Raw genomic sequence first — 133,717 nt, forward strand, 5'->3', positions numbered from 1 at the left:
TGTCTGCTGCATTATGTCCCTCATTGAAGTTGCATAGAACGATTGATGCCTGAAATTTGTTCCGCTACTCCTCGTTCTCCTCTCTCGCCTCTTTGGACTGATTTAGATTGGATGGATGGAAGAAATTTTTCTTAAAGCTATTTTTGCATAGAGATTCCGGTGATTCAACTCTTGAAAGTAGATTGGAGAGTCCTTTGAAGTTTATGATTTATGGACATTTACTGTTTCATCGTGTTGACCTGTAGACACCTACCATTGATGGCATCATGGACAAGTAGGTCCATGTCCATGGCGGCATCAACTCTGTGATAGATTTAACCAAATGGCCAAGAAGTAAAAGAAAATGAAAGGAGGATAATGTAGTAGCCTACATTTTCACCTTTTCCATCTGATCTCCTTTTCTTCTGCTTCTTCTTACCATTGTCTGTTTCCTCTTCCTACTTTTATTTCTCTTTCCCCCTTTCCTTCTATTTTTTTCTTTTCATATTCCTTTTCTATCTCTTTATTACTCCTCCATCCTTCATATTCTTGTTCACCATTGTACAAGCCCTGGATAATACATTTGGAGAAGGAGACACACTTCCTATGTTTCAACGGTTGATCAAAGTTAAAATGAGTTATTTGCGCATGTTTCCATGACAGATGCTCCCACCATAAAGCACTTACAGTCTGAGATTAGATGGATGAAGAGTTTCTGAGGCCCATTATTGTCTCTCTGACTTGATGCAATGATTCATACTGTACATACAGGAGGCCTCAATGTGAAGTCTCAAGAAAATACTGAAATTCCCTTATTTGAGCAATTGCCATTGCTGTAATTTACAATGCTTCTCATTTATCTGCTTTGGCATAAAACCTTCCCCAAAGAAAATCACTTGCATTGATGTGACGCCTGTGAAATGTTTTTTGATACATGTACCTCTTTAAACTTTTGTTGCAAGAAATATCAAGATTAACTGATATGTAGTGTACATGTAATGTATGAGGTTTCTTGCCAAAATACTTAGTGACCCATCGTATAATTGTTGGAAGTGCTGAGTTACTTTTTAGGAGTAGGATTGTGATCCTATGCATTTTTAACAGAAATAGATGCATTAGAACTTTGAAATTTTATGGATCTAGTTCCTGAAACTTGGACAAAAGAGCAATCCCATATCCTTGAAAATCCTTAACAAGTTTTAGGTCACATGACCAAGGTCAAAGGTCATTTAGGGTTCACAAACTTAATGTTGGGGGTGCATGTATGTGTTAAATTACCATCATAAGTTTGTTGATCTAGTTCATAAAACTTGGACATAAGAGTAATCAAGTAAATTATAATCAAGTATCACTGAATATCCTTTGCAAGTTTTAGGTCACATGACCAAAGTCAACGGTCATTTAAGGTCAATGAACTTTGGCCAAGTTGGGGGTAATTGTTGAATTGGCATCTAGATCATGAAACATAGACGTAAGGGTAATCAAGTATGAATGGTTGTTTTGCACACGTCTTTAGGTCACATGATCATGGTCTAAGGCCATTTGGGGTCAATGAACATAGTACCGGTATTTTATTATCATATGAATATTTTCTTTTGTGAATAATTATTCAATAGCACTTTTCGAAGTCATCACTGCTGACGTATATTAAATCGCGTAATGCAGGCAAGACTGCCAGATGCGTTCCACTTGTTTCGTAGTTTGGCTTGATATGCAGAATTTTCAGCATATTTGTTTCAGTGGATATGATTTACATGAAGTTTAGCATTGCCAAGTTAGGAGAAAGATGGCCATAAACTTGATTTTTTGTAGGCTTTGGATGATTCACCAGTCCGTTGGGATGACAACTTTCTCTCCATTGGTTACTTAGCAGGCTTTGTGGTCCCACATATGGCTTTCCGTGTTGGAAGTGAACGTTGACCCCAAGGTGTTGACCTTCATCATTGATCTTGGCTAGGTGCAAGGCCATGTGTCAGAAATGTGGGCTTCAAGTTCAAGTCCTTGGGCTAACAGCAGGAATGAGTTCAATGTGGTGAATTTAAAGGCAGGTCTATATCAGATCAAGTTTGCAAATTACATGTATCCTGAGCACTCTTCCTGATATGGAAAATCCAGCTAACTTGCATGAGATGAGACAACAGCATACAAAAAAAAACTTATTTCCTTGATGTAGTTATTGCTTGCTCTTGACTTTCCTGAAGTACCGTAAGTAACGGTGTATTAACCGCACCCGTGTATTAACCGCACCCCCCATTTTCGGATGGAAAAAAAAAAAAAAAAAATCATTAAAAAAAAAAAAAAAAAAAAAATTAATCAAACTTACTTTCTATCTCTAATATGCGTATTTAAGAAAGAGTCAAGAACCAAAAAATATCGAAGAATTACTGGTAAAAAATGATGGGAAATCAGCGCTTCGTCACTTATCTGCAAGTTGCCGATATTATTGGCCACTTCCACACTCCGAGTCACCTCACACACACACATATGGTACCGGTGTTCATTGCAAGTACCGATACCAGCATCAACATGGGGGCTCACCCATACGAGAAGATCGTTCATATCATATTTCCTGCATCACAGCCCCACTTTTGCTTTCAGAATTCTGTCTAGCATTCAATGTCTTGACATGAATTTTAGACAAGTGAATACGGGAAGGTTCAAGATACGAGAAATTTGCGATTTTGTTCAGGTGTTTTTCTTGTCTGCTTTGAACCACTACCGGTAGTTCTCAGTACGTGTGTGGCGGTATCTTACAGACAGCAAAATAGGAAAAAAAAATGCTAGTACCGGTATACCGTATTTTCAATGGGAGCTCTGGGCGGGAATAAAGTGAATAATAATTAAAAATAAAAAGTCGGAAGGAGTGAAGATGGGGATTGAAGATTGATTTTGAGATGATGGATGATAGAGAGAAATGAAGGAAAGGCAAATAAAAGAAATTAATTGTCAAATATTACCAATAATTTGTCAAACAAAATAAATTCCACGGAAAGGTAAAGCGCCAGCTTACGTTGACGTTGCGATAAACATTACACATGCATGTCTTATTCGGCTAGCTGCACCGCGCTGTGCGATCGATTGGCGTCTGAACTTTGCCGCGATGACAAAAAAATGACAACAAAGACAGAGTCACACCATTAAAAAAAGTCAGTTTCATGAAGGTAGGTGCGTTTGTTACCGTGATATAACTTTGAGGGACATTTACGGCAGATACCGGTAGTCATAGTTGCTTCCCTTTTATACCCGCGGCTCATACCCCTCTAAACGGGATTGCCCCAAGCGGCTACGCTCGGCCACCCGACGCGAGTTGAAAACTGGTAGTGGTATCGGGCTGAGATTGGCTTGGCTCAGACCTGTCACCGTGTATAAACCGCACCCCCGACTTTTGATTCTGTCCCGCCGAGAAAAAGGTGCGGTTAATACACCGTTACTTACGGTAGTTGGTTTAGGAAATCATCTTTCAAATCCAAATTAGGTATATAGGGACAGTGATTTTCCGCGATCGCGGAAAACGGACGGAATTCACGGAAAGGGCCTTTTGAAACGGAAAATGGCATTTCAAACGGAAAATCACGGAAAACGTATTTTCCCTCAAAATACACAGAATAGCAACAGAAATTACTCCAAAATCACAACAAAATGAGAATATTAAATGGCCAAAAAAACCCAGAAAATACGATCTCACTTCGCTACTATCATGACAATTCACACATCGTGACTGCACTCGACATCAGCACACTCGATTGTACCCCGCACCGTACCCGTACCCAGCGCGGCCGGCCGGGTTGGGCTTCACATGCACACATGTATCGTTCAACTACATGTACACAGTTGTGTGTTGCTGCCCTCTACGTTTGAAGATGTAACAGCACGATATCGTGGTCTTAAAATCCAAGATGGCGGATTGGGAAAAGACGATGACTGATGATAACGATGTCCAAAAACCCCCAAAATTATCGATGAAATATCATTTCACCGTGAAATAATGCTAATAATATGAAAGGTGAGGATGTATGCATGCAAAATGGGTGTGTTAAAATATTTTATTCACCCGCATAGATCCGATTAGAACGGATTTTATTGTGTTGTTGGTACAGTAGCAGATACAAATTTTGACCAGTGCATGTAAATGTGTAAACGGAATTGTCACTTTTCCGTGTGTACAAAGTCTATGGGGAAACGGAATTTCCGTTTTCTGACATGCTGAAACGGAATTTGAGATTTTCTAAAACGGAAAAGGCAATTTTTTGAAACGGAAAATCACTGTCCCTACGTATACCCTATATTTACAGAAATTGCGACCAAACTTTTAAAAACTATTCCATGACTATTCCTGTAAATATATATATACATATATTTATATATCATTTTGAAACCCCCCCCCCTTTTTTTTTAGAGAAGTCCTTCTAAAATGGAATAAACTTAGCAATAGTTGCAAGCTTCATGGATGTGTGATTAATTAAAGCAGAAGTTGAGGTCTGTTGTACCCCTCTTCTGTGACAGGCTCTCAGGTCATTTACGTGTAAGTAGTTCCTGTGAAAAGTGACATTGACAGTGACCAGATTAGGTCAACTTCAAGTTGCTACTTGAACTCTAACTTTGTGATTTGAAGGGTAAGTCAACCACGATGTCAAGTTGGTTCCGATAAAGTAGAAATATGAGAGAAGCTTAGCGTGAAAGTTTGAAAAAAAAAGTTTTATTTTGTTTCAAGCATTATTTTTGTGATATTAAATTCATCAAACTTTCAATGAAATATTTCTTTCTTTTCTGATTTAAGTCTGTCTCTTGTCCTATTGAATAGCCAAGTTGAATTTATTCATCCCTCATTGCTAAAGAACTCTTTGAAGGTTATAATGTAAAGAATGTATTATACAAGATCTCAACATGCTTGTACTGCAAATTTCAAATGAATTTGCTTTCTGTTTCTAGTGAATCAAATGTTTGAATTTGCACTTATTCTTTCCTCCTGTAGTAACACAGGCTTTGAAGATGATTGTGCAAGGAAGAATGAGAAGTGAATTGCTTTAACATGGACATTACAGTACTTGATGTGCCCTGGATTAGTCCTGTTGATGGGAGGGGGAGCTGTTTATTTTATCCATGATCATTTTCAGCTTTCCACCATGAAATGCCCCAGGGGAGGGGGCAGTAAAATGTACATGTATTGCTGTACACATGCAGGACAAAATTATTTCCAAACACCCCCTAAACGAGTTTTTCTCTGTGTGCAAAATAACCCCCTAAACAACTTTTTCGCGGGCTTCATTTACACATTTTGGCCCCTAAACAAGCTGTTGTCAGAATATGACCCCTAAACCCCAAAAAGCTTGGAAAAAAATACACCCTAAACACATTTGGCTAGTCTTTAAGAAAAAAAGCTTTGGAAAAAAAATGCCCTAAATACGTTTGACCCCGCGATTGACCATTGACCAGTCTTTCAAAACCACTCTTTTTTGTGAAAATCAGTGTTTTTGACACCCTTAACAAGTGCACGCATAGCCCGCGTCCAAAACTGAAAACGTGTTTTTTTTTGTCACGCATGTGTACAGCAATATATTTGACCCCCCCCCCTCCCCCGTTGAAGTGCTTGATGGGTGTTATACATGTAGCTAGGGTGGTGATAGCTTTTATCTTTAGAATCACATGATCATTTGTAGCTCTCTGCCATTAGCAATAGCAGATAAAGATCAGAGTGTCACTCATAGCTCTATTCACAGATGGGTCGCGTGAGTAGGTACTAATTCTGGATACTTGTGGCTGATCAATCATGTGATCAGAACTCTACTGGAGATGTGTGTCCATGTTCATGAAAACACTTCCACTGTATTAAAGTAGTGTACTTCAGTTTAATGAATCCCCAATATTAAACATTGAGTCTACCCTCATGGCATGGTCAAGTTGGTTAAACAAAAACACACAGAAAGATTATATAAACGTACAGTATGAACATGAAGCTATTTGTTAATAGCTCTATGGTATGAATAAAGGTTTGAGAAAAGTAAAAGGATTTAGAAAAACAGAGATATGACTCTTGAAGTTTTCGTTTTGTGGTGTCACGTGTGTGCTTCTGCAACCTTATTTTTGTCTCGCCTGCATAGCAGAGCGAGACTATAGGCGCCGCTTTTCCGACGGCGGCGGCGGCGTCAACATCAAATCTTAACCTAAGGTTAAGTTTTTGAAATGACATCATAACTTAGAAAGTATATGGACCTAGTTCATGAAACTTTGACATAAGGTTAATCAAGTATTACTGAACATCCTGCCTGAGTTTCAGGTCTCATGACCAAGGTCAAAGGTCATTTAGGGTCAATGAACTTAGACCATGTTGGGAAAATTATTTTCAAAATCTTAACCGAAGGTTAAGTTTTTGAAATGACATCATAACTTAGAAAGTATATGGACCTAGTTCATGAAACTTTGAGATAAGGTTAATCAAGTATTACTGAACATCCTGCCTGAGTTTCAGGTCACATGACCAAGGTCAAAGGTCATTTAGGGTCAATGAACTTTGGCCAAGTTGGGGGTATTTGTTGAATTACCATCATAACTTTGAAAATTTATGGATTTAGTTCATGAAACTTGGACATAAGGTTAATCAAGTACCACTGAATATCCTGTGCGTGTTTCAGGTCACATGACCATGGTCAATGGTCATTTAAGGTCAATGAACTTTGGCCGTGTTGGGGGTATTTGTTGAATTACCATCCTAACTCTGAAGTTTATGGATCTAGTTCATAAAACTTTGGATATAAGAGTAATCAAGCATCACTGAACATCCCCTGTGAGTTTCAGGTCACAAAACCAAGTCAAATGTCAGTTAAGATCAATAAACTTAGGCCATGTTGGGGTAATTGTTGAAGTGCCATCATAACTTTGAAAGTTTATGGATAGAGTGAATGAAATGTGGACATGGGTGTAGTTGACAGTCTTAAGTCTCCGTTCAAATGTCATTTATGGTCAATGAACGTGGTATTATGTCATTATATGAATGATTATTTTATAGTAGTTTTCAAAGTTAGCACTGCTGCTATATTAAGTTGCGTAATGCAGGCGAGACTGCCAGAGGCGTTCCACTTGTTCATATTATGAATTCCATAGATTGTCATTTATTTGTAGCTCACAGTTGATATTAAAATCATATAGGTCCTGCCTTACTCTCATGTAGTCACATTGCAACTTTTATTTCTTCATTTTGTAGCTTGATTTCAAGATGCACTTTATTAAGAAAAGGCTATGCCAAGTTCCAAATCGAATGATCCCTGGCTACTTGTTGCTGACTTGAAAGTGAAATGAGTTTTTGAATTCTGTTTATTATAATGTTCTGTTACTTTGAAATTTCCAATAATTAGGTATTTGATTCAGAGGGTAAAATGGTTCTTCATGAAAATTTAACCAGAAAGGAGTGTAAACATGCATCATCTATAAAATGTGGTTTTGTTATGGAAAAAAAATCAAGCACTATGAATTAACTGAATGAATTGATAAAACAATTGTTTGTTTTGCTTGCCTGAAGAAATTGAAATATATTAATCAGACTGTGAGGAATGATGACAAATCCTTGGCTGACACTCTAGTAGAAATTGAAAAGGGACCCCTTTGTGCCTCAGTCAGGGCCCAGTAGTTTGTGTATGAGAAGCGACAGATTCATTTTTATTTCTAAATTGCCTGGAGGACTGTTCTCATTTTAAAAGTAAAGTACTTTATCTTTTATCATCTCGTCTTTCATATTCTTCCCCCTTTTCCGGTTCTTAGTAATGAGTATTTCCAGAGACATTGTATTGTGAGAGAAAATGTCTGGAAGCTAGATTGAATTGACGATCAAATAGATGGAAACAGTGTATTTGGAACTACATGTACGGGGAGTAATAGAATAACGGTTTTCTAAATGCATATAGCGGGAAACTCAAACACTATTCATTATGTGTGGGACCAAAGATAACACCTTGCAGCCGGGATGTATATTTTGATAGTTATCACTTTGGAAATGTACTCCTCCATGTAATGATATTTTTTTAATGTTCCTTTTGATTTTTTAAAGGTAGAAACCACCCCTACAGACATTTTTATATATAAAACGGGAAAAACAAGCATAATTCTGTAATAAAATTTATCAAAATACATATTCTTGGTAATAAGGAAGTTTATTATGAAATATTTAGAATTTTATGGGACTTCACAAAACAGTAGGTATTTATCGCAGGTTATATGTTATGATTGAACCGATGATATCACAAACTCGATATTTAAATTTTGTAAACTTGTATCGCAGGTTATATATTATGATTGAACCGATGATATCACAAACTCGATATTTAAATTTTGTAAACTTGTAGCTATATAAAATTTGAATTACATACAGGATTCAATTTGTATAGATTGGTGATGAAGAAGCTCCTTGATAATTATTCTTGCTGAAAAAAAAGAAGCACTGATTTTATTTATTTGACTGTTCCTAAAACGGATTAAGATACAGTCTTCAAACTTAATTTTCTATACACCTGTAATTTCTGAAGATGAAGAAATTTCTTATTAAATTCTGTAAAAAGAAAAAGAAAAATTCTCATTTTTGAGAAGTACAATATAGAAAGATAAGAATCACATTTCTTTCTCCTATTTGTTGTGTTGTTAAAAATGCGTGTACATGTAACTGAACATGTCTCTATCAGTATTTTCCTTCATCCATAGCCTATTTTAATGGAGTCATTGACAGAGATGATTGCAACCAGCCGAAATTAGCTCAAGACAGACATTGACAAACGTCATAGTGGTCTGATAGACAGGATTGTTTGAACTGCAGAGTACTTGCATCTCAATTTACATGTGGGACTACATCAAAACAAATAGGCATGTGGATTGATCCGCTTCAGGGGTTGCCATTCATTTCCTATTGCAATATGTGGTTAATCCAAATACATGGTTCTGCCGCTGGTGAAAATGAAGAGCTTTTAAGTCGATGACTAACAACATTGGATGAAATAGCATGAAGTTGGAAGGAGAGTCTCAGTCTTGAAAGTTTGTCCATTTCAGATGAGGAGAAATTTTGCAAAACACATTGTATGTGTTTGATGCAGATCGTTTATCTTTATCACACTTGGAGAAGACTGAGAAATGTTGTCTACACAGTAGGCCTTTTCATTTTATTATGCTCTTTAATAATTTATCATGATTGTTAAATTGTTATCCATTTTTTGTATTGGAAAAATATAAAGTTCATTTTCATTAAGCAGAATGACTACCCATTTACCACCCACTAAATTACATGAAATAATTCACCAATCCTTGACTTTGTAAACTACATGTACGTAAGTTTAGTGTAATGCTGTAACCATTAATTACCTACATGTAGATATGTAACTCCGGCAAGTTCACTGGACAAACCCATTCCCAGTACCTGCAATATCATTGCTATGGAAAGAAGGGGGAGGGGCTTATTTCTATTCTATATAATCACACTGGTTAGTTCAATAGCCTACATGCACTGTACATGCTCAAGAGAGAACATGTAGGCCTCCGATTTAATCATTTTGGACCTTTTCATTCTGTTCAGTTTGGTCTATTAGATTCTCTGCTGGCCTTGTCAGTCGTTGAATGACTCTGTTGATCGCTTTAGAAAGACTGTGTGAAATTTGCGGGGGCCAGCCATTGTAATACCTTTCTCAATAGAAGGATTGAACACAAACCTATCCCATCAGTGTTTTTTTAAGCTATAGAAATGCGTAAGCCTTTACACTCATATCTGGTATATCGTAAAATCATAGAAAATTTTATGAAACTATTGTTTTCTTTGGATTTACATGTATTTTCATTGGTATGACTGACTGATATCTTCTTGATTCTAATTTCAGGAAAACAAGCCAGCCTTCTTTGTTCATGCATTTATTCCTATGCTGATAGATAAATTGAATGGTAAGTTTGATATTTTTACTCTTTTTTTTTTGTTTCCCACCATTTTCCTTGCTTTGTTTTTTGTATCAGTTTATGTTTTATTGATTGCTCATTCTTGATTTGCTACAGAATAACATTTTTATCTCTCTCTGAGATTTTATCATACAGGATATATGTTTTCTATGATTTGTAAATTAGAATGTGTATGGTTCTGTGATTTTTATTTAAGTGAAAAAAATCTGTAGTTTTCTGAAAGAAACAAGAAAAAAAATATGTGGAAATCTTTCCAAGAAGCCCTTATTTCAATTCATTCTTTTTTGATATATTTTTTTTTACACAGTTTTGCTTTTTGATTGGAATCGTCGGTATACAGAAAGTTTGTGATTTGAACAGGATATTTCTTGCTTATTTTTCTTTATATTTTGAAAACTTGATTTCTCCACAATGTATCAATTTGTTATCTCTGTTAACAACAAATAAATTTGTATGTCAGCACTTAGCAGAAATGTTAAAGCTCTCACAAGTTAACCATTTTGCCTCTGAAATTTTGGGAATAATCCTTGTGATTCCTTAGGACTGTACTATGGTCATTTTTTTCACTCTGATATTTTTACCAATATATTAATTGATTTCCCTTTCAACATTAGTGCTCAAGGTTGAATAAAACTTGATTATAACATTAGAAACCATTTTGAATTTGATTATGAGAGTTGGTTAGGTTTAGTTAGAGTTGAATGATTTAATATACACTTTACATGTCTGCAGATGGGCTACATCAAGACTTGAAATAATGAATTAAATGTCTACCAGCTGCAGAATTAATGTTTGCATCGGTAAAAATGTGTCTTTCTCTGTGTAACAGGCTAAACATGAGTGTACTGTACTCTCTGTACATGTGTAGCTGTTAGTTGCTATTGTAAGCTATATATTATCTCAGCAAAAACAGAAGTTTGAATGATAACATGTATTGTTTTAGGACTGCAAGAGAAGATAGGCTTGAGAGGGGCCTATCCAAAATAAAAACTAGGGCTATATGTCGCCCCCCCGGGATACATTGACTGAGAGCGTCCGTTAGCATGTCTAAATTATATGAAAGGCACGCACTTAAAAAATTCCTTCATTAGCCAATGAAAAATAGAGATAATTTTCCTGCTCTTTCTAAAAACTAAATTATAAAAGGATGTTCTTCAGACATTCATTTGATGGGACATTGAATTGTGTTATAAAATAAAGGATTCTTTCTTGATTTGTCTGTCTGTAGATGCCTACTATCAAATAATTGATTATTACAATAATACTTCATAATATTAATGATACATGATTCTAGTGCTGATGTTCAATCTGTAAAACAAGAGCCCACCAATGGATGCTGGATGCTTTGGTTAATATTTGCCGATGGGGCCATTCAATTTTTGCTACACACGTTGGCCAACATGTGAAATGGGGCAGTTTTCCTGGTGAAGACATTATACACCCTTGGTGTTATGCATGCTTGGTGTTGAAATTGTGTCGAACAACAAAAAAAAATAGAAGAAAGTGGTGCATGGGATTTTTTTAGAAAAGGGGAAAAATAGGAGAAAGGGTATGTACATGTATATTCATTTCAGTTTATTCTTAGGGCTACACTCTACACACTGGCGTACCTAGGATTTTCCAGGATTTTTGTCAGGGGGGGGCAAAAAGGTCTGTCAAGCTCGTCAGGGGGGCAGACTGCCCCTCTGCCCCTCTGCCCCCCCCCCCCCCCCCCCCCGTAGGTACGCTAGTGACTCTACAGGATATCTTTCCCTACATTGGTCTGGATTTTTGTGCAATCTAAAATGTACATGTATGGTTCACACTTCTTTGGGCGATTTCTTGACAGGTACATAAAAATGTACTTGTACAGAGAGCACTTGAATTTGGTTTTATTTTGGCAAATTAAAAAAAAGCATTTATTTTTTAGGGGTGCTTTTGACTTTCAAAAGTATTTGTGCTGCAATGAAGTTGAGTGACCAATCAGGCCAAATTAAATTGTGTACTGTGTTTGTACTTGATTTTCATGTAGCCCCATTACATATTATGTATGCTTGCTTTTTGGAGACTGCTGTCTGTAGCTGGTAATCTAGAGGATATCCCGTCTGATTGAATGAATATGAACTTAACATTCAAATGTTTACGACCTGTGACATCCAGATGTAAACAGATTGCTTCATATGTCAGGAATGTCCTCTGCTTTTCATCTTGATATGTTTTGTAGTATATCTATAAGGGAGGAAGGGGAGGGAATGAAGAAGGAATTGGATGTGGGAGGGAGGGGTTGGAAAGGAGAGGATGGAGGGGTAAGGAGGAGGAAGGGGATAGGAAAAAGGGAAAGGATGGGGAGTGGAGAGGATGATACAGGGAGGGAAGGAATGCTAGGAGGAGGAGACTGAAGGAAATTGATTTTATTTCTGGGGTGCATATGTCATCAGACAAATCATTTCATACCCCTTTATATTTATAAGAAAAATATTTATATTCATCACATTCCATTAAAAAAGTGGAATATTAGAGGAATTCATTATGTACATACGGGTGAGCTGCTCTTATGTGACATCACAAATGAAAAATTCTTAAATTTCATAACTCTCTTTATGGATTTTCATCAAACCTTCAATTCTTGGAACCTAGCCTCCGAGTCTGGCCATCTAGAAGTGATTACCCACCTCCCCCATATAGAAATTGAATCATTGACTGTAAATTAATTACTTTGTGTACTCAAGCATTATAATTGGTTTATTGACCATTGGGAAATTACATTGAATGTGATAGGGTTGAATTAACATAGATCACATTTCCATGGCATTGATGCTTTTTAGGATCTTGAAGAATACACTTTGCAGATATTAAGAATATTTGTAGGCCTACTGTACATGCTTTAGTCTGCATCAATGTTGCAGGTAGCAAAATGGATTTATATGTACACAAAAGAGAAGGTAAAGATAAGAAAAACAGGCACAATAAAGCGGAATGATTAATTTGAAAGCTCAATCGTTTTCTATATTTTGTCAGCTGTTTTTAATCCCACCGATAGACCAGAGTGAAGGCCCTTCTTTCCAGTCCACAGACAAATCAATAGTATGGCAATGTTGAATGGTCATAGCAGGTTTAAATTAACCCAATGACTACTGGATTCTGAGATTTCCATCGTAAGTTTATGCATTGATTATGCAGGGATGACACATTTCCAGTAGGAGGGTGGTGGAATGGATTTGGACGTCACTAGGTGGTTTCAAACCGCCTCGATCACAAGAATCCCCGTTAAATTACGAGAACATTTTTAGGCTAAAAAATACCCATTAATTATTCCTGCATTCACACCGCCCCGAAACATACCCTTCGGGGTAAATTCCTGAAGTTAGGAGCATGCGCAGTATGGTCTAATAAGCAGGCAAGGCGCGAGATTCAAAACCACTAGCCAAGCAGCCACCCACCGCCCCCGCGCCCAACGACACGCTGGGCTAAAAGTTCCCGTAAATTGCTTTCACATTGCCAAAATACCCGCGACCTTGGAAAAATCCCCGCGAAAGTTCTCGTAATTTTGCCAAGTACCTACTATTTAGCAGGTATTTTCTTTCGGGGAAATTACGCGTAGTTTGCTTTCACATTACCAAAATACCTGGTATTTTCTGATCGGGGTAAATTTCCCGATCAGAGAATACCTGGAACTGACGGACTTCAAGGCGGTCTGAAACCAGCTATTATGATATTACCACCCACAAATTGGTGGTGGTATCATCACCAGAGTTTAGAGTACTACATGTTATCTACGGATCGTATTCATGTGTAATCTATCAGAATTTCATCTTATTTTAATTTTCAGATAGAGCTGAATATACATTTACAGAAGATTAAATCATTTGTTGTATAAACAATATCTTGGTCTTTCACTTTTTAATGCCAACTATGCAAATCAACTGTGTGGTGGATTTTTATTTTAAAACCTCCATTTGTCTGTAAACATACAATGTACATCAAATATGCAGCTATTTTTAGTCATTAACTTTTGGAACATTGTAATTTACGTCAGCTTTTCCTGGTGCTTCATAGAGAAAATGCAACCCCTGGGATTTTTGCAACAATGCAGGTGCATTTCGTTTTTAGAAAAACACTTAAAAATTGCCTTCAAACGCAATAGGGCCAATAGTTTAATCATCTTCCCGGATTAATCTCTGGAGGTATTAATAAGCAACCATCAGTTAAGTTCCCAGCGTATGGTTCTAGCTTGTATCATGATATTATCCAAGTGTATCTGAAACGTGAACCAGATCAATAACGACCGACGGCTGTCTACCCCCCTTTCCCCCTTAAGTCATCACATGCAAGATAGTGTAATCTGATACATAATTTGCATACTGGGTGCTGGTACTCTTATACCATGGAATGAAAATAAAGCTTTCATCTTTTCAGTTTTACATGCTGGCGCACCAATCGAAAATAGGCCTGTATATTTCTCTTGGTAGTGCTCATTGCATGTAAATATTGGAGTACAAATTTCCTCTAAAAAGGACTTGCAAGATCCTTGCTTATTTTGTTCATTCCTTTGAAGGCCAATACCTGTAAAGGTAAGGAATACTCTCGTATGAAATGGGGTTTCTGATTAATTGTCGGTGTGCACTGTGCAATATTATGGTGTTTTTTTTTTTTGATTGTTTTTTTTTTTGGGGGGGCTAATTAAATGTTCGGAAAGGGAGGGGATACATGAATTTGCAAGTACTGAAAGAAACAAGCCTCGTAAAATTATTTGAGCATTGACACGTAGACCTGTTTGATTTTTATTTAAAGAGTTCAATGCCAGAGGATTCTATGAAAAACAGGGAATGTATGCCTCCATGCTTTCCTGATATTTCCCAGTCTGGTTAATTTATCACATGGACCTGCTTCCAAGATCATTATCAAGAATGATGATTAATGCAACTATTTTCATTCAATATTCTAGAAATAAATCAATCAAAAGATTAGGAACTCAACTAAAATATACATGTCTAAAGGGGAAATTTCTAGTTTGAAATGAGATTCTTAAATCACTCTGATACATTTCATTCAATAGTTAGCAGAAATTAAATAAAGTGAACATTATCTTTAACAAGTTTGAATAGAACTCTTATTATTTTCTTGATTGATTTAGATCAATTCTATTCCACTGTTGATCAGAGTGTAAGTTACAGACAGAAAGAGTGAGGTTTAAAGTAAAGCATTCAATACGTGTGAGTCTTGCATGTGACGAACTGCTAATTTCATGGTAATCATTCATAAACATTGGAATTGGGTTTAATGATCTCAAACAAAAAAAGTAACTCTGCTGAAGGTCGCCATCCTACCAAAGTCATTCAGCAGCCTATCATCTTTTTGTCCTTTCTTTCTCTCATTTTCTCTGCCGGCTGTTTGCTAATCAGAAAATCGTTGAGCCTCTCTTCACTTTTCACACCAGCCCGACACCTTGGAGGCGGAAGCAGGATTGACGATATCCCGATGGCGTAACGTTGGCGTGAAAGTACAAAGACATGCCTGGGGACTCGTTAGGTTTTGTCAGAGAGGCTCGCCCGAGAGACCTGTTTGTCCGCACTTAATTTGTCTTTTTTTTTACAGACTGCAAGGCTTGATTACACAGCCGCGGTGAGGGCGATTTGATGCGTAGAATCGGTGTGTGCGGCGGCTGTCTCATTTCTTGTAGCTAGATTGCCTAATGGGAGAAGCAGAGCACTTGAGAATGAGGCTGACGATGTGACGGATGAGAGAAGGAAGAGTCTTGCCGAGTGTTGCTGAGGGAATCATACAGAGCAATTTAACTTTGTGTTTGTCACTGCCAATACTTCTTGCTGCATAACATTTAAAAAGCCTTTTAACTCCTTTGAGGACTTGTTTGAAGAAACAACAAGAAACCTTGCATTGAGTTTGAGTCCAGCCTGGGAATCGCAGTGGTGTAAGTTCAAGAACTTCCCTGTTTGATTTATTCTCCTAGTCTCTCGGATTGATGGAAACCGGTGTCTATTGAATCCTATATCAAGACACATGGAATGTTCTTGTCTATTGTTGATCTATTGTTTCATATGTGATCATCATACATATTTTTGTATACATTTGAAATTTGCTATCTGGTTATGTACATCCATGCATCTTATGATGTTCAATAGGCATATTTTCTCTTTTAATGTTTCTTTATTTCTTAAGATTTTTAAACGTTTTTTTATTATTTCTAGTACACTACAATTTATGCAAATATAAATCATTAAACTATTAAAGCTAAGTCAAAAGCTATAAAACACAAAGATAAAGTGAAAATGAATTGAAAATCTTCTATGACAATATTAGGGTCTTTGGTAAACACACCTAAAAGCATGCTTGTCTGATGACAATAAAATGTACATGTATACAAAATGTACAGATTGAATAATTATTACCTTTGTTGGAAATGAAGTATTGCATGATTCACCATGCCATAGATTACATTCTAGATGCAACATTGGAAGGTATTACAGATTACAGCTTGAAAAAAAAGGTGCAAGTTTTTGTTGACCTACATTCACCCCCATCCCTTCTCTGTGTATCTTGTTTACCATTGCTGTGTTGGAAATCTGAAAGTATAAATTCATTTTTGGTTCACATCCAAGCAATATGAGCTTGACATACTAAAAGCTTTCCATTCAGGGCCGGAAATGAGAATCCAGAATGGTCGGGATCAAATATTATTTTATTGAAATATAAGTCCTGCATGATGAATGAGAATCTCATATGGTAAAATTGGGGGGCAATTGGTCATTTGATGAATAGTTCAAAATTGATTTCAGGGCTTCTTCCCAGTTACAACAGTCAGATGAATTCTAGATCTTGTCCAGTGAAACAATATTTTACACATTGACTACAAGTACATGTATGCAAAGTGGAGTTTTTTTTATTTTAAAAAGATCTTAAAACCCTTTTGTGAAATTACCAAAGTTGGGAAGAATTTAAGAAATAATGTAGGTCTAAATGTATATTTCATATTCATGATGAGACTTTGAAAGAGGCATATAATGTAGGCTATTATATGTGTCACAAAAATAAGTGAGTATATACATTGTACTGTAGGTACAGTGATTTTGCATTTTAATTTTTATTGAAAATATGTTTTGGTTCTTTACTTTTCATGTGAAAATTAATTGAATTTACCTTTGCAAAAATGGAATTCATGTTCTTGCTGTGTTCATGTACATTTTCTATGATAAAATGAAATTTCCATTTGGATCAAGTTTGAAATTACAGGTTTTCAGAAATGGAAATGACAATTTTGTGAAACATAAAAATTCAGTGTTCTTGTGAGTACATGTAGCAGTCCGAGACAGATTTTTCCTTTGATTCAGTTTTTTTTTTTGGGGGGGGTTAAGTTATTAAAATGCCTGAACATGTACAATGTATACAGTCTGATCAGAATAGGGGAGACCGGGGTTAGTTGGAACATGGGGTAAGTTGAAACATTGTAATTTTCTTTAACGTCTTTAAATAAATTTCTGCAATACTGCCCTCAAGTTATTGTCATTATCAAGAGTCATCCACCATATTACAGACAACACATGTGCAACAAGCCTGGTGAAGTTAGAAACAAATTTTTGTTTTTTGACCTTCTGAGTAATTTTTTTCTCGTTCAGAAATGTTTGATTATCTCAGAGAAGTTTATAGATCAAGTTGGCCAGTTTGGGGGTATAATAGACACTTATACCAAGCTACAAAATGAGGTTATTAATATGCCATGGTGAAGTCCCTTTTTTGTGCTGTAAGCTTATAAATGTCAAATGGGCCTCCGGGGTTAGTTGGAACAAAGTTGAAGGGGCTAGTTGGAACATGTTCCAACTTACCCTAAACATCATAATCAAACATCATAATTTTTCAACCAAAAGTCTTAAATGTATGATTTACTTTTGCTGGTTCAAATAGATTCATTTTATACTATTTATGATCGCAAAAGACTCCTGACAAAGTCCATCGGAAAAAAACAAAGTTCGGAAAACAAAAATACAAATGTAAAAAAAAAAAAAAAAAATACATAATAAATTACATTTTTTGAATTTTTGGTGGATATTTGTTATAAATGTGAAAATTGAAACTCTCACCAAAAATTAGCATTCTACTAGCTTAATAAATAGAGTTAAAGGCAAAAACATACCAAAAAAAGCAAATTTCAGGAAAATTTTATATGCTTATTTGCATAATTAATTATGAAAAAAATATAAACAATTAATTTTTGTCTTATAAATTTGATGCAGAAGTACATGAAATTGCTGAGAGTACACCTAATTGCATGTAAACTCAAATGCACCCAAATATGCGGAATTCTACTACACAGTCTGCTTGTGTGAGTGGCTGTATAATAGAAAGCCTAAATTTCAATGAATCCACACTTTAATATTTTGAACTTGAATAAGATAAAGCAAATAGGCTAAAACCATGTGATATTACAGTTTCAAGTAGTTTAAGTATAATTCTTAATTGACCATGCAGTGTTCCAACTTACCCCATACCATGTTCCAACTTACCCCGATATGGGGGTAAGTTGGAACGTTTGCGATGGTCTTGTTTAAGTTGGATTTTTTCAGTAACCATAATGGAGTTAAAAATTTTATGGGGTACATTTGAAGCCCTGAGATATATGCTTCAAGCTGATATATCGATTGTTTCTCGAATAAAATCTATTTGGATTTTACAGCCATTTCTGTCAAAAATGTTCCAACTAACCCCGGTCTCCCCTATATTCTAGAGCTCTAGCTCATGAGTTCTGTCGCTACTGTTTTCTTCAGATACATAGCTCTCATTGACCTTCTTAACAGAAGATGGCTGCATGTGCAATAAAGGATCAGTTCTCTGGCAATTGTCAGCACGAAACTGACATTTGCTCCAGAGTTGAACTTGACTGACAGAATGGCTTAGAGAATGATAGAGAAAAGGGTGAGAGAGAGAGGAAGTATGGGAAGGGAGGGAGAATCAGAGAGACAAAAAGAGAAGAAAGAATGGAATTGTATTTTGATTTGTGAGAGTACTGAGATCAAAAGAACTTGTTACAGTGTAAATAGAGGAAAGAGGGGGGGGGGGGGGGTGGAGCGATGGAGAAAAGAGGAAAGAGAGACAAATAGGGAGGAAGAGAAAGGGGGAGGAGATGGTACTAAAGTAGAGGGGGAAAGAGAAATAGAGGGGAGAGGATGAAAGAAATAGAGAGATTGAGATATACATGTGCATGGAGGTAACAAAAAAAAGGAAAAAAGACTAAACAGGGAAAATGCTGTTAAAAGGTAGAGAGTGGAGCCACATTCAGTTGAAAGAAGAGAGGCGAAAATGGGAGTGAGAAAGAGTGACAAGGGGACAGGGGGAGGGTGCAGATAATGGGAAAAAAGGGAATTTATTGTGGAAGCATTATGTGGCAGGTATTGAAAGGAAATGTTCAGAGGATATATATTTTCATATTTCCGCAGGGGTTGAATAACAGCAAACGGATAAACTCGGCATTAGACGGAGAAATAATGATGAGTGTGAAGTGGAGTGGAGAAGATGGAGACAAACATGTCTTGCCAAATTTCTTGACTTAAAGTTTTTCATGTAGACATCCAGTAGAATTATAATTCATGCACCTTATATCCATGATGAATTTCAAGGGGGAAAAAGGTAGGCCCTACCCTTGGTTTTCCTGTCCGCAATGTAAAGTCCATTGATCATCATCTTGTTCGATCAAATCTACAATGGGTGTATAAATATTGGCTTCAGACATCCTGCCTGTATTTTGCTTCTTTCCTGAATACCACAAAATGCTGTGGTGACCAAACTTTTAGTTTTTAAGGTAAGCCAGCTCTCAAATGTTTTGGATGAACTCCAACTCATGTAGGTGTGGTACTCTATTCTCCAAGTTCACTCCCAGCTGTATTCTGATATCACTATCTTACTTCCAAGTGCAGCTTTGAATGTCACTTCTAATTACTCAAAGGTAGTCTTGAGGTTTCATAACCAATCAAATTTTCCCAAATAGTGGGGAAAATATATTTATTTGATTTTAAATGTAATCGATTCTATTCAAGACCACAATTAGATCTTGTATTGATCTCATTTGGCTATGTACATGTACAATTTGAATTATTCTTTCACACTACAAAGATTATTGACTTATTGTCTTCCTGATCCATTTGCTTGAACTGGTTTCTATCTATAACTATCAGAATAGCCACACACTTTTTCTTTGATTTATTAGCCGTCAGCCCGTCACTACTCTCTGCATACAGTGATACGAATATGACCTGTGATATTTAGTTTGAAATGAAAGCTCAAGTCAAGTATTCCTACAATCTCCCTTTCAGTCTTTACATTTCAATGTATTCCAAATAAAAGTATTATAGATTGGTAATATTTTTTTAGAGAACATAGCTTGCAATGCTGGATGGGCGTACCTGTACTATTCGGAAGATTGTGCGTGTTTGTCAATTGATAAACCACCCAAATGGAAATGGAATATGTATGTTTCATTTCCTGCAATCATTTAGCTCAATGCCTTTCGCTTATTTATCAAATGTCAACCAAATACATTTGATAGGAAGTACGCTATACCTTTCTCCAAAGTCCAAGGCCTGCCGATATTTTACATAGTGCATTGCCTGCTTTTTTCATTGCAGTCATTTATCTTCAGATGTCAACATAGTAGACCCATAAATAGGAAATGCCAGGATTCAAATGGAGCATGGGTTTATAACAAAGCATTCATATTTACATGATTATGATATTATTTGTACTTTGGAGATTACCGCCTCTTCAGCCTCATTCCTTATGACGCATTCTTTGTAAATATTATCATAATCTTGACGTTTTAAACAGATGTCATTGCTGACTCATTGATTTGGTTTTTTTAATGCTTTTTCCCTGTCAATACTAACTTGATTGATTGCTCCATAAACTTCTACACATTTGAAAAATCATTGTTTTACTGTTGACTGTAGCTCACTCACAGATCTACCTAATATCTCTAATTTGTTCATGAAATTGAAATGTTTTGATACTAAAAGACCCCTGGGGGAATGGCCTCAATGATTTACTTTTCCTCACAGTATGTCTTGACAGTTTCCTTTCTATTTCATTATCAGTATTTTCGTAGTTTTACGATGTATTCCAGACTGAGATCTCCCTACCTTCTTGTAATGCCAGCTCTCTGGCTGTTCAATCCAGATGTATAATAGGCTGAAATAATTTTTCATTAAAAATCTTATTTAATTTCTGCAACAAATACATTAAGAAATTATCTACAGTAAACCATTTCTGAGAAGCCCTTTCTTTCCCCATCTACCTACCCTTTTTTCTCCCATTCTCCCTTTGTTTCTCTCCATCTCTCCTAGCTATTTTTCTATCTTTTTCTCTCCCTTTCCCCCTTCCTGTTGTCTCAACAAACTCCCCATTTACCCCACCCATAGGGTCCATGCCCCACCCATTCCCTTTCTTCTTTGTTCCCCCCTCTGGTCTTTCACCACATGTGGTCTTCGAATATTGATAATATTTTATGTCTTTTTATACATGTATGTTCGAGTCACCTTTTACCCAGGGAATTGTTTATAGTGACAATATTCTGTTTTACCTATCCCAAGGCTCCACATTAACTTTTTTTGGTGGTGGCCCGTTCGGGCCACCAAAACCATCAAATAATTTTTTTTGGTGGCCCGATATTAAAATTTGGTGGCCCGAAAAATATAAAGAAAAACATTAAAAATGAATAAAACAAACTTCTGAAATATTAATTCTGCAGCCACTACCACTAAGTTACTTTCACTTTATACATCTTGTATGTAAACCTTGTTTGCTGTTATTTTACTTTGCTAATTGATAATTGTTTCTATCGTTGTAAAAATGAAATGATTGAAAGTGAATAAATGAATTGTATTGTTCGCAGGTTGTGTGGACTTTTTTTAAATCTCTGTATAGAGATAATGGTAAAGTAAATAAATAGTGCATAGCAAACTCAGATAGATGTACAAAACAATGGTTTTTCCTTCCTTCCTCTTTGAATCCTAAAACCTAGATTATGCATGCCCCAAATCCAGTTTATTTCTGTGTTCTCTTTTGCAGCATATTATAGAAGGCGAAAATCACAGAAAAATATGCTGCAAAATCAGAATAATGCATGAAAGGGGGAAACAAACGAAAATAATTTTCAAAAAGTATGTAACAAAAAAAGAAAACAAAAATAATAAAAGAAATTAGTGAAATAAAACAAAAGAAAGAAAATGAAGAAAGAAAAAAAAAAAGAACAGGGAAAAAAAGAAAAAAAGAAAAGAAAAAAATCAGAGAGAAAAAAGAAAAGAAAATGAAAGAAAAATTAATAAAACAAGGTTAATATAAAAATGGGGAAAAGGGGAAAATTAAGAAGCCATTACATATATTTTTTAACAGCTGTGGCAACAGTCTATTCTGACTGGAATATAATTAAAAGCCAAGCAAATAATTTTCACTTGCCTTTTGGGAATGGCACATTTCTATTTTTATATCCTTTAGTTTGTATTATTTTATTTTCAGTAGAAAAATATTTTTTAATCAGGCATATTCGATAGGAAGGGGTATAAATGGTTTAACCACTGTCAAAAAAAAAGGAAGAAAAAAAAAGAAAACGGCAAAAACTATATCTGGAAAAAAAAGTGTGAGAAAAGTCCTTCCCTATATTTGCCAAAATGTTGGAAAAAAAAAATCACATTTCATATCAATGAAATGCCTTCCCAAAGTATTTACTTTCTCAAGAGTGGTTTAAGAAGTCATTTATAAACAAGAAAGAAAGAAACTGTCTGTTTGTTTAAGGCTAGAAAATACACAGCTTCGAAAGAAACTAAGTATCAACATACATACAAATGCACACGTGGGACTGTGATGTACTTGCCTATGTGTTTTTATGTGTATTAATTCATGTGGAAATCGGTCTTTTTGAGTCAAAAGAGAGGTCATAATTCCTCTTCTTAATACTTGCAAATAATCAGGGTACACCAGATTTTCGTAATATAGACTGTAGAATTGCATTTCATTGGTGTAAAAGGTGACTTTGACTTAGATTTTCAAAGTTCTGTGGAAGATTTCTCATCAGCAACATTTTTTATCGCAGCTCCCTGAGTCTGAATAGGCTGAGCTAAATCTAGAGCACAGCTGTATGCAGTGGCTTCATGCAAAGCTCACGCCAGCCGGCCGGCGCGGCTGGCTGGATAATAGCTACTGTATGCTATAGCTGTAGGCCTAATATGCAAACTTTGTGTGTGTATATTTGTGTGTAGATTAACAAAAAGGGCGCATGACGAACTGGCTTGCAATTTGAGCTGTAGAAAGTTGATAAATGCGTGCAAAATTGGGAGAAAAATTGCGCTACTTTGAAAATTATTGGTTGCCCGATTCGGGCCACCAAAACTTAACATTTTATCAATAATGGTTGCCCGAGGTGAATTTTTGGTGGCCCCGGGCCACCGGGCCACCGCTAATGTCGAGCCTTGCCTATCCTTTCTCATTTCATTATTCACATTTTTCCTTTTCATTTTCCTTTCATTTCCTACTTTCATTACATCCGGAATATTCCATGTATTAGTCTCTTTTTATCTCAATTTCACCATGGAGCTATAGCTTCATGATTTCACTATGCTTTTGCAAATTTGTTTTACATTTCACTTTAATCTATTCTTCATGTACATGTACATGTAGCTTCAGTAATATTCTTTTGGGTCCCAAAAGAGATTTATTGGAGACATGTCTGCATTTCCAGCGTGTCTCATGATCCATTCCCTTCTCATGTATAATTCATAAACGTTGCACATGTGAAACGCAAGATTAGCCATGGGGATGTAAGGTATCCGATGCCCTTCTCTCGTTGCACAAAAGGGGCATTGGTGTAGATTGCAGATAAATCGTCACCTGGAGATGTTCTGCATGTGCTCACAATTATTTAGAAAGCTTTTCCCAAACCTCAGCTTTCAGGTGACATCATTTGAGGGATTCACTAGACCAAGGAGCTTGAAAGGTCCTTGACTAGACCCTATGTTCTATATTCCATATCATTTATTTGTCATCTTTTCAATCACATGAAATACATGTATTACAAAGACAAAGGAGACTATGTTCATGTAATTTCATACTGCGATTCAAATTAATATAATGGAGCACTTCCATACTGTGAGTGTCCCTCTAAATTTTCTTTCATATTCACATTTATTTCTCATAGGATGTCAATTTTACAATTGTACTTATTGCCCTCTTTAGTTTAAACTTTTTGATCCATGTAGATTTAATCCTCTAGTACAATGTAGAAATTGTATTAGCTTGTGTAACCATAATCAGTAATATTTTTCATGACAGGCAGTTGCGAATCATCCCCTAGGAGCCTAGACTCTGTTCCATTAATAGGATTTCCCCTACAAGGATATGATCTTCAGGTACACACCATACCCATTCAATATTATTAACCGGGGAAATATTCTCCAACCTGGGGTGTTAAAAATATAATATCAGGAAAGCACGCTGTACTTCAAGCTGAGAAAGGCAGAGATGCATAGAATTGGCCTGTCCCTATACTCACTGGCTTGTGACTTGATATCTGGCTCTACAATGTATGTATCCCCCTGCTGTTGACATGAAGCTGGTTTGAATTAGGCCCACAACTTTATGAGCTTTTTGCCAACTTTGATATTTGCCAACTCATTTTAGGGGGAACATTAGAGTGAGAGAGGAAGAAATCATTTATATTTTCATTTTTCTCAATACATGTACACAAATTTCACTTTTTCCAGCATCATATCGTAATTACAAGATACTTTCCTAATAGATCATTTGTTGCTAATCAGAAGACTTGGCCAATGGCCGCACAGTAGCGAGAAAATAATACCAGAGAAAAAAATTATTAAAATATTCATAATAGAACAAAACTTTTAAGATCATCATAAAGAAACTTCTGATAGGGGATTCACATTATTCATCAGTTTTTTTGGGGAGGAGGGGGGGGGGGGGAGAGGTAATATTTTTTTATGACCAAGGGTCCACTCCACACAGAATTCCTTCCTACCCAGTGGAAAGGTCGTTGTTCTGTTTAGATAGAACTATTCCTGTTGTAGTGGAAATGATGTTAAACTTCATGATGTTGTGAAGTAAAGTAGTTCAAAGAATTTTAAAGCAATTTCACGAAAAAGCAGTAGTGTAAACAGTGCACTGGAGCAGATCTTGAAGATGAACTAGTAATGGCAATCATTAGCATTAAGTGGTTTCTGCCCCCGGTAAGGGGTAGTGATATCACAGTTTAATGAGTACCCTAGATAGACTGCTGAACCCTAATGAAGCCATATCTCATTTTACCCTGCCATCGCAGTTCACACACCAGTTCACACACTAGACTTGCTAGAATTCTGTTGATAGTCGTCTGGTTATTTTTTTTGTAATGAACATTGCGCCGTACACATTTTAAGGCAATATTTTGTGTACTTTCTGATATTTTCACATGTTTATAACAAATCGAATTTCAGGAATTCATCATTCTCATTATTCAGATTATTGGTATTAGTATTACAAAATCATTATCAATCTTCATATAAAATTGGAAATCATGCAGTGGCAAAAACCCCAACAATTTAATCACTATGAAAATTGGCTTATGAAATATAATACAAACTGCTATACTGAATGGGTGTCATAAAATTCTTGTGATACTATTGAACTCTAGTCTGAACGTAACTGTACAAACATAAGGGTCTATCAAGGGTGCACAGTGTGCTAACTGGCTCCTGAAGTTCTAATATTGATTGACCTTATTGAAAAATTATTTCTTATACAATATTTTGCTACTAGTCTGAAGGATCCATTTAATATATCACACTCCTTTCACACCACCTTCCTTCAGTATGGATCAAGAGTCAATTATCTTAGTCTGAAGGGGCTGTGGAATAGCGCCCTTCAGAGTAGCTCCTCCCAGTGACGGAAATTAGTTCCACAGGGATCCTCTTGTGGAAACAGGACCATTAATACCTTCTAGGGTTTCTTCATTAATGTACTACTCGGTTTACATGGGAATGAAATGTGAACGCCAATTAGTCATTCCAGGATTTCAATATGAGCCTAATTTTGTGTGCCATTGCACTTTGTTATGAAGAGTTTTAGATTATTTACCTCAAAAATTCGCATGTCTCTCTCTATTCGAGGCAATAATGGTTGTATTTTTGAGTGGTTATTGATTTGAACGCATGTTTGTTGGGTGGAATAATTGTACATATATAGAAAAATAAAACAAATGTGAAGAGACAGAATTCAATATAGTTTTACTTATCAAGAAAACATTACAAAATGCTAAATTGTTGAAACCCATAGCTCTAGAACTTATTTTTCACCAATTCATATATCTCCCATCCAAAACAGCTTTTCATCCGGATTTTCGTTTGGATCATATGTAACCTTGCCTGACATACATGTATCCATCATGGCTAAGGCGGGATTAATTTGTTAGAATTTCAAGCGATAGCAAAAGTCAGATTAATGACAAGAAAGAAATTTACCACAAGAGTGATCAACATGTTACTGTGCAATTTTCATTAACCTTTCCATGGAGGTTCTGCATTTTTCATTAATCTGAAATGAATTGGCAGGTACATGGAGTATGTGTGTCAAGTAGCATCTGGACAAATGATTGCGATATTAGAATATAGATAATCTTGAGCATTAACGCAAATGCATCTGGTAATGAACAAGTTGGACAAAATATGATGTTGAATTCTTGTGTCAGCTCTCTTACATTGACTTGTATTTCAGAAGGAAATTAGAAAAATATCTTGATTAGTTTGTCAACTTTAATACTTACAGATCAAAGGAGACCAATCGTAATAATTTACTACTATAAAATTCATTAATGAATACATTGATAGATTAATAAACAAAAAGAAGAATATTAATTGTGGGATTATTATAATGAAGATATTGAAATACACAAATTCATACCATCCAGTAGAGACCAATAAACCAAAACTACTTGGGTTTTCATTAGGCGGTGCTGCACCATCCCGAGTTTGCTCAATCTCGAGATTTTAGCCCGATCGGCCCTCTTCGCGATTAATCTCGAGATTCAAGAAACCCCGTCTCCACCATCGCAAGAAGAGCGATTCCTGCTCGAGCGAGGCAACAGGCCCGATATTCTGAGCATGCACACTTTCGGATCTTGGAGTTTCAACGGCCCGTGCTTTTGAATAACTTCCCGCGATATGCAATCAATGTAATCCTTTCACTAGCACTTTCGCCGAATTCGACCGGTGTTATGCAACAATCCTCTCAGCTCAGTCGCGCTCAGCGAGTGAAGAAGTGATGTATTCTTAGGTAAATATGATGGCGGAGAAGGAGGCAACGACAGAGAGAGAGACAGAGAGAGAGGAGGAAAGAAATGCTATTTGCTCACATTTTGCGAAGGAATAAGACGACACTGTTGTCAGTGTTGTTATTGACTATGACCATCGTCGATAATGAGCGCCTCCCCCATCGGTCTGGTCTCTCCCAAAATCCATTCACTGGTGGAACACCATTGTTGCTGATTGGGGAATTGATGAACGCTATTCGCGATAATGTCTATTCGCGTGTATAAAGTTGACTTTCGCATGCATTCGCGATGTGTTTATGTTTTGACCAAGGCAGAAGTGGAACGCGAATTGCATTATGGACTGACGTCATGAATAAATTACCCCGAGTCCAATCTCGAGTGTGTCTGCACCTACGAATTAGCGGGATAATTCGTAAAATAGCGCGCTATTTTGCAAATAAACCCGAGTTGACTTGGGATTGCAATCTCGAGATTAATCCTGCGAACTAGCGCGATAACTGCGTCTCCATTGCAAACAATCTCGAGATTTTTCAGATCGGGATAAATTGCCGGATCAGAAATAGTGCGCTAATTTGAAAACTCGGGATGGTGCAGACGGCCCTATTTAGGTTTTTAAATTGCCTCATTCAGCCTCATCAGGCTTAACAAAAAAAAAACACTCCAAGACTTTGTGATGCCATAATAGAAGGCTTTAATACTAGGCTACTCCAGGGATCACGCACGTATTCCCATAGACTCGTGTGTTAAAATGGCACTGTTAAGAATTCATAAAAAATAAAGTTGAAATTAGAGGGTTGAATGTTTACTACCAGTGGATAGGATATAAATGACCCTGTTCTCTGGCCAGAATAGGGTACCTTAGCCAGCTTATTTTAAAAATAAATTGACATTTATGAAGACATCTCCTCACAGGATCGAAGTCATCACCTGAAACAGTGAAGTAGCCCTAATTCCTCTGCCAGCCAAAAAACAGTTCCAAATGTATCAATATTTCGCCCTAATTTGGAGAAGGAAGTTCAGTAGTTGCCCTTCCTATAATCAGTGTTAGATGGTCAATCATATTCATACACTTATGTCAATCAGCAATATCAAATTGAAATTTTTTTGAATGGGTTGGGTCGAATGAATATCTTTTGCCTTCGTGTTGTAATTAGGCTCTTGGCAACTCCATGTATTGATATGAAGTATTGTTTGTTTATAATTAAGTGTAAACACACTTTAAATATTTGAATTGGGATGCAAATAATAAGAGTTAGGGTAGGAGGATATAGGATCTAGAAATGGGTTGATAATGATTGTAGAAAGGCAAGTTCAGCGATCATTGCTGAAAACAACAAAGTTGATCCTTGGTTCGATTTCTTCACATTGAATGAAAATGAAGCCAGGTAAATCATATGTCATAAAATTTTCAATTAAATAAGGTTGAATGACTGAGGAAGAATATGCTTCATATACACAAGAGCAGGGTATTTCCTTGGTTTAAAAAAAAAAAAAAAACGGGGATGGGGGTTACATCAACACATGTGGGGGTACAGTGTATTTAGTTGTATTCGTCTGTATCATCAATATATTTTGAGTTGATTTCTGTGTCTCCATTGAAATGGCAAGTTGATGAATCAAATACATGCACAGTAATCTACAGAGTTGGTCTAAGACTTCTCCCACATTCTGATTTACGTCACTGGATCAGGAAGATTTGAACAATTTCAATACAATATACCAAAGAGAAACCATGAATATTATCCCTTCCTATCATATTGCCACCTGGAATTCTGGCATGTGTTTTTAAGAGGTTCTGTCAATACTTGTAAATAATAGTGAGCATGTGTGGTACCTGTTCGGAGGAACAACATTAGAAAGTGCAATCATCTGGATTCGTGCTGTTTTGGCAGAGATGAAGATGTTGACAACTTGCAACCGAGCTGCTGTTGGTGTAATAAGATAGCAATGCTCAAACATGTTTTGGGAGATGTTGCTCCAAACAATGACAGAGGCAAACATGGTTTTTAGAGATGACTCAAATCATGCACTGTTCACAGATCTGCATTGAGTCTTTTTATTTGCTTTTGAATTTTAGAAGTATTTTTCAGTATTCTGCAATGTAATCTGGATTGATGTATAAATAAGATGTCCATATTCATAGGGGGACAGAAATATTTGATAAAGGAATGTTGAGTGACACTACATGTAGTTATACCGGTAAATATTATAAAGTGTAATAGCACATTGATACAGTCATAGAGCATTTAAATTCTGCCACATTAAAAGCCAAAGGGTGAGTTTTAGCATCTGAAGCATGATCTGATACTCTCGCAAATTACATGTATGTTGACATAATTTTGATGTCCCTTGCAGATGATATAGATTTGTATGTAACTGAATGCCCTTTTCTTTCTGTACTTCTCTCACAATGACAGGTGTCTTTAGCCCAGTGGAGCGTGCAGACCGAGAGATCACTGATATCACCCAAGACATTGCTAGCTGAAGAGTGAGCTCGATCTCTCACACGATGTCATTCAGAAACCGAGAAAGTGTCATTCGGTCAAGATTTATGAAGAACACATGATACCTCTTTCCATCTCGTTCAAGGTTGGAGGCAAGTCTTGCGAGCAAATATAGCGTTGATGAGAAGCAATTGTTTCATCCCTGATACCGCAGGAAAAACAGCAGATTGATTTGATTGTAACATGAGTTGGATGTAATATGCCTTGTGGAGATTAAAAGAGATAGCGTTCTCCAGCCCATCACCCATTATTTTAATGACTGCAGGGTTTTTCTCGACCATGAAAGCTCGTGAGAGTTACAGAGAGGATAGAATACCTGCTCTTTGGCTGTGAAACCTATGAAGAAAACTAGAAATCTATTTAATACGCTTCCTATTGAATTCAATTGTATTACAGTGAATAGTGTAAGAGGTTCAAGTGAACATACAAGTAAGGCTTGTATGATCAATCGTAGTAGACAAGCCCAAATTCCTATCTCTCAATCGATTTATTATTATAAGCTGATGCTTTCTCCTACATGTACATGTAAGTCTACTCTAGAACATATTACCCTATTGTGCAATATCTTATGGAATCTAAACTGGGTACCAATTCTTGTCCATAGATGCTACTAGGATGTGTTTGAATTGATTTATTAGCATTTGAAAGTAAAGGTCAGCTATTTTAACAGATAAATCTGTCTACCTCTGTACCTGACATTCAAAAGAGTAGCCACTACTTTCACATGTTTGTCCCTATTTGTAGCTACACTATCCAGTGATAAATGTCCACGTATAACTATAAATCAGTGAAATTTTTGTTTTTTTTATTTCTTTGAGTTTAAACTGATTTTAGTCGTAAACTTTTGTAAAAGGACAATCACTACCCCAAAAAGAAGCTGATGGAAAAAAGACATTGATGTCACTTTTTAATACCTCATCCAAATAAAGTGGACATAGTATGTTAGTATTATTTATAATATTAAGATTATATTAAGATTTGGTTGATTTTAGCTATACTGTAAAAGGGTATTGAATAGAAAAGGTGACGAAAGACATTGATACTGTATTGAATACCACATCCAAACAAAGTGGCCAGAGTTCCAAAACTATTTTATACTATAGTGTAGAGAAGGAAGGAAGGAAGTTAGTGAATATTGTCCTTTGAACCTTTTCCTCTGTTGATATTTCAGTCTAAGGTACATTTCTCTCTGCTCCGTCATTGTCAGGTTGTGACATCATAACCTCACGATTGATTGCTTTAACACCAGACCTCTGCCATTTGAAATGTCTGATAAAACCATCCTAGTGTAGAGCAATGTGTGATGAATGATCTTGTCGCACTACCACTAATTTCAGAGGAAATTCTGAGGAATAAAAGTCTGTTTGCCTCTTTTGTAAAGGTTGTGTTTATCTGATTATAACCTATAAGAAAAAAAAGTATTTTTATAATAACAAGGAATAGTTACACAGTTTATGAATTATAGTAGGTATAATCAAGATATGCCAAACCTTAATGCATACTTCTTCAAGGAATATAAAATGGCAGTTTGTGCTTTGTACAAGGATGGAATTGAAAGGCATGGGTTTTAATGTAATTGATATCAGTTATTTCTTACTCATCTTAAGAGTCTACCTTGCCTCCAGGGAGCTTAGTGTAACCCAATATTAAGAAGTGAGAAGATAAGTGATGATGGATTCCAGGGTAGTTTCGTGCACCGCCATCATTCCTTTCCAGCTGTGTATACCTTAGGCACTGTACGCTATCTGTCGCGGAGGAATAATTGAAGGATTAGGGTGCCCTCGTTGTTAGGGTTAGGTGTAGAGTGATGTGTAAACAAACTGGAGTTCATATTCAAAACTTTGGAGGCCCTTGAAGATAGATCGATGTAAGAACTTGCCAGTATTGCCTTTTTTTCTTGAGAAGAGAAGTGCCAATATACCGTATACATGTAGAAGAAGCAGAATATCAATTGTAATTTTATTATATGTTGAGCTTCCCATTTTGATTTTCTATTTTAATTGCAACAATTATGAGATGAAACAATATAATTTTTTAATTGTCATTTATAATACCCTGTCTTAAAGAAATTAGTTGACTCAATTTTGACTGTAGAAATGAAAATATTTGAAAGTATTGATAAATTATTCATGAATTTGAATCAAATTTTAAAACTGGTTGTATAGTTGAATAAAGGGTGAAGGAGAATGGCTTTCAGTGACTCCCAACCATTTTGGGATCCAAGTCGGACAATGGAATACCAGAGCAAGAGGGACTTTTCACCACCTAAGTCTCCAACAAGGAGTTTATCATTTTCCAAGTGGCTGCAACGAAGTGGCCAGCTGACACGACTGATCGTTTTATTGTTGGTGATCTTGATTTTGCTCCCTCTGTTGACCCATTATTACCTGAGCAATACAGATCTAGATTCACTAGATCAAAGGAGTTTTAGTATTTCACTAGATGAAATGATTGCACTGAAGCCTAGTGAGTTTAAATCACATTTGGTGGAGCTCTATCGCATTAAAAATTCTGTTCAAACGGAGTTGCGGCAATTGGAGGAGAAGAGAAAATTTTTACAAGCTCAGGTCACACGTTTGTCACTGCAGTTAGAGCAAGCACAGTCCGAGGTCCGTAGTGCTATTGCAGAAAGAGATCGCATCAAGGATCAGATCCAACAGACCATCAGAGATCAGAGTGAGATTGTAGAAAGAAGTCTTCGGCACATCTCTGCTCCTTATCAAATTCTTCCTAATTTAGAAGACAGTGGAGATATCGAGCCACCAAGTTTGCCAGCAAGATGTTCACAGCATACATGCTTTGATTACTCACGATGTTCGCTCACATCACGATTTCCAGTATTTGTGTATAATTCTAATGATTTATGGCGAGGTGGTAGTAAGTTAGACTCAACTATAAAGCTTACTGTCACAAATGCATTTGGACGGAGTTCTTATCTAACACGTGATGCCAACTTAGCCTGTGTTTATGTGGTGCTAGTAGGAGAGTTGGAAGATCAGGGTAACCTACCAAGTAGTCGTGAGCTTGAAGTTAGACTACACAAACTACCATACTGGAGGAGTGATGGCAGGAACCATCTCCTCCTGCACATTGTAAGAAGTCTTTCCACTCGAAACATTCTGCAGAATGTCAATACAGGACGTGCCATCGTTGTTCAGACACCCTTCGCGGATTCCCAATTTCGTTCAGGGTTCGACATCGTCGCGCCAATGCTCCTTGGGCTTAGCTCAGAAACAGACTGGAAGGAGGTTCCTCTGCAGTTCCCCGCCAGAAGGAAATATCTTATTACATATCAGGGATCAAAACCAACTCAGACTATGGTGCAAACAGAATATGTAGACAATGCTCCTCTGAGTAGGAGGCTTAAAGATGTAGATAGGACTAAATCTGTAGAGGACCTTATGATTCTAGAAATGGAGAAACTGAATTCTCTATCTGATGATAATGTCCATCTTGATTTTACTTGTAAATCCTTTAAATCGTTTGATGGCATTGATGCCTCAGACTGGAAGCTATGCAGTACAAAGACAGAGAGATCACATCTCTTAAAGCAATCAACTTTTGTATTAATATTAAGTCCAGGAGACCATATAGTATCTTCCACTTCTTTCTACACCCGCTTTTTTGAAGCCCTTCAAACTGGTGCAATACCTGTAATTGTAGGAGAACACATGCAGTTACCTTTTAGTGAATTTATTGCTTGGAATGAAGCTTCTATAGTTCTTCCCCGCTCCAGAATAACAGAACTCTACTTCTATCTAAAGACCATCCAGGACAATGATATTCTCAAGCTCCGCAGACAAGGATGGTTCCTTTGGACAACTTATTTATCAAATACAGATGCCGTCATCAACGGCATCATTGCCACTCTAAGAACTAGAATAGGAATCCCAGCCAATGTAGTGCCACAAGAGAAAGCCCTTGATCTCTTCACTGAGGACTTCCCTCAGAAGACGCAGCAAGCTGAGCAGATGTACCCAGAGTCTGATGATGTCTTCCCAGCCCCTGAGCTTCCTTTCCCCTCCCCAAAGTTCCTCAGGAATTACACGTCTATTGCAATGGATTCCCATTTTACATGGAACAACCCACCAGGTGCTCAGTTCATGTTCCCGTACACCCCATTCGACCCTGTCGTTCCGTCGGATGCCAAGTTCTTGGGCTCAACCCTTGGATTTCGTCCAATAGGAGGTGGTGCAGGAGGCTCAGGCAAGGAATTCCAGGAGTCTCTAGGAGGCAATGTACCCAGGGAGCAGTTCACGATAGTCATGCTAACTTATGAGAGAGAGGCAGTCCTAATGAATTCTCTGATTCGACTCATGGGATTACCTTTCTTGAATAAGGTAAGCAAGATGTTATTGCACATTTTATAAGGAGACATTCTGGTGTCAGAGGGTTTTTTTCCTTTTGTTAATAAATGGACATTTTTGGGGCTCCATAAATACAAAAGTCAAATGTCATTTATGGTCATTTAAAAGATTGATACTTTCTATTGTTCAAGATTGATACTTTCTATTGTTCATTGCTTAGTTCATACTTAAAGGTCAATTCCACCCCAGGAAAATGCTGACTTGAATAAATAGAGAAAAATCAAACTAGCATTGTGCTGAAAATTTCATCAAAATCGGATGTAAAGTGAGAAAGTTATGACATTTTAAAGTTTCACTTATTTTTCACAAAATAGTGATATGCACAACCAAATGAGTCAGTAGATGATGTCTATCACTCACTATTTCTTTTGTTTTTTATTGTTTGAATTTTACAATATTTCATTTTTTATAGATTTGACAATGACCAACTTGACTGAACCATATAGCATTAAACAATGCTAATTCCACATGTTCTGGGAGGAATTAATCGTTGTATCACTTGACAATGAGGAGAAAATTAGAATATTTCATATAATAAAATACAAAATAAATAGTGAGTGGATGACGTCATAGTCTCCTTATTTGCATACCAGCCAGGATGTGCATATAACTGTTTTGTGAAATTAAGCGAAACTGTAGAAATGTCATAACCTCCTTATTTTACATCTGATTTTGATGAAATTTTCAGTGTTATGCTTGTTGGATTTTTCTCTTTTTATTCAAATCAACTTTTTGTTGGGGTGGACTTGTCCTTTAATATCTTATAAACATATCAGTTACAGATTGTCCAGCCATTTCTGGTGTATCCTAACACACAATTAGATATTTAAAAAGGGATAAAAAATTAACATTAACATTATATGTATTCTGTATAATTATGTATATATGTAAATATATGAAGAAAAATAAAATGTTAAAAGGAAATTTAATATTATACAGGGACAGTTCATATTTTGGCACTTATGGAAAGATTACACTTTTCATTGAATCTATTTTTGGCTCCGCTCATCAGGTAATTGTTGTCTGGAACTCCCCTGAGATGCCAGCTGCTGATCTAGTATGGCCTGAGATTCATGTTCCCATAAAGGTAAAGATAAATATTGATTTTTTTTTTTACATTTAATTTTTTAATTTTTTTTTTCATTCTTTGTAATTTTATTTATAATGTCATTTATTTATGTACATGTATTTTATTCTGTCATTATTTTTTATTCAAATTATTTTTTTTTTTGAGGGGGGAGGTGGTTAAAAAAATATCCCTTGAAAGGGCTGCTGTTTTCTAAAATTGCTCATCAATCACTTTAAAGATAGAGAGGATGACAGACCTCTATTATGTTACCAATTACACCAGCATCATATAATTAGAAGGATGAGATCTTATTATTTTCTTTTTAACCAATTATGATTGTTATGGATGTGTGCTTGAATAATGCCAGTCACTATTCTTGATTTGGCTACTGTTTAAAGTTCTTGAGCATGTGGCTTTCCTTTTCGTTTTTTCAAATATTCTCACATCATGATTGGCAGTTTTCATGATTTGCAGTTACTGGATGGGGTGGGGGCTTTGATGGGTGTCAAAGACTTATATTTCTAATATTCACCTTCTCCATACAGTGTACCTGTATTTATGAACAAAATGTACTGCATGGGCACTTAAAATTGTGGAGGTAGGCTTTACATCTTAATATAAACTGCATCACTCAGTGTTGTGCACATGTACGAGTATAATTCATGTTAGTTGATAACACTGCTAATTGATTGATCTAATTAGGTGGTGAGGACGACAGTGAATAGCCTCAATAACCGCTTTCTGCCTTATGATGAGATCGAGACTGAAGCCATCTTGTCCCTGGATGATGATGCTCATCTGAGACATGACGAGATTCTCTTTGGTTTCAGGTAACAAGAGTTACTCTGAATTATTGAAGTTAGGTATCTAGTTGTCTCAATGGCACTAACAAAGATTTGAAATGAGGACCATTGTTGCATATTGCTCAACATAGCCACCAACCTGGATTGTTATTTGAAATTTGCAATTCATCTCAAATCATTGTGCTATGCGCTCTTGTGTTATCACTTTGATATCATTAGGGACTTTTCAATCCATGGTGCAATGATGTACTCATTAATGTATCATTTAAATTAATGTTTATGATATTATCAATATATGAAGACCTTGTGCATCATGTCAAACAAGGAAGACATGTAAAGTTGACCTGCATGTCCATTTTGTTTTCTTCTGGATAACATTCATTATTTGAAGTGGGTTGTCCTTCGGGTATTGCATGTGTTAGCTGTTCTTGCTGTACTTGCTCAACTGCCTCATAGGCAACTCCACCAAAATGTTACACAGAGTTCACTATAAGGTAGTTGATCAAACATAAGCAAAGTGAAGACGACTGGAGAAATCATAAAGCTCTTTATTTGTTGCTGTGGGCCTAGAAGTTTTTTTTTTTAATTTAGAAAAGGATTGAATAATCATGTATGATATACATATATAAGAGGTTTCTTTCAGTATAATATGATAGTGACAAGAGCAATCTTCTAACTTTGTTATTCTATATGCTGGTGTATTTCAGGGGCCGTGGTACGGTTCTTAAAGTGGGGGGGGGGGGGGCTGAGCCAAAAGTGGGGCGGGGGGCTGACCATGCAAAAAATCACAATCATATGGTCTTATTTACGTTTTTGTACACGGTTTTGGAAAAAAGTGCCCCCCCCCCCCCCCCCCGCTTCCGCGGCCCCTGTATTGACCCATGGTTATGGCATAACAAGTTCATTTTAACTTATTTAGAATCATCATCTGGTCCAAAACATTTAAAAGTACTGATGAAGATTTCATATTGTCTGCTGAATAGCATAATAAAAGTTTAAAATTGGAAAGATGAGGCCTATAGATAATGAATTCTTTTATCACTGTTATTCTTATATTTCAAGAAAGAAGTGTGAATGATAGGAAAGGCCTAATCACTTGCTATTTGCTTTGTAAATCTTTCAGAGTGTGGCGAGAGTCTCGTGACCGGGTAGTAGGTTTCCCAGGTCGCTATCATGCTTGGGATCTCAACTATAAGAATGGATTCCTCTACAGTGCCAACTATTCCTGTGAACTCTCCATGGTTTTGACAGGTGCTGCCTTCTTCCATAAAGTAAGTATCTCCTTGTCATTAAAGGTATACTGAAGTGCGTCAATATGGAACTTGCATTCAACAGTCAGGTCACAGGTCCCCGTGCTAATGAGAAATGGGCAAGATTCATTCAAATTCTCTCAGATCATGATTATATCCCCTTCCCTATAAAAGCTTGTGAATTTCAAGACGATAATGTGACATTGGAGAAAGATTTAGAGCAGCAATGGCCAAATTAAGAGGTATTTTGATCCACACCCAGCTATTTCATTATGCAGAAATTCTTATGTCATGCTTATCAATTGGATGAAAGAAGCGAATTTTGAAGGATTTGCCCAGTGACTGTCGAGTGATGTGCGCTTGTTTGTAAACTTAACTGCTTCTTTTTCTTTAGAATTTTCAGCATTTTACCTTCTATCCTTCCTTCATGTTTTTTCTTTCTTTTGTTCTTTATATTTATCTGTTCTCTTGTTCTTTATTCACAACTTTAGCAAAGTCATATATTTGGGGGAGGCTATATAATGTAACATGATATCGTGATGACTCTAACTTTGAATTAGGAGTAGAAACTTTGCCAAGGAATAAAAAAATGAACTTTCACAGGGATAAAATCATTCAATACCCACTAACTGTCACATGAGAATGTAATACCTTTGTTTATATCCCTCTTTTCATTTTTTCCTCAGTATTACACCTATTTATACTCCTACATGATGCCCCAGCCCATCCGAGACAAGGTAGATGAATACATGAACTGTGAGGACATCGCAATGAACTTCCTCGTCTCACATGTGACTCGCAAACCACCTGTCAAGGTAGAGTATCTCAAACAAGCAAATTGTGATGCAAAGCTAGTTAATTACATATGCAGCATGATGCAACATTTCAATGGCTAGGAGAAATATTAACCCAGCTTTAGTCCATCGAGTATTATCATTGGGTAATCTTGTGTCCCTTGAAATTTGGTCTCAAGAGGTGTGTCAGTCATTGATGCTGTTAGCTTTAGCCTTTAGCATTCACTGTACATACCTGCCAACCATTCCGATTTTGGCGGAATTATACCGATTTTTATACCTCCATTCCGAATTCCGAATTTTAAAACCCAAATTCCGATTTTTGGGTTAATCAATATAGTGTTGAAATTATTGAAACGGCTGTATGATGCGACTAACGCATGCACGGCTCATATCAAAATGCGACTAACGCATTAACGACTGGAGCGCACGGCTACGCAAATGCGCTAGTTTTGCACAGAGAGCGACGTTAAACGGCGCGCAAACACTGCTAAGTGCGCAGTTCCATTGCAAATGCATGTGAAAATGACGAGCGTACACGCTACGGCCGCACGTAGCGTTGACTTCCGGAAAAAAATGGCGGCTGACATCGGCTCGCGAAAGTGCCAGTTTTTAGTGAGGACATGTTTTCATAATCCACGAACATCGGAAAAACCGTGAAAAATACACTTTTTTAGACCCCTTGTTTCCTAACTACGATGTTAAAAATTAGCGGTGGTGATATTTTTGACTCGAAATATGGTGATTTAGGTAAGAAAATTTCACCTTTTATTTGAGGTTTTGCCCATGTCGCCAGAAGATTTTGTAGTGAGGGAGTGAGTTAGTGAATGTGCAGTGTATGTCTAGTGTGTTTGGTGATTTCAGTGGTATATTTCTGAGCTTCTGCGCTGCCTGCATGCATGCTGCAGCTGCCGAACGGCTGCACACCATACCCCCGCGCCGCCCGGCCAGCCGCGCACCGACGCTACTCTAAGTTAGATCTATCCCAACGCAATTTTAACATTGATCTGTACTTTATTTTTTGAATAGTTGTCAAATTTTTGAGGAAGAAAAGAGATTATCAAATTTCGATCTCAAGTTGAGCCTTCGGAGCCAAACGCCAAATCTACTTGCTTCGCTTGCCTAAGCTCCCGGCGCCCGCCGAGTTGCTGCGCCTCAGCCTCCCCGTCTTAGCTCACCAGCGCACCGCAAGTGCGCAGTGCGGGTCGGGCGCATGCAGCTGTTTAGTTTCGACTCCGTTTTTGTCATGGCTGAAAATCTGCTCTCTTATACCAACAAGCACTTATCCAATTTAGGTCTTGTCCTCAGTCAGTAACCCCTGTGCGGTGAAATAACATGAATATGATTGTCAATGTTTGGCTTATTTTCTCATGATATAGGCTGGATAAATGTTTGATTTTTTGGCACGTCAGTTTTTCATACAGTAAGTTAGGCCCAACTTAGATCTAAATTCATCATAAAAATAGGCCTATGCCTTGGCCCATAACTCAATTGAATTATTGAAATTAATTTTTTCTAATTAAAAAGAGAATCTGTGGAGATGAAGATCTGCATCCATCTCACTTTCCACCAATAGAGGGCTCTCAAAAATATATTCAAAATTAAAGTTTTTGAGAGCTCTGGTGAACAAGAAAAAATCATAGATTTAAATGAAAACAAATCACACCTGCATGAAACTGGGTGTTTTTTTGTCACAAAAGTGATATTTAAAGACCTTCTTTTAATTGACAAATGATATTTAATTACATAAAGGTAGATTATGAGGGTATATTTGCTTTAAAAAGTGTTGGGAAATGCGCTACTCTTACATGCTGAAAATGCAAAGAGCCCCTAGGCCTACCGTTAAAACGGGCCGGACACCCACTCGGTGCCCTCGTAGTATTGATACTGATTTTTTATTATCAAAGGTTGGCAGGTATGTTCACATATTGTAGTTCAAATAAGTTTGATAAAGAAGCAAAAACATAGATAAAAATGATATTACATTATTTTGCATCATCTTTTTTTATCTTATGCACAAATTAATGAGCTACATGTACATGTATTAAGCATGCATGTGGGTTTTGTGGCAAGATTATTCTCCCTTTTTTTGAAATAATAATATGTGCCTCCACCTGCCATTTCTTTTTAATCATATAAAAAGTGAATTGATGAAAATCCATATTTTATTGTGTTAAATAGACATCAGAAATGAAATACTCCGAACATTTTGTTTTGCCCAATTGATCGTGGGCCCGGCAGCCGTACGTGCAACGCCAGATCGACGAGGCTCTATCCCTTTAATTGTTGAACACCAAACAGGGTAGCAGCAACTCCCACCTTTTAACGTCTTTTGGTCTGACGCGGCCGGGGTTTGAACTCCCGACCTCCCGGTTGTGAGACGGATGCTCTATCAACTAAGCCAACAATTTGCTAAAGCTTCCTTTTACCTAGGCCATGAAAGTGATAAATGATGTTGATACATCCTAGCAAGGATAACCCTAATGCAGAAGTAGCAAACCTGTTTTAATCATTTATATTCTTATGTGCCACTCTCATGAACCCAAATTCTCATTTAAATAGCTAATATAAGAATGAGAGAGGTCCTCCTTTCTGTAGGAAATTGTAAAGTATCCTTAGGGCATTTAATAAAAATACCAACTATGTTCCCAGTTGGTGAATAAATTTGCTGTTTCAGATGGAATGTTTTTTGGTATTCCTGATCATGTATTTTTAAATGTGAATACTAACATGCTCATTTTTACAAGTCTTTTCCTAAAACCATTTCTTCTCTCATTTCAACAAAACTTGAGCCTGTTTTCTTTGGTTATTGAGCAAGTGGCAAGATTTATAGCTTCATGATTTATGCAAGCTTTCCATTGATACTAAATCTTCATCATCTGATTAGAAAATCCATACAATAGTGAAAAGAAAAGGAATCAACTTTTGACCTGTCCCTGGAGTCTTTTATAAAAGGTCTCCTTTCACATAGGTGCTATGATTCATAGCTCCTAACAATGAACTTGAACCTGTGTATTGTTGATGAGGAAGGTTTTATCCATTCTCCCCTTCTCTCTTTCAGTTCACTTCTCGTGTATTGTGGGTATGGATATATCTCATGGTGTATTGATTTTTTTTTATTTATTTACATGTACTTGTAAAGAAGATACATGGAACAAATTTATCCCATTTTATTGTATCTATAAAGGCATCTCCTTGGTGGGTCCTAAATGAGATGAATTGTAAAGCGGATACATGGAACAAAAATTATCCCATCCCATGTAATGGTGCAAAGTAAATGCACAAAGAGTATACCGTAAGTAACGGTGTATTAACCGCACCTTTTTCTCGGCGGGTCAGAATCAAAAGTCGGGGGTGCGGTTTATACACGGTGACAGGTCTGAGCCAAGCCAATCTCAGCCCGATACCACTACCAGTTTTCAACTCGCGTCGGGTGGCCGAGCGTAGCCGCTTGGGGCAATCCCGTTTAGAGGGGTATGAGCCGCGGGTATAAAAGGGAAGCAACTATGACTACCGGTATCTGCCGTAAATGTCCCTCAAAGTTATATCACGGTAACAAACGCACCTACCTTCATGAAACTGACTTTTTTTAATGGTGTGACTCTGTCTTTGTTGTCATTTTTTAGTCATCGCGGCAAAGTTCAGACGCCAATCGATCGCACAGCGCGGTGCAGCTAGCCGAATAAGACATGCATGTGTAATGTTTATCGCAACGTCAACGTAAGCTGGCGCTTTACCTTTCCGTGGAAGTTATTTTGTTTGAAAAATTATTGGTATTATTTGACAATTAATTTCTTTCATTTGCCTTTCCTTCATTTCTCTCTATCATCCATCATCTCAAAATCAATCTTCAATCCCCATCTTCACTCCTTCCGACTTTTTACTTTTAATTATTATTCACTTTATTCCCGCCCAGAGCTCCCATTGAAAATACGGTATACCGGTACTAGCATTTTTTTTCCTATTTTGCTGTCTGTAAGATACCGCCACACACGTACTGAGAACTACCGGTAGTGGTTCAAAGCAGACAAGAAAAACACCTGAACAAAATCGCAAATTTCTCGTATCTTGAACCTTCCCGTATTCCCTTGTCTAAAATTCATGTCAAGACATTGAATGCTAGACAGAATTCTGAAAGCAAAAGTGGGGCTGTGATGCAGGAAATATGATATGAACGATCTTCTCGTATGGGTGAGCCCCCATGTTGATGCTGGTATCGGTACTTGCAATGAACACCGGTACCATATGTGTGTGTGTGAGGTGACTCGGAGTGTGGAAGTGGCCAATAATATCGGCAACTTGCAAATAAGTGACGAAGCGCTGATTTCCCATCATTTTTTACCAGTAATTCTTCGATATTTTTTGGTTCTTGACTCTTTCTTAAATACGCATATTAGAGATAGAAAGTAAGTTTGATTAAATTTTTTTTTTTTTGATTTTTTTTTTTTAAATGATTCTTTTTAATTTTTTTTTTCCATCCGAAAATGGGGGGTGCGGTTAATACTAGGGTGTCTGAAGCCACACTGAAAAGTGTCAGCATAAAACAGGCTAATTTAGGGGAAAATATGGCACATTTTTTCGGGGAAGTTCAGGCTACTAGAAAAATGTGATCTGAATTGATTATTAACTTGTGTTTGGCATGTATGGAAAGAGAAAATTCAGGGGCTTCTTTTGACAGTAAGGACAAGTTTATATGACCATTTTAAATAAGGATTTAGAGATAAATTGCAAACCCTTATTTTTGTGTGTGTTGAGATTGCCATTTCTCCATGCGTTTTCTATGGGAAAATGAAATTTCTGTTTTGCACAATTTTTTTCACTTTGTCGCAATTTTTCATTGTGATCTGGTTTCCAAATCTTTATAAAAATCATGCCATCAGATAGAGCATAAAAAATCCTATTGGACTCTTTATGGACAAGTTTTTGGCATTAATAATAAATTTATAACAGCTCTCGGAAGCTAAAAATTTGGATTTGTGTGTGTCCATTTCTTAACTACACAGTCTATGGCAGAGAAATGCTGAAAATTTACCTAATTTCATTCTTCTTTTTTGCAGCCAATAATTTGATTTTTTTCAAAAATGTTACATTTCTGTCAGTCTGAAGGTCATTTCTCTTCAAATTCACAAAGAAAATGTGATATTTTCTTGAAATAAGAAAAATATTTTTTTTTCTCCAGACACCCTATTAATACACGGGTGCGGTTAATACACCGTTACTTACGGTAAGTGCGACGGGGGAAATGAAGTTTATGTTCCCTTACTAATTGACTATGCCCAAGATAACTTGTGCTAGGGTTTATTGAAATCACCACTTTTACAATTGGCCATTATTTGCATGCTATCTGTGCATGAACAAATAACACTGAACCATTAAAATTAAAACCTATTGCAAACATTCAAACAGCTGTTCAATTGGATAACTTGTCTGTGTAAGCTGATGGTGGGCCTCAATGAAATATGCACATAAATTTGAAATCGACTAACATTTTATTGTGGACTCATATATTTTATGATACCAAGTGGAGTGTATTCTTAAAAGCAATTCATGAGACACCTCTGTCACTTCTGGATTGTGTATTCTATAAAGTGCTTCTATGGACACATTCATGCATGTATATTTTGGTGTTTATATAGTGCCTTTCCATTACAAAATGCCCAAAGTGCTTTGCTATATATAAAGTATGAAATGAAACAAAATTAAATTCTGATCTCCAAGTCCATGCAATATTTGTAAAAGGGATGAGAGAAAAAAACACAGCTCTTGTGAAACTTATGCTCTTTGGGCCTTTCTTTGCAAACAAAGAGGGTCTGTTGTTAAATGCAATGAATACCAGGATTTTTGGAATGTAAAAGTGGAGTCAGTTTATTTATAGACATCAGGGTTCCTAGCCCATCAGGGAAATCAGGGAATTTGATAAAAAATACCTCATATCAGGGGAAAATGCCTCAAATGAGGGAAAAATCAGGAAACGTTGATCGGCCCAAAAGTCGAAAGCACGGTAGTCGGTCAGACTCTGTTATATTTTTTTGCATATCAAAACAACATCCATTGAATGACTGGTCATGGTGGTTTTTTAGTGTAGCCTCTTTGACTGCAGTACAGTTTTTATACTGAAAATACATGTAATTCACTGCAACATCTTAGAAAACATGCGAAACTGGGAATGGGTTTAAATAATTATCAGGGAATTTTTAAACTTCATCAGGGAAAAATCAGGGAATTTATTTTCTTGAAAAGCTGGGAACCCCGAGACATGTAATTTGATATTTGGGGTATTTGAGGCATGACTACCATCAACTGATATTCTTGATCTTGTTCTCCTTCCTAGGTGACATCACGTTGGACATTCCGGTGTGCAGGATGCCCTGAAGCACTGTCTATGGATGACTCTCACTTCCAGGAGAGGCACAAGTGCATTCAATTCTTCACCAAGGTGTATGGTTATACACCGCTCCTCTTCACACAGTACAGGGTGGACTCGGTGTTATTCAAGACCCGTATTCCTCATGACAAGCAAAAGTGTTTTAAATTCATCTAATAGCGGTCGGTTTTTAATGGGAACAGCAGCTACGCACCACTTCTAGATATACAATGTGTCACAGGAAAAGGAATTAATTTTCAGATAGAATCTTAACTATTTTCATCAATTTTCTTGGCTATTTTCAATCTTTTTTTTAATTATTTTCTTTCATGACAGTATCAATGAGTTACATGTAGGTTAGAAATATAATTCTTTGTCTTTTCCAGCTCTATTATTATTTTGTATAAATTTAGGTAAAATATTTTGTTTGGAGTTAAGAAATCCACTTTACTTCACACATGAACTTCAGCTGATAGTTACAACTCAGATTTTTTTTTTTGGCAACTCACATTGTTGTATTATAAATTAAAAGGTTATCATAAGTCATGTTTCTTTTTAAATAAATGGTTGTAAGAGAGAGATTTGGGGTGAATATACTGCAGTCAGAGTTAGACTTTAGATTGAAAATTCTATGCATGGACTTTATTTGCTGAGCCTCGTCACACAAAAGCCCAAATTCACAAAGGTGGTTTTTCAAACCATTTAACCCATGGTTTATGTAGATTTCCTGTATAAATTACACTTATTTACTGCATATATGTAAAAATGTCCAATGCTGATGCGCACTTTTGTCACAGTACGCCAAATTGATGCCTGTTGCCGTGGTTATCCACTTTATTTTATTCATGAGTCCACTGTTTTAAATTAATGAGTTCACTCTTCAAACAGTGAACTCATGAATGAAGTAGCATGGATAACCATGGTAACAGGCACTGCGCACTGTGACAAAAGCATGCATCAGCATTTGACATTTTTTAATACACGTGGTAAATAAGCGTAATTTATACAGGAAATCTGCATAAACGATGGGTTCAACCGATGGTTTTAAAAACCACCTTTGTGAATTTGGGCCAAAGAGTTTTAATCAAACATATCTCAAAACACAATTAAGTGCAAGTTGATTTTCAACCGATCAGAAATGAGTATAATTTGAATAAACTTTCAAGTTGCATTTAAAAGCAATTTAATCTGAGACAGGTCTTCAGTCTTGCTTTGGTTTTAATAGAAGAAATAATGTGGGACAATCAATAAATTTAAAATTCAATCTATCCTTTAATTCGAATGGGTCTGTGTAAAAAAATGTGAGAGATTAGAATAATATCAAAGGGTTTTATTAAGACAAATTCTAATGTATTATAGTATCAATTGTAAAAATAATGTTTCTCTTCACTCTTTGTGAAGTCACTAAAATTACCTTGTGAAGCACCCTTCAGAATTGATTATGTAATATGATATATCTTTATAATAATCGTATTTGTATTTTTAATATTAAGGTTTATAATCAGTACTAATAGCATTCAAATTGCCGGTTGTAAAGGTTTTCATATGTGATGTTCATCATATGCATGTAGGTGATGGTATTTTTATTTTTCTTCATTATTTGGGAATCGTTCTGGACATAACATTTTTTCTTGGTACATGAAGTCATGGGATTCAATTTCCTCTCAATCATGTTCTTGTGAGTGTCCAGACAGGTACATGTATACATAAATGGACTGGTTAGTATTAAACTAGATGTAATTCCAATCTAATTTTTATGGTATTTACCGACTGTTCTAGGCCCCCCCCCAAAAAAAAAAGAGGAAAATTTCTCATACAAATACACATATTTGTAGTGAAAACAAGCAACCTGTTTTCATAATAATTACTTTGGGGGTTCAATAGACTATCGATACTAATTTTTCCCTATTTATTGTAACAGTTAAGCTTGTGATTAAAACACCCTGTCTGGAGGAAATTGATGTTGATTTCATTTGTATTTAAAACCCTTCTCTGACTCACTGGGGCAATTTCATTGATTTGAAATGCAAAACACCCTTTCACGTAGATATTGTTCGCTACCATAATTAAATGCTGTTTTGTGACATGTGAAATAAGTAAAATCTTCATCCCGTCACATTATTTCAAAATTTGCATGTACTTGTATTTATCTATGGGGGCATTGCAATAAACTTTTAATTGAATGCAAGTCAATCTTATTTCAGGTCCCAAAGTCAGTCATATGATTTGCAATTGATCATTGTTGGTCTGGTTCTCATGACAGAAAGTATGAATTTGATTGCCCTTGTTCAAAATCGATCTATTATTTGTAAAGTCGCAGTTTGTAATATTTTCAACCAATTACATAAAATTTTACTTCCACACCTCCTAAATGTTGTATGGTTTTGATGATGACAATGATTGCATAATCAAACATAACTTCTTTTCAGTGGTTTGTGAAAAAAAAAGTAAATAATGATTTAATGTGATTTGGTCTCTGTCACAAAATAGAAATTAGTATACACAGTCAGTATCTACAATTGATTATTACATTGTGTACATGGCTTGCAATTGATTTGGAGTTATTTTTGATTCTCCAATTAATTGTATTTTTCATATCACAGGGCTCGGGTAGTGCCTCGTTTCTTTGTTCATTCTGCAAATGGACATACACCCCAAAATCTGTTTGTGTATTTTAATCAATGATCATAATGTAATATTATTTATTACATGCAGTTTGTTTTTATTATTATTTTTCTGTGATAAATCATACTTCAGCATTCGGCTATTAAGATTATCAAATCAACAATTTTACAGATTCTTGAACGATATTTGTAATTATGTTATTGTAAGTATCTTTAGTTTAGCTTTTAAAAAAGTTGATAAGGGGAATGCATTGCCGTTGAGATTTCTGTATAACTGTTATCATGCAGTAGTCACAATTTGAAAATGCATGAATACAAGTAAATTCTGCAATTGTTCTGGTTTTTGAAGATTTGTAGGCTGAAATATATATGATTCTTTTCTTTTCTCATTTTTTCCAATCAAGTCATTGCAAAAGTTATTACACAAAAAAGTATTATTGATTGGTACTTCAAAAGTACAGTGAAATTTAAAATAGAATCATTTTGAGATGTTGATTAAGAAATGCAAATGTATTTATTTCTGCTAAAGCATTGTATTGGCTGAAATTGAAGAAGAAAAAAAAACAGTCAAGAAATAAGTAGCAGTACAGATGTATGTTGAATCATGTTTATTTTATTTTCTTTTTGCTCATAGCTAACTGTTATACCAAAGCATTTGTTGTTTTATATGAATATATTTTGTTTTGAGAAGTTGTATTAAATCTTGAAATGTTTAAAACCACAGGAATATGATGCATCTATGGCTTTTTGCAAAAAAAAAGTATGTCCTGAATTCTTATCTGCATGAGAAGAAAGAAACACAACTGTGTTCTTGAATGGTACATGTATGGTGGTTGCCAGTTGCGAAGTAATTATCCAGACTCTGAGAGCCCTGTTTAATATTTGAACGTTTATTTTCATTTTGTGGAAAAAATATACATTAAAAAGCTCATTTAGCAAGAGATGGGGGCATTATTCATATGAAATATACTGTCATGTTTCTTATCCCTCTATACATTCTCTTTCTTAGGAGAAAGTTTTAAAATAGACAACATATCACATATGAGAATTGACGCATTAAAAGTTTGCTCTATCAGCTGTGTTCTTTACAAGAAAACTGTCACACTGAAGTCAGCTGCCGGGTGTAGCTGTTAGTTGATGTATGATGTTTCTACAGCAAGAGTGTATTGAGAATTAAAGCCTAATTTTATTAGACCCTTTTCTGATACAAAAATGATCAGTTATTATAATTTAGCAAATAATGAGAGGGGTCGTACATGGTAGAGAAAGGCGAGATTGGGTATACATTCACAAAAAAAATCAATTACAAAGTGGGAAAAGCCACTATAGGCCTATTGAGAAGGGGTACTAACACTGATAAAATGGAAGACCTGGGACCAAAGAGATAAATACATTTCATAATATACGATTTGAATGAGAAAGGAAGAGGGAAATATTTGAAATAAGGACAAGCCTCCTTCAAAGCAACCAATGTTATCATCCTTGGATGTATCTCACTTATTACCTTTCATAACTGTTTTTTTTTTTGTCACCATGCATAATATCTGTAGGTTGTTTAATGTTATGTCTTATTTGTAATTGAACACCTTTAACCCTAAAAGGACTGGGCTATTTGAGACATATTGAGGAGGGGGGGGGGGCATGATGCCCCCTCCCCCTTCTGATCTCGGCCGCCATTCGCGCGATCGTGCCAAAATTTGGCACGCACATTCTTCACCACATAAACTACAAGCTAGTATATAAAAAAATCTGAAAATAATTATTTTTTAATTATTATGAATAAATTATGCAAATTTATTCATGAAAAATATTATTTGCATATTTAACACCCTATTTCACTTCAAATTTTCTTCTTTTTTTTTGCAGATGTCATCTTTGTAATCTAATTTAAAGGTTTCCACAAAGAAAAATGGCGAAAGCCAATTTTTTCCTTATGTATTTCTTTGTTTTTAGAATTTTTGTTTCAGTGGAAATTATTACAGACCATTTAACAACTAAATTAAACCCTAAATTAATTAAGCAGACCAATTAGAACGAAAAATAATCACCCTATTATGAAATTCATCTCCCATAGACTTTGTACACAAAGTATAAAATGAGCCATTTTCGGCATGACATTGCCTCGTAAAAAGTCACGTGACGTCGCGATGGTATACCCGTAAGTCGCGAATTTGTTCTCAAATGTTGCGCGAGACTTTAAAGAAAAAAATCCTAATATTTTGCGGCGCTATCTTTTTGCGTTTCGGAAAAATCACGCGAAGGGTTTTAGGGTTAATGAATGACCCTTTACTTTGAAATGTGTCATTTTTCTGATGAATCTGTTTGGTATCCTCTTGTTTACCAAAAATAATACCCCCCCCCCTTCTTTTCATACATTAAAAAAAAATATTGATATGGTGGTCCACTTTAAAGGCACCCATTTTCAAGCACGATTCTGTCACCGAAAAATTTTCATCATGAGAGGTCCTATTCCCCTGCCCTTTAATTTGACAAGGGAACCATTCTCTCTCTTCCTCTCCTCGCTCTGGTTTATTATCAAATATGTGCGTTTTGTGTGATAAGCTGTCCTCTTTATTTCCTTTCAGTACGAATTTCTCCCCCGAATTTCAGTTGTGATAATTTCATTCCTCAATCATCCAGCATTAGTCATAAAATGTTGTGTTGGAAAGGAGAAAAATAAAAATAGAATGGTGAATGTTTGAAAGAAATCGGACAAGCAATAAGAAAGTTATGGCTGTTTTAAACTTGGGATCCCTAAGAGTGTAGATTTCAAATTGGTAACTGGGTAAGTAAATTGTGACAAGGTGCAAGGACAATTTCCCAGAGGTAGAGAACTTGGTTATCAGGGATTTGTGCACTCTACAAAATTTTGGGTAAAGTGCTCCATGAGAGGGTAATTATGTGTCCAACCAACATTGGGCATTTTTATTTATCAAGTGTGATGAATATTTTACCCATTCTAAAGTAATTGCTGCTTACTTGTTAACCTTACTGGACAATATGCTTCCCGCATTGGGTAAAATACTGCCCCAAATTGGTTGAACACAATTACCCTCGTAGTGGTAAAAATTTTACCCAATGTTTTTTACAGTGTGGTTTTTGCTTTAGTACCCATTTCCCTGGGGCAGTAATCTAAATATAACACATGAAGTATATTATTTTATGTCATCATGGAACAAAGATAGAATTTGAAGTAAATCTTTTGAAGAAAAAAAACATTTTAGCTATTTTATGTATCGGAGTACATGGAAGAGTAGTCCTTTGACTTACATCACTATGACATCACACATGCGACCAATTTGAAGTCTCCATGGGTATAGTGATTACCAAGTTTTACAACTTCTAAATATTCATAACTTTCTTATTATTTGTCCGAACTTGTCTGATTTTTCTTTTTTCTCTAAAAAAACATGTTTTTATTTGGATTGGATTCCCCCTCAAGGTGAAGTCTACCCCAAACATATAATGAAATATTTATCATAATTGGATGTAAAAATAAGAAATTTGTGTGATTGCTTTGCAAAATAATGAAGTGAAACAGTTTGATACCTCCCTGAACTTGTGATGGATGTGGCATTCATGCTGTATCCTATTGGGATTCAATGGAGAGTTTTCTGTAAAAATATATTCTCTTCCACTGGAATTATATCACTGTGCTGTGCACATACATGTCAGTGAAAATTTGTAATGACGTGATACAATTGTCTTACTTTACATCCGATTTTAAAGAATATGGCTATTATGCTTTTCATATAGTCATTGAAAAGAGGCGGCATAATGATATATTAATAGGAAGCAAGACGACACAAAGTCATATTTTTTCTCTCACTTGTTCTCACTTGAATGATAGCATTACACTATCCATATTTCCTACTCTTTCTCTCCACCCCCACAGGGGCCGGGGGGGGGGGCTGGGGGCCCCACTTTTTTCCAAAACTGTACAAAAAGTAAAAATGACCATAATTATGATTGTGATTTTTAGCATGATCAGCCCCCCACTTTTGGCTCAGCCCCCCCCCCCCCCCCCCACTTTGAAAACTGTTCCGCGGCCTCTGCCCCATGACCTAAACCACTTACGTCACACCTCCCCGCCAAGCTCGCTGAACAGGGGCGGATCGGTGATTTCTAAAAGCTGGTCCTGATTTACCTTAACGTCACTCAACAATAGTGGGGTATAGTTGATTTTTTTTTAATTGATGGTCAAAAGCTTAAAACAGAAGAAAAATAGTATTTCCAAATAAACGATTATTACAAACATTTATCACTTAAAAAAGGGAATTAGGTTCTTCTCTTAAACAGGGAGGGAAGTGCCAATTTCGGACTCAATAGAAGGGATCTCTTTTCCATGTTCCCCTGGAAATCCGCACCTTTCACGGAATCTAAGTGAAGGGGTAAGCAGTAGCGTATACGCAGGATTTTTGAAGAGGGGTTCGAGTAGAATGAAAATTTGACAAGCAAAAAAAAAGAGAGAGAAGGGTTTCCACCCGATGACAATTTTACAAGCAACAAAAGAAAAAAGTTTTCAAAAAATCTGAGTAGGGGTTTGACACCTGTTACCTCCCCCTGCGTACGCGTCTCAAGGGGTAAGAATCATCCTCCAAGAATTCTCTTCCATATCTTTTAGAATTCCATCAACCTAAAGGAATTAGTCGTTTCCTTTTTTCATCGAAAATTTTGGAGGTAGATACAATAAAGATTTTGTACACGAATCCTTTCCTCGCATTCTTTTACAGAATAGAAAAAAAATCATACTGTAAGATAAAAACATACTAGAAGCTTCATGTCTATCAATGTTTGACATTTTTGTGAAAACGTTACATTTTTGTAAATAATCTAGTACTTTGTACCGTGGGCGGGGCAAGAACTTTTAAAGAAGTTTCTAGATCAGGGGCGGATCCAGGATTTTTGAAGGGGTGTGTCACATTATCCCGAGGAAAAATTTGATACATTTCGAAAATTTGACAAGCAAAAAAAAAAAGGTCCTCACTTTCAAAAGGGAAGGAATATATTCCCCCTAAAAAAAAATGTTGAATCTAGAACACTGGCGGATCCACGGGAGGAGGGGGGCCGGGGCACAGCCGGCCCGTGCCTCCCTCATTTTGAGAGGCACAATTTCTATTCTCTCCTCTTCCGATTTTCTCAGTTATTCACCGCAAATAGGGGGCCGCAGTCGTCTTATCATTGTCCTTCATAATCTAGTCATTTTTGTATCGTGGGCGGGGCAAGATTTTCCAAAGGGGGGGGGGGCACATTTTCATGAGGCTGTTCTAATTCAAGGTTTATGTATTGGATGTAGAAAGCACTTACATCAATTCTCATTTTGTCAACCCTTCCTTTTTTTATTCTTTCTTCCTTTATTTTATTTTCCTTTTCCATTTCCATGTTCTTCTCCTTCCCCCTTCGGCCCGTCATTGATTCATCATGCCTCTCTCGGCCTATAGTCAGGTTATATCCTTTTCAAGTGACTGACTCATTTTCAGGAAAATGGCTTTCGTTTTCAGATTTATTAGCTCGATCCGAGTTTCTTTAGCTTATATATTATATCTAAAGCAGAACAATTCAAAATTCACTATTTTCAGAATTCTTTCAGTCTGGAGTACCCATTTAACTTTTAAATGTTCCACGAGCAAAATTTTAGATCACGTTGCACATTTGCAGGAATACTTCTATTTCGTATTAAAAAATACAAAAGGAAAAGGGCCTAGTAAATATTAAGGGGCATATATACAGGCCATGCTGATACGCATAATTCGATTTGATGGAATCATCGGTGATATGCTTCTTGATAGTTCATAAGTTCATGAAATTTATTTCCACATTTAATACAAATATGTCAAAGGCACCATTACAGAGGAAAATGACATAACGTCAGAATACAAAAGAATAAAAAGCAAAGTTAACAATATACCCCCAATACAATACAGAAAAAAAAATATATTATATGTCTAGAATGTCGGGGAGCAACAAAGGTCAAAGATCTATCGAGGTTGCTCCCATGTGGTTAAGAAAGATAGATATTAAAAAAAAATCATACATTTGAATCATTTTTGTTGGGTTTTTATTTGAAATTTCAGGAGATACTGCACTGTACACATCCAGAGCCAAAAAAGGTAAAAATTAAAGAAATTTCCTTTTTGAAGATCGAGGGCCAGGCTGGTATGTACTTTCCGGTCAAATTTAAGCTAAATAAAGGAGGAATTTGGTAGAGTATGGTTCGGGAACGAAGTTCATGATTTTTCTTCCAGTGAACAATATGAATATAAATGACTATGAATACTTGAATACTATTTAGTCAGTTTAGTGTGCAGTCCAATTGATGTCTTTTGTTTACTCTTGTGGATGATTGGTTCACTGAGTATTTGTACCATAGTAGCTACCATGATCTTCTGAAAATCTCAGTAATTGAAGTTTTGATCGGTAACTTCAATCGTGGGAGTGTATAATTGCCGTGATCGAGTTCTTCTTATTTCCAGTGAGTAAATTCATTAATAAATCGCACTTTCTTTTTATTTTCACGTTGTGTGTAGTGAATATAAGCAACCCACATACCTGGTCTATTACAAAAGTCCATACACTAATGTCAATCTCAGCGGTGAACACAGGGAATTTAATGACAAAATATGGAAGTTACTATTTTGCGTCTTTTTTTTATAGTCTGCTCTGTCACCTCTGAGTCTGACTGACTCGACTCTGTCTGACTCAGTTTGAGTCGTTTGCATCGATCCTAATGTCTTAATGACAATGTGAATGTTACACAATGGGTGATTTCAAGTACGGTGTTGAAATCTGGTGTTGGTGTTGTGACAACACCATGCACCAGCCACAACACCGTACTTGAAATCAGGCTGGTGTTGGGTCTGGGATTGACCTCGGAAAATATGACGTATTTCTGGCAGTTCGTGTTGAATGCTGCCTTGGTGTTGAATTAGCCTGGAGGCGTCTGGGGAGTGAAAGTACCGTAAGGATACTAGTATTCAACCCGTTTGGAGAGTTTCTTCAAATAAATAACAGAAATATGGAATTTACCTGAATTTCATACCTTGGCTTTGGCTTTGTTATTTCCATTTCCAGGGTAGGTTGTCGGTATTTTTTTAAAGACCAGGGGAGCGTTTCATGAAAGGACCTGTCAGACGTTTTATCCGACAAGTCCTATTTTATCCGACAGTTACTATAGTAATAGTGCTTCTCAACCAATCAGAATCCAGGAAAGTTGTCAGATCTGACAACTTGTCGGACGAAAATATTGATGAAACGCCCCCCTGGTCCTGGATGGGATGAGGGTTGATTCGTGACCTTGAACTTGGCAACTTTTAGAAAAAATCCAACTTTGAGGGCGCCCTACAAGAAATCGACGCGCATGGTAGGGCCAATTTTTTGTAGGTCTGTTGAGCAAGTCATACTCTTCAAATATGCATAATATTGGGTTCTAAGCTAATTGGATTTGGAAGTTATGAGCCTCCAAACATGCACCCAAAAACATTGACTTGGACACTTAACACCATTTTCGGCGACCTTGTGCGCAATAACGGCTGGTCAGATCCACGTCATATTATATTGTGTGTATTAAGACTATAAAGTTCTTCCAATTTACAGAGAACACTGCGTCATCAAACTTGGCTCCAGCAGTCAATCAAAAATAGCTAATTTTATTTAAACTTTATTGTTTGGCCACGCATTGGTTGCTAAGGGAGGCCATATCTCAGCAACTGTTTGACCTTGGGGCAAAATATTTCAGTTTTTTCCGTCAGACACTTGGGGAACATTTGGTGAGAGTTTAAAGAAAATCGAAGGGGGTCGGGTGACAAATTGTCTAAAAATTTGTTGATTTGACGTGGATTGACCCAAATAACAACACTTTCGAAATAAAAGCAAATAACAATCATCAATTTGCTTTTATTTTATAAGTCACAATTAGCTTAGGCGAGCGAAAAATTGCTCAACCTGAAAGGGATTAAGGTGAATGGTAGCGAGTGATTGCTCTCGCTCCCCTTAAAATTGAGTCCCTGAAGGCACACCTGACTTTTTCTGTTTTTTTAAATAAGGGAAAAGGTGTGTCCTATACACCAGAAATACAGTTGAAATCTGTATCGACCATCTTTGTTGACCACGTTTTCAAAACAACCTTTGTGATTTTGGTTTAATGTGTTTAATTGTATTTTTTTTCCTCTCAATTATTTTTAAAGGAAATGATTCTTCTTCGATTGAAGACATGGAGATGAATTGTCCCTGAACTTGTGAAATTTCTTTTACCATCATGAGTATTGCTGACTACACTCAAACCCCTGAGGACCATCAGGCTTTTCTTGTGACAGTGAAACCAGTGGGAGCAGTCAAAGTCCAGGCATTTTCCAGGATCATCAACCGCATCACCAGTGTTTCGTATGTGCGGGTGCCCGACAACAAACGTGGCATCTGGCTCAGATACAAGCGTCTTGTCCACTTAGAAAACAATGAGTGGGGCGACTTCCAGGTCCATCGACGTGTCGCCGGCCTCATCTGCTTGGGAAAGGCATCGTCGGAGATTGAACTCGCCACCGTGTATGCAAACTTTGACACAATGAAGGAAACTTTTCGGAGCACGCTATTTGACTCTAGGTGTTTTGTTTTTGGGATGTCAGAGGAGACGGTGCAGGAGAGTGCGTCTGGAGTCAGACCTGATGCTGTGTATTACAAGAGTATGGAAGACTGTGATCAATTGGAGGATGATGTCAAAGAATTTGCTTCAGCGCTGTTCTGGGTGTTGGAATCCAAGCGTCTTGATAAAACAAATACCAGCAGAAATGACAAGCTCCCTCTCTTAATGGCACCATTCGAGCGGAAGGATATTGTTGGCATTGATACGGAGACAAGGTAATGATGCTTGTACTTCTACATTTTCTGTATTTTCCTTGTGAACATATTCCGATAGCACATGATGAAAAATTTCCACAGACCAAATCGGACATTATTTGGCCCATGATGGCTCAAGCTCATGCAGCTTGAATGCCTATTTAGCCCTATTGAACGCCCTGTATAATAAATTTTTGGAACCTGGGTCTAGCCATTTCATAACGCTGTTCATATCTTAATAGAGCATTATGGTCCTCCCTTGGCAAATTGACACTGATTTCAATTGGGCTAAAGAAGGTATTCGTGTGGCAACATATCAGGGCCTACATGAACCGCTTTCCACCAAATTTGGACTGTTACTATTTTTCATCATGCTCTAATGAGATATGGTTTCCAAAATGCTGAAGTGCAAGAAATTTATTTTTATGAAATTATTGCTTGTACATGTACTCTAATCTGAGCTATTGAAAAAAATAGACATACATGTAGGCTGTAATCTTGACAACTTCTTCTTAACCACAATTTTTGTCTCACCTGCATAGCAGAGTGAGACTATAGGCGCCGCTTTTCCGACGGCGGCGGCGACGGCGGCGGCGGCGGCGGCGACGGCGACGGCGGCGTCAACACCAAATCTTAACCTGAGGTTAAGTTTTTGAAATGACAGCATAACTTAGAAAGTATATGGACCTAGTTCATGAAACTTGGCCATAAGGTTAATCAAGTATTACTAAACATCCTGCCTGAGTTTCATGTCACATGACCAAGGTCAAAGGTCATTTAGGGTCAATGAACTTAGACCATGTTGGGGGAATCAACATCAAAATCTTAACCTAAGGTTAAGTTTTTGAAATGTCATCATAACTTAGAAAATATATGGACCTAGTTCATGAAACTTATACATAAGGTTAATCAAGTATCACTGAACATCCTGCATGAGTTTCACATCACATGACCGAGGTCAAAGGTCATTTAGGGTCAATGAACTTTGGCCGAATTGGGGGTATCTGTTGAATTACCATCATAACTTTGAAAGTTTATGGATCTGATTCATGAAACTTGGACATAATAGTAATCAAGTATTACTGAACATCCTGTGCAAGTTTCAGGTCACATGATCAAGGTCAAAGGTCATTTAGGGTCAATGAACTTTGGCCAAATTGGGGTATTTGTTGAATTACAGCCATAAATTTGAAAGTGTGTTGGTCTAGTTCATAAAACTTGTACATAATAGTAATCAAGTATCACTGAACATCCTGTGCGAGTTTCAGGTCACATGATCAAGGTCAAAGGTCATGTAAGGTCAAAGAACTTTGGCCACGTTGGGGGTATTTGTTGAATTGCCATCATATCTCTATAAGTGTATTGGTCTAGTTCATAAAACGTGGAAATAAGAGTAACCAAGTATCACTGAACATCTTGTGCGAGTTATAGTAGTTTTCAAAATCAGCACTGCTGCTATATTGAATCGCGTGATGCAGGTGAGACGGCCAGAGGCATTCCACTTGTTATTCTTTTTATTTTATCAGGACATTTTGATGGCGTGTATAGGGTAGAAAGCTTTTAGAAGCATATCAGTTATCTATTAAAGTTTAAGGTCTCTAGATATTATGGCTGGAAATAATTTTGCGACTAAACTTGACTCTTCTTTGATTCCTTTATTCATCAGGACCTTTCGGCGGCGTGTGCAGGGTAGAATGCGTAAGCATATTGGTGATCTTAGCCTGATGGCTGGTATGACTCAAGATGCATTTGTTCATTATCAGACGGCCTATGAGATCTTAAAAGGAGCCAATGATTGGCTGTGGATGGCAGGTATGTAGCTTTTTGGAAACCTATCAGAGAATGACGCTGTCTTAAGAAATACAGGAATCTGGGAATCTTTAGGAAGATGTAATATTGCATATCTTGAGAAATGGATTGCAGTTTTGTAGCACTACCATTAGAATAAAAAGTACAGAATGCCTTAGAATTACCTCTCATTATATTATCCTATATTAAAACTGTATAAATGATATTTAAACATAGGATTTGTTTTAAAATCATGTATAATATTAAAGGAATTTGAATAATGAAGGATGCCGATCTTTTCAGAGATGAAATTTTGTCATACTTGTTTCGATGTTTTTTGTACATGAAGTGTGTATTCCCTTAGACACTCAAGTAACTAAAACCTTACTTTGGAAATGTTACAGCTTGCCTTGAAGGCATGTGTGCAGCTTCTGTAATCCAGCTATATCCTACAGAACCCCCAAACAAAGGGATTCCTAGAAATGCTTCCTTCAGTGGGGAATCTTTATTAAAGCCTCCGGAAGAGAAACTTCATCGTACAGGTGAGTTGTTATTGTTTTTTTTTTAGGCTTCGTGATCATATCCTATGCTTCCCTGAAAAAATGATCTTGTGATTTTTTAGCCCATTGCTTACATGTACTGGTACTATTAATAAAACGAAATTGTCCCTGTGTAAATCAACACAGAATTCAGTAGTCAAATGGTAGACTGGTGTAAAAAAAATAACATGATATTACTATACATGTATCGTACATTTAAGTTTGTTGTCATCCAAATTTTTTGTTAATTTGATTATTGCATATATATTCCCCATGGATTGTCAATTAACAGGGAGCTATGAGACCATGAATGGAGTAGATGAAAAGTACGAAGATGAAGACCTACCAAAGAACTGCCTTCCTCCTGATGATATCATTGAGAAATACAGGGATGCTATTGTGCATTACGCAAAGGTGAGTTTTACCACAATAAGGCAATGACGTCAGTAAATTTTAGTTTTCTGTCAGTGTGTAGGATACCATGTCTTGATGCGCGTAGCCAGGGGGGGCGGTGGGGGCGGTCGCCCCCCCAAAACGTCTCCAAAAAGAAAAAAAGAAGGGAAAAAAGAGAGGAGAAAAGGAAAAGCGAAGGGAGGAAAGGGAAGAAAGGTAGCTTTGAGAGTTTTTCTTTTTATTCTTTATTTTTTTTCTCAAACGAGAAACTCCTTCACTCTTGCTCTAAATTTATATATATGAATTTCGCTTCCGCGCTGTGCGGGGTTAAATGACACTATTGCAGTTCTCCTTTGTTTCCCTCACCCTTTCTCTAACCCTGTTTTTCCACCTTAGCTATATGTGTTTCTTGCCAGTTAAAGTTCAAATGTATACATTGGAATTAGAGTAAGGTTAGGCCGAAGTATATGAAGTTATCTTCTTATTTTTCAAATTGATCGCGCAACTTCTGGTCGGGTCGACTCCGGGCGGGTAAAATCAATTTCTGCCGTCACCTCCATATAAGCAACTTCTCCCGCTTTTCAGCTCATTACTAAACAACCATAATTTGAGGGCAAACGGGTTCCTAATTTAAAAAGAGGAAGGTATAAAATTCATGTCGTATTAAATAAAAAAAGTACAATATTTTTTAAACAAATTCTTTTAAACTTCATGTAATTTCTGCACATTCATCTCCTGTCCTGTTTTGCGCCCTCGGTTTGAAATTTTGAATGACACTTAAGTTTTTTATCATTTAAAATGAAGCGCTTCAGGATAAGTCAAAGAAATTATACATCATTCTTTTTTATATAATTTCAATGAATCACTGAAGTTTCAACTTTTTGCGCGCTAATTTCCTTGTAATAAAGTTCAATAATCTTAGAAAATCAATTGAATTAGAGCCGATGGGGTATAGAGATATCTGCATTTGATGAAACCTCCGCCCTTTGAAATGTCAGAGTTTCATTGCTCTGTGCGGGGAGGAATATCTTCCTCCCGGCTTATACCCTTCTTCTCCTCTGTTTTGCGAGTTAAAGATATGCACTGTGTGATCACTAAATTATTTGTAATAAAATCTGATCTTTTCAAGGAAAGCATTCAATATAACTCAGGACCCTTTTCTTTGGAAAAAAAAAGATAAAACGCTTTAGCTTCTGCGCTTGGCGCGGGGTAATTATTTTAATTTCCTCCATTTATCCCTTTTCACAATCACTTTTGAAAACAAGGTTCAAGATCACAATATAGTTAACTGAATTGGAGCTGATATAGGTACTAGAGGCAAGAGAGACGGCTCCTTTTCATTTTAATTTATGAAACACCAAAAGCTTCGCGCGGGAGGGGGAAACTCCCCCTACCTGCACCCACCCCCTAGGGAGCGCGCTCTGTAAGTGTTGGCACGCTTCGCGTGCATTTACCGCCCCCTCCAAAATGAAATCCTGGCTACGCGGTTGTTGATGAAGAGCGAGTAAAAAAATATCCATGGCCCAAATTTGATGTGGATCAGATCATGATGACCCAAGGTATGGTCTCATGAATGTCTAGGTATGTAGTCCCACCGAAATCATTGAAGATTTGCTTGCTTCATAATTGTGTGGAATGCAGCCAATTTACAATTACAATGTTTCAATTCAGGTTATTGCAATTATATTCCATATTAAATTTCAAGTATTGAATCAAGTATAAAATAATTATAATGGATGTAAATTTCTTGCTTATAAATAGTTTTACTGCATTGAAGTATTGAATTATGTATTGGCTGTATCACATACTTGTATTTTTTATGTTTATTTCTTGGAAATTTTTTGTACTTATTTCCTACTGGTCAGTTGTAATTTTTCTTCTTTGAATTCTTGACCCGATAAACCAAACTCTATACAGTTTACATGATGAAGTTTGGCTTTACAAACAGTTCTTATCAAAGTTTTTTTCTCAGTTACCATAAACTCCTTCTTTCTATGAAGAGAAAAAATTGAAAGAGTCGCTTTTAATCTCTCAGCTCATTTCGATCAAAGAGTATTCTTTTTAAAAGGAAATTGTGTAATAATAGGCTGTTTCATCATGTTTTTGAGATTTTTTTATAATTTCACTGGACTTAAATGAAAATAATAGTCTCTGATGATATCCGTGCATTGAAATCATCCACTCCACTTTAAAGATGACAGAATTGTCTGATCATTACCTTCTTACTTTTTCCAGTATACGAATGCTGCAATCATAGAGATGGAGGCATGCATTAAAGCTACAGAAGTCCTCATCAAGCAAAGGGTATGTACAAACCATAGAGATAGATTTAGATTGGACACAAGGTACATAGGAGAGGTTAGACAAATGAAGTTGGGTTCCTTTCATATTGTGCCATTTCACTTTATTCAAAACATGATCAGCATATGTGATAGTTTGTATTGTCAATAGGGAAACATTAGTGCTCATGAACCACCCCATCATTTCATATAATGGAGGGACATCTTTTTCAAAATTTTCTACATTTGGGCGATTCCATGCAAGAAAAATCAGCTATTTTCGCAATATTTTTCAACCTATTGTCCAAACAAACGAAGAACTTAAATTTGTTTTGTGGTAATTATAAAGTACTACTGTACTAGTAGTCATGTGAAAAACTGATTACCAACAAAAAATATTTGATTATGGCTGAATTAAGGGCGAAAATGTTGTGTGTCGTATGGGACTCAGAAATGTCCCGTACGACACGCAACATTTTCATCTCTAGTTCACCCATGGACAGCATATTTTTGTTGGTTGTCATTTTTTCATATGTCTACCCACTATAACTTTATTATTAACCAAAAATAATTTTTCATTGCTCAAGCAATCAGCTGAGAGACTAGAAATTGTTGACAAAATGTCCCGTACGACACCTATGGAATCGCCCATATGTGGTCACTTAGTCATGGTAAAGTAAGGTTCTTTACCCAAAGTCTGAGTCAAGTCCTTCACTCAGGAATCCCTCAACCATGAAATTCATCTTTGACAAAACACTGGAGAAATGCTGCTGTGAAAGATACATGTATCACCACTGAATCCCACTACAAAGGTGTTACGCATTTTTTCAATGGCTTTCCTGCATTATCCATTGTCTTTGTTTGTCTGAGATGAATGTGAAGGTTAGCAATTAAAAGAGGCTTGTTGGATTCTGGTCTGAAATACACAGCTCTTACTTGGTGTAAGGTGCCTGAACCAAGTACTAATTTGTATTGTTGCACAGACAAACATGAAAAGTTACTCTTTGCATTGAAAAAAAAATAATGGAAACATTCAGATATGTGTAAATGGTTGACAACTGGGTGAATTAAATTCTGAAAGTGACCAAAATTATATTTGAATTCCGTTTGTATGGACACTATGTGCTTGTCTAGTAGTGTGTCATATATTATAATCAAAGCAAATTATATATTCCCCATATATTATTGAAACATAAGTGCAGAAACAGTAAGCACTCATTGTCCATCATTCTATTTTGTCACCTCTAAAAAATAATACATGTAGTCGGAGCAAATGGCCTTTATTTACAGTATAGTTACATGTATATGTTGTTTAATTTTTCGTCTGAATGATAGTGAAGATTTTACGAAAGACGTCTGTTACCTTTAAAAATCATAGTTGTAACAATTGACCTTAAATCATCAATAATATGTTCTTCATTTATTTTATAGTTAAACATTGTTTTTCACCCATTGAATGAAATTGGACATTATAAGTGCATATTATATTCTCATTCAATTCCTATAATATTCAATGTAATTCAGGAGCAAGGGGAAATGCTCACAAATAAGGTACATGTACTTAGTATTTTAGATTAGATAGCACGATTTGTGGCGCATGGTGTTATTTGTATGCATGATTTTGTTATAAATTTATAAGATCCTTGTATGTGTCCAGTATGTGACAATATAAGGATGTTTTTATTTTCTGAAAAGCAGTCAAAGCAAATATCATTTTCAGATTCTATGGATATATTTGTGGTTTATGCTGATGTTCAGGTTCTTAAAATCAATTAAATATTTTTTGGATAAGTTGTTGATAGTAGCAGAGGACACTAGTCATAACTTTTCATTAATTGCAATGAATTGTGCTCTGAATTCTTGTGTTTTTACTTTTTGATATTACATATTGATTGCTGTTGTACAGACCTTCATTAGTTATTGGTTGTCTTTTCTTCTCTTTACACATTTTCATCAATTTGATATTTCTAGTGTGTTTGAGTAAAGTTTTATTTTTTCACAGTTTTCTTAAATTCAGTTTTCGTTTGGCGTTTTTTAATTTTCCTCCTTATAAAATAATGTTTTAAGTTTTTGCATGATGTGTAATATTTATTTATTTATATAGCTGTAGATGTAGATATTCCAATTGATGTATGTGCATTTTCTACCATGTGAAGTCACAATGAGAGGAATAGCTATTTCATGCAACAAATTTTTCCATTTTACTTTTTTCTTAGATTTTAATTTTTAGTAGTACTAGTAGCTATTACTTTAATATTATATGTACATGCACGAGTTGAGTTGAGCACTTAGTTTGCATTTAAATTGCAACATTACATTTTATCTTATGCAATCGAAAATTGCTTCTTTTGAAGAGATTAAGAAAACTGTAAACAGATTTTTGAAATGTAACAGGAAAAAGAAGAAAGACTAACATGACATTGAAGTAAAATCTTCCTTAGTAATCCTATTTTATGTGAAAAAAAACAATTGGTATGGTATGATGTGAAAGACTAACATGACATTGAAGTAAAATCTTCCTTAGTAATCCTATTTTATGTGAAAAAAAACAATTGGTATGGTATGATGTATGTATGATGTACAATAAAGTATTTATAATGATCAAAGAGTTCTATTACTTTCAATTACAGAGCATTATGTTGAGTTTTAATTTTTTTTCAATTTTAATTCTTAATTATGATAGTACTAGGCCTAAACATATAATTGGTTTAGTTAGAATTTACTCTTACAGGAAAGCTTTTCAGGATTTTTTCATAAATTCCCATTTTTTCTTCATGTATGCTTTTTAGCCTTTACATGTAATAGAGTCTCTACATGATGTCTTTACATGTAGTATTACAGACTTGAAATCTATAAAACATTTCCTCTCATGGGTAAAGCTACAACTGTAACTACAAAGCTCTACTAATTCTAGGAAGAATTCTGAATTCTTTCATCAGAAAACAATGGATGCTGCAGACTTTCTTCAGAATGTAATCTACATCAACCTCAATCTCCCGGAGCACGAGAAGGTTCAGCGTTACAGTGCCCTCTCCAGGTTGTTCTCAAAGATTGGCTTTCATCGGAAGGCTGCGTTCTTCAAGCGGGTAGCTGCAATGCAATGTGTTAGTCCCACCAATCCAAATTCCAGCTGGGCTATGGTTAGTCATTGTCTTATATCATGTGTGCAATCTAAATTCTGTCTTGAGATTGTAAAACAAAAAAGTCTTATCAAGTCATCATGCTCATCTAGACCTTTTAAAATGTGATCATTGAACTTAACCATCCAATCATTCTGAGTACTGTTTTTATTTGCATCCCAGCACTTCTCAGAACTTCCCTCTTCCTACTGTTATCACTTATATACCGAGCATTGAAAAAATCTACCAATAAATAAGTCATTAGAATTTAAAACATAATGCCTTTCATGAATTAATACTTCTGTTAAATTCTTTAATGTTTATTCATAGACAGAAGAGGATATTAGATTGTTGCTGTGGGAGGTTTGAAATTTAATATGAAAAAAGGATAATGCTGTAAGCCTACTTTAATTTTGTTTAGGCTAGAATCTATACAAATTAAATTAGAATGAAAATAAACAATTATTATATTACATCTTTCAACACTATAATTTCTTTTTATATCAGAAATTAGCAGGTCAATTTGATATTTGTTAAAATGTCGAATACAAATTTGTGCATGTATGACAGAATATTGAAAAAAAACACATAATTTTTTGCCAGTTGTGTACACAGTGCACAATACCCGAAACTTGGCCCCCTTAAAAAGTTATTGCTTCATTACTTACTGTTACATACATGTACTGTTACTATTACATATCTCCATTTAAAGAAAATCAAGATGACTCTGAGTAGGGCAGTTTTTATTATCTTCACCTTTTGTAACTGCATGTTTTTGTTTAAAAGTGAGCAGAATTATGGTGAAGAATCATTTATTTTAATATTCTTTGAGACTTCTAAAAAAGAGCAAGAAGATGTATTTAATCATTTTCATATCTTTCTTCCTTTTTTTATCAGTGTCACAGTTTACTCTTGGAAGCCATGGATGGGTACAAGCTGTCTCTAAATGCCAAGGATTATAGACGAGGTAAATATGTTTTAGAAAATTAGAATGAATTAAATTAATGAATGAAATGACGAATCAAATAAATAGATGAACAAATGTGTGAATGCATGCTTGAATGGATTTAATTAATGTTATGAAGACAAGACCAAGATGATTGGGGTAGATTCTAATCATTGATAAGATCTCAGGATCTGAACTAAAGGAGTTGTGTAAATGACAAAATTTAGCAGAAAAATTGTATTTTCATTTGTACTATATATATCTCTGGATGTTTGTATGATATCATAGGTATTATGTATGTGAAATATGTACTCTGTCATCAATAGTGATATCAATATCATCAAACAGTATCAGGTGGGTGTTTCATAAAGCTGTTCGTAAGTTAAGAATGACTTTAAGAACGACTGGTGATCCTTTCTTGTGGTATGGTAAATTCATTGGCGATGGTTAAGTGCGTAATAAAGGTTCACCAGTCGTTCTTAAAGTCGCTCTTAACTTACGAGCAGCTTTATGAAACGCCCCCCAGAAATCCTGGTTTGCCATTTTCACCTCTGCTCAACTCACAATGGCTTATTTTTCCAAAGATTTCTTAAAAGCATGAGGAAAATTCATATTCCCTATATTTGTCATGTTTAATGAACAAATTAGTACGATGCTATCTTTGAATTTCTGTTGAAGTATTCTGCAGTTAGACTATTGTTTACAGTTTGCATTTATTTTTAAATATCAAGCTATCAAACAAGGAACATGAAAAGGAAACATCTTAAAGAATTCATTTGAACTTGAGTCACAGGATAGATCATTGATAGGCTGTTTATTCAAAATTAGATGGCTAGAGCTTATAAAGAGAGATATTTGGAGAAAGAAAGGGAAAAATTAAAATTTGACAGCGAGATGTGAAGAAATGGCTAACTTTAAAGTCAATTCAAAACCATGTACAAAACTTCAAGGATGTCTCTTTCTGTTACATCGTCCTTATTTGATAGATGTCCCTCATGGATGGCTGATGTTGCAGATCAAGCTTCTTAATGAGATGATATTAACAGCAAGACGGATGGGTGACCATAGATTAGCTGTGAGGTAGGCTTGCTTGTTAAATACATTAAATGGAGGTAGAACTAATCCTTGTATGACTGAAGCATTGTTGGAATATACTAATTTCACATTATTGTCTATTTTACAGCTTTTCAAAACTTCAACCAAGATTTTTCCACTGGACATTTATTGCTATTTTTGGGAGAGAATTTAGCCTTAGAAAAAGAAGACATGGCATCATTATTGTTCAGACATGTATTATAGTCTTTGTTCTGCTCTGAAGCGCCTTGAGCATCTAATCAAGATGGAAAGTGCGCTATACAAATCTCATGTATTATTATTATTATTAAAGGACAAGTCCACCCCAACAAAAAGTTGATTCGAATAAAAAGAGAAAAATCCAACGAGCATAACACTGAAAATTTCATAAAAATCGGATGTAAAATAAAAAAAGTTGTGACATTTCAAAGTTTCGCTTAATTTCACAAAACAGTTATATTCACATCCTTGTCAGTATGCAAATGAGGAGACTGATGACATCACTCACTCACTATATATTTTGTATTTTATTATATGAAACATGAAATATTCCAATTTTCTCCATGTTGTCAAGTGAAACAACAATTAATTCCTCCCTGAACATGTGCAATTAGCATTGTTTAATACTACATTGTTCAATCAAGTTGGTCCTTATTTTCAAATCTGTAAAAAATGAAATATTGTATAATTCAAACAATAAAAAACAAAAGAAATAGTGAGTGATGGACATCATGGACTGTCTCATTTGCATGTCACTGAGTTGTGCATATCACTGTTTTGTGACAAATAAGCGAAACTTTAAAATGTCATAACTTTCTTATTTCACATCCGATTTTGATGAAATTTTCAGCACAATGCTTGTTTGATTTTTCTCTATATATTCAAATCAACATTTTTGTGGGGTGGCCTTGACCTTTAAGTGTATTGTGAATCAGCACCATTTCTTTTACATGTTTATCTGTGTTGTCTATGAGGGTTGACCACACTACATGTATATCACACACCATACATTATTAAGGAAATGCATTCCTGGGCCTGTTGCATATAAGTTACCATTCTGGTAACTGCCATGCAATGGTAATTTGCATCAAATCCTTGATTATGATTGGCTGTTAAGTATCTTTACCACAGTAGTTACCATTGGATGGCAAACTTATCATAATAGTAACTTTTATGCAAAGGGGCTCTGCACAATTTGTTGCAAAAATTGATATTGTTTTGAAATAAACATTGCCTATTAATCCATCATAACTTTTATCTTAATGCATTAAAATTACAATAATTGTGTTAAGATGTAAATTCTGATTAGCCTGTAAATTTCCACGTAGTTGATTTTGAACTACATTGCTTCCATATCCTGCCACTTTATTTACATGAATGGGTGCCATTCCTAGGCAACCCGACAAACAAGGTTGAACTGTACAGATATAAGCACTTACAGAATATCACTACACACCTTGGTGATTATATCAAGCCAGTGTTGCCCATAAACATTGTATGCAGTTTTTCTGATCACTGGGGGGATTTAAAGGATCCCATTTATCCTTCAGAGCCCTGATTGATTGTCCCCTAGGTATCTCTTATTCTTGCTCTATGCATTGGATGAACATTCTCCACTTCACGGGGAGTGATAGTACCCAATTATATTAAAGGTTCCTGATTGACAACTCTTCATTGATTGCCCTCCTCTGGGTATCTTTCATTCTTGCTTCATAAATTGTAAGCACATTCTCCACTCCCCAGGGGATTTATTTGAATCCAATTATATTACAGGGTCCTGATTGACATCACTATTTGAATTGTCCCTCCACTATGTAGCTCCCATCAGGAAAACGAATCATTCTTTATTTTCGGGGTTACTTTTTGCAACTTGTCCTAAATCTGCATAAGCTTTAACATTGCAATGAATGGGGATACTCCAGGGCCCCTTATTGAGTTTCCAGTGCTCTTTTTAGGCATTTTGGAGGCAAAATGGCCCCAAGCCCATGTGTAAAATTTTCCCTGTCTCTCTTTCTTGCTCTATACATTGTATGAACATTCTCCACTTCATGGGGAGTGATGGTATCCAACTACATTAAAGGTTCCTGATTGACAACTCTCTACCGATTTTCCTTGTCTAGGTATCTTTCATTCTTGCTCCATGCATTCCATCCTAAGATGTCTGTCAATGAAAAGAGGGAGGTGGCAGCTCAACTTGAGACCTTAACCAGTAAGACTCCAGGAGTACCCCTTCCTCTCTCAGTTGATAATGGCTTGATTGTACCAGCGGTTCCCTTCACTTCGTTCCCTGTAGTCAAGTAAGTTCAGTGGCGTATTTTTTTTTGCCATTTATTAGGCAATAGTTCCTCATAGTTAAGTAAGTTTAAAATAACAAATTAGATATTGGGGGAAAAAGGCATTTTGAATAAAGTTGATTACAATTACATGTAAATATTTATCAGACAATGTTTCAAACTGTCAAACTAGCAAGTATTGAGGGATGTACATTTGTAAATGAGAATGTTAAGTGTTTAGTAGGAATATACATCTTTTCTGCATCTTTATTTATAATTTTTGACTACCCCATCGATATTCATAAAATCATTTGCATTTATAGATGTAATTTCATTATTTTTATCTTAATATAATGGCCCATATTCTGAAGTCAGGTTTAACTTAGACCATGGTCTAACTCTGTGCTAAAATTATGGTAAGCCAAAAGTGTCAAAATTCTTATTAAGTTGTATGTTTCTTATGTTTACTGTGCTCTTTCCTGATTCATCGATGGTGCAGACAATAATATATTTATACTTCCTACACAATTATGAATGATTTGAGAGCGAAATGAGGTGAAATATTATATCTCTATTGTTAGTGATTTATGTAACAATTGGATATCTATACTTAAACCACAACTTTATACCTGAGTTTAACTTAAACCCGACTTTGGATTTTAATTTTGTTTTCTCCATGTGAATTATATTTAGAATGGTTTTAAAACTTCCCTTATAGTGCAACATTGTTCCTTTTATTATAATTATCTTCTCTATAGCATCACAGTAAAAATTAATTGTTTATGGTTGATAATTTTGTTTTTAATGAAATAATGCCATGACAGTATATATCTTAATAATTTAGCTTTGTCATGTGTAATATGTATGGTAATATGTGTTCGGCTTTGTCATATATAAATGATATCTTAACATTATGTATATGTGTTTGTCTTACGTATGATACTATGATTTTTCAATCTCTTTCACTTAATTTGCCAAGTGTAATATCTTTTCATTTTATCTTTGTGCATTTTTCAGATCTTTTCAGCTTATCCGTCTATCTAACCAGTTACTTCCCCATAGAACAGCTCCTAGTATCACCCTCAAAGATGGGCTCAACTCTGTCAATTCCAGTCCTTTCATCTACACTCCACTTAGCTCAAGAAATAATACAATACAAAGAGATAGATCCAAAGTTGGTGAGTCAAATGCCTTACACTTGCAAGGATGATGTATTTTTTAATTGTGGCTGCTCTTCAGTGATATATCAGGAAATATATTCCATGGTATATGACTTATGCATACATTGTACTCAGCATGCAAATATTGCTCATATCCTTGATGAATGCAGTATTCATATTACATGTAGCTTAAATTAATGAACTATAATGATAATTTAATTGTTGTATTTAACAAAAATTAACAGCATATGTCGTTCTTGGCCCAACAGTAGAATAAAACAATAAGATTGGCAAGAAGCATGCTCAAAATGTGCCCAACAGTACTCACATTCATTCAAAATTAATTATTCTAGTAAATGTCACTTTGTTTACGGGGAAACGTCAGTAGATCATCCACTAGCACAGTATTTTCATGATATAGTATTTTTTTTTTCCTCTTTATGAAACTCAATTCAATGTTTTTATTATTTTTTCAGATTTCAAGTGGGTATCAAATGAGGCTTGTGAGGTCTGTCTACAAGTCTACAATCCTTTACCCTTTGAGCTTAGAGTTAGCAATCTAGTAAGTCCAACAGATGTATCAGTGTCATTTCTTGTTAGTTCTATTTAAAAACCAAATTTATTTTGAGCAGTTTACATACAGTTGATGCTGTCCAGTTAGATTGAATACAATGTTCTGTTGCTGAAATATGCTTGAGTATATACCTTGTACAAACACTAAATAATAATTAGAATGATGTGATCATGATATTTCTGATCTTGAAAACAGTTATTGTTTGACCCAGAAAATTTACGATCAGGACAATCGCCTGTATTTATAAACAAAAAATCTTACTGCATTCTAAGTTATAACTTACTGATATCAAAGAAATTATACAGTTTTTAACTATTATTCTAAATATTTGTGACTATGATGTTTTAAAGGGGGGGAGGGGGTCAAAACTTCTCTCCTTCCTTTCCTCAAATAACCTCCAATTCATCATAACATTCTCAATCCATTCATATTAATCACAGGGTTTCCTGGTGGAAGGCTTGAAGTTTGATCCAATCCCTGCCACCATCACCCTCCCTCCCCAGTCGGGTCCCCACGTGGTTTCCCTGATGGGCAAACCCAAGGGCTCCGGCCTCCTCACCATCACGGGCTACACCACCATCGTCCTGGGTGTAGAGAGTCACTGCCGTCTGGCTCACGTCCCTGACGTAACCGAGCCCTTCTACCAAGTCAAGGTGGCGCCGGCGCTGCCCCTCCTTAAGATTTCGACCTCCTTGCCCAAGGCGGCCAGTAGATTGAGCTTAGATCCCTCTGAGAAGCAGGCAAGCACGAGTGCGGCGGTTAGTCTCCTGACGGGAGAAAGGTACATCATCTAGTATATTTCACCTGATTACATCACTGGAGTGCCAGTAAACATCAAAATCACAAAATAGAAGTAGAAATATAATAAAATAGTAAAAGAAATCATAAAAAAAAGTTCACATATCACTATATCCAAAGGGAAAATTCCCCAAAATTATGTGGAGTAGTGGCTTCATTTGTTGAGATAGAAGAGGATTGAAAAAAACATTATTAATTTTATAGGAATATTAGTTCCGATGGACCATATTAAAACTGAATGCAGTAATGTGCCAAATTATTTGCTTTACTGATTGTCTCCTAATTCTGATGATTGTCATCCATTCTTTTGAATGTATATTCACCATTGTAACTTATGATTTGGCTGAAAATTTTTTGTTGTTCCCTTAACTGCATTTGTTTTCCATTGCCATAAAATATGTGATACAATTTACATTCATTTATTTTTTGTCACCTTTATTATTCTCCATTTTCTCCTGTACAGCTGTGAATGTGAAGTTAGGATAACTAATTGCAGTAAAGATGTAGCTGTAGATACACTGGATATAGTATTAGATTGTGATCTTGGTGAGTATAAGTCCAGAAAACTTACAGATGATGCAGACAGAAAAATTCTGCTAGAAATTACTTATGATATTCAGTGTGCTATGAAGTGGATCTTTTGATAAATCTAAGAGGTATCATGGTTCACTGACATGGATTTTTGATGATCCAAAGAGAATCAATTACTAGTACTCAGGATAAGTGATGATAATGTTAGATTTTAAACCTTTACATGCTGCTGATTTTAACTCTTCATAGAGATTGAGTTTTTTCTTAATTCTGTAAATGTTAAAAGTACAGATGTCATTGATAATTTATTTTTTTATTGTAATATCCAATGTAGTCTGTATTAAAATTAAGAAAAGCATGACTATTTGATACTACTGAAATCAATCTTCTGCTTTTATGTTTGTATGTTGTGCAGTTTATTTGAATATGTAAATAGTTTTATATCTCTTAAATCTTTACCTTTTAATTTAACTTGTATAGATGATGTATTTACATGGAGTGAAGAGAATGTTCAAACGCAGCTTCCATTACAGCCAACCTGTCAACTCACCCTAACTCTGTATATCAAAGCAAAGGGCCCTTTCTGTGTGCAGTCGGGTAATACAAAACCAAGTAAGTTCCAATGAACCACATTAATCTTTGTACAATGTTTTCATACCATAAAAAATAACATTCCAGTCCTAATTCTCGCTGGACTTTTGTTTGCAAACTGTTGCAAAAGCTGACATCAGGTTGTAAAAATAAATCCCATGCATATGTAATTAATTATTTGAATTGTATAATTTGAGATTGTTGTCCTTTCTTTCTAGTGAATGTTCCTCCAACTCCTACAGTGAACAGAACAGATAGGATACCTGGTCTATCCTCCCACCCATCAAGATCACCTTCAACATCAATGATAGAACAGCAAGCATTGGCACCACATGAAATAGATCTTACCAGATTACAACAGGTAGAATTCATCCTTACCACCTCTGAAAGTGTATCTGCATGAAAGCTTTTATTACTTTTAGTAAATCGGTATGGATCATTTTCAAAGTCTGAATTCTATTTCAGACGAATATTTTTTTATAAAGGGAAAGTTTCTGTCTTAGTTTCATACATTAACAGTATGGACATGCTATCTTACTCCATTATCCAGAAGAATCTCTGAAGAAAGATTAGAAAATAAAACCGACTGACAATCTATTTTGATATGTATTGAGGCATAATTCAATGCAGTATATGTGTACTATAATATGCCCTATAAAATACTGGAAAAGAATATTCTTTAGCCATTCATTCCAGGCACTTTTCCAAATATATACATGTATGTGTAGTCACATGTGCTTATTGAAATCCAAATTTAAAAGAAAAGAGTCTCTTACGACTAGATTATTATCATTACCACTAACCTATGAAATACCTTGACTTCACTTGAGGCATCATATTTTCACTTTTTTGTTTGTTCGCAGATAATTGAAGGTACTCTGAACATGCAGTACTCTGGTGGAGAAGGAGTAGATGAGTACTTTAGGCAGACTTCTTTAGTTCTTAACGTAGAGGTCCAACCATCTATAGTCTTTACAAAGTGGACCACCATACCAGCCACTGAGTAAGTCACCCGTCATCACTAATGAAGACCCCCCCCCCTGATTATGTAATTGATGATCATGTGGCTCTAGCAACAATCAATTGAAACAGCTATTGTAATAATAAGTTTTAGATACTACAATCACATAGACACCTTTTATTACACATCCTTTCCCCCCCCAAAAAAAAAAACCAAATAAAAAAACAAACAAACTAACTGTTTAAAGATGTTGGAAATGGTTCTTTTCACAACCTTGAAAACAAAAATGATTTGTATGATGCATTTTTATTCCTGAATTGTGATACTGTAACTTTCTACATGCTCTCTCAACAACCTCTTTTTCTATCTCTATCTCACTCATTCTCTCAACCATTCTCTGACCGCCCATCTCAGCATTTTTTTGGGGTATTATTTGTCAATTTCTGTTTTTGATTTGCAGTCCGAGACATTTCCATTTGGTGCTTGATGCCATGAATGCTACTCTTCAAGATTTAAAAGTGCAATATGGAGAGGAGAACTGTGAGGTAGCATTAGAGAGCCAGAAGACAAAGAGGTAACTTTATTCATTTTTGTCCTTTGTAAGACACCTTAATAAAAAAATTCTGTGCTGCGTCTTTTACCGGGAATCCAGCTCATCTGCCGCAGCGGCTTTCATTTTCCTCTATTGTCTTGTCTAATAGGAAATGGTGGAATTAGCAAGGAAAAGACACCAAGGATTCCTGTAGAATTCCTGGTTTTAAGGTTCCTAAGATGAAAGCTAAAAGAATTTTGGTTAATGTTTCTCAATTATGATCATGATGAAAGGTGAGAGGTAGTAAATTCACTGTGAAACTTAAATGGTTTCATTGGTTTGTAGGATGGCAGTACGAGTGGATCGGTTTGAGCTGGATACTCAAGCCGTGAACGAGAGTTCTGAGTTCTCCTACGTGATGGAGGATCCACAGCTTCATATGTTTTCAGTACAGCTAGCAACCATGGTGGACATCAGGTGGCAATGTATATCCTTTTGAACAAATGCAATTCATTTTTGAGCGTTTATAGTTATTGCTTTTTTTCCTTGATTGCATCCCCCTAAAAAATGTGTCGACCGACCCTAATTTTCATTGTTTTGCTTACTTCTTTTCTTGATTGCATCCCCCTAAAAAAATGTGTCGACCGACCCTAATTTTAATTGTTTTGCCTACTTCTTTTCTTGATTGCATCCCCCTAAAAAATGTGTCGACCGACCCTAATTTTCATTGTTTTGCCTACTTCTTTTCTTGATTGCATCCCCCTAAAAAATGTGTCGACCGACCCTAATTTTCATTGTTTTGCCTACTTCTTTTCTTGATTGCATCCCCCTAAAAAATGTGTCGACCGACCCTAATTTTCATTGTTTTGCCTACTTCTTTTCTTGATTGCATCCCCCTAAAAAATGTGTCGACCGACCCTAATTTTAATTGTTTTGCCTACTTCTTTTCTTAATTGCATCCCCCTAAAAAAATGTGTCGACCGACCCTAATTTTCATTGTTTTGCCTACTCCTTTTCTTGATAGCATCCCCCTAAAAAATGTGTCGACCGACCCTAATTTTCATTGTTTTGCCTACTTTTTTTTTCTTGTTTACTGATGAATGGCGCAGTAGAATATCACCTATGACATGGGAAGGTACATGTAGGGGGCAAGATCTATTGACCCATTTTTTTTAACCTCCATTACAGCAAACAATTTTTTTTTTTAGGCCTGAATGTCCCCCTTCTCTTTGATTTACTTTTGTGACTTTTCAGATCCAATCATCTCTTTGACTAAAGTTGTTGCTTTTTCCGAGTTTGTTTCTGAGTTTCATTGCACCATGTCTGAGTTAGCCTTTGTGAACTTAGAATCATGCATGTAATCTATCAGATCAAATAATAACTGATGAAGTCAAGTGTTCCCTGCAAAAGTCTGCTTGAAATTGACATACAAATTTCTTGGGACCACAAGAATCTATTCGGCAAAAGAGAATTTGAATTATTGAAGCCTGACTTATGCAATATTAATAAATATTTTTTAATATTTGTTTATGTCCTTGCCATAAGGTATTTTTTAATCTACATTCACCTTGAATATATGGGAAGGAGCAGATGCTGCTATTTCATATTGGCCTTTAATTTTAGATGTAATCTTAGCTCAAATAATTATCCATGGAGTTCTAAATGTTATTGTTATAACTTTGATGACTGCTTTTTACAAAGTATTCTCCTTGACAATCTTGCCTCACCCCATCAATGGCAAACATGGGGACGCATCTGTGGAGGGTCTGAGGTTATCTCAAGAGGAATTAGACAACATTGTTCCGTTCCCTGTTTGGTGGGATGTTCAGATCAACGGCGAGGCTCACATGGTAGGAGAACCGGTCACTGCCAACCAGGGGGAACCTCTAAACATAGCTGTCTCGGTCACAAGTAAAACAGGTAAGTGCCATTCCATTTAAAGAAATATTCAAGAAACTTTGTTCTGTCATGGACTGTTCGAAATATTTACCATACCCTTGCTCATTCAGTGAATGAAACTGCTGTCCAACCCATGTGAGAAATTCCTTTACCCTCAGAACATTTCAAGTGCGATTTCAAGAGTTTTTTAACGGAGGAATTTTTAAAAACGAAACACCACTTCAGAAATTCAGTATTTTTCTTGAATAAATTATTGAATTATGCCTGCATTTTGCTTTCCAGCGGAGTTATGATGAAGCCCATCAGAAGCAGAACTAGAAAATTGAAGTGCTTACGTGGAATTTTGACAACCCATGAGAGTCCTTTTGAAATCCATTATCCTGCAAGTGATATGTACATTTTGTGGTAGTTTTATACTACTCTGGTGCAAACACTACCATCCATGTTTTTTTTAATTAGTATTAAATGTGAAGGTGTGTGGGAATATTTTGAATTTTGTTGTACAACTTTTTGGGTATTTCTGAATACCCTAAATAAACCTTTCCCCCATTTTGTTCAAATGTTTATTTGTAGATGTATGTGTTGGCCCAGTTGAGCTGAGTACATTTGTCTACTTGGATCATGAGAATGAAAAGAAGGAGATAAATCCAGCTGATAAAGTAACTTGTTTAGGAACTACCTCAAGAGTCATTAAACAGGTAAGAATCGTAGAATGATTTTTAAGGTGTCTAACAGATCGTGCAGGATCCATTCAGTGACAATGCTATTTTAACAGCAGATTTTATCCTAAATAAATGCAATAATGATTTTTTTTTTTAATGACCCTTAGCTTGTTTTTTCCTTCCAATTAGTATTCTGCATACACTTTCGTGTCCAGATTCAGGCATGCCAGGCACACTTTGCAGAATGGCAATGTCTGCATTACGGTTCTTAGAAATTAGCAAATTGTAGATGGAATGATACCTTATTTGAGGAACAGTTACTTTTATGTTCATGTATCATGGTTTGGACAGTATTACTCCTCATAAACAGGTCCTTCAGAGAGGATGTAAAGCTCTTAGTTATTTAATTGCATATTTTTGCAAGCATTCATTCTTTCCTAGCAGTGAAGTGAATTATACCACCAACCACAAAATCACCATCATGTTGTGTGATTAATGTAAATTATGCAACATACGGCATAGTTTTGGTGTATGGGTATTGAAACAATAACATTGTCTGTGTTCAGGGATATTTCGATGCCATATATGTATACTTATCCAGAAATACCGGTTAGTGATGTCCACCTCACATTGTAGAAAGAATTTTATTACAAACAATTACTATGTATAAATGTACTGCATGTAATTCATACATTGCCTGATATGGTAAAGACATCATCTAGGTCTTCATGGCCGAAAGTGTATGAAGCTGAGGTGAAGAATGTCTTTCAATGGGACAGCGAGTTAGCTGGCTCCACTCAATAATTGAAATATTTCTGTTGAGTTCTTTTCACCTTTCCAAATCAAATCTTAAAAGATTAATGCACTTTCCATATTGGAGATAATAAACCTTTTATACCTCTGAACATGTCTATCTCAAAATTATGATTTAAGAGCCTCTGGATTACTGCTTTTTACTTTAAATGGTTGGCAGCTCTGTTGTAACATTTGCTGACTTTGGCATGTTAAAAATCATCTTCATTGATATTTCAACTTTGTTTACTTTGTCTCCTCTAGTTTGACAGCAACCAGTCTGCAAGTCACGAATGTACCTTCATATTCCTCTATCACGGCATCTACAAGGTAGGAATCACATTCAAAGAGTTAAATCACCAGTCTGAACCTATCTCATCTAACACACAGCACAGCATAGTATTAGAGAGGGAGGAGAGAGTGTGGAAGTACAGGCCACCGGTCGAGGTGCAGGTACAGTGAAGGTGCATTCACATGTGGAGAAATATTGCACAGTTACATTTTTTTTACATGGTGTAAATGACTGAAATTATGTGCTCTATGTTATGATATTAATTAATAAAAATTGCTGCACTATGTCATTCCCCCCCCCAAAAAAAATAAAAAAATCCATATCTGCCAATACGTTTGATTCCAACTCATGAATTTTGTGAAATCTTGGAAATTTTTTCAGTATTTTTTTCTAATTATTGGATGAGTTCATAATACTTATGGCCATTATAACTCATGTGAACAGCATTACTTTTAAATGTATTTTCACCGGTAGTTTTTCCATAATGTGGATATTTCTAAGGCCCATCTCAAATAGTTTATTGCAGAAATTTTGCCCATGTCTCTTTCATGCTACATTGTACGGAATGAATAAAATCAAATTAAGTTAAATAAACCAGACCCCACTCCCCCTACACTCATATACACTAAACAAACAATGAAACCAACACCAACATCAAAACAAACCAACAACATGCAAGAAAGAGAACAACAAGCAAAATAAAACAAAACAAGCAAAAAATATACAACACAAAGTCTACACCGGCACAGCAGACAGGTAAACTCTTTAAGCGTTCACATTCTCGGCAGCATCCTCCCCCGTTCTGTTTTTAAAAGGATGGTCTGTCACTCAGTGGCACTGAAAGTGTGGGGAGGAATAAGCTGCTAGAGTGTAACCTGCCGCTAGATAGTAAGTCCTGTCTTAGTGACTGAAAAGTAGTACGTTAGAACCGGCACTTGCTTTTTTCACAAAATGAGTCTAAATATGCTCAGCAGTTTATGAATTATACGTAATTTTTGTGTATTACTCTTGATGCATACAGGGAACAATATCTGAGAGTATGAGGGAAAATCAAACTCATTTTTAATCGCAAATTGTCAAAAACCCTCCCTCGATCCACTTGCAATCGTAATGCAACTTCACGAATTAGACATTTGAACAGTGCATGTTTACTTCTAGCTACAACTTCTGTAGCAGACTGGGCCCGCTACACAAACGCAGTGTAAGGCTTTGACCTGCAGTTGTCGCTGAAACACGTTCTGTATGATAGGCCCTACATACAGTCCGACCTCTCTTAACCGGACACGTTGGGACAGCACCAATCCGGATAAGGGATTTATCCGGATCTGGGAGACCCAATATTAAATACACGCAGCTGCTGCCTCAGCTCCCCATACGGCGGTAGCTACACGTTATTTATTGTAGCGGGCGCGTGTACAGACAGTAATCATTGCAGTGTCAGTGCAAATTATAGGCGGTATTTTTACGGAAATGAAATCGATCGATGGCCAAAACTGTTGGATAATTTACCTGCTAAAATGGTTGAGGTATACATCGAGCATACCTCTAAAGAAAAAAAATGACTCGAAACAAAGTTTTACAATTAGATCATCGCGGCGGGTATCGCAGCTTCGCAATGTCAGCCATTGTTATACTGACTGTAGGCTCAAACATGATAGATGGCGCTGTCTGTATTGAGGCCTAGTGTTAGCTAGCGAGACATGTGCTGTTTTTCTTGGGAAACAAAAAGAGAACGTGATGAAATGTTTGCGCTGTGCCCTGATTTACTGGAAAATTGTCCTGCCTAAGTTCTTCCGGTGATTTGGGTGAGATATTTTCATGAAAAATAATGTTGTTGTATGTAGACTATATTGAAAAATATGTAATAAAAGTGAGTTTGCGTATAGGAATGAGTTTAGATTGAAATCTCATTTCCTCACACATTACATTGAATTGAAAGAAAAAAAATCTCGGCAAGTGTGCGTCCGGATAATAGAGAGCTCCGGGTAAGGGGAGGCCGGATAAGAGAGGTCGGACTGTATAAGTTTTAAAGATATTAATATCTTGACTTTCATCGATTTGCCTCTGAAAACAAAGGCAACTACTGTTTGACCACATGACCACATTCTTGAATTGAATTGCCTTTTTAAACTTGAAATTAAATTTGTAATTATTGAATAATTCATTATTGATACAAAGGTTGCCATGGAACAGGGATGGGGAGGACACTTGACATTAATGTATATGGTGGTATCTATACATATATGTATACACAAATGTTGCTTGTTCAAAACCTTCAACAAAATTGGGTCTACAGTGTACATTTACGTGTACATTTATGACATAGGATTGAATTGAATAAATCCTACATGATATTGTTGGTTAATTGACTGATTACTGATTTTGAGCAAGGAATTGAAAGGTCACTTCACCTTAAAGGGAAATCCAGCCTTGGCCATAAAATGTTGTGTTGGGAAGGAGAAAAATAAATTAAACAGAATGGTGAAAGTTTGAAAGAAATTGGTCAAGCAATAACAAAGTTATAGCTGCTTTAAAATGGAGATCACTAATACTATGTAGATTTCAAATTGGCAACTGGGTAAGTAAATTATGACAAGGGGCGAGGACAACTTTCCCATAGGCCATGTACTTTATTATCAGGGATTTGTGGTTTTCTCCTAAGTACCCATTCCCCTGGGGCAGTAATCTAAATATAACCCAGGTAGTATATTGTTTTATGTTCTCATGAAAGAAAAATATAATTTGAAATAACATTTTTGGGAAAAATGACATTTTAGCCATAATATGTATTGGAGTACATGGAAGAGTAGTCCTTGCCTTATATCACTATAACATCCCATATGTGGCCAATTTGAAGTCTCCATGGGTATAGTGATTACCAATATTTACAACTTTTAACATTTCATAACTTTCTTGTTGTTTGTCCAATATTGTTCAAACTTTTACCTATCAATTTGTCTGATTTTTCTTTTCCTTATAAAAACAAGTTTTTATTTGGGTTGGATTCCCCTTTAAGTTCCAATTAGCAGTCGTTGAGATACACAATTGTTCCCACCCATGACAAGATACATGAGTTTGTATGCGTGGGACTAAGCAAACATTCTTTCTAAGGTCAGATAAAAATTCTATTCACAGTCAGAGCCAGCACACCTGATTTAAATCAGAATAATATATTGCCTGAATTAATGATTCATAACAATTCTGAGCCATGGTTATTGAAATGGAAAACATGGAAGAACAGATTTTCACTCACACAGCAGTGCCATGTGCCACAATATCTATAGGAAGAAGCATACAATACAGAGTGTGATAGATATGATTTTCATGAAAAACATGCATATAAAGTTAAAAGTGCTAAAAGCATTTACTAAAATTCTGTCCCTCTGATACTAAAAATCGTACTGTAATAAAGACTTTCAACTAAAATAGCTTTACGAATACGATTGAATCGTGCTAGTTGGCATGTATGATAATGTATAGTTGTTTGGGCTTCTGATATGGTCTTTAAGACTTTATTTAGAGTTGAAGAATATTTTGTCCCTATTCATCACACTCCATACTAAATCCAGTTTGAATATTGTCAGTTTGATTAGATATCACCATCACAAATCAAGTTGGGACATGTTAAGCTGTAACTGACGTAGGAATACACCTTTTCGATATTCTTCCGCTCATTCTCCTTCCCTCCAACTTAAATCCATTTGAACAGGGTTATTTCAGCTATCTGATGATACATGGACTATAATGCTGGTCATTATCAGTGTGTACTGTCAGGTAATGAATTAATTAGTGTCACCAACATAATTTTGATGGATGTGTCTGACTTGTGTTTTCCATAAAAAATGTTTAATGCATGTAGCTCATTGAGCGGATGGGAGTAATTTTTTTCTTTAAGTTAGCCTAGAAAATTAAGTTCTCAGTGAAGAATCCATATAACTCTCCTCTAGTTTCCTGCAGTTTAATGTTTGCAAGAATATGAAATCTATTTTCACACACATGCAAACATTTCCTAATAGAAGTGACAGGAAACCTCACATAGAGAGAGAGGTAGAAATAAAACCTTACATAGAGAGAGAGAGATGATATTTATAGAGGGAAAGATAAAATCCTTGGTAGCATAGGAAAAAGATAGATGGAATTATCAAGGGCAGAAGTAAGGGATGAGTGTATCCAGGAAAAAGATGAGGAGGATTAGACAGATTAAGACAGGTTAAAAGGCAAATGATAGATTTTACATGATAGGCAAATCGTTCATCAACATTTAATCTCTCTACATGTGTATCTTAACTATACTATGTACATGTACTTGTCATGTTACAAGTCTTGTCTGCATCTATGTGAACTGTGATTGTGCTATGCACCTGATGCAGAGTTATGGACTATTTCACCCTCAGCATAGCCAAATCGACTCCCTATCATGTACATGTACATGTAACTTCCTAAAAACCCCAAGGTAGCCATTTTTCAGACTGTCCCCAAAATCTACCACAAAAAGCATTCACAAGATTTATGTACTACGTGTATGTACAACAGAATATCAGCATTCTTTTAGTCTCAAACTCATTAACTTTCTAAGAATGAACAAAAGCACATGTAAAACTAGTGTTTTTTAGAATATTTGGACAATGTAATGTTGGGGAAAGGAGTTGAGGTAGTCAGCGTTACATGTACTATACTTGCATATGTATCAGTTAATAGGCACATTATGGAGGGTCATACTGTTGTGTGACAAACTGAGCTACGATCACAGTCACTTTTTATGCATTGGAAGTCCAAAATCTGAATGAAAGTTTTCAGCTAGTATTTAAAGCAATTTGAGTAATTGTTATGACTACCTTGAATTTTAAACAAAAAAAAGTGTTTAAATTTGTTATGTTATAGCAGCTTGGTCACTTTTATCAGCATTAACAACCGGTAAATGGGAGATAGATACATTGGATGATTTGTAATGCTGTATGCTGGCTTGATTACTTGCTATTTATTATAGCTATGTAATACTTTGTTAAGTGTTTCTTGTAGATTTTAATTTGCAATAGGAGAATGGTAAAAATTTGAAGAATCGTATAGTGAAGATACACAGAGCCTTTGGTGCTCGAATGCATGTGTTGTTCAGATGCATACAGTATATTTGATCATGTGATACATTTACATATTTTATATGATTTTTCTACTTTACAGCTGAAATATTCATTTTTTTTTTCATTGTACAAGATGTGTATATATCATTTTATAAAGAATATTTGACGAAATTTGAAAGATAGTGGCATGTGACTTTCTATGTGAGTGGTTCAATATTGAAAGGCTTACATTCTTTGATGATAAGGGACAAATTATGTTTTATTTGATGATAGTGAGTCTTTAACGGAAAACATTCTGATTCCTGATTTAACAGTAAGTTGAATATTATTTTCTTCTACACACTTTTTTGTGTGAATGACTTATGATGTGTCCATTTCAAAGAGTAAAATATTTTATACATTGAATTAAATGCATATCACCAAAGAAAACCTTACACATTTTAATTTGGGACAATTTACAAAGATAATTATCACATTTATGTGTGCAGATTCCTCCCCCCCCCCCCCAAGTTCTATTATGATAAGGAAGGGAAAAGAAGGAGAGAAAAAAAGAAAGAAAATATTTTAATGTTGTCATTTTCTAGATATTATGTTAATATCTACCATAAAAGTCTACCATAAAATTAGATTTCCAATTTAAAAAGCTCAAAATTCTGCTTGCTTGCTTTGTTCACTCATGACTTTAGAAATTATGCTACACACACCATGATTGCCCCCCCTCAAAATGTTTGGCTCATTATGCCACTGCATTATCTTAATCTAGGAAACCTGATTTCTGATAATTATTAGAGTTTGGAAAGGATGTTGAAATTATTGAAGAAAGAAATTAACAAAGACAAGTTTAGTGCCATATGCCTATGATAAATCAGGCATGATAATTCCCCTCAGAAAAATAAGTCTTAAAGAAAGCTTCTGCGCTCAGTTGGCAGGATAACGCTGTGGAAGCGCTGTGGTGTAGCGGTTCTGACTCTCGCCTTGTAATCAGAGGGTCGTGTGGTCGAATCCCACCATGGTCTAGCGTCCTTTGGCAAGGCGTCTATCCACAATTTGCCACTCTCCACCCAGGTGTTAAATGGGTACCCGGTAGGATGCGAAAGCCTATGTAGTATGCCTAGCAATTGAGTCTTGGAACTCTTGTTGGAATGCTCCCCAGGGAGTGGAGAAGGTGCATATTGTATGCGGGCATGCAAGGATCCGATGACCGGGGTAATAATATATCTGTAAAGCGCTTAGAGACATCGTTCCGATGTGTTAAGCGCTATATAAATGCGGAATATTATTATTATTATTATTATAACAAGAAAAGGTGAGATGGAAGGTCAAATGGCCAATAACCATTTTGGCTCTTTGCTTAACAAGAAAATGAATCACAAGGCCTCAAAATATAATAAATTAATAAAACTTAATAATTTCTAGGTGTAATGAATTTTATAAGAAGTCATCCCACATATCAGTGCCCTTTATTTGATAGTTTGGGTGTGGCACTGTTTTTATTTTCTGTAAGTCAAAATGAATAGAAAAATACCAAAAATAGAATTAAAAAAAAAGAAAAATTCTGTCCAGCAAGCAGTTGACATCTCTATTATTGAGTCCAGTAGAAATTCTCAATTATAATTGGGAATTGCTACTGGAAAGGAGGGGATTATCATTCATTTACCAGATTTATGAAGAGTATGCCTTTGCTATCTTAATTAGCATGCATTAAGATTTTGATTTAAAACAGGAACTGAACAGCGGAATAGTTACAATTAAAGGACAAGTCCACCCCAACAAAAATTGATTTGAATAAAAAGAGAAAAATCCAACAAGCATAACACTGAAAATTTCATCAAAATCGGATGTAAAATAAGAAAGTTATAACATTTTCAAATTTCGCTTAATTTCACAAAACAGTTATATGCACATCCTGGTTGGTATGCAAATGAGGAGACTGATGACGTCATCCACTCACTATTTCTTTTGTATTTCATTATATGAAATATGAAATATTCTAATTGTTTTTTTCCTCATTGTCAAGTGAAACAGTGATTAATTCCTCCCTGAACATGTGGAATTAGCATTGTTTAATACTATATGATTCAGTCAAGTCGGTCCCTATGGTCAAATCTGTAAAAAATGAAAAATTGTATAATTTAAACAATAAAAAACAAAAGAAATAGTGAGTGATGGACATCATCGACTGACTCATTTGCATGTCACTGATTTGTGCATATCACTGTTTTGTGAAAAATAAGCGTAACTTTAAAATGCCATAACTTTCCTAACTTACATCCGATTTTGTTGAAATTTTCAGTGTTATGTTTGTTGGATTTTTCTCTATTTATTCAAATCAACATTTTGCTGGGGTGGACTTGACCTTTAAAAAAATTACAGACAACAAGAGGATTACCATTCAATTATCAGATTTATGGGGAATATGCATTTCCTATCTTAACTAACATGCATTGAGAGTTTGGTTTTAAATAGGAACTGAACAGCGGAATAGTTACAATTAAAAAAAATTACAGACAACAAGAGGATTACCATTCAATTATCGAATTTATGGGGAATATGCATTTCCTATCTTAACTAACATGCATTGAGAGTTTGGTTTTAAATAGGAACTGAACAGCGGAATAGTTACAATTAAAAAAAATTACAGACAACAAGAGGATTACCATTCAATTATCGAATTTATGGGGAATATGCATTTCCTATCTTAACTAGCATGCATTGAGAGTTCGGTTTTAAAAAGAACTGAACAGCGGAATAGTTACAATTAAAAACAAATTACAGACAAGAGGATTAGCATTCAATTATCAGATTTATGGGGAATATGCATTTCCTATCTTAACTAGCATGCATTGAGAGTTTGGTTTTAAATAGGAACTGAACAGCTGAATAGTTAAAAAAAGTTTATACACACTTTTACCAAATCTTTGCAATATTCTCTCATAAAAGTATGCCTATTAAAATGTTTTTTCTTCCAATTACCAAAATGGCTATTTGTGGATTAAATTCACAATCCAGATTAGATTAATTACTAGTATCTTCTTACAATTTATAATTGAACACAAATGAAAAATTCTAGTTTTATTTATTTGCTTTCAATGATAGTGCAACATCAAACATAATTCTTATTACTTTAATTTTGTAGAAAATGGGGAACAACTAAAAAAATAGCCAAACAAAGAAAGGTAAAATTTTCCATGAAAAATATGATTCTTTTGGTACAACCATAATGCAACCATAAACCCCAATTCATTTTAAGTTTAAAGCCTTTCTGTTGGCCGCTCTTTGAATTATCTTCTTGGTTTCAATCCAATTTCCTAAAATGTATATCCTTACCACATTTATGTGAAAGCTTTTTATAATTTGATTATATGACATCTTCAGTATTCATTTCCTTGACTCAATCTTTCAAGCATTTTCTCCTCCTTTTTCATTTCCATTTCCACTTCCATTCTGTTGTAAATCATCAGAATATTTAAAATTGTAATTATACAAACTTAAAAAATACCTGATTAGTAAGATTGAATGCGATGTTTCTAAATTTTCATAGTTGTATGGAAATGCTGTGGTGTAGCGGTTTTGTCTCTTGCCTTGCAATCAGAGGGTTATGTGTTTGAATCCCACCGTGGCCTAGCATCCTTTGACAAGGCATCAATCCACAATTTGCCGCTCTCCACCCAGGTCCAGAAGTGCTAAATGGGTACCTGGGAGGCTGCAAAAGCCTATGTAGTATGCCTAGCAATTGAGTCTTGGAACTCTTGCTGGAATGATCCCCAGGGAATGGAGAAAGTGCATACATTGTGTGCGGGCATGCCAGGATCCGATAACTTGGAGAATAATAAGTAGGCCTACATGTATGATGTTAAGTGCGTAGAAACAAAATTTGTTAAGCACTATATAAATGTTACAATTATTATTTTATTTATTATTATGTTGAATCAGTTATTTTTATACCCATAATCTACAAACACAATGTTGGCTCTTATTGTGCAATCCTTTTTCATTCAATTGGTCTTATTTGCATATATATATTAGTCCATATACCACATTTATTTTCATTACAAGCATGGTACCTGTGCATGTTTACATTTGAAACAACATTTTGACCTACACATGATCAAGTCATTAATTGTTAATATATTACTTACTTAGTCTATAATTTTCTGAAATCATGCTATTTGTTTGGCTCAGAACAATTTGTAGTACAAATTGTAAAATACCCTTAAGAAAAGACGTTTTTCCTATAGCTCTTGTCTGAGTGCAACATAAAAGATGAAAACAATTCCTAATCAGTGAAGAATGCGGCAAAACTATCAAATGGTAAAAAATTAATCAAGAGTCATATTTGGCTATCAAAAGATAATGATCAGTCTTTTGTGTAGTTCCAGATATTTTCAATGAAACTTGCATTGTTTGTTACATTTTTCCATCAAATGTCTGGGGGGTTTTTTTACTACATTTTTAAAATTTTACTTTACATTGATTGAAACTGAATGCATATAAAGCATACAGTCTGCTCTAAATTGCTATGACAAGACAAATTCAATTTCATATCTTGTAAGAGCCAAGATATCAATTTTGTGAGGATAGATACAAGTACTTACATTTGCTTATTACCAACCATTTACTGAGTAATTGATTATTATTTACTTAACTCAGGTTATAAACTTTCTATTGTTTTCTTTGAAGTATTTTATATTATAAGTATCGAAAAGCATTGGTGCTTCAAATTGTATTGTTTTAGAGGCTGATTCAAAGTCACTTATCAAGATAACTAGGAATAGGATCGATGCATATCCTAAAAAACTCTACCTACAGTAAGTATCCTGTTGGGGAAAATATGTATTAGATAAGGATGTGCATGCATGTACATGTATATCTTAATGAAGTATTGATAATGGGGTAATGTACCTACCCTTATACAATATGATCACATGACTTATGATATAATGACATCATTGAGTTTGGATGATTGATGAGTGATTATGCAAATTACTGCTGAAGAAACTCTTAAAATGATGTGAATGGCAAGTGAGTTGTATTTTATTGTTTTGTAAGTTGCACTCATTATAGGACGTGTGTTTTAGTCTTGTAATTCAGACTGTACCAAAGATGAACAAAAGACCCTGGCTTGAACTGGAATGTAATATAACATTTATATAATCAACCACTGACTTAGGCATCTGGGTGTCATAGTTTTCATATTTTATTGCCCTTTCATCGACGAGCAAGCAAAATTTGGGTCCTTTTAAAATGGAAATCATGCTTGTGATAGTGAGTTTGATTTTTCTTGTAGAATTAACATGAGAATGGATTAAATCACCAAGCACAATCGAGTATGCAATGCAAGTTTATTGTGATGTCGTGCCAGCCGTTGCTGGAGCAGCATATGATCAACCACAAGATCATTTACATTGAATGAAAATCTTGAGGATATGGTCAGTCATTGTAATAATAAATTCAACACCTTAGTAGAAACAGGTATACACTTTCTCATGATGTGACATCCCATCTCAGATCATATTTGAAAAAAAAAAGTTGCGCAGTCAAAATAGGTTTATTACTTCAAGAGCAAGTGGAGAATATGGAATACAACAAACGTTTTGTGCTTTATGTTGGTAATAATGCTAGTATGGATTATCCTAATGAAATTTAAGCTTCTTCCATATTCAAGACGTTTCCACTAGAATTCTTCATCTAGAATGATAATCTGCAATAATGTTTGCTCTAGATGTCTAGGGTTTGTTGATATATTGAAGTGGACTGACATTTTTTTTTTTTTTGGGGGGGGGGGGTAACAAATTAATAACCCTCATGGGATCATGAAAACTTGTTCATATAAAAACTGTAGTATCCTTCTAAATACCAGTGCATATTGATTTATCTCATAAGATTGCTCTGATTGCTCTTGATTTGAAGTTTAGGTTTGACATAGAAAAAAAAAAAAAAACAAGTTCACTGCATTTCCTGTCTAATTTCCTGTGCTTTTGCAGAAATTAGTAGATTTTAAGCATATTAGTTTTATCAGTTGGTACCACAAGGGTAATATACCTGTGTAGCTTATACAATGAGCCTGATGAACTGTTATTTATTAATGGTGTAATTTCTTTTATTAAGACTGCAATGATATGTGTAATTGTAACTTTTGTAAGCTGAATTGTAATGTGCAATTTTGAGCCATATGTTGTATGAATCGTATTTCATTCATTTTTTTTTTCTTATAGTTATTGACAGGTATGGTTGATCATTCTCTTTCACTTACTTTTAAAGGAAGTTGTGATTTTCCAAAAAAAAAAATTAAATGTTTAAGTTTTAAATGACATATTGTTTGAAATCTAGGAAAGTAAGACTAATGACATTGTGGTATGTGATACTGCTTTGAAAGCATTCTTTTCTATGTCAGACAGTGGTGCTCAAAGTTAGTGAACCCCACCAAAATGAACATGTTTTAGAGTGTTCAAATTCTGCCATGTTTTAGATATTTAATTATGATGTCAGGTGATACATTCAATAAAGTTTGTTTCTTTCTGGGCTTACTTAACACTGTAACTGTTTTGTACATTCAACACTTGATATGAAAGAGTGCAGTTTGTGGTGAGGTTCACTAACTTTTGAGCACAACTGTATACACTGCAAAAACACCGGTGTTGATTTAACACCAGCCCGGAATCTATATATGTCCACACCAGAGAAGTGTTAAACTACACCAGTTTCATTTCGGTCTAACACGAGATAGGTGTTTATACAACACCAATTAGAATTAAAACAGCATGGATTTGATTCCAAACTGGTGTTGTTTCAATACTTCTCTGTTGTGGACATAGATTCCCGGCTGGTGTTAAATCAACACCGGAGTTTTTGCAGTGTATGGTGTCTCCTCAAGTTTACCTCTTTATGCCAACCTTTGAAATTGTCACCTCAATTTCTCAGGTTATATAATTCTTTCATTATTGTTTCTTAGTTATTCACTGAATCAGAAAACGAAAATATTTGAAGTGCTCAAGTTTTGCCATGTTTAAGATATTTGATTGTGAAATCAGTTGATAAAACATTTTTTTATTCAATAAAGTTTGTTTTTCTGGGCTTACTTAACACTGTTGTAGTGTTGTTGTGTACATTCAACACTTGATATGAAGGAGCACATTTTGTGGTGAGGTTCACTAACTTTTGAGCACAACTGTATATGGTCTCTCCTCAAATTTACCTTTTTATACCAACCTTTGAAATTGTCATCTCAATTTCTCAGGTTGTATTTAATCCTTTCATTAGTGTTTCTTAGTTATTCACTGAATCATGAACAGGTACTTGGTGTATTTTCAATCCCAGCAGCAATTTTGATAGGGAAACGTAAGCATATCACCCAAATAGTTTCCACTATTAATTCAGAGTGGCATAACTGTTAAATGAAAAGGGTTTGAACAAAATAGTAATTCTCATGCTTATATCAGAAATATGATAGTGCCAAACAGTAATTACTTGTGGATATATATCTCATTTTGTGGAAGTGTTGTGGTGAAGTGGTTCTGTCACCAGGCTCTTAGACCAAGGGTCAAGTGTTTGAATCCCACCTAGTGCTAATGTCCTTTGGCAAGGCACTTATTCATGTTTTTATTTTAACTCTCCACTTGGGTGTCAAATTGGTACGTGGTAGGATGTCAGTGTGATTAGATTGGCATGTGTGCACCAACAAAATTTAAAAAATGGTTGCTTGGCCAGGATACTCCCCATGGAGTGGAGATGTTACACTTTTTGTGTAGAACAGTGTTGGATTCTATCACTGGGGTAATAATAATTACAATGTAAAGCATTTAGAAACATGGCACTTCAAACAAAGTATGAAGCGCTATATGAATGTAACAATTGTTTATTATATTCACTCAATCAAAAGATGTGTCTTCAAAGTGTATTAAATCACTTCATGCACAATTTTACTGCTCAGTCAAAAATCCCAAACTCTTGCCTCGCTACCAAATAGCACAGTTCTGAATAACAAATGAAAATATGTCATGGAACAATGGAGTCTTATGCAAGATGCATAAACACAGCATAACTTTTGAGATAAAATGTTTTTAAAGGTTGCGTTCTTCCATATCATGATCTTACTCAAAGTATTATTTGTGCTATTTGATATTGGATCTTGTAGTTAAGCTTTGTTTTGAAAATCTGTTATAATTTTAGTATCTACTGTATTATTTTATTGCTACTCTTACAATTTGGTAAATCTATCTATCTATAATATATATATATATATATGTATCATGGTATGATAAGGTGTGACATATGATACTGATATGTATATAAATACGACTGTATGTTAATTATGATAAGAATCTCATTATGACTGAAGAAATATATATTGTAAATAAAATGCATATGATACAAACTCGACTTTCATCTCTTTCTGTCAAGAATTTCTTTTTTGTATTTAATAATATGATTTTCCTTCTGAGCAGAGTAGAAAAATGAAAAAAATTGTGTATGTTTCTGTTGGAGAGGAGAGAATGCAATATGTGTAGAGTGAAACGGGGTGTTATGAAATGTTTTATGGGGGACATAGATGATGAGAGATGCCATTTACATAAAAAAATATATACAATTGAGAAATAATTATATTTGAAAATTGCGTTCATAAAAAAAACTTGGAATGAGGGTGAGAGAATAAAAAATGGGGAAATCGACTGCTAATATCATGCAAAAAGTACATGAGGCATGCATTTTAACTTATTTCCCACTGGAACCCGCTGGTCCCTGTACAAAGCCTATTGGAATTACAGAATTCAGTAGTCAGCTTAAAGGGATGGTCCGGGCTGGAAGTATTTATAGCTTAATAAATAGAGTATAATTCACTGAGCAAAATACAGAGAATTTCATCAAAATCGGATAACAAATAACAAAATTATTGAATTTTAAAGTAATATTTTGTGAAAACAGTCGTCATGAATATTCATTAGATGGGCTGATGATGTCACATCCCCACTTGTTCTTTTGTATTTTATTATATGAAATTAGGTTTATTCAATTTTTTTCCTCCAAGAACTAGAAAAATTGGATGGACAACTGATTTAGTGCATTATATATTTATTGCTGCAACTTATTTCATTATAAGGTAGACATATTATTCACACAAGTATGAAATAATGGAAAAATATGATTTTATGTAATAACATAAGAAAACGGAAAGTGGAGATGTGACATCATCAGCCCACCTAATGAATATTCATGACGACTGTTTTCACAAAATATTGCTAAACTTTAAACTTAATAACTTTGTTATTTGTTATCCGATTTTGATGAAATTTTCGGCATTTTGCTCAGTAAATTCTACTCTATGTATTAAGATATAAATATTTTCAGCCCGGACCATCCCTTTAAGACGGACAGCGCACACTTATTTTTAAGAGGGAAAGTGGTTGCAATGAAATAAAGTGTTAATGAATGTGTGTGTGTGTGGGGGGGGGTCACAATACAGTACACTGTGAAAAAGTGTGTGCGTTGGTGGAAGGGGAAGTGTGTATTGTGTAGGTCTATGTATTTGTGTAGAGGTGATGTGACCAACCTGACTAACGCCAATGGTGCTGAAAGTCCGGGGTTTGATCCTCGAAATTTCACCATTTCATCTACGTTTTTATTTTATTTACAAAATCTTTTTGCCTCCGACGAAGATTCTGCTAGGATCGAAAGCTTAGGCCCCTCTTTGACTTTATAAAATATCAAACCTGATAGATTACTTATACCAACATTTGCATTTATTTTTGATATTTTAAACCATATTAGGGTGTGAGTTTGGATGTGTGCATATCAGTATACTTTTGTTTTTCCAGTTGCAAGCTTTACCATTCTGTCCAACCTCTTAGTAATGCAAATATGTATCATGTGTTAGCTAGGCAATGCATGTTGGATATTCTGTATCCATATTTTTCTATGCGATGTTATTGCTTTTGTAAGAGCGATACTTTGGAGATGTGTTGTTATAGAATTAGTATCAGTAGCAGTCATTACATTAGAACCAAGTATGATAGGAATAGTATAGGTAGTACTATTTCCATATTTGACCTGGAAGAAGTTTAAGCAGCCTTAATAACTATTGTCACTCATAATAAAAGAACTTTACGAGTTTTGATTCTATGCTACAATGTTTATCACTGTAATACGGATATGTTTATTGTTTTTTACTTTCAACAAATGAATGAACGAAATAACATCGTTCTTACAATTTCACAGATAGATATTCGATAAGAGTACAAGTTGGACAGGCTAGCAAAACCCCAACAAATCAAATAGTAAAATAAGATGCTTGGTAATCATGAAACACGATGAGTTATATAAAATATTGTAACAATTATGATGTATTATAGCAAATAGATTAAGGACTTATGTTTACCAGAATATTATGAAGAGTATGTTTGCCAAAGGGGTTAGATCCACTTCAAACCATTTTCGAGAAAATCATTTTTTTATTCTCCCACATTGCAATATTCTTTTGCGAAACTAAATTTTTACGATATACTACCCTACCAACTGACCAAGTGAACATAAAATTGGGTCTAAAAAGAAATCTACCTGTCTTCATATTTTTCAAATATTTTTTTTCAAAAAAGTACCATAGTGGATCTAGCCCCTATTGCAAAATAGATCTGAAATAGATCCAACTCCTTCTGAATAAAAAAGTGGATTTTCTTTGCCATTTTTATTTTTGTTTTAATGGGAGTTTTATTTTTTCTTTGGTATCATCAGAGTGACTAAAAATCTATACATTGAGACCAAGAAAAAAACCAAATCGATGAAAAATGTCTAACCCTTTTGCAATTGAGCTCTTCATATTACCTATAAAAAAAACTCTGAAACAACAGACTAATGACAAAATCATTGAGCGTAATAACATTGATTGACATATCTATTTGTCGAAGCATTAGCCGATGTTGTAACGAAAACTACGATCAATATGTCATTGACTGTCTTTGTGTATACTATATAGAGGTAAATATATCTAATACTCCGTTCAATCTTTTGCATCCATTTTTATTCAATGATAATGAGCTCGGGTGGCGCCACCCAGTGATTAGATTGACTTAGTAAAAACGTTCGTCTATAAAATAGCCACTATGGTGCTGTTAAAAATGGCAGGGTCATGTATGGTAATGTATATTAATTTTGTTTGACCGACGTAACATTTTTCTATAAATATTAACCTTGAACAACGCTGAGCCTTTGTGGTATGCATGATGAGGTGTACAATACGATTCATGAAATGTCAGACGGCAGATTGAAATGAAGGACCGTTTAATTACTTTTCACTGAATGTCCGGTTGCATCCACTATTACGTGTGTTTTTTGGTTGATGCTTTTCAATCTGCGAAAGTTAACGTTAAAAACAATCGGCCTATACTATGATATACATGTGAAGTACACAGCAGGGAGTCATAGAAAAATAGCAGACTTGCCAATTTGTTGTAGGTTGCATTCAGATTCCACCCTTTCCTTACAGCTTTTGTACTGTAAGCATGGAAACATTTGACATTATAACACTGATAGGAGCTATTCTGTCGACTGTCTGTTGCATTGGAACAGTCACAACGTATTCCAGTTTTGGGGATTTGCGGAATATCTCCGGGTTATGTCTTATCAACGTTTCGCTGGCACTGTTAACTCTAGCTATCATTTTCACTGCCACCTATTTTCTTGTGATCAGTGGAACATCATGTGTTACCATTGCAATCCTCCAACAGATTTGCTGGCTCGGCTCCTTCACTTGGATGTCACTTCAGGCCGTCCACATGGTCCGCACGTTTGTCCTCACCAATTGGCAAATGCCTTTGGGACATCCGCAGAACCGGCAGCAATGGATCAAGATCAGCATGGCACACGCCCTCATGGGCTGGGGCCTTCCAATGATCTATTCAGTGGTTCTTTTGTATTTTCATTTATGTCGCGATTGCTTGCCGGGTGGAGTCGAGTTTCGGTTAGGAAAAGACTCGAATTCTACCATAAAATACTGTTGGCCGGGAAGCACATATCTTGGAAACCACCTCACAATCGATCCGATGCTCGTTCTTCTTGCTTTCAACATTGTGGCCCTCCTCATTGTCATGATAGCAATTATCAAAAAACGAATGATGACGAGAAAGGTAGCCGGACGGGATCTTAAAAAAGAGATTGCTGTAAATCTTCTTATCTTGGCTAAGGTAAATCAGTAGCTGAATCGAAAGGATAATATCCCCTTTCAAAGTAAAGTGTATTGACTAGAACTCCCCTATTCTATGAAATATCATTTTTATAACATGAAATTACCTAATTTGTATTACCTCCACTTTATTATCTGGATTAACAGTCACTAGGTGCTTCTACTTTATCATAAATCCAGCATTTGTCCTCAATTTGTGGGAAGTCACAACTTATAAACCATTGTCATTAATGGAAAAGCTTCAACTAATCATTTTTCATAATTTTTTTGCAATAATATTGAGTTAGCCTTTTAAGTTAGGTAATTGATAAAGAAATAATGAAAGGCAAGAATATGTAAAATATAGCATCATAGGAATAGGGTGAGGTCCTGAAAACAAATGCCAACCAGACAAAGATGAAATGGGATGACTGCTCGAAAGAGGTATTGAGGTGAGGAAAGGCGTTCCGGTGCGGCAATTAGACTATCTGCCACGGTGTCACTTTTTACTCTTCCTTTCCCACTCAAGACGTAAGCTTATTGTTGAGGACTAGATGAACAGGACATATCTTATACGATATAATATCTGAAACGTTTGCTCCTGTAGCATTACATGTATTCATAACTCCATTCAACATGCTCAATACGATCACAGCGATGATATGATTTTTTTTTCATTTTGCTTCTTTCGCCTTTCGATTTAATAGCTTTCCATCTCCCTAGGAGCCACGTGGTTGCCTGTCTAGTCTAGTTCTAGACGATTTTAAACGAATCTATTTGCACCACGATATAATACGTTCTATTCCGTGCGTACGCCAAGCCGAGTGTGCGCGCAAAACCGAGAACCTGTACTCCGAGGAAAAATCGTCTAGACCAGTTGCTCTGCGGTGACGTCACTCCCTCAGATTTTTGAGGGAAAGTCGTTAAAAGTGGACACGCCTCCCGTTCAGCCGCTAGTCTTTGTTAACAGCAGGGAAGATTACTCGGTTGAGAAATATGGTGTGATCTACCGATAAAATTAATATCAATTACCTAAGAAAGGACTTTTTGTTATAAATAATTGATAAAAGAAATCAAATTAAACACACAAAAACATCAGAAATGAATCGTATCGTGTATGTTTCCCCTGATACCTACAATAGGGTTTATAAGCGTAGACTATCGTATATGGATTACAGAATCAATCGGATCGCACAAAGCAGCACAACATAAGCCATAGATTTGTGTACTGTATCGTGCTGTTGTATCAGGGAGACTCCCTGGTTGTATTGTGTATTGTATACTGCGCGCGGTTTCCAAATTCAGTTTCTTGCTTGTTTACCAAATCAGCTAGTGTGCATATACAGGTCTTGATCACTTATCTTCGTTTTTTTTATATGGTGTGATGGCGACGGAAAATGAACGCATAACAGAGATTCCATCCTGCATAGGCCTATGTCCAAACAGTTGGGAACAACGACTTTGAAGATCCAACAGAACAAAGTTTTCTCGAATTAAAAAGTTTCCTCCGAGGCCACGATGTCTTCTTGAGTGTTCCTACTGGGAGGGTAGCAACTTTTTATCCTTCAAAATTGACCATCCCCCTTGATTTGGGTTAATTATGTAAGCTCTTCATGATGCCAGTTTAATTGAAGTCACATGGCCCCAAGTTTCTATAAAAAAACAAGAAATTCTATATTTCCACATGTAAAATGACAATGACAATTTTACTCATTTCCTCATAAACTTGTTCCACAGAGTTGCTTCCTTTGTTCACATGGCAGTAATATGGCAAAGAAAAAATTGATTTTAATAAATAGAGAAAAATCAAACATGAATAATGCTGAAAATTTCATCAAAATCGGACGTAAAATAGGAAAGTTATGACATTTTAAAGTTTTGCTTATTTTTCACAAAACAGTTCTATACTCAACTCAGTGATTTGCAAATGAGAGAGTCGATGATGTCACTCACTCACTATTTCTTGTGTTTTTTATTGTTTGAATAATACAATATTTCAATTTTTACGAATTCGACAATTAGTACCCCTTTGCTCGAACCACAAAATGTGAGAATAATGGAATTACATGTGTTCAGGGAGGAATGAAACTTTGTTTCACAGACAATGACGAGAAAATCAAAATATTTCATATTTCATAAAATAAAATACAAAAGAAATAGTGAGTGAATGATGTCATCGGTCCCTTCATTTGCATACTGACTAAGATGTGCATATAACTGTTTTGAAAAATTAAGCGAAAATTAAAAATGTTATAACTTTCTTATTTTACATCCGATTTTGATGAAATTTTCAGAGTTATGTTTGTTTGATTTTTCTTTATTCAAGTCAGCTTTTTGTTGAGGTGGACTTGTCCTTTAACTGGCAAGTTTGATCTGAAATGTACAGTTTTTTCATAGTATGGCTGACCAAACAATAATTGCCATTTGCAGTAGAACAAGAATACAGTAATTGTCTCCATTTTGCATATGTTGAAGTGGACTGAGTAAACTCTCTCTGGAACAAAAAAAATCATAAAGAACCATGACCTGAATGCGGTAAAACAAAACTCGAAACAAGTCGGTCATATTTGTACGTACAGTATATCACTTTAATCACTTTAATCTCGGTCAGTTTATGTATAACTATAACAACAACAACCTCCCAAATGTATTTAATTCAATGTTTCCAAAAAATCAATCCATTCACAACTATCCAACAAGGCGATTGGGTGAATTTCATTTACCACTTTTAAGAACGTTGCGGGCTCAGAACACATTTATATATGATGGACCGAAGTTATGGAACTCACTTCATAATGATATAACAAATGCAAAATCTTTGAACTCTTTTAAGACTAAATTCAAATTATCTCTATTAAAACCTTATAATATACTCCCAAATTAAGTTTAATTCATCATCTCTGTCAAGTCATCATTATTACTTTAAACTACAATTAAAACATAAAATAATTATTATCCTTTTTTTATTAAAAAAAAAAAATCTGACACAAGTCCTTCTCAGATGTGCTCATTATTGTGTATATCCTCTCCTCTATTTTCTCATCTCCTGTCCGCTTATCCGCCTTCCTACCGGTTATTTGTTTACGGCATCAATCATATTTTTTGTGCATTATATTCTTTCCAGGTTATTTTATATATTTTTTCTCCTTTTATACACATCATTGAATCCAGTTTGCTTGAGGCATGTGTTCTATCTACGTACAGCAGCACCCATCCATCTTCTCAGGGCATTCTCCCCTTTTTTCTTCTCTTTTTCGGGGGGGGGGGGGGTGGGGAAGGGTAGATATTGAGGACGGGTTGTTTTGTCCTTTATCAAACTATATATTTTTGATAACTTTGTATTTATTTTGTGAGTGTTTCCCTCTCATTTATTCATTTTTTCTCATTTGATTATCTGTATTTATACGTTGTTATTTTGTTATTTGTTGTGTTATCTATTTCTTGAGGGGCCCACATTGTACAAGCATTGCTTTTTAGTGGGTCCCTCCATTTCCATCTTAATTTAATTTCTATTGAAAAATAGTATACATATTTAAAACCTTCAATGTGTTGCCCAAATTGTCTAAGTGTTTTTTTCACAACAGATGTATCATTAATTTTGTTTACAACGGATACAAAAATTTATGTTTATATATGGTACACAATTTGTTTTTGTTTGATGGAAGTAAAATAAATAAATTTGAATTGAATTGAAACAGTGGCGTACCTAGAATTTTCCACAGGGGGGGTGCAAAAAAAAAAAAAAAGTATTCAATCACCGTGAAATAAAGAACTTCGTACCTGAAAAAAAAAATTGACAAGCAAAAAAAAAAGGGTCTTCAAGCTCAAGCTCGTCAGGGGGGGGGGGGCAATAAAGGTCTTCAAGCTCGTCAGGGGGGGGGGCAAAAAAGGCCTTTCAATCTCGTCAGGGGGCCAGGATACGTCCTTTGCATGGGTTGTGGCTCGTCAGGGGGGCAGACTGCCCCCCCCCCTTAGATACGCTATAGTGACTTTAAGATATTTACTTCTTAATACTACAGCTTCTAAATAAAAAAAATCACAAACCAGTGGCGGATCCAGGGGGATGGCGCAGGGGGCGCGCTCCCCCCCCCCTAAAAAAATAAAAGAAAAGTAAAAGAAAGAAAAGGCGCTGCTTGAAAAAATAAAAATAAAGGAAAGAAAAGAAAAGGCGCCGCTTAAAAAAAATATACACTGATATAATATTAGCGACAGTAAAGGAAATACTATCCCCCAGCAAAGCACAATAATGTCATATCATCTTCCTTATCTTTTCTTTTAACTACCCTTTTCCCAACAACTTCGCCGGTAAAAAATTATCAGCTGTGCGCTGCCAGCATATAACTGGCACCAATCAAGAATAATCAGCGCTACCTAAATCTAAATCGGCGCCGGACAAGAATAATCACCGCCATTTGGTTATAAATCGGCGCCAAGAAAAATCGACGCTACCTGTGTTCTTAACCGGCGCCAATCAATGATAATCAGCGCCACCTAAATCTAAATCAGGGCCGGACAAGAATAATCAGCTCCACCTAAATCTAAATCGGGGCCGGGCAAGAATAATCGGCGCCATCTGGTTATAAATCGGCGCTGGTAAAGAAAAATCGGCGCTGCCTGAGTTCTTAACCGGCGCCGATCAAGGATAATCAGCGCCATTCTAAATCGGGGCTGGTCAAGAATAATCAGCGCCATCTGATTATAAATCGGCGCTGCCTGAGTCTTAACCGGCGCCGATCAAGAATAATCAGCTCCACCTAAATCTAAATCGGCGCCGGACAAGAATAATCGGCGCCTCCTGGTTCTAAATCGGCGCCAGTCGATCATTTGCCGCTGCCTGAATCTTACGTGACGTCTGGACGTCGGTAAAAATAATCAGCACTACTTGTTCTAAATCGGCGCCGGTCAAGACAAATCGGCGCTGCCTTTGTCTTAACCGGCGCCACCTAAATTTAAATCGGCGCCGGTCAAGAATAATCAGCGTCCCCTGGTTCCAATAATTAGGCGCCGGTAGAATAATGAAGAAGGGCCTATTGCCAACCAAATCTAGATCGGCGCCGGTCAAGAATGGTCAGCGGCACCTGGTTATACATTTTATTGTTGAATGGTCATAACAAAGCTTATCACATGCCCTTACAGAGTGGACTGGGGCGGGGGAGTTTCACACAGATGTCATAAAATCTAAACTTTTGTTATTGAAAAATATCCCAGAATCATACAAGTAGAGCAAATCCTTTAATTTTGATCTTATTTTCCAATGCTTTGATAAAAAAAGGTCAGTCACTTTTCTTCTTTACACATTCCACGTTGTGCCACCTGTATGGCCTTTAGTGTAAGACAGCTACTAAAGTGTTTTATGAAGATGATTCGATATTTTAGTCCAAAACTTTGCTAAAACCCGTTGCTATTACAGGGAGTGTATAATTACGCAACCAGACGTATATTCGTTAGACCTTAAACCACTAAATATCATTTTCAATGTATTAATACAGTTTGTCAATATCTTTGTTTTAACGTTTAAATGTTTACGCCACAAAATTTGATTTATTTTCATCTTCCATTAAGTTAAATATTATTCATCTGATCACTCAGGAAGAAGTTAAAAACAAAGATAACGATACCTGTAAAACAGGAGAACTATTTCCAAAGCTCTGTCTTGAAGGATCTCTTTCTGAATTCAGGTCATAACCATCATATCCAGTTTCATCAAATTAATTAGATAAAATTACTCATCATTACAAATTGCATTAGATTTAGTGAAAAGCATCACAATATATACTAAATTCTGTACATGATGTATACATCATGTACATGAAAATTGAATGATAATATATAAACCTGGATTGGTGATGTATTCCGAATGATTCATGATGTAGTATCATTGTATATACAGAGGCGTCGATCATATATCGTTTTGCCCACCCCCTCCTCCCCCAATAATTCCGCATGTACAAAAATAAAATAAGATGGTAATGTTACACAGAAATCAGCAAGCAAGATTGAGCTACACAACTCGTTCTTTGTTTAAAATCGTGCTCAAATTGTCCGCTTTTCAAATTGCAATATAAAAATTTTCAGCTCGCGCTTCGCGCTCGCACCATTTCTGTAGCAAAACCCCATACTTTTCATGATTACATAGGTGAATAGAATGTCCCGTTCTCAGTTCTAAACCTCAAAAGAAGTCCCGCTTCGATTTGCAATAATCTTTTGTTGGATATAATCTTGTTCTTTTTTAAAAACGTCCATTAAACTCATTTTTTCAGATCGAAATATTAAAATTTTAAGCTCGCGCTTCGCGCTCGCATCTATTGTCTTTTTTAGATACCCATCTTAATCATTGGTACCAAAATGCATATAAGATATCAAGCTTTCTGGTCAGAATATAAAGAAATTTCAGCTCGCCCTCGGCACTCGCATTATCTGTGTAGTGATATATGTATTCTCCTCATGAGTTACTACAAACAGTCTTTAAAAGGCACCTTTTTCCTGTTTTCAGGTCAGTATACTAAAAAATTTCAGCTCGCGCTAATATATATATATATATATACACATATGAGTGTGTGTGAGTTTGTTTTGTGTGATCGAGCGCCTTTGGAAAGTTGATTCATGATTTTGCCCCCCCCCCCCAATCTGAAAAAAGGATCGACGCCCCTTTGTATATATAGTAAAAAAAACCTTGTATCTCAATTAATATACACAAGTATTTGCCTCATCGCAATAAAAGGGTTAGTACACGAGATTTTGAAATCGCACATAACATGCATAATTTGTTTGTTTCTTTCTTTAATAAGTTTTTCAATCTCTCTCTATATATGTCTTAGAAAGATTATATGTTTATATTCATGTATATTTTCTGTTATAATGATATATGTTTAAGTGGACTTCAGGGAATGTTCGTACGCAGCAAGGGGGAAGGGGGGGGGGGGCAAATTCCCGATCAGTTGTTGTGAAAACACATTTTTTCCCTTAACATTTCATGAAAACTATGAAAAATGTGCAAATGTGAGATGTGCACCAAATACTTTTATTACACTTGTAAAAAAAATAATCGCCCCATTGAGCAGCTCGGTCCGTTTACTCTATCGTTTTTATTTTTTATTTTTTCAAAAATATGTTCGAGTTTCCCCCCCCCCCCCCGGAAATATTATCTGCGTGTGGTCATGCAAAATGGCATGACTGAAAATCCTACATTTTGAAAAGAGCATTTGACAGGGTCAGACTTTACCCCTTTTTCAACATTTTCTTTTATGGCGCCGGTGAAGTGCAAAAATAATTATGTGCGCCGCTCGGCAGTGTGCCCCCCCCCTTTCGCCAAAAGCTGGATCCGCCTATGCAAACTACATGTAAAACTTACACTGCAATGGAATAGTTACTAGCAATTTAATTAACTGGCAAGTTACATGTAGATCTGAACACAATGCTCTTTCATAATGGCTGCAAAAATATATTTCATAAATACTGTACTTCAAATGTAATGAGAAAAGGTGCCTTTATTTATCGAAGAGGCTTCATGTACATCATTGGCAATATAATTTCCTGGCGGCTACATGTAGCTAGATTATAATGTAGCTGAACAACAAAAATAATTGTACGCATTATCTAGATGTTCATGTAAAGTAAATAAATAAACTAAAAGTTCCAAGGACAACTGCAAAGATTTTCTTCCAAAATCTGATGCACTGCACGCATCAAAATCCGCATACAAAATTTTTGTGAGCCTGAGATTAATCTACTTTTAAAAATCATTAATGATTTTTTTCTGTTTTCCTTATCCCTTTCACAGCTCTGTAATCTGTACAAAGTACATGTACTTCTCAACCCTTTTTGTCATACTCTCTGACAGTGAAATATGTGAAGAAGACATATATTTACAAGTGCCCACAGTAAAATGTACCGTGATGTGATCCATTCACAAGAATGAGAGTTTACATTTATGAGTCTTAATTTTCATTCCCATACTAAGACAAATTACCTCTATGTAATTACATGTGTAGATGAAGAAGAATATAAAATATATCATTCAAACTTGTATATTAATTATTCCATCTGAATAAAGTGGAAAAACTAGTCTGTATTGTTTTGAAGTTTGAAATTTGGTACATTAGCACCTTCTTTCATATATCATGATGGTAACATCATACCCACAGATTTAACCAAGATATGCACATTGAGTGAAATAATTATAGGCCTATGCATGTTACAGTAATTTCCCAACAATGAAATGTCTATTTGTAGCCTTAAAAATAATGAACTATCTCAAACTTTCGTATGATACGTGTACATGTATTCATATCACATAGATCTACTGAGTATTACATCAATCCCATGTGTACAATGCATGCACACAGCTGATAACACGTGCAAAACGTAAACAACGTTGCACTGTTGTTCGGCGCGGCGAGATTGACAAGTAACTCATGCATATTTATGAAGCACTCGTCCGTTGACCTTTGACCTCTGACGTCACCGCAGAGCAACTGGTCTAGACGATTTTTCCTCGGAGTACAGGTTCTCGGTTTTGCGCGCACACTCGGCTGGGCGTACGCACGGAATAGAACGTATTATATCGTGGTGCAAATAGATTCGTTTAAAATCGTCTAGAACTAGACTATTGCCTGTCCTGCTCCATCGTTTCCTTCATCACCTAGTCCTGATGCAGATCCATGTTCTCCTCAATTCGTGGCTCGGTGTAATCATTTTCATGCTTTTCTCCACCTCGCAGAGGATCCGTCGACTTTGGAAAGGAAGATTCCGATGTCTGTGCCTCACGAAAGCAGATACCAGTGATCTTTACAGACTCCGAGAATCGTCTGGTAGCGGAAAAAAGGACATGACTGCTTGATAAAAAGGGTGCAATAACATTCTTTTGTTAATATGATGCTTAGAGATTAGAACCAATCAACCAACCAACGAATCGATCAATCAATAATGATTGTGCTCTTACTTGACTTTTATAAAGTCGGCAGTAGACACCTTTGATCCCTCTGTACCGTTGCTTGGATTATAATCTGACTTCTTGTCCTGTTTGAAAGGCCTCCTAATTGGTTTGAGTCATATTTCGATGATCGATCATTTAGAGTGTAAATTGTTTACAAATTATCTCATAGAGTTAAATTGTAATATAGTGTTCCCCAGGGTTCCATATTGGGACCTTTTTTTTCACTGTGTGTTTGAGGAAACTAGGGAAATTCTGAGGCATAGTACTGATGAAGGTCAATTATACCATTCTTTCTGCAACTGGTTTTCTTAATGCCATTTCTCAGAGGAATATGCTCGAGAAGTTGATGCATGGATGATAAGAAATAACTTTCTCTTGAACTAAAAAACAGAACCCCTTTCGATCTTATTTCTTAGACTTGGACACTACCTAGCCATGTTCATTAGTTTGTGATGATATCGTAAGCCTGTAGGTGTTTAACTGGACTCGTCACTAATGATGTTTAAAATAGGTTAATTCCTTTTGCAAAACGCTTAATCTTTTGTGCAATCACTGACGTACAGATGTGGGCTTGGGGGCCATGGACACCCCCCCCCCCCATTTCTCAACAAGGAAAAAGGGTAAAAAAGAAAGAAAGGGAAAAGAAAATTTGTGAAACATGATACTATTTTCTGCCTTAATAACTTATGTCGAAGTGGATCACAACATTACATTTTTGTATTAAAAAGGTTATTTTTTGGCTCGCTTCGCTAACTCTCATCTTTTAATTTTTTTTTCAAAGACAAATACGCTATGTCTGAATCCCTCAAGATTGTTTTAGTCACTACGCCACTGTATACAATATATGTAGGGTAAGGATGACGGATGAGGTTTGCCATCTTGTATGCTCGCTGATGTTAAGCCATCTGGATAATGCTATTTCTCATTTAACATTATATTAGTTTTACGGATATCTATAGGCAGAATACAACGAATTCGAAATCCTGCAGCTCGTATCATTTCAATAGCCAGAAAGGGTGTCTCCCTTGTTCAAAGAATGGTTACCGGTCCAATAAAGACACCGCAGTGCATTTTAATGATTATTTTCTCTGTCCGGCTATCAATCTTACTATATTCATTACGTTCTACAATGTTCTAGAACATTTCCCCTTTCTTCTTTTTTTCTTTTTCTTTTTTTCTTTCTTTCTTTCTTTCTTTCTTTCTTTCTTTCTTTCTTTCTTTCTTTCTTTCTTTCTTTTTTTCTTTTTTTCTTTCTTTCTTTCCCTTTCTCTCTTTCTCCCTTTTTTATTTTCCGGTTTTTATTATTTTCCCGGTGAAATCTGCCAGGGGGAGCTTGACCCCCCCTGCCCCCACCGCCTGTTACGCCACTGGTGAGGGAGGGGAGAATGAAATAATCTACAAATGTAAGGCAAGTACCTAAATACACAAAAACACGCACATGCGCAGTGGCGGAACAGGTGGGAGGGCAAGCTCCCCCCCCCCGGCAAATTTCACCGGGAAAATAAAGAAAGAAACGGGAAAAGGAGAAAAGGGAGAGAAAGAGGGAAAGGGAAAGGAAGAAGGAAAATGAGGAAAGGGAAAGGGTAAAGAAAGAGACAGAAAGAAAGAACATAAATAGGGAAAACGGAAGAAAAGAACAAATTAAAAAGTTAATATCTTAAAATACTAATACATTAGCAGGATTAGCAAGAAAGGGATATGAAATTAAAAGATATAACTCAATGGCACGGGCAAGAATGGTGGGAAAATGGAAGAAAGAGGCAAAAAGAAACGGGAAATGAAGGTAAAGCCAAAAGCTATATTGGAAAATCAGAATAAAGAAAAGGTACAAGAAAAAAAAAACACAAGAACTTAATAACAAGACTGGGCTGCCGACGATTGAAAAATATATAGAACGGGAAAAAGGTGGATGGCGTCTATTATAATAAGCTTGCTAAATGTTATGCAATAATGGTCACAATCAGGACAAAACATCCTTAGCCACGGGCACGTTATATCCCCCTATAACCTAAATGAAGCTAGATTTTACCGTAAAAAACTCTTAATGTTTACTTTGGGGCACATTTGCCCCCAGTGATTTGCGCCCCCCCCCCCTCCCCGAAATTTTGAAGAAAAAATGTAAATGTAAATGTTGTCATAAGCATCCTACTAACATGACTAAAGCTGCAAAGTGCTCCAAACAGCTTTTTCGTTCTTTACATTTTGAAAATTTTCTCATCTATTCACTGTTAGCTCCCAACAATTTTTGTCACTAACATAAGTCTTTCAGGTCATTATATGAAATTCAAAATTTCGCTAAGTGTTGACAGAGATAACTAAATTATCTGTTCACATGGAGCTTAGAAAATCCAAGGATCAAGTCAATATGCTTCTCGCGATTAGATTTTTCATTATTCAATTTATAGCGAGAGCTGCGTATTCATAATTTACATAAATAAAAAATGTTCAGCTCTCACTACGCGCTCGCATCAATTGTTTAATTAAAATAGCTATATATGTTATATCACAAAAAAGGTTTCTCAATGTGTTGGTATAATTAACCATTTAAAATTTGTTCTCCCTCTTCGCATTTTGTTTATGTTATACAATGCTTTCATCTTGCCATACATTATGTACTGTAATTCAGTCTGGGCAATGAAACATCCTTCTAAACTAACCAAGTTACATAGACTTCAGAAAAGGGCATTAACACTCTGTTCAAACGCTTCTTATCTTGCTCCTTCACAACCTTTATTTAAAAAATTCAATACTTTAAATATTCATGACATCAACAAATTACAAATTGCCTCACTGATGCAGCGTTTCTTTTCAGATTCACTGCCTCCTAACCTCCAACTTCTATTCAGTCTTAACAGCTCTATCTACAGTTATAATACACGAAGCTCTGATATGTTCCATCAGTGGAAAGTTTCGTCACATTTGTTACATTGTTCTCTCCGACATGTTGGTCCAAAAATTTGGAATACTTTACCTTCTTCTTTACAGTCTGTACGTTTTAATAATGCCTTTAAGCATGTTAAGAGGCTCTATAAAAGATATCTTCTCTCTTTTTATGATGCCTAATTGTAAATACGTTTAATTGTTAATATCCCTTTCTTTTCTCAGTTTAAATGTCATCAATTATATACATTGCAGAGAGTACTATACCGGTTTTTCTGTGGATTCAATACTCGGACCTTTGTTTGGCGCTATAATGCGCAGGTGAATCTGTTCACCCGTCGGGAGCGGCTGCATATTTCTATGGTGGTGTGTAGATCGCGCGTTTGGCTGTTGCTACGTCGGGTGTCTTATGCTTGACGTATATAGTAGCAGCTTTTATGTGCGTTCTGCATACTGCCTGGTATGTGCATTGGCTCCCGGCGGGTGGATGGAGACACTATGTCCCGCGAGGCGTTGTTCATTGCAAAGCCTGTATACATGTAATCATGATTGTTGTGCGTTTTGGTGCATCCAATTAATTACGCCTTATTGGCTTATACGGATGCACCCTTTCCATTCTTTTTAATTATATTTCGTACTTTATTATTTGTATGCTATGTATATTGCATTTCCTATTAGTATCGTTTTAATCAATTCGATATTTCCATTTTTACTTGTATATATATATATATATATATATGTATTTTTGATGGAAATAAATAAATAAATGAATGAATGAATTAATTTATTTGCAAAGATATCATCTTCATGACCCAATGCAAACACCTAGTCCTTAACAAGTCCCTTTTCAAGTCAGTAGGGTCTACTTTAAAAAAAAATAGCTCGCACTTCTCGCTCGATTTTGTTAAATAGGCAAAATATTTGTGCGTTGCCCCAAAAATATTCTTTTGCCTCCCCCTAGGTTAAAAATCCTTGTGGCGCCATTACCCAGGACCCGATCAACATAGCACTGGCCCCCAAAAGTTCTACAACCGAGAACAAAAAAGAGAAGATGAAGGAAAAGGAAAGGAAGATGTAAGACATGATGTTATTTTCTGAATACCATGTCAAAATCAATCTTAAAGTTAGATTCTCATGAAAAGGTGATTTTTTTTTCTCGCTCGCTTCGCTCGCTCGAAACTTATATTAAGCAATTTTTTTTTTGCCGCGCGCGCCATGTTGTGCCCCCTCTTTTTTGTACTTATCACACATTGAGCTTCGCCCTAATGCTCGGGCACAATCATAAAAAATCCTGTTCATACCATGATATGACCGGGAAATTTTTTGCTCTTCCCCCCTCCCTCCTGGCCACCCACCCCTGTTACGCCCGTGCACATGCGCATTAATGCACATGAGCTACTAAGAGAGGTAATAATAAACATGATAAATTAAAATATACATTAAAAACTACATACAATATTATAGGCAAGACAGAGAAACATATACAAAAACATACAAAACACGTACAGTTCAATTAAAGGGCAAGTCCTCCCCAACAAAAAGTTGATTTGAATAAAAAGAGAAAAATCCAACAATATATTGCGCACATATCCACCTCGTTAGGTGCTCAAGACGCTCCTATATTACCCGGCTAAGCTAGGCGTTCATTGCGCACACAGCTTTTTAAGGAATTACTTCCTACCGGTACCCATTTACCTCACCTGGGCTGAGTGCAGCACATTGTGGATCAGTTCTTGCCGAAGTAAATTACGCCATGGCTGGGATTCGAACCCACGACCCTCTGTTTCAAAGTCCGAAGACTAATCCACTGGGCCACAACGCTCCACAAGTATAACACTGAAAATTCCATCAAAATTGGATGTAAAATAAGAAAGTTATGACATTTAAAGTTTCGCTTAATTTCATAAAACAGTTATATGCACATCCTGGCTGGTATGCAAATGAGGAGACTATGACGTCATCCACTCACTATTTGTTTTGTATTTTATTATATGAAATATTCTAATTTTCTCCTAATTGTCAAGTGATACGATTAATTCCTCCCTGAACATGTGGAATTAGCATTGTTTAATACTATATGGTTCAGTCAAGTTAGTCCTTATTGTCAAATATGTAAAAAATGAAATATTGTATAATTCAAACAATAAAATACAAAAGAAATATAGTGAGTGATGGACATCATCGACTGACTCACCTAGTTGTGCATATCACTGTTATGTGAAAAATAAGCGAAGGTTTAAAATGTCATTACTTTCTTATTTAAACCTTAAACGCTTAAAATAAGCGAAGGTTTAAAATGTCATTACTTTCTTATTTTACATCCGATTTTGATGAAATTTTCAGTTCTATGCTACTTGATTTTTCTATATTTATTCAAGTCAGAATTTTCCTGGGGGACTTGACCTTTAACAAGTTGTATAAAAAAGCAATTTACAGTACATATCCTGCCAGCAAGGAGGACTTGTTCTTCACCTTAAATGTGGATAATTTACCGGTAGATGCAATATCAGAATTTATGACATACCAAATACGGGGGCCACTGTGACGAATAGAATTCAAACTAAGTTGGGTTTTTCTATAAAAAATAGTGGAAATTTCTGAGAGGATTGGGTATTATAAGCTGCAAACAGTCCAAGGATATTCATAGGGAGTAAAGTATTCAATTTGCGGGACATTGGGATAGCAGTTTGCAATTTGTGAATATCATAGACAGTAGGTGTCATAAAAAATGATTGAAAATTGGAAGAGATGGGGCTTGATAGTGGGAGAAGATTGAATGTTTCTGATTATCACACACAGATACACACTGTGTTCACATTATCCCCCGCTTCACGGGACATCACCCGGATGCTTTGTGTGTGGCTGTGTGATTGTTCCAGTCATTCAAAAAAAAAAGATTATTTCATAGTTTCTTTGTGATTCAGCCAATCACTTAAACATGCCTGTGAAGGACATGTGTGATAACGTGGGAAGTTTGTTTAAACCCATCTCATTTTCATTGGTCTTTCTTTTGCCATTTTGTGACTTTGGGTTCTGAAACCAATTGATGTGAGGGGCTATAGCCTTTCTGTGATTAAAGAATCTCTTAAATATTGACATGTGCTTAATAAAGATCATTGAAACTAGCATGTGAAATATATTGTTCATTTTTTTATTGAGTTGAATTTGTGCAGTACCCCTTATAAAAGTTTGATCAGTTTCTTTTGGATCCCATAAGTCCCCATCTCAAGCATGGAATGGACTGACAATTTTGAAGGTATAATCTTTGTATCCAATAATCACACTTAAAAGGTAAGTACTCAAATTTGTATTTTAAGAGAGGACACTAGATGCTAAATACAGGTAAGCAGGAAAATTATAATCACGACAGTGAATGAGATGAACATAGACATGAGCTTGAGATGATTTGAATTCACATTACCTTTCATTTCAAATTTTTTTGGCCCACATATGAATCAAATGAAAATTACAGGCATATGTCATGAATATGATATTGGGAACAAAGGCTTCCGAAATTCTAATAAAAAGAAGAATAAGGCGACGAGAGTATGCCTTTTAAAAGTCTTTAAGTTGAAAACGAAGAATAAAATGGAAGTAGTTGAAAATAGCGAGTGTGAGAACAGAGAGCATATGAACAAAACAATTCATGAGGCGTAGCCATAGAAACATCTACGTTAACTCTGGCAGGATTCTGTCAACGTTTTTAAAGATATAAAAATCTAGGAAAGGAAATTTTACTATTGTCATTGAATATTCACATTCAACACTTTTATCCGCTCAACTATAAACAAGATCAAGGGAATAAATCTCCGTGTTGTAAAGCAAAGTGTCCTTTTTCGCTTGTACAGTACAGAAGATACAATCAGTCACAATGTTATCAAACCACAAACTAGTTGATGATTTTCGGAGAATTATATTTCTGCTTTCATGTTACAAATAGATAAGACCCTAACCCCCAAGAGAGAAAGAGAGAGGGGGAGAGGGAAAGAGAAAAAGGATCATCGATGGGGAGGGGAAGGTAAAGAGAAAAAAAGAAGGAAAGCAAAAGTTAAAAAAAATATAATTCCTGTATCTAAAGTATATATCTCTAACATTTGAAAAGGAAATGGATTTATAATGTCTATATAATCCGACGTCGTTATCTGAATTATAGAACAGTAATCAGTGGCGGATCCAGGGGGCACAGGGGGCGCACGCCTCCCCTAATATTTGAGCGGCGCCTTTTTTTGGCGCTGCTCCAAAAAAAATAAAAGAAAAGTAAAAGAAAGAAAAGGCGCCGCTTAAAAATAAAAATAAAGGAAAGAAAAGAAAAGGCGCCGCTTAAAAAAAAATACACTGATATAATATTAGCAACAGTAAAGGAAAGACTATCCCCCAGCAAAGCACAATCATATCATCTTCCTTATCTTTTCTTTTAACTACCCTTTTCCCAACAACTTCGCCGGTTAAAAATAATCAGCAGTGCGCTGCCTGCATATAACTGGCGCCAATCAAGAATAATAAGCGCCACCTAAATTCAATTCAAATTAGAATACCCACATCTTTTATGATATTCTGCTCTCGATCAGTATAGCATCCCCAGCTCTTCGTCCTAATCCCTAATTATCATTTTCGATTTCCTCTCTGCTGCCAAAACACACCCCTCTAACTCTTCTCCATATACTGCATGTTTCCAATTTGTTTACGTCAAATACGAAACTTTGAGGCGTGTCTAAGAAATTTAAGTTCCATTTTTCCTAATAGTTGAAACAGTGGCCTTTATGAATCCATCCATTCTCCGTGTGGGTGTGGTTGTCATATTTTCGGAAGATTTCTGTCTACATGTAGACATTCTGATCCCTTTTCCAGCAAATTGTTTTTGTGTTTAAAGGAGTCTCTGCTTCAAATGCTTTCGAATTCATTCGCAATAGATTTGGCATATCATTTAATTTGCCTGTGCCATACAGTCTGCCATGGCAGGAGTTGCCTATACCGACCTCGCCTACTATAGTTATTATTAAAATCCATTAATTGACTATTATATTCTTTGAATGTGTAAAATTTTAGTGTGATACAAAATTAATAGCTGCGATCACTTTTCAGTCACCTGCCCCCGGAAGCCTCAAAAGGACAATCGTTCATAATATTACTAAGGTAAGTTTATTATATTTTCTAAATCTTTCATCAAGAATGCAAATCCTCTTACGTAGAAAACAAAAGAAATACCATCTATCTTGACTAAAATGGCAAACAATAATAATATGTTCAACATATATCAAGAGGTTTTATCATTCATGCATGTTCTAGACCCAATACATAAGTGCTTAAAATTTGTCTAACTACCCCGTCACTTACATGTATATATAGGATCTACAACCATATCAAATTCTTTTGGATGATATCTCTTTATATTTTTCACTTGGCAAAAATTTTAATTCATGTCCATTTCTTAAAGGGATGGTCCGGGCTGAAAATGTTTATATCTAAATAAATAGAGTAAAATTCACAAAGCAAAATGCTGAAAATTTCATCAAAATCTGATAACAAATAAAGAAGTTATTGAATTTTAAAGTTTATAAATATTTTTGTGAAACCAGTTATATGCACATCGTCATGAATATTCATTAGGTGGGCTGATGATGTCACATCTTCACTTCCTTTTTCTTATGAAATCATAAATGTTCAATTTTGTTCTTACATGTGTAAATGATGTGTCTCCATTATGATGCAATAAGTTGCAGCAAGAAATAACTAATGCACTTAATCAGTTGTCAATCCAATTGTTTTAGTTCTTGGTAGAAAACTTTTGAATAAACCTTATTTTATATAATAAAATACAAAAGAACAAGTGGGGATATGACATCATCAGCCCACCTAATGAATACTCATGAAGACATGCCTAGAACTGTTTCACCGGAATAATTATAATTTCGATATTTGATATCGATGATACCGTATCCGATTTTGATGACATTTTCAGCATTTTGCTCTGTGAATTTTACTCTATTTATTGAGATACAAATATCTTCAGCCCGGATCATCCCTTTAAGTATTGTTGTACTGAACCTAATCAACTTTGCTTTCAATAATACACTTTCTACTACTTCCTGCATCAAGGCACATCTTCTACACGAATATTGCATTGTCACAACAAATGATTCAGTCGTTTTTGGAGCAGCTAAGAAATATCTACATCTTGACAAATACATCTGGGGGTGCTTCATAAGAACAATGAGGGTCCAAACTCTTCTCATTCTATATTGGACAATCTCAGTGTGCTATTGCGACAACCCCGACCCAACACCAGCAGTATCATACATGCCTCCATGGACCGGTAAGTTTGAATTCACCTTTTACTACAACATTTAATAGGCCTACCAATACGGAAATACGACGTTGATCATTTTTGTAACATAAACTACGAGGTAAAACGTAATGCGTATTAGGGTGACCCATGGCCGTAGCCAGGATTTTCTAAGAGGGGGTTCCGAATTATAACGAGTGAACTGTTTATTTTATGATCAGTTCCGTTTCTTCGCGAGACGAATCCAACTTTCGCAAATAGGGGGGGGGGAGAAAAAAATCATCTACATTTTCCCCGATCGGTCGCTTAAATAAATAATGCAAGGGCATGCTAATTTTGTAATATTATTTTATAATATTGTATGTATTTTGAAAAAAAAAACGTTCAGAACAATTTTGGTAATGGTGATCAAGGTGGGTATGTAAGTAACTTAGATCTAAACAATTAGCGCGCGCGCGAAGCGTGGGGTGAGATTTGTAGTATACTGATCTGAAAACAGGGAAAGGGACCTGTTTAGGACTGTTTGCAGTGACTCATGGAGAAGGTACATATCTCACTAACCAAATGATGCGAAAATAATGAATATGTTTGATATTCTGATGTGAAAACTTCACATTAAGCATTTTATTGTACCAATATTCAGGCCTGTTATCTGAAGAAACAATTGATGCGAGCGAGAAGCACGAGCTGAAATCTGTAATATTCTGACCCGAAAACATGAAAAGGGACCTGTCAAGGACTGTTTGCAGTGACTCATGCAGAGGATACATATCTCACCAACCAAATAATGCGAGCGCGAAGCGCTAGATGATTTTTTCTTATTTTCTGACCTGAAAGCTTGAAATTCTAAGCACTTTTTGTACCAATGATCAGGATGGGTATCTCAATGAACAATTGATGCGAGTGCAAAGTGCGAGCTAAAATTCCTGATACTTCGTTTTTAAATAAATTGACACTAATTAGCGGACGTTTTTAATAAAGAACAAGATATATATCCATGAAACAATGTGAACGCGAGCTTATTTAGGTTTAAGCCTAAAACAGGACGTTCTATTCAGTTTTGTTTTATCATGAAAAGGAAGGTTTCAGTCTGTCTTGCTAAAGAACTGATTTGAGCGCGAAGCGCGTGCTAAAATTTCAGTTTTCCAATCTGAAATTCGGACATAATAAGCACGCTTTTACATAAAGAACGAGCTCCGTATCTCAATAAGCACATTAATGCAAGCAATAAGATCGAGTTAATAAAATTAAGCACTGTTCATTATCTAGGACCATTGTGAAGAGGACATTTTTTGTTACTATAAATGTTGAAAGCGCGAAGCGTGAGCTGAATTTTGGCGAGGATTTAGATCTAACAACGGGTTATTCTAAGCACCTATTGTAATCACCGTCACGTATAGGATGAGTATTCGACTAAACAACTAATGCATAGCGAATGCAAAGCGCTGAAAATTATTGATAGGCTTATACTGACCTGAAAAGTGGAAATTTCAAAGAGTGGAATTCAGGAATGGGATACATATCTTGCTAATCAAATATTTTTTTAAGCCACCGCAGACGAAGTCCGGAGGGGGCATTGAGCGTTGCCCCTGTCCGTCCGTCCGTCCCCCACTTGGTTTCTGCGCAATAACTAAATATATATATATATATATTTAATGGATTGCAAAATTGTTTGGTGTGTTGGTAGATGACACAGGCTAAGTTCGAATTCTGAGTCCGCAGGTCAAAGGTCACAGCTCATTAAATATGCGAGTTGGTTTCCGCATGATAACTTATGAAATATTCACCAGATATTAAAAATGTTTGGTTTAAAATATTTAATGGATTTTAAAAAAATTTGGTGTGTAGGTAGATGGCACCAAAATACAGGCTAAGTTCGAATTCGGAGTCCGCAGGTCAAAGGTCAAAGGTCACAGCTCACTGAATATGCGAGTTGGTTTCCGCATGATAACTTATGAAATATTAAACAGATTTAAAAAAGTGGGTGTGTAGGTAGATGTCACCAAAATACAGGCTAAGTTCAAATTCGGAGTCTGTAGGTCAAAGGTCACAGCTCATTATATATGCAAGTTGGTTCAATCATATTGAATGAATTTCTGATCGCTTTAAGCGGGGGCGTCTGTGTCCTTTGGACACGTCAAATTTCTAGTTATATTCAGCACTTTTGTAAGCATGAACAGGATGTGTATGCGTAATTGCATATCTCACTGAAACAAAATTATGATACTCGAATCGCATGCATAATAATTTGTGCATATTGACTTAAAGCTAGATATTGGGGACGATTAATGAGCTAGCCTCAAGGGTTTCCGAACTTCATCCTGTACGTTGTACTTTGAATGGTCATCTGTACCACGTCTCGATCTCCTCTCCATGGCGGAGTTATCACAGTAAATCAAAATATTAAACACTAAATGACATATAATGAAGATCAAAATCCAGGTAGCATGTATGTTCACAAAGATAGTTAAGGTCGCTGACGAAAAATAAAGATGAGTAAACTGATGATACTGCTGTAATTCTGCACTCAAATGAATCAACAGACGAGCTAAAATCGCATACGTCCGTCCATGGCGGCGTCAATGAATTATTTTTAACTGACATAATTTTTTTTTAAACAAATTTCAGATATTCAGATATAGAGATAGATATTCAAAATTTATTGTCATGCTCAAAATAAAAATTACATTGGCACAAAAATCATATTCCGGCTGTTGGTATACAAAGAACAATATATAACATATAATAAATAATTACAAAAATAATGGCATTAAATAATATACAAAGCAAAAATTACACAAAGACCTAATACTAACCCAGAACAATATGATACCCTGCAAGGGCAGCTTTGAAGAAACATTAGAAAGATTTCATTCTTTAAAAGAAAGTGAGCACACACTTAGAAATAAAGATGCACAAAGGGTGCAATCCTATGCGAAAAGATGCAATCTAGAGGGAAAAATGCAATTTTGCACCCTGAAAATTTAAAAGGGTGCAACTTTTCACATTTGGTAGTTTATATTGAAATGAAATATCTTCATTACCGCCCTAAAACTAGTGGAAACTAGTTTAAAGTGTAATGAGAACGGTCGAAGCGGTCTTGGAAGCGATCTTCCAAACCAGTTCGGAAAACCTCCTTGCGATACATTCCTAAAACTAGTTTACTGGAAACTAGTTTAGTGGAAACTAGTTAACGCGTAGTGAGAACGGTCGAAGCGGTCTTGGAAGCGATCTTCCAAACCAGTTCGGAAAACCACCTCGCGATGTATTGAAGATCGCTTTGCCTCGGTAAATTGGTTTTAGCGCAAGTGAGGACACAACCGTTCTTCGTGAAGCGATCTTCGCACATTTTGAGCGCGCTACTCCACACGACAGGTGTAGAATTCCTACGCTGCGGTTTCGAATTTCGCGCGAAACGTGTCACCCCACTGATAGCGTTTCCATAGCAACAAGAGCGCTTTATGTGAAGTGATTTTGAAAACCACTTTCGTGTTGCTAAGAGGCTGTTCTCACTACGTTCCTAAAACTAGTTTACTGGGAACCGGTTTAGAAAGCCAGTTTGGAAGATCGCTTTGATCACACGAAAGTGGTTTTCAAAATCACTTCACATAAAGCGCTCTTGTTGCTATGGAAACGCTCTCAGTGGGGTGACACGTTTCGCGCGAAATTCGAAACCGCAGCATAGGCATTCTACACCTGTCGTGTGGAGTAGCGCGCTCAAAATGTGCGAAGATCGCTTCCCGAAGAACGGTTGTGTCCTCACTTACGCTAAAACCAGTTTAACGAGGCAAAGCGATCTTGAAAACTGGAGGCCGTTCTCATTACGCTTTCTAAAACTAGTTTACTGAAAACCGATTCAGGAAACCACTTTGGAAGATCGCTTTGCTAACGTTCCCACTTGATCACACGAAAGTGGTTTTCAAAATCACTTCACGTAAAGCGCTCTTGTTGCTATGGAAACGCTCTCAGTGGGGTGACACGTTTCGAGCGAAATTCGAAACCGCAGCATAGGCATTCTCCACCTGTCGTGTGGAGTAGCGCGCTCAAAATGTGCGAAGATCGCTTCCCGAAGAACGGTTGTGTCCTCACTTACGCTAAAACCAGTTTTACGAGGCAAAGCGATCTTGAAAATTTCATCGCGAGGTGGTTTTCCAAACTGGTTTGGAAGATCGCTTCCAAGACCGCTTTGACCGTTCTCACTATGCGTTAAACTAGTTTCCACTAAACTAGTTTCCAGTAAACTAGTTTTAGGAACGTAGTGAGAACAGCCTCCTACATCGCGAGGTGGTTTTCCAAACTGGTTTGGAAGATCGCTTCCAAGACCGCTTTGACCGTTCTCACTACGCGTTAAACTAGTTTCCACTAAACTAGTTTCCAGTAACGCTAGCAAAGCGATTTTCCAAACTGGTTTCCTGAACCGGTTTCCAGTAAGTAGTTTCGCTTTGCCTCCAAATAGTGTATGGAGCACGCGCTCAAAATGTGTGAAGATCGCTTCCCGAAGAACGGTTGTGTCCTCACTTACGCTAAAACCAGTTTAACGAGGCAAAGCGATCTTCAAAATTGCGAGGTGGTTTTCTGAACCGGCTTGGAAGATCGCTTCCAAGACCGCTTCAACCGTTCTCATTACGCTTTCTAAAACTAGTTTACTGGATACCGGTTCAGGAAACCAGTTTGGAAGATCGCTTTGCTAGGTTCCCATTTGATCACACGAAAGTGGTTTACAAACTCACTTCCCGTAAAGCGATCTTGTTGCTATAGGAACGCTCTCAGTGGGATGACACGTTTCGCGCGAAATTCGAAACAGCAGCGCTCAAAATGTGCGAAGATCGCTTCCCGAAGAATGGTTGTGTCCTCACGCTAAAACCAGTTTAACGAGGCAAAGCGATCTTGATTCTACATCGCGAGGTGGTTTTCTGAACTGATTTGAAAGATAGCTTCGACCGTTCTCACTACACGTTAAACTAGTTTCCACTAAACTTGTTTCCTGGTAAAAGCTCAGTCGGGAGAGCTTGCATGGGACTCGTAACAGGCATGTCTCAGGTTCGATTCCCGGCAGGTCCGCTTCCACGTTAATCTACTGGTTGCATTCATAATAATAATTTTATATTTCACTTTTTAAATTGTGCAAAATTACACCTTGGTGAAAAGAAGGAACATTGCATACTTAAAGGTGCCCCCAGTGCCGCATGTTTTTGCACCCTCAAAGGTGTAATGTTGCATCCTTATTTCTATGTGTGATGCGATTCCAAATTGATTTCATACGTAATGTTATAGCTATGTAGTAGGGTAGTGACAACTTTTCGATTCTCTCCAGTAAAGAAAATGACTAAATTGTACACCCCTGATAGGGGTGTACAGTGTGCACCCCTATTTGGGGTTACCATCTGCACCTTAGAGGGTGTACACGTCTACCCCTTAGGGTGCATAATTATGTACCCCCACCTAAAATAACAAAAAGATTGTCTAGGTTTCCGGTCCATTCACTTCCTGTATCGATTTTTTAGTTACATTAGTTGAGATTCGAACTCATCTCGTTTTATCTGTAGTCAAGCTTTTTCCCGCTATGCCAGCGAGAAGCGCTAAGAATTGTCGAGTCTATAGCGATATGATTCGATACTTTTTGACTTGTGCTGATAGTTGTGATTCAAGTATCTCTACTGTTTCTCCAAAAGTATATTAATCAAATGTTTGTTTGAAACAATTATCACATAAATATTAAATTTTTTAAAAATTATTTCACTTCGGTAAAGTGTGGCGTAAGTGCATTGCTATTTCGGGTAATCTTCAATCACAAATCAACTTTATCTATACCAGACGTCTATCAGCGAGACTGGTGGGGTGCACGAAAAGAGTACATGGGTGTACAACCATAGAGCTATTAGCTCCATGGTACAACAGACATGTATTCTCGCAAACGAGCTAACTTGCACCTCGATGGTATTAAGGGGTGTATGCACGTATCGTACACCCCATTTGCACCGGGATTTCTTAATGTGTACAGTAAAATTTATCTCGGAGGCTGGGTATTGCAGTACTACCATCATTCCCATGTCACAGTTTAAGGACAAGTCCACAAAAAGTTGATTTAAATAAAAAGAGAAAAATCCAACAAGCATATCACTGAAAATTGTATCAAAATCGGATGTAAAATAAGAAAGTTATGACAACTTAAAGTTTCGCTTAATTTCACAAAACAGTTATAAATTATGCACATCCTGGCTGGTATGCAAATGAGGAGACTATGACGTCATCCACTCACTATTTCTTTTGTATTTTATTATACAAAATATGAAATCGCTGATGTGGTTTACGGTACACCATGTGAAGTGTTATAGAAACGGTGGATAGAAGAAGAGAAGAAATGGATAGGCGAGAAAGTGGAGATTTGAGAGTAGAGTATTCTTTCTTGAAAGTAGTCCTGAAAAGGACTGTAAACCAGGAAAGATTGATGAGTTGAGAACAGCTTGAGTAGTAGAGCTAGTGAGGAGATGCTGGCTTGAGTCGGCGAGTAGAGATGATGAGTAGTAGAGAGACTCGACGTTTCGGGCAGGTTGACTGTCCGTCTTCAGGAGTGAAATATTATAATTTTCTCCTCATTGTCAAGTGATACAACGATTAATTCCTCCCTGAACATGTGGAATTAGCATTGTTTAATATCATATGGTTCAGTCAAGTTGGTCCTTATTGTCAAATCTATAAAAAATGAAACATTGTATAATTCAAACAATAAAAAACAAGAGAAATAGTGAGTGATGGACATCATCGACTGACTCACCAAGTTGTGCATATCACTGTTTTGTGAAAAATAAGCGAAACTTAAAAATGTCATAACTTTCTTATTTTACTTCCGATTTTGATGAAATTTTCAGCACCATGCTAGTTTGATTTTTCTCTATTTATTCAAGTCAGCATTTTCCTGGGGTGGACTTGACCTGTAATACTGAAAACAACTTTTCAATGAAACGAATAGCTTAATCTCTATACTGTATATTGATGTCACAGAATAATTATCCATACAAAAACGTAACTGATAGAAAATTATATCTTTTTTTCTCATTTCAATTAGGTACTTCGAACACTGCCCAGGTTGTATTCTGCAACAATACACATTTCTGCCGCTCAAGAAACCCTCCCTGTGTTGATGCCCCCGTTAACGAACACTTGGCTTGCTACTGCGACACACTATGTCTCATCTTCGACGATTGCTGTAACGACTATGAGGAGACGTGTCTTCTCGAATATGGAACAACTGCTACAACGGCCACAGACGAACCTTCCCTTAGTATAGATGTTGAAGATAGTTTGGGATTGCCTCTCGACAGGTTTGAATGCAACACAATTTCTTACGCTCCCAAACGTTCTAATACAGGTTTTTGGGTAGTATCAAAATGTCTGTCTGGTAAAGAGGAGAGTTTGAAGTCCCAATGCGAAGATACCCTTCAGCTCCCTCCATCGAAAATGAGCGACGAAGATTTTAAAGCTAAATACGTACCCGTTACTTCTAACAAGACGAATGTGGCCTACAAAAATCAGTTTTGTGCTCAGTGCAACGATGATTATGGTGATGTGTACTGGTATCTTAAGATTGTTGACAACATTAATGCTAGTAAGGACTTAGGTAATTATGCCCTAGAGAGAATGTTTTATCTGTATGTCATGTCGTACAGGAGTTTAACATGGTACCCTCCAAGCAATGTCTACACGAAGCTCATCAGAACATGTATCAATCTTGAGGTTACTGACAACGCTGATTGTGGAGATTCATTCACAAAGCAAGAAGGAGATGACTGCAATAGTGTCACTGCTTATGTTCGAATAGATAATGCACGACCCGATCAAGAACATTTCCAAAAGTCATTTTGCCAGGGCTGTGCAACCAATAAAGCCTACGATGTCTTGTGCACCCAGGACATTCCTACTGCTTTGTATGTCATAAATCAGAAAGAGACTGCATTAAAGGAACTACATCTCGTGCCAATATCAGTCATTATTGATTTTACGGGCTCCTCTAAAATCATCGAAATGGAGGAGAGACAGGAGGAGATTGTAATTAAGTGTCCATCTGGACATGTGTATGACCCTAATGCAAATGTGTGTATACAGCTATCCTGCTCAGAAGGATTCGTCATGGCCATTGATACCTGTGTTCCAGAGATGGGTCCTCTCAACCAGTACTGTCCTGATCAGGTTCAAGAGTGGTCTTGGGAATTTTACCCTGATTCCCGAAAATCATGCGAAGGCAAGTTCTCTTTATTACTGGGATGTCTCCAGGAGAAAGGTATCTCTGTAGATGTGATAAAAATCTTAGCAACCTATAGCAAATCATATTTATATTGCCACTACAATTTTCTGGCCAACGTGTCTACGAATGAAAGAGAGTCTAATTGGACAACGCTAGATGACTATATGGTCCAAAGCATTGCGACTCCCAAATCCCACTTTTATGATCAATGTGTCATTCTTGATGCAGAATTATATAAATCATGCAAGAGCGCTCTTAAAGACCGTTGCACTATTCCGCTGCGTACATTTCCCCTAGGTGCTACTCAGCTCAGTCCAACCGGAGTGAAAAATTACTATGTAAGTGAACTTGAAAAGTGGTATTCTGAGTACATGGCTGTTGAACGAGTCACTTACAATGCAAACTACACCAAGGTGACATCTCTATTTGTTTGTACCGAGAATATGCTCCATTGTCCGTTTGTAACACTTAATCAATCACTGTTCTCTGAAATTCGCAATGGAACCAGAGAAATTGAATACAAACCAACCGGTAGAATTTTCTCCCCAGGAGAATTTTTACGAATTGATAGCGGATACATCCGTGTTTGCAATTTCTTCGGTAACGTAAGAGTCGAGAACAAAACTTCTGTGACTACCTATATATCATTCTCTCTAAACCAATCAATTGTCAGCACCGTGGGTTGCTCACTGTCGCTAGTTGCGTTATTTATGACTTTCTTAACGTATGCGCGCTTTCGAGCTTTGCGCCGATGCGTATGCAACAAGTTGATCATGTGTCTCTGCGTTGCTCTTTTCACTGGGCAATCATTGCTCCTCTTGGGTGGACTGGCTAAATTCAACGTCACTCTCTGCACCGCAGTTTCCTCGTTGACGCACTACACTTGGCTTGTGGCTTTTGCATTGACTTTCAGCCTGGCATACGACCTCAACCGCACATTCGGCTCTAAGACGATCAGCCGAACAAGCGAGAATGGATCAAAGATTCTTCTTATGTACCTCTCCAATTCATTCGGAACCCCACTTCTTGTCGTCATTCCTTGTCTGATCATCCAAATTCAGAAAAGAGAGACTGTTATTTATGGCCGTGATGGTATCTGTTGGCTTTCTGGATATGTTCCACTGATGCTATCATTTGGTGTTCCTGTGGCAATCACCCTGTGTCTCAACATGGTTCTCTTCGCCCACACAGTGTTCTCCATCTTCAAGGCCAAGCGTCTGTCAAGAAAGCTACTCCTCCACCATCTGCGTAAGCCAACCTACACTGAAAATATGAAAGAGCTGCTTATCTACTTTAAGGTAATTATCCAATTGCTGTATTTGAAAACGTTATTATGCTAAATTTAATTCTAGTATATGCAGTCAAACAGTACACAGTACTTTTCGAATAGACTATATAATGTACACATTTCACTCGGAGTGCTTTAATATTTATGTTTGATATAATACCGAGGAATTCGATATGTACATGAAAAAGAATGAAGATATACGAAAATATGAAATGAAGACTTTGCAGTGTTGTTTCTTCCATGAAGGGAAGTAGAAACATCGACACGCAACGATGTGTTGATATTAAACTCAGCCTGAAATCGATCGCTCCGAACCATGATGCAAATTTTACCAAATACAACTTAATTAGAATTTTGGATGATCTACCATTCGCTACATTCTAATGCTATATTTAGGACCTACACTAATAAACCGACTCTAAATTGGCCGATTGTATATCGTTTAAAATAACGTAATAGAATCGGTTGGTCTGAAGTCGGTTTGCCTGCGTGTCTGTGCAATCAACAAAGCGTCCCTGTTTTCACGAAGTGACGGATACGAGAACAATCGATTTTTTTTTTCAATTTTGATTTTTTATGCATTTTTGGAGATCTTTAATTCATATCTCGAACCTCAACAAGTTTCAGATCACAAAAATGTATAATTATGTTGCTATGACAACAGTGCACACACGAAAATACCCAGATTAAGGATTTCTTGTTTTTACGAAGTGACGGATAAGCAGCCGTCAATTCGTGAAAATAAACGAATACGCTTTATCACTCAAGAGTTTTTTCACGAAGTGACGGAAGGCAAATTTTTACAGTTTGGAACAGCTGAAGACCATGAAATGGTGAGTTTTTTGTAAATGTAGGAAAGGAAATAAATGTAATGCAGCTTTTTAAGTCATTTCGAGTAATTTCAACCCTTTTAAACGTCTCTGATTGCAAAAATCCTTAAAATAACGTCCAATCATTCCATACATTGCCCCACATATTTATTTTCGTGTCAGTAAAAATTGAATGGAGTATTGCGTGTCATTTGTTGTCCTCAATTGAACTTGAATGTTAAGTTTAGTCAAACTATAAGGGTAAGAATATTTTTCCAACATTAATCAAGACTAAATAGATTTAATGAAGGCTGAGGATTTGGTAAAATAATCATATAGGGGCATTAATTTAGGCCTAGATCTAAATAAATTTACACGAATTGCATTGCCATTGGACTCCAAAAGAGTCCAATATTAACTCGTTATGTTCCAACTTGTCTTCACAAGTGCCTATAAAGGCTATATAACTAGTATTTGCAATAAATTTTCACCCAAAAAAAATTGAAATGAATACATATATTATATTGTCTTCCTTAATGTAGTGTTAGTTAACTCGTCATTTAAATTCCTAGTAGTATTAATTATGTAATGGAAAGATACACCCTCCCCTGGGGAGGGGGGTGGGGGGCTTTCTATAGTATAAATGACAGTGAGAATGCTGAGATCATGAATTAATTTGGTTTAGTTAGTGGCCAACCCATGTTTGCAAATAAGTTGAGTCCTTAATTAAACTGAGGATTACTGGAGATTTCTGTTTTAAATAAATCATCTAAAGTCAAGAGTCAGTCTACATCTAATGTAGATAGAGCTTTATACTTTGTTTTTTGATGATCACTCTCTAGCCCTTATCTCTATGACATTTTACAGAAAATGAAAGAATCTACATAAATAAATTGCACCTCGGTTCTGATCATAATCATGATGAAGATATTTTCATTTCTTTTCAGATGCAGTATATACAGTAAGCAATGTTTCAGAGAACAAATGAGAGAAGTCCTGGAACAAGTACACTCGCTATTTGACAATGCGGATGGTCAGATACGATTCCAGGTGAGAGTTTTCATAGTGTTATAATCCAACATGACATCCTGTCAGTATCAGCCATCCATTCATTCGCACTCACTACCAACATTAATTTCAATTGCAAATCTAGTAAATAATGAAGTTATAAAAATACATTGACTCAAAGTTATAATAACCAGAAAATATTAATTTGGGAATATGTTAGCATTTAGCAGGTATAAATGTATTTCTAAGTTGTAAAAGAACATTATTCCCATTTTGACAAATGCGTCATGTACTGCCCTAGAGCATTGAAATTTGACATGTGATCATATTTTCAGCTGAAACTTTTTTATAAATTGGAAACATTTAATTGGAATATTTGCTGTAAACATGCAGTGGTAAATAGAGTGTATAAAATATATTCTTAATAATCTTGTAGTACCATACTGACTGGGCAGGCTTTTGTTTGGTAAGGGCAATTTAAAATATTGAATCTGCTATCAATTCTACAAATTCGATATTGGATTGACAAAAAACTTTGAAAACAAACAGTTGATTTGTATATTATTTCATTCGACATACTTAGGTTGGATCCAGGAGCCAACATGCTTGTCAGGTGGGTCATTGATAATTCCCTGAGCACCGCAGATGTGATCTGATTTGGTGACATGACATGACAATTGGTAGTGACTGGAGTTTAACAGTGTGCCCTGGTTTTGAATTGTTGAAGTAACCAAGCTAGAAACATCTTCTGAGAACTCTGACTGCGAATCTGATGATGAAACTCTGTCTACACTTGTAAAAAGTATGAAGGAATTGGCTTTGCCCCATGGCCTGCTATACTTACCACATGTTTAAATAGCTTATAAATACACATCGTCCGCATATGGATGCAGAAGAATTACCCTTCTTTATTAATTTTGTTTGGCATGTTTTCATTTTGCTTGGTGCCATCTAAAAAAAAAATACTGCATACGTCTACATTTTTTGTATAACAGAATGTTACTAGCTTTGTTGTGCTTAAATGTATTGTATTAATACTTCATACTTTCTTATAATAACATAACCATACAATTTAGACTGACATGCATTGTGAAACTCGATTGTTACAGGATATATTACTTGTAAGGGTGAAAATCATATTAGGTTTTCATGAATTCATTTTCAAAAGCCAGATGTGTTAATACAGACCCCCCCCCCCCTTCTATCAGGGGTGTGAGAATTCTTAAGCTGATTTCAGCTATTTTTGTTTTTTATTTTCAGCTTGATGTCCCTTTTTGTGTACAATAGTTTGAGGGCTCATTCAATTTCATCCCCTAAAACTCTTCAGCATTTTCAGCTCTTTATCTTTCATTCACACACCTGGTTAATGCAGTTTTACAGTTGACGTGTCATCATTTTATTCCAAAATACCCAACTGTTTTATTTTCCTGTTTATATTCAGGAAAGAAATAATACATGATTATTTTTAGCAGACATTTTACATTAGCTTGAGGTTGAATATACATTGCAGCACATGTTTTTCTGTATATTTGTAGTAAGAATTTAACTTATTCGTACATGATCCCACTAATTCAAAGATGTTACTTGCTAAAATCGTGACAATTTATTGTAAAGTTTTCAGAGTTGGAACTAAGGTGTATTTTAATGTATCTTTCTGTTTTTGGACTCGAGCAATAATTTGCTATTTAAAAAAAACAAGTGTTTGATTGGAAAATGTATTGATGAGTGTATTTAGCCAATAACTTGAGAATGATGGAAAAAAATACAAATCTACTTAGTCATTCGTATTTTTATCACTGCATTTTTTTTTTTGCTTTTGACGCTGTCGTTCGGGATTTTGATCATAAATTTGCTAATAAATGATCCTGTTTGATATGAAGTTAAAAAATTGATTTAAAATTATATTTCCTTGTTTGAGTTTCATTAGTTGATACATGTAATTGTTTATTCAAAGGTTTATATGTTTCCTTTGGTAAAGATTAGCTTTTAGTTCTAGTAGACGTTTTAGTACTTGACAGTGTGTAAAAAGATGAAATAACTCTCAAGGCAACTGTGTCGACTGATTTAATTATGACATTCTTTAAAAAAAGTGTAGTGAATGTAATAAGTAATGGTGATTATGTTACTTCTATTTTGATGGAAAAGAAATATACCATTTTACTTGAATATGTGTATGTCAATACAAATAGACATAGAGAATACAACTTTCCTGCACCACTTGCATTGATTATATTCCAGTATTGTGATGGAAAATTTATTCATTTGACATTGGAATGTTTTGAATGTAGAGTAACATATTGAATTAGGTACCTGTTAGCAATTCTGTATTTCAAAATGTGGCATTCACAGACTAGGATTGCTGATTGTGTTAAGCAGGGCATGATATACAAATAAATATATTGTCGCATATATTAAAGTTTTATTTAATGTATAAAATGACAAAATTCTGTCAATGTGTACCTGATAATTCACTTCCTATACATTTCACAGTGCAATATTAGATTCATTATAATAATTATGAATGTCGATGTGTTTGTCACTAGCGATTATGGTCCGATATATTATTGAATTAAAAATATATTAAATTGTTAACATTGTATGGAATTGATATTTTAATGAATTTATTAAGCATAACCATTATCATAATGACTGATATGAAAAAAGTTATATTTTGCTTGTCTATTTGTCACTTGCTGCTATGGTTTCATATGTTATAAAATTAAAAGAGTTCTTCTAAATTTATTTACATTGCTAACTTTGTGAAATATATTTTATATAGTTAGTATTTTCAATGATTTATGACAAGTCATAACTCTTATTTTGCATGAAAAAATGTATTTTAATATGATGTTCAGGAGAGAATACATGACCATTTTGATAGAGGAAAACTTGATTAGAAAGAGAAAGAGGAAGAGGGCAAGAGTGGTTTTACTCGAAATTTGCTCGCTTTATTTTTACAAATTCTTATTCTTCTATTCTTTTTTGTGGGGGGGGGGGTGGCAATCAGTCATAATTTACCAATTCTTGTTGCCGTTTTGACAAGTTAGTTCCACATTTAGTTTTGTACCATTTTCGAGGTAATTAAGTCTCAGAGAATAATTTTGAATAGCTAACTCGGTCTTAACAGAGAATACCTTTAACATTATAAACAACATTCAAGAGAAACTTAATTGGGATTTCATATTTTTAGGGGGGTAGGGAGGTTAGTAAACTGACAAATATTTGTAATGTTGCATTTTCTACTCCAACGGAGTCAGTGCTTAATAGTCCTTTCTCAAACATAGAATTACAAAAAATCTCTTGTAGTCATTTTATTCATATCCTGTTAGGAATTTTCCGTAAATCAGAGTTCATCTCTCAAAAATGAAGATAATATTGAAATGAAATAGGCCTAAGTATAACACGTGTGTCTATTGGTCTTCCTGTTATTTACTTGAAAAATTAAATAAAAGTATTTAAAGTGATTTTTTTTAATTAAAAGAAGTAAATGTAGGCCTAATTAATCTGACATTTGGAATTGATTTTTCTTAACATAGCAAATAAAGAGATTATGTATATCTAGACCCTATTTATCGAATTGCATCGACAAGGCTATACGTGGGACTAAGGCGGAGCTTCTTTCCGTCACTTCGTAAAAACAAAATTGAAGCGCGTCCTTGAATTTCGGATTTTCACGAAGTGACTGTTATGCGCGCAGAGCACTATCCGTCACTTCGTGAAAATAAATCTAAGCGTGTACCGTAATATATTTTTTTCACGAAAATATGGTTCTGCTTACAGCTCATTATCTTCTTAAATATTTAAGGAAAATGCAAATGATTGGACTTTAATATTGTCCAGAATATGCCCAATACGAGGATATGACATTTATCCACCCTGCATACGTGGAAGACGTTGAGATTGAGGTCTAAACCTTTGAACGCGATTTACTCAAAACTAACTTTTTAAAAGTTCCGCGCTCATCCGTCACTTCGTGAAATAATTAAGAAAGACGACTCGAAACCGACATGTTGTTTATCATTTCAAGTAACATAATAGCTTTCGTCGATCTGTGTCCCTTAATACAAAGGCAATCGATTAATCGTATGCTTGATTTTCACGATTAATTATACATTGAACTCAATGCAATCAGTCGTAAAAAAATGTTCTACGATGATTGCTAAGCTATGTGTTACGGACCCTTGGAGTCGATTTCACCGGTGAGACTGTAGCGTTACAGTAATATTACACCTTTTGGAACTAAGGCATTTACTCTCAATTCGTATATGCATGAAAACTTGTTCTCTTCAATAATTTTTCATTGTCAATACGCTAGAGTGATTTATCTAACTTTATGGGTGAATAGATGAATTTTCTCTGGCTTTTTTGTTATTTCAGATTTCGACTTTAATGGGATTTACGTGGGTGATTGGATTTGTCGCTGCCTACGTTAGGACTCCGGTGGTCTGGTATATCTTCGTTGTCCTCAATTCCCTCCAAGGTACCTTCATCTTTGCGGCATTCATGTGCAACCTGCGAGTCTGGCAACTGTGGATTAAGGGCATGCCGACGAAATCTTCCTCTATCATGTCCATCCCGAAGTCGTCCAACGGCTGCGTGGAACCGGCTGCCAATGCGCTACATTATACCAGCACCGATGGGGAGGTTAATCGGACCATCGAAAGTTATGAAAGCAAGACTAACAATGTTATAACACGAATGTGAAATGATCCGGGGTAAAAACAGTCTCTGCACACAGAGGGAACCTTAATGTCATATAAACACAGAGGACGAGGGGACAACTGCCCCTGTGGCATTTCAAGTGATACAAATTAAAATAGGAGAAAACAGATGAAAGAAAAATATTATTTGAAAAAATGTTCCATGACCAAGTCAGAAGTGTCACTTTGATATCAATCTAAAAAAAAAGCAACACTAAATTTGTCAAGTGATGGCACAAATTACATTACCATATGCATTGACGTCATTGTGCCGCCATCTTAGAGGCTGAAGTCATTACCTTTGCATGCGCTGGTGATCCGCAGCTGGCGCATCTCTGACAACTCTGTTTACGCGTATTGCTATATCCTCCGAGTGAGGGAGCTATGTGACATCATAACGTTAAAACACTAGAAGACACTAAAAAGGCTACTTTCACCCATTTACACTCGCAAAACAGGAAAAATAGAAAGCGATATTCAACAAGTATAAGATGCTGTTTTGTGGGTACCTATACTTAAAGGTCATGTCCACCCCAGAAAAATGTTGATTTGAATAAATGGAGAAAAATCAGACTAGCATAACGCTGAAAATTTCATCAAAATCGGATGTAGAATAAGAAAGTTATGGCATTTACATTTTCGCTTATTTTTTCACAAAACAGTTATGCACAACTCAGTGACATGCAAATGAGTCAATCGATGATGTCCATCACTCACTATTTCTTTTGTTTTTTATAGTTTGAATTATACAATATATCATTTTTTACAAATTTGACAATACGGACCAACTTGACTGAACCATATGATATTAAACAATGCTAATTTCACGTGTTCAGGGGGGAATTAATCGTTGTTTCACTTGGCAATGAGGAGAAAATTAGAATATTTCATATTTCACATAGTAAAATACAAAAGAAGTAGTGAGTGGATGACATCATCAGTCTCCTCATTTGCATACCGACCAGGATGTGCATATAACTGTTTTGTGAAATTAAGCGACACTTTAAAATGTCATAACTTTCTTATTTTACATCCGATTTTGATGAAATTTTCAGTGTTATGCTTGTTGGATTTTTCTCTTTTTATTCAAATAAATTTTTGGTTTGGGTGGACTTGTCCTTTAAAGGTCAAGTCCACCCCCAGAAAAATGTTGATTTGAATCAATAGAGCAAATCAAACAAGCATAACGCTGAAAATTTCATCAAAATCGGATATAAAATTTAAAAAAAGTTATGACATTTTAAAGTTTCGCTTATTTTTCATAAACAGTTCTATGCACAACTCAGTGATGTGCAAATGAGACAGTCGATGATGTCCCCCACTCACTATTGCTTTTGTTTTTTATTTGAATTATTCAGTATTTCAATTTTTACAGATTTGACAATAATGACCAACTTGAAAGAAGCAAACATGTTAAAACAGTGGTAGTTCCACATGTTCAGGGAGGAATAAAACGGTAACCGAATAAAACTCTGTTTCACACGACAATGAGGAGAAAATTGAATGAGTGATGGCGTCAGTACCCTCATTTGCATACTGACCTGGATGTGCATATATTGTTTTGTGAAATTAAGCAAAACTTTAAAATGTCATAACTTTCTTATTTTACATCCGATTTCGATGAAATTGTCAGTGTTGTGCTTGTTGGATTTTCCTCTTTTTACCCAATTTAACTTTTTGTTGAGGTGGACTTGTCCTTTAACCACTGACTTTGGCAGTACCCCCAAGACAAAGGGAAATTAAATAATGTTTTTCTTTCTCAACACACTTTCATATTTATGAACAATGTCCATGCATAAGACATTTTGTAAATCAAGAATTTAGTCTTAATTTTCACACACTATTCATTTTAAAGTAGCAAACTATTATGGTGTCGTATCAAAATTTTTATCATTTTGTAGACATATAATTGATGAAGGAATGTCATAAGGAACAAAGTTATTTTGGGGCAAGCCCAACAATCAAAAGGACCGCTAGTCATAACGTTTCTATTACCAAAGGTCCGCTTGTCACAAAACTGAAAGGAGTCTCTATATGGTTACAATGACCAAAAATAATTAAGTACGAAAATCCTAGGGTGATATTCATAAGAGTCGCTGTTCATAATTGACCATTTTCAATGATTATGGTAGGTAATCGTAAGGAACACTATTCATAGTCCGAAATCAGGATTATTATAAGGCCGAAAAAACGGTCGATATTCATCACATGGGCCCCCACATTGGGAGAAAGGGTTTCACTGTGTAATCAAAGAAAAGCGTCTTTTGCTATAATTGTTAGAATATAATCGCTAGTCTTACGAATTTGTTTATCCAATTCTGAATATAATTATCCCTTTTCATTATTAGAACTATAAAAACGAGCCCCTTATTCACGTATAAATAGCGACTCGTATGAATATTGAACTTTATGAACGCTGATACTTTTCCATAATTACCAATAAAATTATAGACCCTTCTAATTAAAGACCCCTCTTTCTGTTTATGACTAACGACTCACTTCTTCTATTATGAATCCATTCCCGGTATTATTGATAGCGGCCCTTGTGAATAGTTTGTCATATAAAGGTCTCGGATAGCGGTATAAATATATATATACCGGACCTTACTCACAATATATGACTAGCGGTCATTACGAATAGCAGTCCTTTCGACTAGAGAGTGGACCCAAGCACCTCAGAGACACGTGTAATGTTGATTTCTGTGAGAAAAAATTAATTGTTTGTAATTGAATATACAAGATATTATACGCAACCTGTAAATATGATATTCAGCCAACATATATGTACTGCACACTTCTCAGAATGAGCATGATTAGGGCTCGACGTGATTTGAACGTAAGATAACAAAAAAGTGAAACCGCTTTGTACATGCAGCTCCATGTCATATTCGTTAAAGGGATAATCCGGGCTGAAAATATTTATAGCTTAATAAATAGAGTAGAATTCACTGAGCAAAATGCTGAAACAAATGACAAAGTTATTGAATTTTAAAGTTTAACAATATTTTGTGAAAACAGTCGTCATGAATATTCATTGGGTGGACTGATGATGTCACATCTCCACTTGTTCTTTTGTATTTTATTATATGAAATTAGGTTTATTCAAATTTTTTCCTCCAAGAACTAGAAAAATTGGATTGACAACTGATTTAGTGCATTATATATTTATTAATGCAACTTATTTCATTACAAGGGAGACATATTATTCACACAAGTATGAAATAATGAAAAAAATATGATTTTATGTAATAACATAAGAAAACGGAAAGTGGAGATGTGACATCATCAGCCCACCTAATGAATATTCATGACGACTGTTTTCACAAAATATTGCTAAACTTTAAACTTCAATAACTTTTCAAGAAATTTTTGGCATTTTGCTCAGTGAATTCTACTCTATGTATTAAGATAAAAATATTTTCAGCCCGGACCATCCCTTTAAGCTTTAGATGCAGTATTAATACATTTTTTACATACATATACATTTATATTTATGATATAATCAATTCTATTTGATACCATTTTCAAGCTTCTACAAACATGGATCTTTGTTGGCAATTTTCCTTTGTCCGCTCCTGAGAAGCCAAGTAACGTGTTACGAGAGACGTCGCCAGCTGAACATAGCTCGAAAGGGGTATAGCTGGATGGGATGGTATCCTCAATATTGATTTTGAAGATAGCTTTTGGATGAGACATATGACGAAGTTATATGGGGATAGATGATTAATCCAGTATTCTATAGGGACTCTGGGCATTTATTTTCCCCTCTGGCCCAGTGATGACCAGTCACCAGGCAGCTCAAATGAAACATGTGACAGGACAAAGTCCACAGGAGTGGACGAAAGTTTGCCTTAAGGCGACCGCACACCTTACGACTGGTCTGCGACCCGATTTCAGAATAAAATGTAGTAGAATTTGATGCTAATATTGAGACTTGGAATATCTTACTGTGTAATGTTCTAAATCATCGTATGAATACCTATGATCAAATATGTGACTATGCTATCATTCTTCTTAGAAGTAAAAGCGAATTTAATATCTAGTCGTAATGACGTCATCGCAGTCGTACGATTGGCTACGATTTGAAACTAATTTGGCCTTTACTCCAAAATAAAGGCTCGAAATCTTTCAAAATGGTTATAATATTCTTTTAATTAATTTTAACCTCAAATAAAATGTTATGTTCCATTCACATCTTCAGAAAATGAGCAAAATGCGATTTGTTCCAAAATCGGATGGCGAACAGTCGTAAGGTGTGCGGTGGCCTTTAAAAACTCCAAGTTCGTAGTAGCGTCATCTTCTTTTTATATATCTTATGCGATCATCCACAAATAAGTCTTCTGTTATTGAACAAGCTGATGCACAAATAAATGTGATGCTTCAACATGTTAATGATGTATGACAGTCGTGCTTTCTCACGATTGTGTGGCGGTGGGTAAAAGAAGAAAAGTTATTTAAAAAAGACGCGTCTTGAATTGAACCGGAAATCATAAGATGGATGTCACACTATACTAAGCCGGATCCGAAATGAAGGTATTGCTTACCGAAAACATTTATCCATTTCCTTTGTATGGTCATATTGCTTACATAGTTTATTGCCTTGTATTGATTTGTTGTTATTTATTATGTTATATTTGTGTAATATGTTGAGTCAAAATGAAATAAAGGAAACTTGAAAGGGTTTCTGCCGCTGACTTATTTTGTTCTTTTTATCCTTGTGACCCGTATGATCTCATGCCTCCTTGCACGGAAACTATTTCTTTTTTATTTAACTGCCGATGTTCAGCGCGACCAACAAAACGGGACAAGTGATAAATTCCCAAAATCATCAAAAAATATTCTAATTTCAGATTTGCCACTAATAGTGATCGCTTTTTTTATACTTGGACCAATTTTTATACTTGGACCAATAGCTCCATGCTTGGACCAAATACTTGGTGGTTTTGTAAACCATTGCAAATTTAAACCCATAAAAGCTGAGGCAGAGTTACTCCGACCTTCCCTCAACCAAGAAACTTCCTACATTCCAGGAGTATCTTGTTCGGGGGAAGGTCGGAGTATCTTGTTCGGAGGCCCGGTTCGGAGGAAGGTCGGATAATCTTGTTCGGAGGAAGGTCGGAGTGTCTTGTTCGCATGAAGGTCGGAGTGTCTTGTTCGCATGAAGGTCTGAGTATCTCTGTCCAGACGGGCACTATGTACTCCGACATTTCCTCCGACCCTTCATCTGACCAAAACAGCCTTTCTCTTGGTAGTGATAAGAGAAATATCTTTGGAATTTGAATCCATGCAAAATAGAATTTTACTCCGACGAGGACCCAACGTTTTCATAGGGGTTCACTGCATGGA

General features: G+C 35.9%; 4 protein-coding genes and 1 long non-coding RNA gene across 5 annotated transcripts; all 5 read left to right on the forward strand.

The window, feature by feature from the left end:
- The first annotated feature begins 9,607 nt into the window (after positions 1–9,607).
- LOC129265790 (uncharacterized) lies at positions 9,608–17,294 on the forward strand. Its single transcript, XR_008584975.2, has 3 exons — positions 9,608–9,695; positions 9,825–9,885; positions 15,472–17,294. It is a non-coding gene; the product is annotated as an uncharacterized LOC129265790 (long non-coding RNA).
- Positions 17,295–29,606: 12,312 nt separating this feature from the next.
- On the forward strand, positions 29,607–47,686 carry LOC129258710 (exostosin-like 3). Its single transcript, XM_054896944.2, has 6 exons — positions 29,607–34,034; positions 35,074–35,148; positions 35,833–35,960; positions 37,057–37,204; positions 37,870–37,998; positions 44,309–47,686. The coding sequence occupies exons 1-6, from the start codon at positions 31,881–31,883 to the stop codon at positions 44,516–44,518; spliced, it is 2,844 nt and encodes a 947-aa protein (XP_054752919.1). The 5' UTR covers positions 29,607–31,880; the 3' UTR covers positions 44,519–47,686.
- A 5,698-nt stretch (positions 47,687–53,384) lies between these two features.
- On the forward strand, positions 53,385–77,297 carry LOC129258721 (trafficking protein particle complex subunit 9-like). Its single transcript, XM_054896961.2, has 22 exons — positions 53,385–53,437; positions 55,149–55,815; positions 57,461–57,606; positions 57,987–58,124; positions 58,414–58,535; positions 60,750–60,818; positions 63,733–63,933; positions 64,810–64,879; positions 65,845–65,938; positions 68,053–68,229; positions 69,223–69,383; positions 69,842–69,927; positions 70,380–70,720; positions 71,201–71,283; positions 71,749–71,880; positions 72,078–72,220; positions 72,723–72,862; positions 73,281–73,394; positions 73,698–73,839; positions 75,080–75,272; positions 75,825–75,949; positions 76,970–77,297. The coding sequence occupies exons 2-22, from the start codon at positions 55,220–55,222 to the stop codon at positions 77,165–77,167; spliced, it is 3,471 nt and encodes a 1,156-aa protein (XP_054752936.2). The 5' UTR covers positions 53,385–53,437; positions 55,149–55,219; the 3' UTR covers positions 77,168–77,297.
- Positions 77,298–93,567: 16,270 nt separating this feature from the next.
- On the forward strand, positions 93,568–103,065 carry LOC129264246 (adhesion G-protein coupled receptor G6-like). The gene is made up of 3 exons (XM_064099197.1): positions 93,568–94,248; positions 94,934–94,956; positions 102,831–103,065. The coding sequence occupies exons 1-3, from the start codon at positions 93,568–93,570 to the stop codon at positions 103,063–103,065; spliced, it is 939 nt and encodes a 312-aa protein (XP_063955267.1).
- Positions 103,066–110,735: 7,670 nt separating this feature from the next.
- LOC129258746 (uncharacterized) lies at positions 110,736–129,452 on the forward strand. The gene is made up of 4 exons (XM_054896977.2): positions 110,736–111,174; positions 112,138–112,354; positions 119,391–121,864; positions 128,049–129,452. Exons 2-4 carry the CDS (start codon positions 112,252–112,254, stop codon positions 128,373–128,375), a joined length of 2,904 nt encoding a protein of 967 aa, XP_054752952.2. The 5' UTR covers positions 110,736–111,174; positions 112,138–112,251; the 3' UTR covers positions 128,376–129,452.
- Positions 129,453–133,717: the final 4,265 nt, after the last annotated feature.

Source organism: Lytechinus pictus, chromosome 1 (genome assembly GCF_037042905.1).
Source record: "Lytechinus pictus isolate F3 Inbred chromosome 1, Lp3.0, whole genome shotgun sequence".
NCBI lineage: Eukaryota > Metazoa > Echinodermata > Echinoidea > Temnopleuroida > Toxopneustidae > Lytechinus > Lytechinus pictus.

What these genes read in the sequence shown, in the direction of transcription:
- LOC129258710 (XM_054896944.2), top strand. Translation starts at nt 31,881, where the DNA reads ATGGCTTTCAGTGACTCCCAACCATTTTGGGATCCAAGTCGGACAATG. An exon ending in AGATTCATGTTCCCATAAAG is followed by an intron (nt 35,149 to 35,832) that starts GTAAAGATAAAT and finishes TGATCTAATTAG; the next exon opens with GTGGTGAGGACGACAGTGAA. An exon ending in CTCGCAAACCACCTGTCAAG is followed by an intron (nt 37,999 to 44,308) that starts GTAGAGTATCTC and finishes TCTCCTTCCTAG; the next exon opens with GTGACATCACGTTGGACATT.
- LOC129258721 (XM_054896961.2), top strand. Translation starts at nt 55,220, where the DNA reads ATGAGTATTGCTGACTACACTCAAACCCCTGAGGACCATCAGGCTTTT. An exon ending in GACCATAGATTAGCTGTGAG is followed by an intron (nt 65,939 to 68,052) that starts GTAGGCTTGCTT and finishes TTCCTTGTCTAG; the next exon opens with GTATCTTTCATTCTTGCTCC. An exon ending in AAGAGATAGATCCAAAGTTG is followed by an intron (nt 69,384 to 69,841) that starts GTGAGTCAAATG and finishes TTATTTTTTCAG; the next exon opens with ATTTCAAGTGGGTATCAAAT.
- LOC129264246 (XM_064099197.1), top strand. Translation starts at nt 93,568, where the DNA reads ATGGAAACATTTGACATTATAACACTGATAGGAGCTATTCTGTCGACT. An exon ending in ATCTTCTTATCTTGGCTAAG is followed by an intron (nt 94,249 to 94,933) that starts GTAAATCAGTAG and finishes TCGATTTAATAG; the next exon opens with CTTTCCATCTCCCTAGGAGC. An exon ending in TCCATCTCCCTAGGAGCCAC is followed by an intron (nt 94,957 to 102,830) that starts GTGGTTGCCTGT and finishes GTCTAGAACTAG; the next exon opens with ACTATTGCCTGTCCTGCTCC.
- LOC129258746 (XM_054896977.2), top strand. Translation starts at nt 112,252, where the DNA reads ATGAGGGTCCAAACTCTTCTCATTCTATATTGGACAATCTCAGTGTGC. An exon ending in ATACATGCCTCCATGGACCG is followed by an intron (nt 112,355 to 119,390) that starts GTAAGTTTGAAT and finishes CATTTCAATTAG; the next exon opens with GTACTTCGAACACTGCCCAG. An exon ending in AGCTGCTTATCTACTTTAAG is followed by an intron (nt 121,865 to 128,048) that starts GTAATTATCCAA and finishes TTGTTATTTCAG; the next exon opens with ATTTCGACTTTAATGGGATT.